Here is a 144,179-nt window from a genome sequence, read left to right as displayed (position 1 = left end):
ACATACCTGGACATAAAGGAAATGCAAATACATTAAGATTTTTCCATCAAGAACACAAATAACAACAAATGTTGGGAAGAATATGAGGAAAAAGGACCCCCCATACACTGCTGGTGAGAATGTAAATTAGTACAACCACCATGAGAAACATATGGAGGCTCCTCAAAGAACTAAATTTAGAACTGTCATTTGATCCAGCAATTCTACTCCTAGTGATTTATCTGAAGGAATATAAGTTGGGTAACAATAAAGGTACCTGTACACTGATTATTATTGAAGCATTATTTACAATACTGAGCTGTAGAAACAGCCAAGATGCTCCAGTACTTATGAATGGATTAAGAAAATGTGGTATTTACATGAAATGGAATTTTCATTCAACCACAAAAAACAATGAAATTTTGTGATTTGCAGTACCCCTACCTAGGATAGAATAAAAATAAAGTTAAAAAATAGGTCATATCCTAGGTCATAAAGCAAATCTGAACAAATACAAAAAACTGAAATAATCCTCTAGATTCTAACAAACCTAATGTAATAATATTAGAAATGAACAGTAAGAAAACCACAAAATCATTCAAACTCATGGAGACTGAACAACACACTTCTCAATGATCAATGGGTCAAACTGATGGAGACTGAACAACACACTTCTCAATGATCAATGGGTCATTGACGAAATTAATAAAGATATTAAAACATTCTTAGATTCAAATGAAAATAAGCACACAAGTTATTAGAACATGTGAAACATAGCAAAGGTACTCTTAAAAGAGAAGTTTATTTCTATGAGCAACCATATCAGAGAGATTTCATATAAAAAATATGGTGATGTACCTCAATCTTCTAGAAAAGAAGAACAAGCCAATGTCAAAAGTAGTACGTTGAAAGAAATTAGAAAAATTAGAGCAGAAATAAATTAGATAGACCAAAAGAACAATACAATGAGTCAAAAAGATACTTTTTTGAAAAAGTAAACAAGATGGACAAATCTTTAACCAAACTAACCACAAGTAAAAAGGAGAGGACCCAAAATAATAAAATCATAGAAGAATAAGAGGATCTGACAACAGACAACAATGAAGCTCATACAGGAATATTTTTTCAAACCTATGCTCCAGCAAACTAGAAAATCAAGAAGCAATAAATAAATTTCTCAATGCATATGATCTATCAAAATTGAACCAACTGTATGTAAGCAATATAAACTTATCTTTAATAAGTAATGAGCTTGAGACAGTTATAACAAAGTTCCCAAAAAGTAAAGCCTTTAAAGTAGAACGAAATCCAGTGCTATCAAACTATACCAGACAATACAAAGGGAAGGAGTATTAACAAACTCATTCGACAATGCTATTATTACCCGAATACCAAAACCAGGTAAAGAGGTGTCAAAAAAGAAAGTTATAGACCAATATCCTTGATGACATAGATGCAGAAATCCTCAATAAAATACTGAATCCAAGAACACATCGAAAAGATCATATACTTGAAGAAGTAGAATTCATTCCAGGGATTCAAGGATGGTAAAACATATACTAATCAATTAATATAATAAAACAAATAAACAGAATTAAGGAAAAAAGCCAAACATCATCTCAATAAATGCAAACATTGAACAAAATTCAGCATCCTTTCACAATAAAAGTCCTGAAGAAACTAAAAATAGAAAGAACACAAATCAACATTATAAAGGCTATATATGATAAATCTATAGCCAACATTTTACTAAAGGGGGAAAACTGGGACAAGACACTTTCCCCTCTCTCATTCAACACAGTACTGGAGAATTACTTGCCAGAGCAGCAAAACTGGAGAAAAAAATAAGGATTCAAATAGGAAAGGAAGAAGTCAAAACATCCCACTTGCAGATGATAGTATCTTCTACTTAAAAAACCCTAAAAATGTCAACCAAAAAATCACAGATCTGATAAACAAGTTCAACAAAGTAGCAGGGTACAAAATCAACATAAAAAATCAGTAGCATCTTTATACACCAACATTGAAAAAAATGTGAAAGAAATCAGGAAAAACAATGCCATTCACAATGGCATTAAATAATTAAAGTGCCTAGGAATGTATCTGTCAAAGGAAGTGAAAGACTTACATAATGAAAATTATAAATCATTGAAGAAAGAAATCAATGAGCACATTAGAAGATGATTGGACATTGGATACTCATGGATCAGCATGATCAATATCATGAAAAGGACTGTGCTAGCTACTGAAAGCAATTTATACTTTTGAAAAATCCCCATCAAAATTCCAATGACATTCTTCACAGAAATACACTAATAAATCCTAAAGATAATACAGAAGGAAAAAAGACCTTGAATATCCAAAGAAATCCTGAAGAAATACAGCAATGCTGGAGATATCTGATACATGACATCCAGTACACAACAGATCCATAGTACTACAAACATCATGGCACTGATACAAAAACAGACATGAAGATCAACAGAATAAAAGACTGAGGCATAAACCTATGCAGCTATAGCTATTTGATTCTTGGCAAAGAAGCTCAAAACATGTGTTGGACAAAAGACAGTCTCTTTAACAAATAGTGCTGGGGAAATTGGATATCACTACATAGAAGATTGAAATAAGATATCAGACTCTCACCTTGCACTGGTATCAATTCAAAGTGGATGAAGGATCTCAGTGTAAGAACTGAACACTCTACACGAAAGAACAGGGACAACACTGGAACACATAGGCATACACAATAATTTCCTGAATAGAATTCCAGTGGCTCAGCAATTAAAAGAAAGAATTAACAAATAGGACTTTATCAAACTAAAAAGCTTTTCACAGCAAAAGAAACAGTTAACAGACTGAAGAGACAACCAACTTCAGTTGGTTGCAGCTATGTATCTGACCAGAGAGTAATAGCCAGAATTAACAGAGAGCTTAAAAAACCAATTCGACAAAGATTCAACAACTCAATAAATAAAAGGGCAAATGAACTGAACAGACAATTCTCAAAAGAAGTGGTACAAATTGCCAATGAATGCATGAAGAAATGTTCACCATTCCAGGCTACAAAAGAAATCAAATCAAAACAACCTTTAATTTTTACCTGACTCTAGACAGAAAGGCTATTATCAAGAACACAAACAACAACAAATGCTGGTGAACATACATGGAAAAATCAACCTTATTCACTGTTGATAGGAATGTAAATTAATGTAACTACTATGGAAGGCAGTATGGAGTTTCCTCAAAAAACTGAAAATAGACATACTATATGATCTAGCAAAACCATACATAGGCATATATCTGAAAGGATGTAAATCAGGATAAAATAGTGATACTTGTGTTTATTGAGGAATATTTACAATAATTAAAATTTGGAAACATCCCAGATGACCTACACCTGATGAATAGATTAAGAAAATATGGTATATATACACACGAGAATATTACTCAGCCATAAAGAAGAATGAAATTATGTCAATGTGGGTAAATGGATGGAATTTAAGATCATCATATTAAGGGAAGCAAGCCAGATTCAGAAGAACAAAAGTCACATGTTTTCACCAATATGTGGAACATAGATCTAAATCATAAATACAAACATGACCTTATACACATATACTTTCTCTCCTCTCTCTCTCTCTCTCTCTCTCTCTGTCTCTCTCTGAGATATAATGATATTTCATTACCTCATTCAGAAAACCCTCATGCTTTCTCTCATATGTGGAATATAGACCAAATGCAAATGGAAATTTTATGAAAAACAAGTCATGCCAAGGGGAGGTCATGTGTGAGAGAAGGAGGGTAAAAGAATCAAGTTAAGAAGGTGAATATAGTTGATTTATTCCTTATACAAGAATGAATGTAGATTTTTTTAAACCTGTTGAAATCACCATAAGAAGTGGACTAAGGTAGAAAGGAGAAAAACAGAGGAGATGAACCAATTCAGTCTATAATGCATATAAACATGGAAGTGCCACAAGGAAACTCCCTGTGTATTTATCTTAAACAAACAAAAAGTCACTTTTTTTCTTTTACCAAATCAGAGAACAGAGCAGAACAAGTCCTACCTGGGGATGAGTGGGACGGGGGACTGGATATGGGGAAGTGGTGTGGGAGTGTGAATATAATGCAAATACTGCATACACGTATATGTAAATGGAGAAATGAGCCCAGTTGAAGCTGTTCCTGGAATGGGGGGAAAGGAGGATGGAGGAGAATGGTGGAAGGGTGAATTCAAGTATGATACATTTGATATGTTCTAAGGACTTTTGTCCTTAGAATTTTGTGAATTTTGTGAATGCCACAATATACCTCTACCCAGAACAACAACAAATTTTTTTAAAAACTTAAAAAAATAGAATAAGATAAAAAGAATAGGTATTATCAAAAGCACTAAAGATAACAAGTGTTGGGAAGGATATGGTGGAAAAGGGACCTTACCTCAATTATAGTAGATATATAAATTACTACATTATGGAAAATAATTTGGTGGTTCCTCAAACAACTAATATTAGATTTACCAGAACATCCTTCAATCCCATTACTAAAATATACAGTCAAAAAATGTAGTAAGGATTTCTACAAGCTATCTGTACTCTTATATTCATTGCCAACCTGTCCACAGTAAGGAAGAAATAGAAACATCCTAAATGTTCATCACTTGAGAAATGGATAAAGGAAGTTAACTACATGGTGGAATACTATTCAGACATTAAAAATACTGTGATTTGTGACAACATGGATGGAACGGGAGATCATTAAATTAAGAGAAGTAAGTTAGTCACAGAAATACAAGTACTGTATGATTTCACTTATATGTGGAATACGAAAAAATTAATCTAGAAGAATTTAACAGCAAAATGGTGGTTATCAAAGGCCAGGAGAGTTGGGAAGGTCACAGATGCTTGATCAAGTTTCTAAGTCACAGTTACATAGGAGTTATTTTCAGGTGTGCTATTGAACTGTAGAATAACTACACGTAATATACTGCTGATTTCACAAATCTGAAGGAAAAGATTTCAAAAATATTGTTAAACATTTAGGAGACAGACATTTTAACATTGTACAAAGCACATATGTGTCAAATTATTACAGGTACCCCATTAATACATATAATTTTTATGTTTCTGAATATCAGTTAAAAAAGAAATATAATAAAATTAACTAGGCAACATGACAAGTAAAACCGAAAACGGGTGACTTTAACAATGTTATATTGTAAGAACTCTTGTAAATGTCACAATGTATCCCTGATACAACAATAATATGATAATAAAAAAAAATACCTTTTTAGGTAAAGTACCTAAAGACATCATTAGCCAGTCTTTTAGATTATTATATCACATCCTTTGCAATGCACAAGGTTCTGTTGACTTGAATTTCATCTCTCTTTTTTGCATGACATACATGTTAATATGTTATAAGAATATTTGTTTGATTTCGTTCAAGATGTGGTAAGAACCTACAAATTGAGGACAGAATTCCTTGAAATTTTTATAACTTTTTACTCAATATTTTATATTTATTTAGCTCATCTAGCATACCACATTGTCTTCTAGGAAAAGCACTTCACTTTTAGTTTTTGTAGAATGAGCAAAAATGGATAAAAACTTTTGTCATATGTAATTTAACAGGGTAAATAATGATTTATTAATTACCATTTATATCAGTGAATACAGCTCACATTAAAGGTTTAGAAATTAATTAAGTCTTCTTTTTGGGGGTAGCAAAAGTATATAAATGTACAAGAGCCACATTTTTTTAAATAGATTTTAGACTCAAGACCTGTTACAGTCTCAAAATTTATTGAGGCTCCCAAAGTGCTATTTTTTAATCCGATTGTGTCTGCACATGATTGATATTAGACATTACAATTGAAAACATGTAACATTATTTATTTATTTTAAATAACTGTAACCCATCAACAGTTAAAGTAACTAATATCTATTACAAGAAATAGCTGTTTTTCAAAGCAAAAATATTTTACATGAGACATATCATTCTTTATTTCCTTTTCTTTCTAGGAAATCTCTGTAAGGATTTCTTTAATGAAAAAGAGAAGTTTTATTTTTTATTTTTATTTTTGCATTTACTTACATTTATTGCACCATATTCCTCCTCCTACCCCCTTACCAAAACACCTCGTCCCTCCCACTGTGCCAGCACACACACCCTTCCCCACTGCAGGACACATTCTACCCTCCTTTTCACCAATTTTGCAGAAAAAAGAGAAAAGATAAAATGAAAAAAAAAAGACATTTTATCTTGCTTGAGATAAAGGTAGCTACACAGGGAGTTTCCTTGTGATATTTCCTTATCACAAGAATATCTCCTCTAATTTTCTTCAGTGTACCTTAGTCCCTTTCATATGGTACTTTCAGTCAGATTAAGATTTCTGGTATTTTTTTGTATAGTGAGTATATCAAAACTTTTCAAGGTCTTAGTTTCCCTACACACCTGTGCGCAGTCTCCCCTTAGTGTGTGACCCATGCCCAATAATATTACTGCATGTATTTTAGGTCTTTAATACACATATGAGGGAGAAAATGTGATTTTTGACCTTCTGAGTCTGACTAATTTCACTTAAGATGATGCTCTCCAGTTCCATCCATTTACCTGTGAATGATAAAATTCATTTTTCTTTGTGGCTAAGTAAAATTTCATTGTATATAAACACCACGTTTTCTTAATTCATTCATTAGTAGGTGGTATCTAGGCTGTTTCCATAGGTTGGCTATTGTGAATGGTGCTGCAATAAACATGGGTGTACAGGTGCTTTTTGTTGACTCATATTCCCTTGGGTATATCCCTAAGAGTTGTATTGCTAGGTCATACGGCAGATATATTTTTGGGTTTTTGAGGAGCCTCCATACTGTTTTCCATAATGGTTGTACTAGCTTACATTCCCACCAGCAGTGTATGATGGTCCCGTTTTCCCACAGCCTTGCTGTTTGTTGTTGTTTGTGTTCTTGATGATACCTATTCTAATGAGAGTAAGGTGGAATTTTAATGTGGTGTTGACTTGCATTTCAGTTTTGGCCAGGGATGGATGGCAAACATTTTTTCATATGTTTTTTAGCCATTTGGATTTCTTCCTTTGAAAAGGTCCCATTTCTTAGTTGAGTCATTGATCTTAGGGGAGTTTAGTTTTTTGAGCTCCCTGTATATTCTGGTTATCAACCCCTTGTCAAATATGTAGCTGGCAAAGACTTTCTCCCATTCTGTGGAGACCATTTCTTTTTTTGTGCAGAAACTTTTTAATTTCATGTCCATCCTTTCTCTTAGTTGTTGAGCTACTTGAGTTCTACCAAGGAAGTCATTGCCTATTTCTATTGCCTCTAGTTTATTCCCTGATCTTCCCTGTACTAGTTTCAAGGTTTCAGGTCTAATGTTAAGGTCCTTAATCCGTTTTGAGTTGATACTTGTTCAGGGTGACAGGCATGTATCTAGGTTCAGTTTTCTTCAGGGAAATACCTAGTTTTCCCAATAACATTTGTTTTGGACTAACATGGGAATTGTAATTCTGTTAAAACATTTAAAGAAGAAACATAATATTAAAATGCATTATCTCCTATGATCAACATTAATGACAGTAAAAATAGTACTTAACTGAAAAAGGTCATTCCTAATCCTTTCAGTATATGACTAGTAAATGATCCTTTTGAAAGATGCTAATTTAAGTTCTGTCTTTAAAATGACATTTTCTCCATGTTACAGAGCTCAAAGAAGAAAATTTTTCTTAAAAAAATTTCCATACTCTTAAAGCAATTGATTCTGTTATTCAAAGTTTCTTTCATATTATTTTCTCCAATACAAGACATTACTTCATTAGTCTCATTGTTTAGTATTCTACACCAATATCTTATTATTAAACTTGTTTGTTTACTGTGGTGTAAGCTCCAGGTAAAAAATTTGTTTTTGAACAAATTCAATATATCTGTGCAAAATTAAACATCCTGAATACCTATTGTGTTCTTCTTGCAGAACTTATTTTTTCTCTGGGAAAACTTTTAAAGTGTTTTGTGTCTTAGACTTCCAGGGTTGAATCACAGTCTTCATCAAAAAAATAATAATTCATAGCTATACAAATATGTTAGTTAGAATCTGTGCCTGTTGTTTGTTCTGTGTTATATTATATGATATAATATACAATGGAAAACCAAAGTGTTTGGTTCATGAAGAGAAGAACCTTTAAACTAACCTGAAGGTGTCTAAACTATTGCCACAAAAAAAATCAATTAAACTATACTGCATCCTATACCAGAACAGCTATCTGCACTTCCGATTTCATAATTGTTGTCTTGGCAGAAGATACACCAGCCCAATACTTTATGCACAGAGTCACTCTTCAACTAAAATATAATCAGAATTCTGGAAGAACTATGAACAATAAGCTTTCTAAAATTAAAAAAAGTCTCCCTCAACTTTAGAGTAACTCAAGAGATATTCTTTACTATAGAGAAAGTGGATTAACTTCAATTGTACAGATGATGCAATAGAGTTCAGAAATGTTCTCAGTTAATACTATTGATTATCTCAAGGCCATTCCCAACATCTTTCAGGTCCTTAGACATTTTGTTTTTTACCTATCAGCTAACAGTTTGTGTGTTTTAAGAGAAATAATGTTCTTTCACTTTCATCTCTGCATCTTGCTGTGCAAACATTACAAATATTTCCTTTGCTCCCGCATGAGGCATGGAAAGCCATGTCCTGGAAGCTAACTGAGATAAAGCATTAATTTCTCCCTCTGGACTGAATATAAAATCTGTCCTGTGAAATGAGAGGACAAGACACAAAGCAGTAGGCACAAATGTACTAAGTGGCAATTAGCTCAATCATGCACTGTGTACTTTTGCTAATGTGTAGTAGCCATTGAGGAGATGCTGACCAGAACCCAAAGAAGAATGTACAACCAATGGAAGCTTGACTGCTATCTGTTTCAATGTTTTTTATCTTTATTTACATTCTTGTTAAAATTTAGTGGTAATCATTTTGTTGTTCTTGCTGAGCTTTTAAAAAGTTTTTTGTTGTGTTGTGTGGGGATACATTGTGGCTTTTACAAAAGTTTTTATAATATATCAAATATGTCACACTTGAATTTACCCCCTCCATCATTCTCCTCCCCCCCCCATTCTTAGAATAGTTTCAACAGGTATCATTTTTGCATTTACATCCATGTGTACACAGTGATAATTCTTAACATTTTCCTCAATTACATCCAACAGCAAATGACTTTAAGAAAACTGGAAATTGTAACCATGTCATTTGTATCTATTTTTTCTTAGATTTATGCATTTTTGTTCTTTTTTGAAGTTAAAATCTTTTGTCCATCTTAAAATAGTTTCATTCATCTATTTGTTACCTTAAAAAGTCTAAGACACTAAATCTTAAGGTATACAAGATAATAAAATGAGGTACGGGCCTTCAAACAAATTTAATCTAATCAAGTAACCCCATTAACAGTGTAAGGACCAAATGACTATAATTTGGGCAAAAGAATATCTTTCTGATGATTCTGTCAGACATGATCCTTAGCACATCAAGTCTACAAACTTACCTAATGAATTTGTATATAATGAAGAAAATAATGAGACTCCTGAAAGCATCGTTGTCAATGTATTCACAATCATAGAATTAGTTCCCTGAAGGTTCCCCCAATTTTGGACAAACAACCTGAAATATGACCTTTTAATAAATCATTCTACCTCCTCAACCCAACCTACATCACTTGAAAAAAATACTGGAAAATATTATTGAATAATCTCCATGATAGCTCCAGATACCTCTGATGAATGAATGCATCCAAGTCTCCATGGTTTGCCATCTCCACAGACAAAACTCAGTTAATAAAATGGCTAATTAAGTTTCTGTAATCCTGTAGTCATTGTGTTTGAGGTGACATTTGTTGGCATTTCTCTTGTGGCTCCTTCAGTGTGATAGGGAACATTCTCCCTTAGCCAACTTGGCTTTCGCTATTTTGCTAGAATGGCAGGTCCCACTGTTGGTGTAATGAAATCACTGCCTTCCCAAAGGCAGCACTGCCACTCAGTATTTAAATAGAAAAGGAAAATGATCATCTGATTCATCAAATAGGACCATGTTCAAAATCCATTTCCAAAATGAAATAATAGAATTGGATCGAGTTCAGGGTAGAAGAATGACTTAAGCATTATTACATATTGTAGTATATATCCCTTGACCAACAGAATATGGTAAGATTTAAAATCTTAACTTCTTATTCTTATTTTCATAAGAATTAAATTCCTAAAAAATAGGTAAGGTTGCTATTTCAGACATGTCTTTCAAACCTTGCAATATATTTTAACCCAAAGTTAATGATCAGGTCAAAGTAAGTCACAAGTAAATAATAAATTATTTATATAAATTAATATACAGACATAAATTATAAAAATATATGATAAAAATAAATTATATAAAATATTCAATTATAAATAAAAAATTATTTAAAATTTTGGAAAAAATTATTATACTGTAGAATTTGATAATTACTAAATATTATAATGCTTTTGTATTTTAATATTTGTTAATTTTAGTTAAGTATATTTCTGTGACTCTAATTTCTATTTCAAAACCATCTTTCTAGCAGAGTGATAGAAATTTGACACCAATCATTTTGAGAGTGATTCCTATAATTCCATGTAATTAGATCTAAAATCTTAAAGCTTTTTGATGTTATTTGAGGGTAGAGCATGAATATATTTTTCAAAGTCAAGCTTCCACTAAGATTCTTTTTTTTTCTTTTATTATTCATATGTGCATACAAGGCTTGGTTCATTTCTCCCCCCTGCCCCCACCCCCCTCCCTTACCACCCACTCCACCCCCTCCCTCTCCCCCCACCCCCTCAATACCCAGCAGAAACTATTTTGCCCTTATTTCTAATTTTGTTGTAGAGAGAGTATAAGCAATAATAGGAAGGAACAAGGGTTTTTGCTGGTTGAGATAAGGATAGCTATACAGGGAGTTGACTCACATTGATTTCCTGTGCGTGGGTGTTACCTTTTAGGTTAATTCTTTTTGATCTAACCTTTTCTCTAGTTCCTGGTCCCCTTCTCCTATTGGCCTTAGTTGCTACCATTCGATCCAGCAATACCACTCTTGGGGATATACCCAAAAGACTGTGACACAGGTTACTCCAGAGGCACCTGCACAACCATGTTTATTACGGCAGTATCCACTAAGATTCTTTGAACCCGTGTAGAAGCGTAACTATTCCTTTTCATTTTGCTAGTACTGAGGTTTGAACTCAGGGCCTCACACTTCTAGGCAGATACTCTGACTGCTTGAGTCACTCCACCAACAGGTAGCTGTTCCTTAAGGTTCAGTAAGGTACTGATAATAAGAAGGGTCTTTGATTCTAAAAATTATATCTAGCAAAATATGCCACAGACTGATTTTATAATTCCAAATGTATCCATTGATCTGTGTAACACTCATAAATTGGAGATGGAACTTCCTCTCATCTTGAATACTATCAACTTATATGGGGTTATCCCAGATCTGCAGTGCTCTACCCAGTCCCTCTTCTGTACTACATTCATCTTGTTTATGCACACACCACTTAGAATCTATTTTCACCAAGTCAATTCCCCCCAAAATGCCTATAATCTAATTGAAAGATAAAAATGGAGACTGAGAAACATTGATATTACATATGATGCATCTAAAATTGCTTGCATCTGATGAAAAACTATTGGTTATTCAAGGCTTAGACTTTTTAAAATAACTAAAAATCCAGGAACAAAGCTTTCATATTCATTTCATATTCATATGTGTTTCCTGGTGTATTAAGTGAAGGATGACAAAAGTTATGAAAAAATAAAGAAAAAAATATAAAAGGAAATAGAGGTGAAGTTCAATGAGAATTACATGAATTCCTAGAAATACATGAAAACATTAATTATTCTCTGGCATAGCATGTTTGTGTAATGATTTTGAGTTTTCATCTTAATAGGTTAACCTTCTAGAATTCCCTTCCTAATTTGATTCTGGATAATATTTGAGATATTATCTTATAAAGTTGGAAGAATGAATGAAACAGCAGCCATTATTGAGTCACACACTCATATTTTCTCCTTTTTCCAGTGAATCTCTAATCCACGTGTTCCTGCAAACATATTACAAAGATGTAACAAAATATGTATCAGTAGACATTAAATTCTAGATTATCCTCATTGACCATGACTCAGTTGCTTAAAAGAGGGTTTAGGCCTTCCCTGGAGAGGGAGTGCCTTCATCCTTCTGATCATCTTACCTGCTTAACTACCTTCCCTTCACTATAGGCCTTTTGGATACAAGGAGAGAGAGAGGGAGAGGGAAAGGGAGAGGGGGAGAGAGAGAGAAATTTTCATTCTCATCCAACCAATCGAAAAGCTCTTCACTTTTTTCAAGTCATGCCTTCAACAATAAACTAGTTTTAGTGTTTCTCTGAATGTCAGTACTCTAATTCTAGTAATTTGCATCTACAAATGATGTCAACCTACTTACACTTCTACAAAGAAAATCTGCCAATCTCTGAACTCCCTGTCTCTGAATCTCTGTATAAGATTAGTAGTCAGCATACTGTCCAGAATAGTTTTCTCTAACTATCGCAAACAATAAAATCAGCTTTGTCCTTTTATTTATGATATTGATGGTAGTCTAACCTTGCTTAAAATTCTAGTACACACGAAAGCACATTACTCAAATTCCAGACAGTTCTTTCCATCTGCATTAACTAGCCCAAGCTAGTTCCAGATTGTTTGGATTATGTCCTACCTAAAATCTATTATTTACCCATAAATATTTTGTGTTCTTTCTCAACATTCTTCCATTTTTAGTTTCATTTACTTAAGACTAAAGGGGAGGAGGAAGGAAGTAGCACAAACAATGTATACACATGTAAGTAAATGTAAAAACAATAAACTAAAAGGAAAACAAACCAAAAAATGCATGCATTATATACAACTAATATATGCTAATAAAATTTTTTTAAACACACTCAGTATACATTTAGTTATATTGAATTATCATGAAATATTTGGCCTTTGTTAGTTCCTTTTTTAGCCACCTTGTAAACATACTCTTGATAGGGTGACTTGGAAAGTTATAGAAGAATCAATGGATAAAATAAGCGCTGTAAAAGGGCTAAGTAAAATGCATAAAACAAAAAGTTGTCCAGTAAATTATCTCTTGTATAATACTTAATTAGCATAACTTTAGTGAAGAAAATTGCAGTTTAATAGACAAATTCATTGAGAATTTTCCTCTTTACACTGATAAAAAGACAATTACAAAGAAAAGAAATAAGCACTTCTTTTTAAAAGTTCAATAGCTATTATATTATTAAAAAAACATAAAAATTATTTCAATTTCACAATGGAATTTTCATCACAGACAAAGAGGGAAAAGTATCCATTTGCTTCAGAAAGGAATAAATAAAGTGTGGGAGATACTTAGGAAAATCATTTCAAAATTCTAGTAGGCCATTTCACAATAACTATTCAAATTGTAATCACACTTAAGAATAAAACTTGAAGAAAACGAAGTACTTCAATTAAGATGCATTAATATTCTGTTCCTGTTCAATAGTCAACAATCACTTTTATTTGGGTATTTAGCCCTTGATTCATTTTCAATGTTTTGAATTTGCTGAAATAAGCCTGAAAAACATAGAAGAAAGGATAATCTCAGTATCCACTATAGAGGAGGAAAAAAAGTCCAATTAAATGATTATTAAACATTTTAATTTTCTTCAGTCTCTAGAGTCTCTAATACACACAATGAAAAGTATGAATAATGAAGACAGCTTGCATTTCCTCATGCTTTCTGAGCCATTGACACCATTTTCCTGTTCAGATTACAGAACATTGAGGAAATAATATTTGCAAATAAATAGCATGTCCTTTATACTTGTTTTGCTGTGCAATTTAGGATAAGGAAATAAGGAACTTTATCTCAAAATTATTAATAGGTATCAACTAGATCTTATTTCAGATAAGTCCCTGTTACTTGCAAAGAATTTTCTGATTTCTCTTAGGATAGGTTTTAGAAACATGATTATCTCTTTTCTTAGTGACAGATTCATCCATCAAGCACTATCCCCCAACAATGGTATATAAACTGAATACCTTAAAAATAGATCTGAAATAAAAGTGCATCCAATACTTTCTTTGGGAACTGTGTTCTATTTAACTAACATATTTTGCCTTGATGTATTGGCTTATATGGAACTTTATAAAAGTAAATATTTGATCTTTTACTTTTTGATGTTTCTTTTTTTAGAATATATTAGTGTATAGTGCTGATGTTTCAGGTTTCATTGTAGCGTTTCCATACATGCATATAATGTGCTTTGATTACATTCATCTCTTCTATGACCCTTTCTTATCACCCTTCCCCCTCCTCCTTTTCTCCTTCTCCTTTCATCTCCCTGGTAGTTGTCCTTCCATTTTCATATCCTTCCTCCCACCCTAGATTCCATGACAGAAGACATTTAATACTTGCCTTTCTGAGTCTGGCTTATTTCACCTAACATGATGATCTTTAGTTCCATCCACTTTCCCATGAACAACCTAATTTCATTCCTTCTGATAGCTGAATAATACTGCTTTGTGCATGGATACTGCATTTTCTTCATACATACATCCAGGCTATTTCCATCACTTACTTTAAATATGAAGCAATTTCAGTTGCTGTCACTTTTATGATGTAAATATTCAATTTAGTCATTAAAATGCCTAACTTCCTTTACATTGATCCTTACATAGATTCATACCCACCAAAGAAAATAAACAGATGAAAACTAAGTTTACATAAATATGTTCCACATCACGTATCATCAGAGAGTTACAAATTAGAACAATGAGATTCATTACACAGCTACTAGAAAGGCTAAAATTCAAAACACAACATAAAAAGCTGATGAGAATGCGGAGCAACAGGAATTCTCATTCAATGCTGGTGGGAAAGAGAAATAGAAATAGACACATTAGAAGATACTTTGACAACTTCTTACAAAACCAAATGTAACCCTTGCTATACAATCTAGCAAAGGAGATGAAAATCTATGTCCACACCAAAACCTGCATAGCATCTTGACTCATAATTGCACAAATATGGAACCAACCAAGATATTCTTGAAAAAATGAATTTATAAATAAAATGTCACAAATTTAAACAATGGAATTTATTTACTGTTAAAATGAAAGGATATGTCAGCCATGAAAAGAGTGAGGAAATTTAAATACAAATCATTAAATGTAACAAGCCAATTTGAAAATGCTACAACCAGAATGATTCCAACTAAATGATATTTTGAAAAGGCAAAGTACTATGGAGACAATAAAAAGACCAGTGGTTGTCAAAATTAGGAGAGAGAGAAGGGAGGATCAAAGAAGGACAGATACCTGCTATTATGCAGCTATCAATCCCATAGACTTTACATTGCTATGAGTCAACCTTACTAATATAAACTATGAACTGTGACAGATAATGAACCTTTATGTAGATTCATCAAATGTAATGAAGATGCCACACTGAAATGAGATTTTAACAGTAGAGGACACGATACACATGTGGGGACAAAAGATACATTGAAACTGTAAATTCTGCTCAATTTCGTGTGGTCCTAAAACTGCTATTTAAAAACAAATCCTGGAAAGTGGTACTTATAACTAAAATGATAAAAATGTTAAACTTTCAGAAAAAATCACTTTAAGTATGCTGTATCAGAGGGATTGTTTGGCCCCTTGGTTTGCAGAAAAGTAGAGGGTTTGATTTTATTTGAGAAAGGTAATGGGTCACATTCTTTTTAAGCTGAAGAACCCTCAGTACTCTGAAATCTCATGAAAGGGTGTCAGTATTCTGTATTACTGTGTTCAGTGAGGAAGTGACCTTTTTGCTGACATGCTTTTAAGTGTTACTGTGAAAAAAAATAATATAATGTATTTTCAGTATAAGGAATAATGTATGTGAGAAGCCATATGAGATATCATGGTTAATTTTGATTGTCAATTTCATTAGATTGAAAGACACACTTCTGGTGTGTCTGTGAAAATGTTTCCAGAGACATTTGGAATGTGGAACTTCTGTGAACTGAAGTAGGGACACCCATGCTGAATATGGGAGGCATGATCCAATAGATTAGGGACCCAGCTGGAAGAAAATGTGGAAGAAGGAAGAAACCCATAGTGCATGCAAGATTATCCATGAAATCAGGTCTTGCAACCTGGACTCACACCAGTGACTTTCTAGGGAGATTCCAGGCCTTTGGCCTTTGATTGGGCTGCATCATTGGTCCTTCCTAATCTAAGGCATCTAGCTTCAAAGACTAAATTGGTCTCCTCAGTTCTCCAAGTTGCAGAGAGCTATTGTAGGAATAACCAACTTCCAATCTAATAAGTGAATCTAATAAATTCCCTTTTGTAGTTAGCATTACATATATTATACACATGTATATGATATGTGTATATGATTCTGCTCCACTACAGAACACTGATTCATACAGGAAAACAAGAAGGAAGGAGATAACAACCAAAATTAGTAGTATTAAAAAAAAAACAAGAGAAGATTTGAGAATGAATTAGAATGTTAAGATATTGTTGCATGTAGTACTATTTAATTATCTCAAGAGGGATTGAAATCAAAATCTTCAATAACCATCTTCACTAACCATTTATCAAATATAAACTAAAGGAAGCCCAGACTTCTTGTCTAATTATCAGGTTGCTGGAAGGTCAGATAGCCAGCTCATGCTATACATTCCTACTATGAAACTGTCTGCCAATCCCTGAAAGATTATGTTTCAGTGTCCATCTGGATAGCTTATGGTCAAGGTTACCCATGAACAATGAATGACTGAGTTCATACCAATTCATGTAGTCTTAACTAAGAATAGTAAAGCATTTAGTTCTGTTTATGTGGCAGTAGATACAAAGCAAAGAAAAAATACAAAGCATAGGTGAGTCACACAACATAACCCTCTTTGTATGGAGTACAGCCTGACTTCCTAAACTGGTGATGCAAACTTGAGTAAAAATACTTTGCCCCTCCTAAAGTAAGAACTGTACATAACTGGAGTTCCAGTTTTAAAACTTATATTAATTTCTCCATTTGCCTAATCATTCAAGAATGTTCCAGACATTTGTTATATAACATTGTTAATGCTCATTTTCATCATCTATAAGAAAGTGTTAATAATAATTACCTGCCTGCCACATAATTTTTCCTGGATTGGAAAATAATCCTCCCCTCTACAATTACTGAATTGAAAAATCTGACTATGTTCTGAAATTCAGAGCTTAGAAGAGGCTCTTTTAATTTTGTGTGAGTGAATATATGGTTAGATTTTCATTTTATTTGTACTGAAGACTACATATTCCACTATTACAAACACCACAGTTGGCAACTGAAGTCCCAATTCTAGACTATTGGGAAACATAAAAGGAAGTGAAATTAAGAATTTTGGCTTGCCTGCTACTAAGCTATGGAACACTCCCTGTACTAGAAATGAAACGATTCAATTCAATTCCAATGCAGAATGATTTGAGAATGAAACTGATAGGAGAGCAAATGGAAACAGCTGTGTTTTACTGCAACACAGACAGTCGGCACATTTTGCTGCTGATTTATAATGAAAACGGAAATTGTAAGTGACAGGCTGAGGGTAGTTTATAAAGCAAACATTTGGACGCCTTGGAGGTGCTATTGCTTTATGAAAAGCAACCATCTGACCCACCTTTTCCTTTCTTGAATTCTCTTACCAGCATGGAGATGCAACATTTTCACATCAAAAGGAAATATTCTGGGACTAGATTAAAGCAAAGTCTTGTTTATAATTCAGAGAGAATGTGGTGATTTTCTAAATTCTATTCCAGAAGCAGGAATTAATAAGAACATCCCTGTTTTAGAAGTCTTACTTATTTGTTTATTTTTCTTTTTTTGAGAACTGGACCCCATGCATAATAGGAGCTCTTCTGCTTATATGAAAAGAAGTCCAAAAGTAGGCTTAGAAAGTCTGGAACCATGCTTGAATAATCTGGAAAGTGATCCAGAAACTAACTTTCTACCTCCTGTTTCTATATTATCCTCATTTTCCCCATTTGTTGGTGCTCCTCCAAGCATTGTGACTGCACAGAGATAAAGATGACTGGGAAGAAAGGTTCGTACTTGGGTTGAGGCAGCATAAAAATAGGGCTCAACTTACTATCAGAACAAGGAAAAATACTTTTTGCATTGAGAGGTATTATCTACATCCCTAAGTAGCTTTGGCACATAAATATGTTTTGGCTCAGATAACACACCTTTATTTCAATCTGGTAACAAAGCATTTTTCCTTTGAGGTAGCCCTCTTATTCCTAAGTATGGAGGCAATTTGGCTCAGAGGTTGGTCAAATACACACAACTTCGCACAGTAATTGACAACCATTTTCTCTAATAGTGGAGCTTGCAGCTGAATGTGGATACTTTTTTCCAGATTTCTATTGCTTTGTATGATTTGTTTTATAGTAGCCTGCTTGTTCTTTTTATCATTAAGAAAGGTAGGGGACTTTTCTGAAATCAACACACACACAAGCTGTATAATAATTCTAATATCTATTTATACATGCACACATTGGTTTGGACACCTTGTAGCTCTCTAAGACATTTTTCTAATGAATCTAGTTTTTTTTCTTTTGGGCCAGCATAAATGATACATAAATATAAGCCTAGGTCATTGTCAGTATCTACCATGAACTTTTGTTTAGTACTTACAAGCATGTTGCAAAATAGCAAGTCCAGTTAGGAAGAAAAGATTATTTAAGCAAAGAAAAAAAAGTTCTGTGTCAGGTTAGATATTGTGAAATGTAGAGAACAAGTATCTCAAATTCCTAGTCAGGAAGAAGACATATGCAGAAATAATTGCAGTATAAGATGACAATAGGTCATATTAGCATTATGAACAAGCTCTGATGGAAGGCCAGATGCACTTAGTTCTTATGCCTAGGAGGGAGGGATCCTTTATAATGGAGAGGACACTGGAACTGAATCTTGGAGGGTAAATAGGATCTAGCTAATTATAAAGAAGGAGTAAATCTATTTCTGAAATAAAGGGCAGCATGAACAAGGACATGGACTTCTGAAAGATAAGGACAAAGTTATTTATGACCAGAATGAAAAGTTTGGGGAACTGGTGATGAGGAAGGGTCAGGGTAGGATATTTGAAAGTTGTGAAGATTAGACAGACAGCAAAGTCAGATGGTCAGGGAGTAATGCAATTTCAAAGCTATGCTAATGCATTTTAATATAACACCTTTATCTCAGACAAAAGGGAAGTACTTTATGCTTCATCAGGTATGAGATTGAATTAGATTACAAATGGATGGTCTAAAACTGTATACATTTTTCCAATAAATCAAAAATATGAATATGGCTCAGGTCCAAGTGGATAGAAAGTGTGGGAATAGTTTTCCTCAGGAAAGTATAAGTAAATTAAAATAATAACAATAAATCCAGCAATAATTATAGAAAATGTTGGGAATAATTGCTGAAAACAATAGGAAAGTATTTTGAAGTTTCTTTTTATTTGTTTTCTTATTGGTGATGACAAAAATGATTTATATTCAGAAGATATTAATTGGAGACATAATAATCCAACTTGTATATTTTAGTGCCATATCCAAAAGCAATGTGGAGTATAGCATGAAATGAATCTGATATTTAACATTAAAATGTCAGTGAGGTGATATTTCACCCCAGAGATGACTAGCTCCTGGGAGATTTCTTCTACCTAAAACTATTCACAAAAGACTTCTTTGTGTGTTGGAAAAGTTATGGACTTTGGAAATAAATATATATGATTTTAAGTCTCTCTTTTACTACTCAGTTGCTTAGTAACATGGCAAATTATATAAACTCTACAATACTATGCATTGCTGAACAGCAAATGTAAAAAATTAGTGACTTAAAAATATTTAGTATCTGTGTACTAAATGTTCTAAACTTTACAATGTCTCAGCTGAGATGTTCTGACTCAGATCACTCAGGAGAATGTAACACAAATGTAGTCATGATGAGAAGTCTCAGTCTTTGTTGGTCAGAGGTCCAAGTTCCTTGTTATGTAATCCTCATCACAGTTTTGTTTCAACGCCTTCATGATATGGCTATGGGCTTCAACAAAATAGAATCCACAATTTTTATTTAAGAATTCACCTTGCAAGTGACACACCATCTATTATAGCTTATTCTCTTTCTTAGAGGAGAATCACTAAGTCCACCTCAAATTCAAGGCAAGAGAAAATTTTCCACTTCTTGAAAGAAGAAATATTAAGAAACTAGTCATGTGTTTTAAAATAACCACAACTCTTTTATGTTTTATTATTCTTATTTAAAATTTTTAATACATATGTACATAAAAGGGATAATTTGATAATTTTTAAACACAAACCTCAACTACTCCTTCTCTTTATTTCCCTTGATGTCCTTCTCTTCTTATCCATTTTCCTTTTTATTGTCTTTGTTATTACCACCTTGACCACCATCATCATCATCATAAAACCCTTGCCATTTTCAGAATATACATCATGTGAATGAATGAATTTATGAATGAATGAATTTAGAAATGGAGGAGTTTCTCTGATTCTTGCTAAACCATAGCTCCTTTATTGAATCTTTCTATGTGCAAGGTACTGTTTCAAGTGCTATAAATAAATACTTATAACAAGACTAGGTAACATCACCCATTTTAAAAAAGATAATGTGATATAATGGTGCTATTTAAGGACTGCTCTCAAATATCTATCTGGGAAACATGAAAGTCAGAGCTTAAAATCAGGTAAGATGGTATTGATATTATGCTATCTGCTAAGTGAATTTTTCAGTTTGTGTGAATTTTGGGGAAATGTACAAGCCAAATAAAAGCAACATGACACCAAAAAATATATAAAATTCTGATAGTTCATACACTTATTTTTTGTCACGGTTCCTTTGATTTATAAGCATGAAAAAGTGATAGTGGTTAACCAATCAAAAATTTCTGTGAGAAACTGAGGTGAGTAAGCCTATGGTCAATCCTCATTGTCTTGGAGGTGCATGGTTCTGGAAAGGAGACATCATGCAATTTTAATGATACCATGTAGTTAGGAATATAATTCTAAAAGAGTGGTTACAAAAAGAGCTTATTTATTTTTATTAGTATACCCTGAATTAATTGTACAAAAGGGTTTTATACAGCATTTAAGATATGCAAAAAATATACTTTGATCAAATCACACCAATATATTACTCTTTCTTAATACTTTTCCCTTCTCCCTCTTTTTTAAGGCTTTGGTGGGTTTCATTATTATATTTTCACATGTATTTATACATGTGTATATCATTACATATACATATGTAATGTATGCATATAATGTACTCCCATAATATTCGCCCTGCACACATTATCTTATCTTTTCCCCCTCCTCCACCCGCTGGTTAGCCATCCACCAAACAGTCTCTGTTTTATAATCACATCATGTCATTGTTATTTTTTAATTGTCTAGATTCCAGAGGAATTTAAATCAACATGCAAGAGAAAAGGATTTATCTTAAAATTCTAGTTTTCAACCCCTATCATTTGAAATGATCAAACTTGCTATTTATATTACTATATCTTTTCAGGTTTGGTGTATAATCACTTCACAATATTACTTTGTCCAATGATGTAGCTTAGAATTTTTACTGTCAATATGTTTTTTGTCTGCAAATTATATATTTGTCTCTATATTTCTTAGGTAAATGATGAGGATTTAAAATGAAAGCATGAAGTTGGCATCAAAAGGAAAATGATTTCAAATAAATCCATTTTGTCACAACTCTGAGGAGATAATGTTTTATCTTTAAGTAACTAATATTTAGCAGGGTAAGTTTGCAGAGTTTCAGTAAGAAGACTCTTTCTAACTAGTTGTGTGAATTTGGAAGACATTTAACCTTGATTGTCCTCTGGCTCCCCTTAAGACAAATGGACCAGAGTTTTACAATACCCTTTTTTATTGTAAAAAGCTTTTCTGTGAATTCTGGGATTTACAGTCTGACTAATTAGCTATGTTAGTAGAATGGAAGAACTAATAAGTTAATAGGACACTATCAGCACTGTACCTCATTTAGCAGCTGGCTCCTTGCACCTCTATTATATGCATATAAAATGTAATATATAATGTTATGTAATTTTGCTGGACTTGTCAGTGAATTTCTTGTATGCAATTGGATTTAACTTTGTCTGAAGTTTCCTCTTTATTGGACCAAAGGTTTTCCATTCAAAATATTCACTGAGTACAGAACCAAGGTTTTTAAAACTGTTATATACAAAATAATGCACATATCATGAGTCTGAAATAGCAATGATAGAAAAAACACAATTGACTACAAGGTTCTTTTGTCTTTTCAAAATATGTGCCACTTTATAACAAGCCCAAACTTATATTTTGATAGATTTCATTTTTAGATTGTCCTATGTTTGCATATTCATTAAGGAATTAGCACTCCCATTATGTTCCTCTTTGATCTAGCTCTGTGATGCCATCCCCATAGTGAATGTCAGGTTGATGAGAGTGACTATGAGAAATCACTATCTATTCCTTTCTCATTTTAAATTTACAGATTCAACCAACTGCACTGTGTGACTTAGAAAAGAAAAAAAATATCCTATGATGGGTGAAACAGTGATTAACAAACGCCATGACAATTCTGAAAATGCTTTTACTGTCTGTTTTATATTAGCCTCTACCAAGAATACCTATGAAGCAGGTTTAATACATCATGGTGCAATCTTAAACCATCACACAACAGGAAAGAACACTGCCTTAATAGTGGATGAAGCAGTCTTCGATTACTTCAGTCTATTATACATTTTTCTACAATGCATGTCTCACAGTGCTTTTTCATTCATTGGATGTTAACAAAAAAGTATTTTGAATTCCCCTCCTCTTTGGGTGCACCTGAATATTTATCTCTACTCTCCTGACAAGTACTTCAAAATACTCACTCAAAAGAATTGAAGTTTCAGTGGAAAAAATGGGAAATTCAAGGAAAGTATAGTAGCTAAGTTGAGACAAAGCCTAAAAATGTCTGATTGTTTGCTTTATTTACAAATCCTATTGCTAAACATATTTAGATGTTATTTTTTCCATGAAAAATTAATGGAATTTATTAAGATCATTGTTCATGAGAAAACTGTGATATTGAAAAGATAGTGCTTATGTGGTATAAATATAAAAGTTGCAATGAACTTATATTATTATTGCTTGTACCTAAATGGCCTCATAGACTATGTCCTCATTTATTACTCATTTATTCATTGAACAGCTACCTTTTTATTTTAAGCCAGAATGTCACTATGTAGCCCACACTGGCCTGGAATTCAATATGTAGCCCAGTCAGCCCTTGAATTTATAATCTTCCTGCCTCAACCTGTTGGTTCTGGGTGCACAGTCATGTGCTACAACCCAGATAACAGCTAATTCTTAAGTGGCTACTATTTGCTAGGTATTATAGAATATTCTAAATATAGATAATGAGCAATAACAGAAATATTGTTTTGATTCTTCTTGGTTTGATTTTTTATTTAATGATCATAATAAATTAATATCTTATTGGACATTTAATCATATTAAATTAATTTCCATTTTTGTAGTGAGACTAGAGTTTGAACTCAGGACCTTGCACTTGCTAGTCAAAGGACTCTATCACTTTAGTCACTCTTCCAGAACTTTTGGCTTTAGTTTTCTTTTTTTTTCCTTTATTGTAGTGCTGGTGGAGGTGCATTATGATATTTTAAAAGGTTCTTACAATGTGCCAAATATATCATACTTGAATTTACCCCATACACTGCTTTCCTTTATCTTTCCCTCCCCTAATTCCTGGAATAGTGTCACCATTTTTGAATTTGCATCCACCTGTACACATTTTTGTTTTATCTTATACATGTTAAACATTTTCCCAGATTGGCTTCAGACCATGGATCCTTCTACCTCTTACCTGTGTCTCCCGTGTAGCTGAAATAACAGATGTGTGCCACCAAGCTTGGCCCTCTTATTGGAAATTTTTTTGAAAGTAAGAAATTATATATAATGATATATAAAATGGTAAGAAATAAGTAAAATTATCTTGTTTGCAAATGACAGGATTTTATATGTAATAAATATCATAGATACTCCTAGAATTGATAATTAATAATATCATGCTATTAGGACATAATGTTAAAATATAAGTCTATTGTTTTTGCATATAATATTAATGAACAATTGGAATTGAAATTAATAAAAATATTTGCTTTCCTTCCCACACCAACATGAAATGCTTACGTATGGATATATGTAAGAAAACATGTACAAGTTCTATGTCAGGAAATATACAAAACTCTAAATAATCAAAAGTAAGCAATGGAGAGGCATTGTATATTTATGGATTTGGAAACTCAATATTGTGAAGGTGTTAGTTCTTCTCACCTTGGTCTAAAAATTCAGTGCAGTCGTAATAAAAATACAAGGGTCGATGAAACAACAGGGCATTCACATGCTATAAGTAATCCAGACACTGGACTTTCAAAAAAATCATTCCAATTGGATCACAGATCTAAATGTAAAACCCAATATAAAACTTATAGAAGATAAAGTAGGAGAAAATCTGAATAAGTCCGATTTTGTGAATGAATTTTAAAGATAGCAACAAAAACACAGCCATAAATGGGAAAAATAAAGTTGGACTTCATTGTAATTAGGAGCTCCTGGTCTGTCAAAGTCACTGTTAAGAGAATGTAAAGCAACCCACAAAACTCTCTGAGAAACACATACACAATAAAAGGCTAGTGTTTAAAATATATAAACGACAGTGCTATTAAAATTCAACAATAAGAAAACCATCAACTTAATTAAAAAATTGGCCAAAGACCTTTACTTCAATGTAGATAAGCACATGAAAACACTTTAAATATCGTGTCATTAGGGATTTGCAAATAAAAGCAATAAAGTCTTACCCTTGTACATCTGTTCCAATGACAGAAATCCAAAACTCTGTCAACACTCTTCCATTGCTGGCAGGAATATTGAATGGCACAGGCACTTTGAAAGATAGTCTTAGCATTTTCTTACAATATGATCTAGTTAAAACATTAATTAGTATTTATTCAGTGATAACAATGCATCATAAAACCTTCAGAAAGAAAGGAAAATGTTTTGTGGACCATTTTCTGTGTGTGTATGTGGCAGTTTTAAGTTATTAGAGTTTAAGAATCAGTACTTTTTAATGGCAACAATTTGTCCAAAAATCTGCCAGAGTTTTGAGACCCATTAAAAGACAGTTGAATGAAAAAAATTTATTCAAATGAGGTGAAAACATGTGCATACAGAAACCTCCATATGAGTGTTGACAGCAGCTTTGTTCATAATTGTCCACAACTGAAAACAAACAAAATGTCTTTTTTAAAAAATTTTCATTTTATTCATATGTGCATACAATGTTTGGGTCATTTCTTCCCTCTTACCTCTGCCCCCTCACTTACCCCCCCTTACTCCCCCTTACCCCTCGCTATCCAGCAGAAACTATTCTGCCCTTATCTCTAATTTTGTTGAAGAGAGAGTATAAGAAATAATAGGAAGGACCAATGGTTTTTGCTAATTGAGATAAGGATAGCTACACAGGGAGTTAATATGCATTGATTTCCTGTACATGTGTGTTACCTTCTAAGTTAATTCTTCTCAAAATAACCTTTTCTCTACTTCCTGGTCCCCTTCTCCTATTGGCCTCAGTTGCTTTAAAGTATCTGCTTTAGTTTCTCTGTGTTGAGGGCAACAAATGCTATCTAGTTTTTGGGGTGTCTTACCTGTCCTTATACCTTCCTTGTGTGCTCTCATTTTATCATGTGATCAAAGTCCAATCCCCTTGTTGTGTTTGCCCTTGATCTAATGTCCACATATGAGGGAGAACATATGATTTTTGGTCTTTTGGGTCAGGCTAACCTCACTCAGAATGATGTTCTCCAATTCTATCCGTGTACCTGCTAATGATAACATTTCGTTCTTCCTCATGATTGCATAAAATTCCATTGTGTATAAACACCACATTTTCTTAATCCATTCATCAGTGGTGGGGCATCTTGGCTGTTTCCATAACTTGGCTATTGTGAATAGTGCTGCAATAAACATGGGTGTGCAGGTGCCTCTGGAGTAACCTGTGTCACAGTCTTTTGGGTATATCCCCAAGAGTGGTATTGCTGGATCATATGGTAGATCGATGTTTAGATTTTTAAGTAGCCTCCAAATTTTTTTCCAGAGTGATTGTACTAGTTTACATTCCCACTAGCAGTGTAAGAGGGTTCCTTTTTCCCCCACATCCTTGCCAACACCTGTTGTTAATGGTGTTGCTAAAGATGGCTATTCTAACAGGGGTGAGGTGGAATCTTAGTGTGGTTTTAATTTGCATTTCCTTTATTGCTAGAGATGGTGAGCATTTTTTCACTTGTTTTTTAGCCATTTGAATTTCTTCTTTTGAGAAAGTTCTGTTTAGTTCACTTGCCCATTTCTTTATTGGTTCATTAATTTTGGCAGAATTTAGTTTTTTGAGTTCCCTATATATTCTGGTTATCAGTCCTTTGTTTGATGTGTAGCTGGCAAATGTCTTTTAAGAGATAACTAAAAAAGAAAATTTTTCATTCATTTGTTCCTTAAAGAGCAAAGAATCACTGTTATTTTGAAAGAGATTGCAAATGTCTTAAATCTCACCAGTATGTTAAAAAATAGTTAATATGCAAGTAGTATCCTGCAAGATAAAGTCAAAGTTGAAATTTTATTGGTTGAAATTTTATTGGTTATAAAGAATACTACTCTCTTAAAAAACATAAAATTTACATGTTATGATATAAAAGTAATTTTTTTGTATAAATGTGGTATGTAACATGCTTTTTTTTTATATTTCACTCCCCCAAATAGATAATAAAACCTACTTTTTAGAGTTTCTTAATGATTCAAAATGAAACAAAGTCTACCAAATGCAGTTGATATGCTTTGCTTTATTTCATTGTTTCATGTATATTCAAACACAAACACACATTCACACCTAAATCCAAGCTTATATTTTGTTCGGTTTCAGAAAAAAAGAGAGCCTTTAACTGAAGTAGACATTCACTAAATAAGAATTTGTTGGTAGCTAGACTGTAAACACTATTTTTGAACAATCAGCTTTAGCAAGAGATTACATTCTGACACCCTGAAAATGTAAAACAACTCACACTCTTATCCTAGGTGCAAACATTATGATACTCTTCTATTCTCAGATGCGTTAGAGAATCAGAGCTGGCGAATGTTGAAAACAGTTGAAAGTAAGAGGCGTAGATATATAGAGGGAGTGGTCAAGCACTTTCATTTCCCAGGAACAGTATAAAAAGATTTTGCAATCTAGATAAGCATCTTTTCATAGATTGAATCCTCTCCAAAGGGCATGTGAACTGCAGATAGCCATCAATTCCTCATGCCAGTGTATTTTCTGAAATCCAATGCCTTCTGTGTCTAATACTCACTTTCATTTTCCAGTCTTAGTGGAAATAATGTTGATATTATTCTGCTGTCAGTGTAAATGTGTAAATGGAAACTTATGAGGAAATTTGTTCTGACACTACAAATAGTAAATAATTCCAGCCTGTTTATACTGATGAGGGAACTGATGTGTCTTTTTTGTTATTTCCTTCTCTCTGCTGTTATTACTGACATCTAATTTTGAAAGACTATGAAAAATGGTAGCAGTTGCCAGCATGCTTTACAAGAGAGCTTTCTTTCTTCTTTTAACTAGTGCATGACAACTGGGCTGGCAAATAGTTTTATTGTATTGCATTCTACCCCTTGTCTTCTGGGATGTTAAGTAGCAATTATCTCTTTATATATCCATCTGTTTATTTTATTTCACACACTCTTTTCTACTAGTCCCTTCTCACATCGTCCCTGAGTCCTACATTTTCAGGTAATAACACCGACAGTAATTCAGTTCAGGCTGAGTACTGCATAAATTTTGCAAGATTCAGTTCTTATTCACTACTTAAAATTGCTTCTTGCATACCAGCCAAGCAATAGACTTTGCCAAAGATCTACAACAATGTAGCAATAATCTAACCACATGGAGATTATATTCTAGAGGTAAAAGTAAAAACATAAGGAAGAATAAAACAAGCAAAAGAGAAAATGGGGCAATTTCCAAAGAGAGGTTACATCATGCAAACAATTCCTAAGACAGAAAAAAGCTGATTATTCTTTCCAAACTGGAAATAAGATCAAATAGGCTGTAGTCCATGAGTGAAGGTAGAAATTATGAAACATGCCATTGAGTAAGCAATGGGTCATCTCACAAAGACTATATAATCTTAACTTGAAACTTTAAGAATGAAATTTCATGCTTAATGTTAGGTACTGACAAAATATTGAAATAATTAATCAGGAAACAAGACTTACCCTTAAATTTTAAGTAAATTTATGCTTTCTACTAAGTTATAAATGGACCAGAATGGGTTTTGCATATGAAGGGTTCAAGTGGGTTATACTAGGACAGTGAAAATGTAGAATACAGGGTATACTGAAAATCTACTTAGGAAACTGAGTTGATTCTATTTGCTGATGGATTGCAGGTAGAACATACTTTAAATCAATATTTATGCTTCTGGTGTAAGTATTTGGTATATGCTGATGGCACTTCTTAATGCAGAAAAATTTAAGTTAGAGACAGAGGCACTCAAAGTTATTTTATATACAATATATGTTTGAGATATCTCAGAATCTTTCACTAAAAGAGCTGAATACAGTTGCATTTCTTTGTCTGTTACTCCATTGTAAAGATGGGTAGCATAAACTAAAGAGATTATTTATCTCAGTAATGGATCAGATGACCATCAAAGGTGGTAGAAAAAAAGATGAGCAGCACAGGATGACACTCTGACCAACTCAATTCTAAGTGGTTGAAAACATTTTCAATCCTGTGCCTTCCTGATCCATCCAGATACATACAAAACAGAATGTTTTGTGTTTGTGTTTATTTTGAGAATATTTTAATTTAGCTGTTCATCTCTTATTGGTTTTGAAATGCTATAGACAGCAACCTAATTTTCAACTCATCTTTCTTTAAAAATAACAAAAAAACCTTTTTATTTAATGAAATCTTGGAACTGTCCAAATTTGCTTATCCAAAATTTGCACGTTCACTGAATAATTGCACAATGTTTGGTTTCCTTTGATTAATGGAGTCAAAATTGAAATTTTAAAAGCTAGGACACAGAGGAAGAGAGGAGTTCTTTCGCCAGCAAAATATGCACAAATTTAATTTTGCTTTGCAATTTCTATTTGCTGCTGCCAAAGGCACACTTCTCAGGAATAACACAGTCTATAACTCCCTTTATAATACTCGTGCTTGAGGTAAGGATGTTCCAGCCAGAAAAGTAGCAGGAGCCAACCTTGTTATGAGATCAATGTGTTATAACAGATTTGGACTGAATATGTAGCTGTGTTTGGGGAAAAAATATCATCAGAGTGCTTCTTGAGATAAAAAAGAACTTTACAGTCCATCTAGTCTCAAATTTTATAAAAGAATAAACTGAAGTTTACAAAGGTTAAGTCAATTTTTCAAGGTCACACTGCTAATTAGTGGCAGATGTGGAACTTGAACTCAAGTTTCCAGGTTGGGGCTACTATTCCATACAATGTGGTTTGACCCCACATACATATGCATCTGACAGACTTACCATTGTATCAATGAGTTCCTACTGAGTGTGTTCGACTTCTGGCAAGATAGTTGCTTAATTGGAGTTGTAAGCCTTGCTCTAAAGCAAAATATATCTTAAAGTCTACAGGAGGTCTCTTCAGAGTTTAAGAATATAAGATCAACTTTGGGGAAAGGGCAAATTCAAAGGCATTTTTACTTTCTTCCATGGCAGTAGTTGTCATTCCCTCCAGGTTTTGAGCTACTGCATCTTTGACACTATAACTTTGAGATTAAGAATATCAAGTTGTAGAGAAGCACAAAAATCAATCATCTCTACTGCACACATAGCCATAGGATTTTTTAAATTACAGTTGCTACAAACAGCTTGGTGTAAAATCTTAGTGCACAAATTCAGACTTCCAAAATACACTGTTTTTTTTTTTCCTGTAACTGATTCCAGTTTTCTGTTAATAATCCCAGGTCTGCTAGAAAAAAAAATCCAGTCTTGGTGAATTGTACATAATTGCTCATTACCTGAGTTATATACTGACTATAGTAGCTTACATAGTAGTGCTGTGTAGGAAAGGAGTAGAACTGTGGGAGTGATGGTGTGGTAAGTTGGCAGAAGGGAAAACTAGTTTTGGCAGAGCCATTCATGATTTATCTTTCATTCACTATTTGGTCCTTTCAGACTTCTCATGAATTCTCCTGTTTCTCACCTGCCACCAATCACCTGTATGTCACTTAAATTTCAGTGATAAAGGTGGCAAAGCTGTGTCTTCCTCTGATGAATGTTATTTCCAGCAGCACCCATTTCTGTTATAGCATCATGAGGCTGAAGTTTTTTCAGGATCTTGGGATTGGTGGCCCGGATCTCAGCTACTCTCAATAAGCTACTGTGTGGCTTATTTTGATCGACAACCATAGGGCTTCCAAGAAAGTACAGCACAGTGAACATCCAGTAGCTTTTTGATTTTCTGATTTCTTCACCAGCTTGGATTTACCTGAGCTTTGAGGCTGAGCATAATTTGGCACATTATCTATTCTTCCATATCTGTTTTTTAAGCTTAGATTACATTAGAACATAAGGTTTTTCAAGCCCAAAGTCATTCCTTTGTTTTTCTTTAAAAAGTACCCATTTGAGAAGCAAGATAAAAAGCTACCTAAAAACAGAGTTCAGGGGATTTTAAAAATATTTCTCCATATGTATTAATTTTTAAATTTTCTGTAAGCATTCAGTTTAATATTTCCTTTTGTGGCCTTAGTACGGTACTTTAATAGAATATGATTATTTCCCCAGAAACATTATTGGTTGTCCATGCTATGCTATTGATTATTTTTTGATCAATTAAATATTGAAAATTTGCAAGAATAGTATAAAAGTTTCTCATAAACCCCATCCCTAGTTTCTCCTCTTTACTCTAGTACATCTGCCACAACTAGTGACATTAAACAATTAAATCCCATACTGTATTCAGTATTCCCTAGTGCCCCCTTTTTTTTTGTTGCAGGGTACTATATTAATAGTCATTGGATCTCCTTAGATTAATCTTGAGGATGATCGTTTCTGAGATGTCCCCAACAGATGTTAGAAAAATCATTCAGTTACTTTGTAGAATGCCTATCAGCTGAAATTTTTCTGTTGCCATATTCAGAACAAATCCTTTATCAGTTTAGGTTATCTGTGATGATATTAACTCTAATTCTCAAATAACAGTAGTGTTTATCAGTTTTCTTTGTTGCAAATTGCTTATTTTCCCCCATCTACACTGTACACTCAGAAGGGAGTCAGCATGGTCAGCATTTGTTACACACAGTTAAAGGACTTGGAAGTGATGCTTCATCTTAAGAAAATAAATTGGTGATTTTCTGCATGAAAAATTGTCTCATCCACCTCTTCCTCATTTATTTCTTAATTCAGTCATTTATTTTTATCACTATGGACTCATGTAAGTTTGCTTAATATGAATATTTTATTTTTTAATTCAATTTATTTAAAATGATATTTATCTGAATACCAGTGACTTCCTCCTGTAATACAGCTTCTTGGAGGCTGACATTAAGAGTATTGCTGTTGAAGGCCAGCAACAACAAGGAGTTTGTGAGAATAGTCTGGTGCAGTGGCATGCACTTGTCATTCCACACTAAGCAGGAGGCTGAGATGAGGAGGATCATAGTTCTAGGCCAGCACAGGCAAAATAAAAATTGTGAAACCCCCCTTCTCAATGAAAAAAAAAAAACAACTGGTCATGATATGCAACTGGCATTTCAGCAAAGAAAGGAAGCTTGAACTAGATAGATTGTGGTCCTGGTATCTTGATGTAGCAATGAGACCCTGTCTGCAAAATAAGCTGAAGGAAAAGGGGCAGAGATGTGACTCAAGCAGTAGAGTTCCCAACTTGCAAGTGCAAAGCCTTCAGTTCAAACCCCAGTAATGCCAAAAAATATTAATAAACACAAAATGTATATGTTCAAATATAAAAATATATATATCATACATTGTGCAACATTTAAATTAAATATTTAAATCCTTCAAATAATTTTCATTTCTTTGTAGTGAAAACTTTCAAAATCACTTTTTAGGATTTCAAAAGTGCAGTCCATTATTATTATGTACTTTACAATAATACTTTACTCTTTTTGTTAAATAGGTTCTGGATTAACAATTGGGATTTCTTTTAATTAACTCTCTTTTTTCCAAGTCCCCCTCAATTTATTTTTGAGTCACTTCTTTCTTTTCTTTCTTTTTTTGAACTAGCAAATGATCTTGTATGTTTTATTCTCCATCCCTACACTCAGTCTTTTTCTAAAATGTTTCCTTTACTGGAGAATGATAGAAATCAAGATCTAGGTGTTACTACTACCTTTGATCACAAAACTACTAAAGAATCAATTAAAACACTTTTTTTATTATCTTCTATTTCGATCTATAATACACATTAAAATTCCTTTCCTTTGCTTTGGATCCTGTAAGCTAATGTTGAAATGAATTTACCAATATATATCAAAATCTTAAAGTGAATGTGTCCAAGAGAAAGACATTTGCAAGAACCTCAACATCAGCCAAGGTACCTAGGTATCAAGATACAAAGAAAGAGACACTGAACAATGGATGGATAGCTTAGTTTATTGAAGCACACAATATTTTGCCATGGAATTATCTGATCCGTTTGTGAATGATTATGGTGATTAGACTTGTGGTTAGTAATCAGACTTGGTGGATTTCCTAGCATAACATTGCCAATAGCTGTAAAAGTAAGTCACCATATTTTGAACTTATAAATTGGTAAAACCAATGAATATGTGGATTTATTTATTGTTAGGAAAATGACTAACTTTTCATGTTTTTCTTTTTAAAGTCATTTGAAAATTTCATGCAATAAGGGAAATTCAAAATCACCAATAGATAAACATCCTAGTAATAATTTTTTACTGTGCTGGTGGGAGTGTGTTGTAGCAATTACAAAGGTTTTCACAAATATATCATATTGAATTCCCCCCTCCACTACTCTCCTTCATCTCCTTGCTCCAATTCCTGGAATTTTTAAAGGCAAGATTGAACAATGAAAGGAGAATCTAAAGGTGAAAATTTCAAGAGAAAAATAGTACTTACAAACTCTTATAGAATCTCTGCAGAAATACATATTAATTAGAAAGAGACATATGAAAAAATTTTATGTGACAAAAATCCAAAAGTCATCACTTCTGCCAAGTAGCCGTAGTTAATACCAGCAGTAGTAAGACATATTGAGATAGGTACTCCAGATATGAGCCAGTTGGATGGGCATATCACTTTTTTGTTATTCAATATACCCATAAAAAGAAAAGAGTATATTTTGCAGAAGTTAGTAGTAATATAATAACATATAAGGGTAATAAAAGACAATAAAGAACTGAAACTCCTTCAAAATTTATAGGCATATAGTCAACACATCAATTGTATGTCATGTAGAATTCTGAGATGAATCCTAGTACCAAAAAAGAATATTATTAGAAAAATCTAACAAAATGTGAATAAAAGTTATAGTTTAATTAATGGTATTACACAAATACTAATTTTATGATTTCACTTATTTTATCATAGTTATATAAACACATATTTTAGGGATGCTGGAAAAATAATATATGATTTTGAAATCAGTTATAAGATTCTATTAAATCTATAATTATTTCAAGATAAAAAGTTAAAATATCAAATCCTAAATATTTGTAAAGGACATAATGATAAGGACACTATTTCATTTTTGTTTCTATGGCAAAACATCATACTTTGAAAGAAATACAAATATTGTAAATACATCTCAATGAATGTAGCCATGCAACAACTACTTAGTTCAAAAATAGACCATTATTAGCATTAACAGCTGGCTTCATAATTTTACTTATTCTGATACAGTCATAGAGAATGGAAAGTTATTGGATACCCTATATCAAGTTACCACTATTATTAACAAGTAACAGTGCATTTGTCATAACTAATATGCAATATTGTGGACTTTTTATTAACTAAACTTCATATTTTATTTAGATCTAATTTTCCCCTATTTTTTTTTCTTTCCAGTAATCTCATATAAGATATCTCATTACATTTAGTAGTCATATCTGTCTAGACTCCTCCTCATTGAAACATTTTCTCATACTTTCTTATTTGAGTAGTTTTGAGAATTTAACAATCTTGTGGAAACTCCCTCAGCTTGAATTTGTCTGATATTTTATTTTGGGTAATATGTTTTTGAGAGGTTGATCACAAACATAAAGCATCATTTTCATTTAATTGATACATAATATGGATAATATTTATCCCTCTTAATGTTCACCTGAATCCCCTTACTGCTTAAAGGTACACTTTTCTATACTGGAAAGTTGTTTCTTTCCCCATCCTTTCCATATTGTACTCTGCAGAAAGAAAGCAGTACAAAGCTCACACACAAGGAGTGAAGGGTTATGTTCCACATACTTGAAAGAGGAATATCTGCGTGCACTGTTTGGAATTCTTCTGAACAAACTTGTCTGTTCCCCTTCATCTACTTATTCATTCATTTACTAATGTAAGCATAGACTCAGCATGCATTTAATACTTTAGATTATAGTTCAGTACAATGTCTGTGTTTTGTTACTCACATTCGCAATCAAGTGCTCTTTCGGTTGACTTTCCTGTCTCCTTGTCATACTCCAATCAATGTGAAGGTATTGCTTCTTTTTTTAGACTTTCTTATATTGTATTATTGAAATTTTCTCCATAGGCACTTTGTACATGTCTCCTTTTTGTCATAAAATCATTTTCCTAAAAGTTCCTGATAATTTTATTAGAGAATGGTAAAATAAACCAGGTTCCAGGAGTTGGATATGCTTCTTGTTGAAGTGATATCATTCATTCCAGGCTCTCTCAAGTCACAGCATAAGGAAATACATGTGCATATACAAACAACCTGCATGGAAACATATATCTATAAATATCTCTATCTATAATCATACATTAGTCAGCTTTTTGTTACTGTTATAAATACCTGAGGTAAATCAACTTATAAAAAGAAAAGGTTCAGTCTGGCTCACAGATTTGAAGCATTCCATTCATGATTGATTAGCCTTGTCACTTTCAGGCATTTGAAGAAAGGGTGCATTAGGATAGTAGCATGTGGCAAAATTGTTCACTTCATAGCTGTGATGTGAAAGAGAGAGGAAGAAGAAGGTGCTGACATACAATATCCCCTTTTAAGGACATGCCCCCAATGACTGGAAGACCGCCCACTAGGATCAACTTCTTAAAATTTTACAAACTCTCAGTAATGCCATCAGATGGAGACCAAGCCTTTAGCACACGTACTTTTGGAGGACACATCCAAACCACAGCAACATATGTGTGCCTACTAAGGGGACATGCATTCATGCTAATATTTCTATTCAGGTCTATCAATTTGACTTACATTGTTCTAACATTTTGTTAAGCTAATGTATGTTTAAGACAATGTCCTCTTGGGAATTTTCCCCATTGATACATAGTACCTTACTATTCTTTATACTTCTCCTTTTGAAGCCTACTTTGTCTGGAATTAATATAGCTATAACAATTTTCATTTGACTAATGTTACCATGTATACAGTTCTCCATCCTATTCATTTTAACCTTTCAGATTCTTCATATTTATTGTAGGCTTTTTACAGACAATATTTTGATTTGTATATGATAGTTTAAATTTTAGTATTTATCCATGGTTTTTACTGTATGTATTGAGACCATTGATATACAAAATTGTTATTGATATGTTTCTATTAGTGTCAACCATGTTTGCATTATTGCCAGTCACTTTTTTCTCTGTTTGCTATATCTATTTGACCATCTCATGTGATTCCATTTTACTTCTCTTTTTTCATCTTTAAATAATTTTTTTCTTGGCTTCTCTTATTTCCTTTTTATCTTTTCCTTTTTTTTTTAGTGACTGTCCATTAGTTTTCAAAATACTTTTTTACTTACTAAATTTATCAATTAACATTTTTATTTCCATGTAGTATAAGTAGCTTATAGCACCGGACCCACAACTCCTCCCTCCAATTTAACTTAGCCATGATGTAATCACTTCACACATTGTTGCAATTAGTAATTTAGGCAAACAAATATATTTTAGAGAAATTAAAAAATAAGAAAAAAAAAGGTTATTGTCTTTTTTGAAACCCTTTCTTTATGTAAACCAAGTTTATATATATGTATATAATTTTGTCTCTGGGTGAAGAAATGTTAAGTTCCTTATGGCAGATAATGAATTGCTTCTGTTCATTTGCTTAACTTTATTTCTCTCATTTCTTAAGTATAATTTCAATGAATATACAATTAGAAATTGGTGACTTTATCTTTACTTTGACTTTTACTATTTTTTGACTTTTACTATTTCTCTTCACTATTTTCTCACTTGAATATTTTCAGATAAAAAGTTTCTTGTAATTCTTAAGCTATTTTCCTCAATTCTCTTTCTTTTCAACTGTCTTATTATAATGTCTTCTGTGAGATTGTTTCCCTGCATTTTGAAAGTAATGTTGTTTTCTTTCTTTTTTTTTATTTTTTTGGACTTTTGCTAGGTATTTTCTCAGCTTCCTGGCTAAGAGTTTTGGCATTTCTTCTAAATTTCAGAAGGTTCTTGGTTATTAGTCTTTTTTTTTTTAATATATATTTATCTTATAGTTTGTGAAGTTTCCATTAACTTACCTCACAGTTTCTTTCCTTGGCTGTACTTAATTTGTTGATGGCAAGACATTCTTCATCTCTTCTACACTGTTTTCAGTTTCTAGTATGTCCTTTAGAGTTTCTCTATGTTTCTCTTCATGTGTCACTCATGTGTTTTTGCTACCATATTATTTTCCAATGAGAGCCTTTGATATATTAATTATATATTTTTTAGATTTACTTTCCTTTAATTTGAGTAATTGTGAAAGATCTCAGTGTGGTTCTGAAGTCATTGTCTATTCTTGCTTTTTCTTATATTTTGAGGTGTTGTGGAATTCTTTTCTTGAAAGCTAGTTATGTTTCATTACATAAAATTTAAGTAAGTAAGCCTTTAGTTTTAGGGTTTATATTAATCTGGACTAGAAGTTGGACTTCTTTTACTTTTTTTAAGACAGTAATAAAAATTAGAGTCTTATAATTCCTCCAGTGCTCAGCATTAACCTCCTTTCTTGATTTGGGATTTTACTAAGAAGATCTTCTATCTATAATCTGCTATTATTTACTGGAACATGTTTTTTGTGTCATTAATATGTAGGAGGATTGGATCATTTTATAATTGTAAAGTTGCTTATCATTATTTTAATGGGCTTCTTTTTCTGTTCTATGACCTTCTAGCTCCATCCTCACAAATTTAGTCAAAACAGGAAGTTTGGAAGAAGGTGAAGTGAGAAGAATGCCTCTCTAAGAGGCTCTGCAACAAAGACTCTAATGAAGTGCTTTCTCTTGGAAGCCGTGCCTTCCTTATAATGTAGCCCTCAGAGTGTTTTCCCCTTCATTATACCAGAACCACCATGGGATCTTTCTCTAATCTTTACTCTGAGAACTGAGTGGTGTTATGGAGATAAAGCTAAAAATAGTATGCTTCCTTCCATCAAGACTTCAGTCCCAGAAATTTCTTCACCAGTCTATAGTTAGCTTTGAGCTATTCATCATATTACTTTAGAAGTGCTCCCACAAACCCTTGACTCTAATGACTGCAACTCCACAGAGGATCTCAGCTCCATCCCACATCTCCAGATTTTGAGGTTTCAGTGTGGCAAACTTACTTCTTTGTAAGGTAAATGTCGAGTCCCACTCTCCCCTCCACCTACCCCCTCCCTGCCTATTTGGTAAAGCAGTGGCACTTGGTCCTGTCTGCATTCCTTCCATCCCTGCAGGCATTCACTCCAGGAAATGCATTTCTTCTTGCACAACAGCTGTAAGCTATTATGTAAATAGGGAGAATGGCTGACAAGTAGCATTAGAGTTGGGAAGTCCCTATAGCCTCCTGTTCATGGAAAATACACAAGGACTAGGTACATTCTTACTAAGTGCTTACCAGGAAAGCTAGAGAGGTAACCATCTAAATCAGGGTTGCAGAGCACTCCACCCAAAATCAGATCAGAATCACTAAGTAGAAAATACTTCCCAGATGGACAGGGATCAGAGAGTGGGGAGAACTGATCACCAGAGGCTGCAGTGCAGAGCATTTTCTCACAGTGGTGCAATTCCATAGGGTTTCTTCATCTGGGACTAGAAAGGTAAAAAGCCTAGTTCTAGCACTGGTGTGCAGACAGGTTACAAAGAGTCTCATCTGGTCTTCTCTCCCATATAACTAGCCATCTGGTCACTAGATAATACCACAAAAGAAAACAGGAAGTCAAATAATACATACCTGTTAGATTACCTTCAAGTTAACCAGAGGAAAAAAATATGTCAACATCTAACCAGAATTTGATCTGCATCACCAAACAAATGGCACAAATAAAAGACTGGAAAACTACCCTCTTATTTATTTAAAAAATTAATTTTAATCTTCGTTATTTTTCCAATTTTGACTAATCTTTCTTGTAATGATGTTGAGACTTTTTAAGCCAGAAAAATGGTCCAAATATTCACATGTAAATTTTTATTCTGTTCTTTTTCCAGAAAGGGTCTCTCAAGAAAACATCATTCAGAAATCCAAACAATATAAAGTCATGCAGAGCCCTAAAGGAGACACTAAATTCAGGAGTCAAAAAGGTCTTAAATGAGGAATCCATTGTGGTGGTAGCATCTGTATTAAAGTTTACAATTTATTTTTTATCTTTTCCTTGTTTCTATACTTCCCAAATATTACTTCTAAGTTCTTTGACCTCTTTAGTCTGTTTCTACTTGTTTTGGTGGTTTTTCTTTCTTTTTTCCCTCTGTTTTCTTTTTTAAATATTTGAGATGGGCTTTTCTACCAGGACACAGGTGAGGCTGACCTGATATTTGTTGTTTTCCTGCCTCAACCTCAAGTACAGAGACAATACATGTGAACCATAAAACCCACCATTTAATATTCAATCTTTTAACCATTTCTTCTTCCTCAATTTCTTATCACCTCACACTTTTGTTCTCTTTTAGTCCTCAAATAGATCAGATATCTCTCTAGTCCCTCATCTACAATCCTTTACCTTCATTATTTTTGTCAGGTTGTGAGATTGCTAAATGTTATTACTATTTTTTTTTATTTCTCACTATACCTTTAGCTGAATCTTTTCTATTTCTTTCCTCCTCATTACCTACTTTTAAATAATTTACCTCCATCTTTATTTTACCATACATCTTGCCCTATTCACAAGAATTAGCCTTCCTATTTTCCTTCTATTACTACCCTTATCAAGTAGTACATTCTTAGTTCATGAAGTATTATTTTTGCTCCTTTATTCCTCTAAAGACACTGCAGTTGGGTAGTGATTGTTCTTAACTAGTTGTTACTGTATTTTTGTGGTGGATGTCTGTCAACTATGATTGCTTCTGTAGTAACTCCAGTGATCTGAGCATGGTGGGGAATGATTGACTCCTGAATCACACATCCAACTCTGTGGTGAAAGTTACAGCACAGCCTGGCTACTAACAAGCTCTGCCTAAGCTTTGCAAGTAATTTAACTGAAAGAACCACAGGAATTTAAATTCTACAGCAAAGACTTGACCTGAAATGTGGAAATCAAGAGGTAGACACACAAATAATTTGAAAAAAGAAGGCAATAGGACCCTTCTGAGAGTTGCAATTATACAACAATGGAATAAAATGACAGTTAAGCAGATAAAAATCCCAAAGAATTTAAAATAATGGCCAATGAATGTTAAGATTTCAGGAAAAAAAAAACACTTGAATTTATTCTTAGAGAATACAAATAAAAAGCTCAATGAAATAAGAAAGACAACCCATGATATGATGAAGTAATCCAATAAAAACTTAGAAATCCTGAAAAAAATCATATTGATTCATGTGCTTGTGGCTCATCCAATAATTCCAGCTTCTTTGGAGACTGAGATAAGGAGGATTGCTGTTCCAGGCCAGCTTCAGCAAAGCATTTGTGAGACTGCCATATCAATAACAAACAAAAAAATGGTTGCGATGGTGCATACTTGTCATCACAATGAAGGCAGTAATCCTAAAGTAGGAGAATCATGATCCAGCCTGTACATAAACAAGGAACTATCTCCAAGATAGTCAGAGAAAAAGGGCTGGAGGCATGGCTCAAGTTGTAGAGCATCTGTTTAGCAACCATGGAGCACTGAGTTTAAGCCTCAGTACCACCAAAAAAAAATCCAATTGAATTTTTAGAAATGAAAAACACAAGTAAAAACTTGAGTTCAAACCCTTGCTAGTGGTCAGGATCAAACCAGATAGAAGAATATCAGGGCTTAATGATAACATAAATGAACTAGAGCATTCACATAAAGATCAAGTGAAAATAGTGAAGTATGAATGGAACATACAGGACCTCTGGAACTGAGTTTAAATGCCAAACCAATAAATCGTGTACCTAGAGAAGAAGTGGGTAAAGCTAAGGGCATAAAATATATATTTAATAAAATGAGAAATTTATAAAATTTTGAGAAAGAGACAGACATCCAAGTACAAAAGACTTAGAATAGTGAAAAATAAAATAAAAAAAAAAACAGACTGGAAAAGAATCTCTCCAGCACATCATTAAGTTAAAAAATTAAATTCACAGAATGAGGAAAGTATATTGAAAGCTGTGAGAGAAAATCACAAAGCCAGATTTACAGACAGACCCATCAGAATAATATTAGATTTCTCTACAGAAACTATAAAAGCAAGGAGGGCAGGGATCAATGTATTTCAAACATTGAAAGAAAATAACTGCCAACATAAATAATTTATCCAGTAATACTATCTTTCATAAATGAAGGAAATTTTTTTTAAATTCAATGATTAACAAAAACTAAATTGTTATATGACCACTCAGCCAACACTGCAGAAAATACTTAAAAGGAATCCTTCACACAGAAGAGGAACTTAAACACAACTATGAAAACATGGGAAAGAATAAACCACACTGGATGAGTTGATAAGCAAATTATGATGAAGAAACAATCAAACATCACAAAAATAACAAAATGACTGAATTACTTCATACCTTTGAATAATGACTCTCCATTCCCCAATCAAAAGACACAGACTAGTGGATTGAGTTTTAAAGAAAAAAGAGCTTAACATTTTTGCCTAAAAAACAATGTGTCCCACCAGCAAAGACAAACACAGGCTTAAAGCGAAAGGATGAAAAAAGATATCCCAGGAAAATAAACCATGAAAGCATTCAGGAATAGCTGTAGTTGTATTACACAAAATATATTTCAAAACAAAATCAGTTCAAAGAAAAAAGGTCATTTCATACTCATAAAGAGAATAATCCATCTAAAGATTATAGCAATTGTAAACATATATGTGGCAAATATTGGTTCACCCAATTTCATTGAAATAACTTCTTGTATTTTATGAGACCACAATGAAATAAAACTAGAAATCAACAGCAAAAGGTGCTATAGAAAATATTCAAATACATAGACTGGACAATACAGCATTGAATGATTAGTAGGTCATAAAGGAAACAAGTGGTGGGTCAAAATATTGCTAGATTCAAATGAAAATGAAAATTCCCCTTATCAGGACCTTTGGAACATAACAAAGCCAGTGCTCAGAATAAAATTTACTGCTATGAGCAAGCACCTACATTGCAAAAGTCAGAGCAATCTGAACAAGTAGCCTAATGATGAACCTTAAAGTCTTAAAAAGTCAAGAATAGCTCAAACCCTGAAATGCTGAAAGGAAAACTTGGTTATTTGAAAAAATAAAAATGATTGACAAATCCTCCTTAGTCAAACTAACCAGAAGGAAAAGGGAAAAGACATATAAGTAAAATTAGAGGCGAAAGTAATTCTGCAAAGACAGTGATACCTTAATACCAAAACCAGATACAGACACAACAAAAAGGGGAAAATTATAGTTCAAATTCCCTAATGAACATGAATATGAAAATTCTTCACAGAGTAAACAAAGTACACATAAACCAAATTTGACAATGCACTAAGAAGATCATATACCATGATCAACTTGGTTTCTTTCCCAGAATACAAGAATGCCTCAATATATGCAAATCAATAAATGCAATATACCACATAAATATAGTCAAGGACAAAAGTCTAGGATCATCACAATAGATATGGAAGAAGCCTATAAAAATTCAAAATCCCTTCAGGATTAGAGCTCTGAAGAAACTTGGAATAGAAGAAGGTAAATCAATTTAATAAAGACTAGATATCAAACTTGTAGCTAATATCATACCAAATGGAGAGAAACTTCAACAATTTTCTCCTAATTGAGGAACAAGAAAAGGGTGTCTACTGTCTCAACTCTTATTCAATACAGTGCTGGAATTCCTGGCCAAAGCAATAAAGCAAGAAAAAGAAATAAAAGGGAAACAAATATGAAGGAATGAAAATCATCTTTATTTGCAGATGAGCTTATCCTATATACAAAAGACCCTAACGACTCCACCAAAGAACTATTTTTTTTAGATTTCAGATGCACTTTTGGCAACAAAGAAGGATACAAATCAACATACAAAAATCACTAGCTTTTGTATATACCAACAATGAATAGACATAGAAAGAAATCAGGAAAATAATCTCATTCACAACAGCCACAAAAAATTACTCAGGGATAATCTAAGGAGGTGAAAAACCTCCATGTTGGATATAAAACAGTGAAGCAAGAAAATGAAGAAGACAGTAAAAGATAAAATTGTTCATGAACAATTAATTGCTAATTAATTGCTAATTAATTATGAAAATGGCTACTCTACTGAAATCAATCCCAATATCATTCTTCACAGATTTAGAAAAATCAGTCCCAAAATTCATATGGAAGAATAAAGGACCCTATACAGTGAAAGCAACTCTGAGAAAAAGAAAAATGCTGCTTCTTTATCACAGTAAGTTCTGATTTTAAATCATACTACAGAGTCATAGTAACAGAAACAGCATAGTAATCCATGAGTCATTTTTTAAAAGAACCATACTTTAAGGAAATAAAACTAATTCAGAATAGCTGATAAAGAACAGTATGAAAAATTTAATGGATGCTTAAGTAGCTATATATACAAAGTTATATATGTATATACACATATATATTTAATATAACTAGATATGATTATATTTCAACAGTTTTACAAGATTGTTTATTGTATTTCTAGTTAATTGTATCTTTCAGGTTTTAATTTGACTAAATTCATTAATGTTTTCTGAGTTACCATACATCTGTTCTCAGTGTTTAAGGTATCAAAATCTCTTTATAGCACCAAGCATTAAAAAGTAAGGAAATAAACCAACTTACTACAGAAATACTTTATTACTATATACATGTTTTTCTTTCTTTCTTTCTTTCTTTCTTTCTTTCTTTCTTTCTTTCTTTCTTTCTTTCTTTCTTTCTTTCTTTCTTTCTTTCTTTTGTCTTTCTCTCTCTCTTTCCCTGTTGTTATTCTGGGGGTACATTGTGACATTTACCAAAGCTCTTATAATGTACATAGTTGCATTTACCCTATTTATCATTCTCCTTTATCTCCCCTTCACCACTCCTGGAACAGTTTCAACACTTCTCATTTTTCTATTCCCATACATAAGAACACATAATATTTATGCTGTGTTTATCCTCTAATACCCTTTGTTCACAGTCTTACCCCTTCCACAGGTACTAACCACCAAACAGGACCTATTTTACCTTCCTGTACTTCATTTCGAAAAAAGACATCTTTGCTTATTTAAGATAGCTATAAAGGGTGTTTCATTGTGTCTTTTCAGTGTATATATATGTATTATAAACTGAATTGGTTCATTCTCTCTATTTTTCTCTTTTCTACCTTAGTCCCCTTCTTTTAGTGATTTCAGTAGGCATAAAAATTCTATATTTATTATTTTATAGGCAGTACATCAATCATTTTCACATTCTTAAATTCCTCCTTTTACTCACCATCTCTCATTAGTAACCTCTCTTTAGTGTGACCTGTTTTTCATAATATGGCTTTTATTTATATTAGATCTACATATTAGACAAACCACATAGCCTTTAGCTTTCTTAACCTGGCTTACTTCACTTAGGTGATGTCCTCTAGTTCCATCCATTTACCTGCCAATGAAAAAATTTTCTTCTTCTTTATGGCTGAATAAAATTCCATTGTATATAAATACCACATTTTAATCCATTCATAAGTTGAATGGAATGTTAGTTTTTTTAATAGCTTAGTTATTATGAATAACTAATATTCATATACATGCACATTTTGTAACTGAAAAAACTTTGTTTAATTATAAAAAATCTACTCAGCAAGCATATGGAAAAATTTCAGTTCAAATATAAAGTTGTACAATTAAAACCCATTGTGTATTGCTATTTCCCATTTGCACATTGATACACTTCACTCTGTAGAATACATTCTTAGTTATACCCCTCATGAAATTATCAGAAATCAAAACACTGACTCTGAAAAACAGATTCAATCGTGACCCTCAATTTACTTCTAACCACTAAAATTTTATACTTTCTACTACATTCTTCTCTTTTTCCAGCTTTTCACTTCCTCTCTCTTGTTCCTTGCTATTCCATATTCCCTCATTTTTTTCTTTCTTTTCTTCTCTTCAATCCAATTAGAATACAATCCTTAGAGTTAGGAACAGTTCACTATCAATGTACTTTCAGTATATGACTTCATTAAGGTTATCAAACCAGAATGAAACTGGTATTTCTCTACTTAGAACTATAAGAAAAGTAAGAATTTTGGTTCTATCCTGATCCTATTGTTGATTTGACAGTATATTATATTCTCATGCTTTCCATTGTAATTACAAAATACCTGAGACAAATACTTTTAAGGGAAAATGATTTATTTTGGCTTATGATTTCAGAAGTTTTGATCCCATAGTTGCTTGGTCTTAAAACTTTGGGCCAGAGATAAGAATTAACATCATGGTTGAAAGCACATGGTGGAGCAAAGTGTCCTTGTGGTGGACAGGAAGCAGAAAGAGATAAGGGAGAGAGAGTAGGGAGAGAGAGAGAACAGGAGGAGGTGGTCTAACTAAATATAACGTTCAAGTTCATTCCCCTTGGTGACCTACATCCTCCGAGTCTCATCTCTGATATGAACTCATCAATGTTAATCCATTGATGAGTTTAGAAACCTCACAATCCTATTACCTCCCAATAGTGTCACTAGGAGAAGAAACAGTCAACATATGAGTCTTTAGGAACATTTTACATCCAATTCATAAAAAGAGTAGAGTACTGAAGACAGAAAAATAAGAATTGAACCTCATAGATCGATCAGCTGAGTGTGTATCTGACTTTTCATACATGTCTAGCTTCCTGAATAAGATTGGATACTATTTAACAACCTGAAACCAATGTCAATACATCTTCCTACTGAGATTTCTGCTAGTATAATAATTACTCTGAAAATCTGACATCAAGAATCCAATTTCCTTCCCACTAACATTTCATTCCTTTTCATGTGCATGTCTAATTTTTTAATCTGAAAAAGATTTGATGATTTTTATCAAAAGTGGAGTGCCAATATGTAAGTAAAAATTGACTTTGACTACTTATACTAGAAAAGTCCAAAATAAAATCATACTTTGTTATGTCTTACTCATAGTTAAAAGTAGTCAAGGCGTGGTATAACAGCTCACCAATATCAATGGATAAATTTCTTTTTTATTCATTGCTAACCTAGTAGCCATCTTATAGTTAAACACGACTTTTTCCTAAAAGACAGCATAAGAAAGATTTTGAAACTTTTCCAGGAATGAGGGGAGGCAGGATAAAAGAAAGTGATGGAGGGGGTGAATTCAAGTATGTTATATGTGATATATTGTAAGAAATTTTGCAAATGCATCAATGTACCCCTAGCACAAGAATAAAAAGAATAATTAATAAAAATAAAAATAAAAGAGAAAGACATTAGGAAATGTGTTCTTCCTTTTATGGAATCTTGGTAGAAACCATGCTAACATACACACACACATGCACACACGTGTACCATCTGTTTGTAGCTCATCTGCCAGAACACTTAATCACAAAACCAAACACAACTTTGAGAAAGTGTCAGAAAGTGATCTTGTTACCAGACGTTACAATAGTCTATCTAGTCAAATAATAGCTATAATTGCAAAGTTTACTGTTATTCATGTGTCTATAATCATATCTATGTGTGCATACTATACATGGATAAACTACAATGAAAGGTAAATCAGAATGAGCATATCTCACAAATTGCTGAATTTGTTGAGAATGTAGCAAGCACCACATGATCTGTTGAAGGACTATTTCCTCAAGTCAAAATATTGTTCTAAACAGAGTAAAAGCAAGTAAATTATTAAGCATTTCAACTTTGCTAAATATAAATGAAATTTTTGCAACAAATTAAAATTTTAACACAAGTAAAAACTGGAGCATATACATTTATGAGAAAATTACTAATCATTCAGTTTTAGAGGATACAACTTTTAAAAATAAAAAGAATATGTAAATTCTCATTAAAGCTATTTTAAACTAGCATGTGCAGATATGATTGAAATATAAAATATGTATATATTTAGTATGCAAACCTCAATCAGGTTTGGGAAAAGAATAAAATATAATCCATGACATCAAGATGATGTGCATTTATCTCACTAGCCAAAATTTCTTCACACTTTTATTAATTATTATTGTGATCATCATCTCCATCACTTGTTTATTTTCTATCTTTTTTTTCATTGTGAATCTTGACGTCTTTTTTTATATTTCTTTTTTTCTTTATTCATTTATTCATATGTGCATACATTGTTTGGGCTAATTTTTATATTTTGATTTTTCTACCATGTGATTTATTCATGGAGTGTTTAGGCTTGCTGTACAAAAAATATGTCATTTGTTAATAAAGACAATTTTTCTCCTTTTCTGATTTGAATACCTATAAATCTTGTTGCCTAACTGCTTATGCAAGTATTTTCCATACCATGTTGTATCATATAGCAGGAGGGAGATCTTTTCCTTACTCCTCATCTTAGAGGGAACATTTTTAGCTTTTCACTATTGAATATAAGGTTACATGTAGGCTTGTCATGTGTACTTTATAATCATGAGATACTTTTTCTACACTGAATTTGTTGAGCATTTTTGACCATGAAATGGTATTGAGATTTTGTTAGTGCTTTTTCTTCATCCTTCAAGTTGATTGTATGTTTTTTAAACCTCACAAAGTATTTAACATTTATTTATTTGTGTATGCTGAAGCATTTTAAGCCCTAGAGATACATCAGACCTGATCATGGTATAGAAACATTTAGCATATGTGAAATTGGCTTGTTAGTATTATGTTGAGAACTTTCATATCTATATCCTTAACTTTCTTTTGTTGTGGGGCCTTCAACCTATTTGGATATTTTTGGTTTTTATGGATCTGATGTTCATTTCCAGGGCCCTCCAGAATTGTTTAGACATTTTGTTGTCATTATTTCATCAAACAATATTATAACTCAATTTTTTTCTGTGCTCCTAGAACTTCCATAATGTGTATATTGTTTGCTTGGTGATGGCCTGTGTAGTATCTTTATTCTTTTTCATTATTTTTTTTCTGTTACTTAACAGACCAAATAATCCAATCATCTGTCTTTGAGTTCACTTATTCTTTCTTCACAGTGATGAAGCTTGATATTTAACCTCTCCATTAAGTACTCCACTTTAGACTTATATTTCTCTATTTCAGAATCCCTGATTGGTTTTTATTTATAGTTTCTTTCCCTTTGTTGAATTTAAAATTTTGCTTATTTATTGTTTTCCTATTTTTGCTTAGCTGTATGTGTTGTGTTAACTTCTTTTTTTTTTTTTTTTTTTTTTTTTATTTTTTTTTTTTCATTTTTCTTTTATTATTCATATGTGCATACAAGGCTTGGTTCATTTCTCCCCCCTGCCCCCACCCCCTCCCTTACCACCCACTCCACCCCCTCCTGCTCCCCCCCTCAATACCCAGCAGAAACTATTTTGCCCTTATCTCTAATTTTGTTGTAGAGAGAGTATAAGCAATAATAGGAAGGAACAAGGGGTTTTGCTGGTTGAGATAAGGATAGCTATACAGGGCATTGACTCACATTGATTTCCTGTGTGTGGGTGTTACCTTCTAGGTTAATTCTTTTTGATCTAACCTTTTCTCTAGTTCCTGGTCCCCTTTTCCTATTGGCCTCAGTTGCTTTAAGGTATCTGCTTTAGTTTCTCTGCGTTAAGGGCAACAAATGCTAGCTAGTTTTTTAGGTGTCTTACCTATCCTCACCCCTCCCTTGTGTGCTCTCGCTTTTATCATGTGCTCATAGTCCAATCCCCTTGTTGTGTTTGCCCTTGATCTAATGTCCACATATGAGGGAGAACATACGATTTTTGGTCTTTTGAGCCAGGCTAACCTCACTCAGAATGATGTTCTCCAATTCCATCCATTTACCAGCGAATGATAACATTTCGTTCTTCTTCATGGCTGCATAAAATTCCATTGTGTATAGATACCACATTTTCTTAATCCATTCGTCAGTGCTGGGACATCTTGGCTGTTTCCATAACTTGGCTATTGTGAATAGTGCCGCAATAAACATGGATATGCAGGTGCCTCTGGAGTAACAGTCTTTTGGGTATATCCCCAAGAGTGGTATTGCTGGATCAAATGGTAGATCGATGTCCATCTTTTTAAGTAGCCTCCAAATTTTTTTCCAGAGTGGTTGTACTAGTCTACATTCCCACCAACAGTGTAAAAGGGTTCCTTTTTCCCCACATCCTTGCCAACACCTGTTGTTGGTGGTGTTGCTGATGATGGCTATTCTAACAGGGGTGAGGTGGAATCTTAGTGTGGTTTTAATTTGCATTTCCTTTATTGCTAGAGATGGTGAGCATTTTTTCATGTGTTTTCTGGCCATTTGAATTTCTTCTTTTGAGAAAGTTCTGTTTAGTTCACTTGCCCATTTCTTTATTGGTTCATTAGTTTTGGGAGAATTTAGTTTTTTAAGTTCCCTGTATATTCTGGTTATCAGTCCTTTGTCTGATGTATAATTGGCAAATATTTTCTCCCACTCTGTGGGTGTTCTCTTCAGTTTAGAGACCATTTCTTTTGATGAACAGAAGCTTTTTAGTTTTATGAGGTCCCATTTATCTATGCTATCTCTTAGTTGCTGTGCTGCTGGGGTTTCATTGAGAAAGTTTTTACCTATACCTACTAACTCCAGAGTATTTCCTACTCTTTCTTGTATCAACTTAAGAGTTTGGGGTCTGATATTAAGATCCTTGATCCATTTTGAGTTAATCTTGGTATAGGGTGATATACATGGATCTAGTTTCAGTTTTTTGCAGACTGCTAACCAGTTTTCCCAGCAGTTTTTGTTGAAGAGGCTGCTATTTCTCCATCGTATATTTTTAGCTCCTTTGTCAAAGATAAGTTGCTCATAGTTGTGTGGCTTCATATCTGGATCCTCTATTCTGTTCCACTGGTCTTCATGTCTGTTTTTGTGCCAGTACCATGCTGTTTTTATTGTTATTGCTTTGTAATATAGTTTGAAGTCAGGTATTGTGATACCTCCTGCATTGTTCTTTTGACTGAGTATTGCCTTGGCTATTCGTGGCCTCTTGTGTTTCCATATAAATTTCGCAGTAGATTTTTCAATCTCTTTAATGAATGTCATTGGAATTTTGATGGGAATTGCATTAAACATGTAGATTACTTTGGGGAGTATCGACATTTTTACTATGTTGATTCTACCAATCCATGAGCATGGGAGACCTCTCTACTTTCTATAGTCTTCCTCAATCTCTTTCTTCAGAAGTGTATAGTTTTCCTTGTAGAGGTCTTTCACATCTTTTGTTAGGTTTACACCTAGGTATTTGATTTTTTTTGAGGCTATTGTAAATGGAATTGTTTTCATACATTCTTTTTCCGTTTGCTCATTGTTAGTGTATAGAAATGCTAATGATTTTTCTATGTTGATTTTATATCCTGCTACTTTGCTATAGCTATTGATGATGTCTAGAAGCTTCTGAGTAGAGTTTTTTGGGTCTTTAAGGTATAGGATCATGTCGTCTGCAAATAGGGATATTTTGACAGTTTCTTTACCTATTTGTATTCCTTTTATTCCTTCTTCTTGCCTAATTGCTCTGGCTAGGAATTCCAGTACTATGTTGAATAGGAGTGGAGATAGTGGGCATCCTTGTCTGGTTCCTGATTTTAGAGGGAACGGTTTTAATTTTTCTCCGTTAAGTATAATGCTGGCTGTAGGTTTGTCATATATAGCTTTTATAATGTTGAGGAACTTTCCTTCTATTCCTAGTTTTCTTAGAGCTTTTATCATGAAATGATGTTGGATCTTATCAAAGGCTTTTTCTGCATCTATTGAGATGACCAAGTGGTTTTTGTCTTTGCTTCTGTTAATGTGGTTTATTACGTTTATTGATTTTCGTATGTTGAACCACCCCTGCATCCCTGGGATGAAGCCTACCTGGTCATGGTGGATAATCTTTTTGATGTGTTGCTGAATTCGGTTTGCCATTATTTTGTTGAGGATTTTTGCATCAATGTTCATTAAGGAGATTGGCCTATAGTTCTCCTTTTTGGAGGTGTCTTTGCCTGGTTTTGGGATAAGTGTAATAGTGGCTTCATAAAATGTGTTTGGCAGTTTTCCTTCCCTTTCTATTTCATGGAACAGTTTAAGGAGGGTTGGTATCAGTTCTTCTTGAAAGGTCTGATAGAATTCAGCAGAGAATCCATCAGGTCCTGGACTTTTCTTTTTGGGGAGACTCTTGATTGCTGCTTCAATTTCATTTTGTGTTATAGGTCTATTCAGGTGATTAATTTCCTCTTGGTTCAGTTTTGGATGATCATATGTATCTAGAAATCTGTCCATTTCTTTTAGATTTTCAAATTTATTTGAATATAGGTTCTCAAAGTAGTCTCTGATGATTTCCTGGATTTCCATGGTGTTTGTTGTTATCTCCCCTTTTGCATTCCTGATTCTACTAATTTGGGTTTTTTCTCTCCTCATTTTAGTCAGGTTTGCCAGGGGTCTATCGATCTTGTTTATTTTTTCAAAGAACCAACTTTTTGTTTCATTAATTCTTTGTATGGTTTTTTTGGTTTCTATTTCGTTGATTTCAGCTCTTATTTTTATTATTTCTCTCCTTCTATTTGTTTTGGGATTTGCTTGTTCTTGTTTTTCTAGGAGTTTGAGATGTATCATTAGGTCATTGATTTGGGATCTTTCAATCTTTTTAATATATGCACTCATGGCTATAAACTTTCCTCTCAAGACTGCCTTAGCTGTGTCCCATAGGTTCCGGTAGGTTGTGTTTTCATTTTCATTGACTTCTAGGAACTTTTTAATTTCCTCTTTTATTGCATCGATGATCCATTCTTCATTAAGTAATGAGTTATTTAGTTTCCAGCTGTTTGCATGTTTTTTGTCTTTACTTTTGTTGTTGAGTTCTACTTTTACTGCATTGTGGTCAGATAGTATGCACGGTATTATTTCTATTTTCTTATATTTGCTGAGGCTTGCTTTGTGCCCTAGGATATGATCTATTTTGGAGAAGGTTCCATGGGCTGCTGAGAAGAATGTATATTGTGTAGAGGTTGGATGAAATGTTCTATAGACATCTACTAGGTCCACTTGATCTATTGCATATTTTAGATCTTGGATTTCTTTATTGAGTTTTTGTTTGGATGACCTATCTATTGATGATAATGGAGTGTTAAAGTCTCCCACAACCACTGTGTTGGCGTTTATATATGCTTTTAGGTCTTTTAGGGTATGTTTGATGAAATTGGGTGCGTTGACATTGGGTGCGTACAGATTGATGATTATTATTTCCTTTTGGTCTATTTCCCCTTTTATTAGTATGGAATGTCCTTCTTTATCTCGTTTGATCAATGTAGGTTTGAAGTCTACTTTGTCAGAGATAAGTATTGCTACTCCTGCTTGTTTTCGGGGGCCATTAGCTTGGTAAATCTTCTTCCAGCCTTTCATCCTAAGCATATGCTTATTTCTGTTGGTGAGATGAGTCTCCTGTAAGCAACAAATTGTTGGATCTTCTTTTTTAATCCATTTTGTCAAACGGTGTCTTTTGATGGGTGAATTAAGTCCATTGACATTAAGTGTTAGTACTGATAGGTATGTGGTGATTCCTGCCATTTAGTTATCTTAGTTGTTTGAAGGTTTGATTGTGTGTACCTAACTTGATGTTACTCTCTACTGTCTTGCTTTTTCTTATCCTGTGGTTTGGTGCTGCCTGCCTTTTCATGGTTAAGTTGGGTGTCACTTTCTGTGTGCAGGATCCCTTGCAGAATCTTTTGTAATGGTGGCTTTGTGGTCACATATTGTTTTAGTTTCTGCTTATCATGGAAGACTTTTATTGCTCCATCTATTTTGAATGATAGCTTTGCTGGGTAGAGTATCCTGGGGTTGAAGTTATTTTCATTCAGTGCCCGGAAGATCTCACCCCACGCTCTTCTTGCTTTTAACGTTTCTGTTGAGAAGTCTGCTGTGATTTTGATGGGTTTACCTTTGTATGTTACTTGTTTTTTCTCTCTTGCAGCCTTCAATATTCTTTCCTTAGTTTCTGAACTTGTTGTTTTAATGATGATATGTCGTGGAGTAGTTCTATTTTGATCTGGTCTGTTTGGTGTCCTGGAGGCCTCTTGCATTTGTATGGGAATATCTTTCTCTAGATTTGGGAAATTTTCCATTATTATTTTGTTGAATATATTACGCATTCCCTTCGCTTGCACCTCTTCTCCTTCTTCGATGCCCATGATTCTCAAGTTTGGTCTTTTGATGGAGTCGGTGAGTTCTTGCATTTTCTTTTCACAGGTCTTGAGTTGTTTAATTAATAGTTCTTCGGTTTTTCCTTTAATTACCATTTCATCTTCAAGTTCTGAGATTCTGTCTTCTGTTTGTTCTATTCTGCTGGATTGGCTTTCCGTTTTGTTTTGCAGTTCTGTTTCGTTCTTTTTTCTGAGGTTTTGCATATCCTGGCTGTTTTCTTCTTTATTGTTGTCTATTTTTGTCCTGAGTTCATTTATCCATTTATTCATTGTGTTCTCTCTTTCACTTTGGTGTTTATACAGTGCTTCTATGGTTTCCTTTATTTCTTCTTTTGCTTTTTCAAATTCTCTATTTTTATTGTCTTGGAATTTCTTGAGTGTCTCCTGTACATTTTGGTTGACCCTATCCAGTATCATCTCTATAAAATTCTCATTGAGTACTTGTAGTATGTCTTCTTTTAAATTATTCTTGTAGGCTTCATTGGGTCCTTTGGCATAGTTTATCTTCATTTTGTTGGAGTCTGGCTCTGAGTTTCTGTTCTCTTCATTCCCCTCTGGTTCCTGTACTAATTTTTTGCTGTGGGGAAACTGGTTTCCTTGTTTTTTCTGTCTTCCTGTCATTGTCCTTGGTGTTGTTACTGTCCCTGTACTGTGTGTAATTAAGTATTTTCTAGCTTGTAATAATAACAATGGTAATATTGAGAACGGAAGAGTGAGCTGAGATGGAAAGCAAGAAGTTAAAGAAAAGGGGAAAACAAATATACAGACAAGAGGGAGAAAGCAGAACAAGGTATCAGACAAGAGAGTTTCAAAGGTATAAACAGGGAGTGTTAGTGTACTAATCGACAGTAAGCTGAACAGACAATAGAGAGACAGAGAGAGGATTGAAAATCAAAGATAAAAAAAATAAAAAATAAGTATATGAAAGTAATATCTATTTATAAAAATGAATTAAAATAAAATGGAAAATAGGAAATTAAAAAAAAAAAAAAAAAAACCAAAAAACTTCCAAGTTTATATGCAATGCAATTTCAGTCTTAATAATTTGGGTGTCCGTCTTAATCTCCAGTCCTGGAGTTGGTGCCTCAGATGTTGTTCTGTAGTTGTCTCATCAAAGGGGATGCATAAAGTAGAACAAAACTACACTCACACACACACAGAAGAAAAAATAAAAAAAAAGCCCCACCAAGTGTCCCCAGTTCAAATGCAATAGTTTCAGTAAGTTTTTCGGCTTGCAGGTGTAATTCGGTTGTTCTCTCATCAAAGGTAGGGAGAAAAAGAAAAAAAAGCGTCTGGAGACAGTTCTGAGAGTGGTATCTGCAACTGTGGCTTGCCTGCCTGCTGCTCTCAGCCTGTAGCTGGCGGCGTTATTTATGCAGATCTCTGGGGTGAGCTAGCGCTCACCTGGTCCCACAGGCTTTGTTTGCTCAGAGTTCTCCTGTGCGGGGGAGGGGGGCCTCTGCTACAGGCTTTTCCCTTTCCAAGCACTGGGAAAGGCGACACTGCCCCGTTGTCAGGCCTGCGTGTTTATTTACAGTTCACGTGGGAAGTGGGTCTTCCCTCCTCTCACAAGCGTCCCTGCTCCTGGTTGCTGGTGCGCCCCGCTCCCGCCAGAGCCTCTCCGGCCCGCCCGGCTCGTTTATTTACAGTCCCCGGAAGGGTTCCCTTCCCCCAATCTTCAGCGCTCAGGGCGCCCCACCCTCTTTCCAGCGTCTTAACTGTTCTTATTGCTTAGTACTCAGTTTCTCTTTTTTTCCCGGGTGGAGGTCAGTCTGTCCAGGGGGCTATGCTGCTCTGGCCCAGGCTTGTCTGTGGGAGTACCGCGGTACCACGAAGCTCACCTGGTCCGCGTCTTCCCAAGCCGTACGGGCGCCGGCCACTGGCGGCCCGGGGGCCTCCTCGGTTCTCCGTTTAACGTGAAGTGGAGATTCTCTGCGCCGGCTGGAGATGTGGAGGAGTCAAAGTTATGCCTTTTCTCGGTGATTATGCCTGCAAAGTGTGTCTCCAGCGTCTCTCCAAGATTTCACTATAGGAGGCTCGCTTTCTGCTTCCTACCTCTAGCCGCCATCTTGGAATCTCGTGTTAACTTCTTTATGATGATTATTTTCAATTCTTTTTCAAGCAATTCATAAATCACTATGGGAATGTCAGCTACTGGAATGTGATTTTGTTCCTTTGGCTAATTAATATAAGGTGGACAGGTTCTGATAATCTCTTTGGATGTGAATATTCTCTTCTTCTGTCCCTCTGTCTTGTGGCAAACATATTGTAAGATTGTGTGCTTTCTCTTCTTATCACAAAGTCAGGTCTGGTGTTGACATCATTCTGCTTATTTTCCCCAGAGCAGTACCCTGAAATTTCAAGATTATTTGATGTTTACCAAATCAACAAAGCCAAGTAGGTTGCTCAGATTCTGACCTGCTCTTGTGATTGTGTGTTATATGTGGAGGTTTATGGATGCTACATATGGAAATCAGTGCAACACCTTCTATGAGGGAGGCACATGGAATACAAGTTTCTTGGTAGTACACAGACAAGTCATCATTGTGGATTTATGGTTGGACTTCTTTGTGGAATCCCAGATATGGGGTACAGGCTCTCCACCCACACCAGTTACTATAGACTCCCACTGTCTTGGTGAAGGGGATGATGTAGGTGAAGTGAAATTGCTTTTCTGATCCTCTTCAATAATTCCACACCCAGATTTTTGACTGTACTAGGATATTAGAACTTCTTAATCAGACTCCAGGTTTTCCATAAAAGTATGATTTTTTGTGGGTGACAAAATTTGTGTTTCTATGTGGGAATAAGATCTAAAATCTTCTGCCATAAAACTGGAATCATGCTAATTACTTTTAATCATGAGATTAATTATAAGAATGATATTTTAACTATTAGAAACATATGTATTTTACATATATTTTTTCATTTAATATATGAATATGTTTAATTTCAATATGCATGACTTGAAAGATAAGTTTTAAATAGAACTATTCTAGGGAATCAACATAATACAAATATTTATTGTTTGATAAATAGATTTTTAAATTATATCTACTTTTTTTCAGAATAAACCTTCACTCTCGGAAATGCTCACATTGAGTAATAAATTGTATTAGTACCCAAGATGTTGCTCAGTAGTAGAGTTTTCACATGTCATACTTAGTTTGACATCTTTTTCTTTAATTAAATAAAGCACCACTGGGCTAATCATCTCAACAGAATTTTAAGAAAGTCTACATAGCAGCTCTATGTTGATTGAAAATTTACCTGAGAGAATAAGCTTATCATGAATTAAACAAAATGTAAGCTCCTATATTCTGCTAGTATACATTATTTAAGTTTCAAAATGTATTCATTCATTTTAAAAATAAATGAAATATTTCCCAAACTATGCTAATTAGTGTATTTTTTTTTAAAAAGGAAAAATGGGGGGTGGGATTCCAAGATGGTGGCTAGAGGGAGGAAGCAGAAAGTGTGCCTTTTTTAGTGAAATCTTGGCGAAACACTGGAGACACACCTTGCAGACAAGGCCACTAGAAGAGGCAAAACTTTGACCCCTCCACACCTCCAGCCTGCACAGAGAATCTCCACTCCACATTAAATGGAGAAACCAAGAGGGCCCCCAGGCTGCCAGTTGCCAGTGACCAGATGGCTTGGGAAGATGCGGACAAGGTGAGCTAAGTGGTACACGGTACTTCCACAGACAACCCTGGGCAAGATCAGCATACCCCCCCTGGACAGACCGACCCCCACCCAGGAAAAAAAGAGAAACTGAGTAATAAACAATAAGAACAATAAAGACACGTGGCAAAGAGGGTGGGGCACCCTGAGCTGTGAAGAGGGGCGGAGGGGAATCCTTCCTGGAACTGTAAATAAACAAACTGGGCCTTCATCGAAAACTGAACCAAGAGGAAATTAATCACCTGAATAGACCTATAACACAAAATGAAATTGAAGCAGCAATCAAGAGTCTCCCCAAAAAGAAAAATCCAGGACCTGATGGATTCTCTGCTGAATTCTATCAGACCTTTCAAGAAGAACTGATACCAACCCTCCTTAAACTGTTCCACGAAATAGAAAGGGAAGGAAAACTGCCAAACACATTTTATGAAGCCAGTATTACACTTATCCCAAAACCAGGCAAAGACACCTCCAAAAAGGAGAACTATAGGCCAATCTCCTTAATGAACATTGATGCAAAAATCCTCAACAAAATCATGGCAAGCCAAATTCAGTAACAAAAAGCAATAACGATAAAAACAGTATGGTACTGACACAAAAACAGACATGAAGACCAATAGATATGAAGCCACACAACTATAATCAACTTGTCTTTTACAAAGGCACTAAAAATATATGATGGAGAAAAAGCAGCCTCTTCAACAAAAACTGCTGGGAAAACTGGCTAGCAGTCTGCAAAAATCTGAAACTAGATTAATGTATATCACCCTATACTAAGATTAACTCAAAATGGATCAAGGATCTTAATATCAGACCCCAAATGCTAAAGTTGATACAGGAAAAAGTAGGAAATACTCTGGAGTTAGTAGGTATAGGTAAGAACTTTCTCAATGAAACCCCAGCAGCACAGCAACTAAGAGATAGCATAGATAAATAGGACTTCATAAAACTAAAAAGCTTCTGTTCATCAAAAGAAATGGTCTCTAAACTGAAGACCCACAGAGTGGGAGAAAATATTTGCCAGCTACACATCAGACAAAGGACTGGTAACCCGAATATATAGGGAACTTAAAAAACTAAATTCTCCTAAAACTAATGAACCAATAAAGAAATGGGCAAGTGAACTAAAGAGAACTTTTTCAAAAGAAGAAATTCAAATGGCCAAAAAACACATGAAAAAATGTTCTCCATCTCTAGCAATAAAGGAAATGCAAATTAAAACCACACTAAGTTTCCACCTCACCCCTGTTAGAATAGCCATTATTAGCAACACCACCACCAACAGCTGTTGGCAAGGATGCCAGGAAAAAGGAACCTTCTTTTGTTGGTGGGAATGTAAACTAGTACAACCACTCTGGAAAAAAGTTTGGAGGCTACTTAAAAAGCTAAACATTGATCTACCATTTGATCCAGCAACACCATTCTTGGGGATATACCCAAAAGACTGTGACACAGGTTACTCTAGTGGCACTTGCATACCCATGTTTATTGCAGCACTATTCACAATAGCCAAGTTATGGAAACAGCCAAGATGCCCACTACTGACAAATGGATCAAGAAAATGCTGTATCTATACACAATGGAATTTTATGCAGCCATGAAGAAGAACGAAGTTTTATCATTCGCTGTTAAATGGATGGAATTGGAGAACATCATTCTGAGTGAGGTTAGCCTGGCCCAAAAGACCAAAACTCATATGTTCTCCCTCATATGTGGACAGTAGATCAAGGGCAAACACAGCAAGAGGATTGGACTTTGAGATCATGATAAAAGCGAGAGCACACAAGGGAGGTGTGAGGATAGGTAAGACACCTAAAAAGTTAGCTAGCATTTGTTGCCCTCGACGCAGAGAAACTGAAGCAAATACCTTAAAAGCAATGAGACCAATAGGAGAAGGGAACCAAGAACTAGAGAAAGGATTAGATCAAAAAGAATTAACCTAGAAGGTAACACACATGCACAGGAAAGTAATGTGAGTCAACTCCCTGTATAGCTATCCTTAGCTCAACTAGCAAAAACCCTTGTTCCTTCCTACTATTGCTTATACTCTCTCTTCAACAAAATTAGAGGTAAGAGCAAAATAGTTTCTGTCAAGTATCGAGAGGGTGAGGGGAGGGGGAGGGGGCTGAGTGGGTGTAAGGGAGTGGGTGGGGGCAGGGGGGAGAAATGACCCAAGCATTGTATGCACATATGAATAATAAAACAATTAAAAAAAATAAAAATAAAAAAATATATAAATAAATAAATAAATAAAAAGGAAAAATGTCCCCACTACAGTGGAGCAAATAGAGAAACCTTAAAGCAACAGAGGTTATCATGAGAAGGGGATCAGTAACCAATGTAAAGATCAGTTGGAGATGAATTAACATGGGTCATAACACATGTGTACATGAAAGCAATGCTAGGAATATTTCTGTATAGCTATCCTCAACTCAAGTAGCAAAAATGCTTTGCCTTCCTTATTAAGCTTGTGTCTTTTCTTCAACAAAATTAGTGATAAACTCAGAACAGGACCTGCCTGAAATTGGGGGGAAGTGTGGGGAACAGGGGTGAGAAATGACCCAAACAATGTATGCACATATGAATAAATGAATAATTTAAAAAAAAGAAAAAATATCAGGCATGCACACATATAGTTTTCCAAAGTAACAAATCTGTGTATTGCTAATTTGTTTATAGTGGAACTACCTAATGAGAATATAGATGAAGAAAGGGTAAGATGGAAGATAAATCCAATACAAATACAAGCATTATCATATATACATTTAAATATATATGCATATATAAGTTGGGCACTGGTGGCTCACTCCTGTAATCCTAGCTATTCAGGAGGCAGAGATCAGGAGGATCACAGTTCAAAGCCATCCCAAGCAAATAATTCGGGGAACCCTATCTTGAAAAGCTCTTCACAAAAATATGGCTGGTGGGATGGCTCAAGGTGAAGGCCTTATGTTCAAACCCCAGTACTGTAAATTATATATAACACACACACACACACACACACACACACACACACAACATGTTTCCATAAGTGGGACAATTAGAGGAGATGAAGCAAGAGGAAAAAAAAATGATAGTGAATAATATTGAAATACATCACATATGTGTAGGAACAAGATATAGTGAAACATACTAAAAACTGTTAAACCTAACAGGGTTGGGGAAAAAGGTGAGGAGGGGTAGTAGAGGCGGTTAGACTGATTTAAGCACAATATATTTACAGGTAAAATACTAAGGCAAAATCCCTACTGAACAAAGAACAGACAAACAATAAAGGAAGGAATGTAAAAAAGGTCATGTCAAGGGGAGGGTACTAGTAGGAGAGGTAGGGCAAATGAAGAGGATAAAGGAGAGTGAATATGGTTGATGTACTTTCTACACAAGAATATGGAACACTGAAACCTGAAGTCAGGGAATATATAAGACCTGTTTAAGAAGGGGTATGGGATAGAAGGGGTAACAATGGAAAGGATGAATCAAATTGGGGTACAATACATGCCTATGTGGAAATGTCACATGAACTTCCCCTATATGTCTATCATGTATATGATAATAAAAATTTTTAAAATAAAATGGGCAAGGTGGATCACAGAGAAAATCAATCGTTCTAGAATCAAAACAGTATCAAAAACAAACAGTTAATTTGTGTTTGCATGGTGGATATTATGATGAAGTAAGAAATAATTCACGATTACTTGGCTTTTTTCTTGTTGCTTTTATTACATATACACATATTACTTATATCCATGTAGTTTTTGTTGCTCACTAATATGGAACATTGCCCTTTTCATACTCTAGAAAAAATATCATTAATTAAAATAAAAACTGTGAAGGTACAAGAAGCCTCATTTTTGAAGCTTGCTCATTTCTCTGTAGATCCAAACTTTATTCAAAGATACTGCTGCCTCACACATTCTTCTTGATATCATTTCAATTCCATCCATAGTCATGCCATTATCATGAATTTATTAAAATAATAATTATTTAGGTTATGTCTAATTATGCTAAGACACTGTAAATTTTCTTTTTAAAATTAAATTTTCTTTCAATTAAGGGGAACAAATTGCAACTATCCTTTCACTTCATACCACTATTTATTAATATTGGACCAACAAAGGTAACCGTGCAAAATTAAACCTGAAAAGAACACTGAATAAGATTCATGAAACTAATGAAAAGTGTCAGCATTGATGATAACCAGATAAATTTGCAGCATGTTCTTTATCTTTCCACCTTGTCATTTTTCATAGAAAATATTAAGAAAAACACTAACTTTTCCGCATTTTCTTAAAGATTTAATTAAACTTATGGGTTCGATTATTTAATTTATGCATGTTAAATACTCTAAAACTAAGTATTGTTAATGCCACAATAATTTAAACAATATAGACATGAATACACTTATTGAATACAAGGAGTTCCATAGACACATAAGTGTTTCCCAATATTACTTAACTAATAATTTAACAGCTCTATTTTTGAGAAACTATGTGCTTAGAAACAGTCCTAGAACTGTTCTCTTTAATTTGTCACTGTGTGTTAAGTTTCAAGGCAAGCTGTGCCCTGGATTCATAAAACTCTATGTATGGTTGTAGCTTTGTCTGAAATTTCAAGATTAATGGTGATTTCATCTATTATATTTATTGAAGCATAATTGATAAATAAAAATCATATATACATATAATTTATATATGGGCAAATGAAGCTTTTGTACAAATAATAATTCACCAAAAACAGTATGAAATTTAAAATATAGCTGCTGTTCCTCCCTTCCTGGCCCCTCAGTCCTCATGAGGAAGAGTCACATTTCAATTCACGTGAAGATGTTGTTGGGGGTGAGGCGTGTAGAGAAGACCAGTGGCTTCAGAATCTGACTCATCTGCATCAACTCTGCTGTGCCAACTGCAAGGAAAAAAAACACAGCAGCATATTTTTGTTGGTAAAGTCAGCAGATGTGACTTGAAGATAAATAGGGAGCAGATGTGATGAGTTAGATAGTTTGCTTTTACATAGACAAATGTGGCCATAGCCGTCATAATTGGGAAATGCTTCAGCTGCAGAATTCACTGTCTCTTAAGTGCCAAGCTTATGTTTCTTACTGTAGTAAATGTTCTAAAAGAAACAGAGAAAGGTCCCAAATGTTCTCTAAATGTTAAAATTAGTAAAAAATGATTTAAAAGGTAGGTGTTTATTTTTTCATAGGTTATAATGAAATGCCCTGTTTTATGTTTTGGTTGTTATAAAAAAAGAAACTAAAAGGAAGAGTAAGAAAATGTAAAGAATAAAAACATTTGAAAGAATGGAATGGATAAACATTAGGAATGAAAGAATTGGATGGGCAGAGTTGTTAAAAAAAGGTGCGTTGAAAAAAAAACATCATTAGACTTGGTGGGCCTTTTTGGAAGGTGATATTTACTTCCTTGGGAAAATCCAATGTACTCAGCTATTGGGCTTCTGACCTTTCCTGCTAAACACTGCAGGAAGCTGCAGATCAACTATGCCTCTGCTGCTTTGATTTCTAGTTGCATCCTTTCAAGGCGGAGAAAAGTTATCTACCATTTCATTTGGTGGAATCTCTCAACTAAAACCTGAGTCAAAGGAAAAAATGCTATCTGTTCTGAAAGCCAAGTGTGCTATTAACTCTTACCCTAATCCTTTATTTTGTCTGAAGGATATACCAAGCAGGTAATACAGCCAATAACATAGCACTGAATTTTTTCTCACCTATTCCTGTTTTCGAAAACAGATACGTTATGTATACCTGAACAGAAAACACTGAGTTTTTGTTTTGGTTTGTATGTGCATGTGTGTGTGTGTGTTTGTGTGTGTGTGTGTGTGTGTGTGTGTGTGTGTATTATTCTGGATGTGGTAAGAGAGATTCCTGTTAGATTAATTAAATTATCCTGATATTCTATGTTACTTTAATATACCCCATAATAAAGTAATCCCTTCAGACCACTTACCTAACAATAGCTAAAATGTACGCTATCACATTAAGTGTAAGTATACAGCATCCAGAACACTGTCCAGAGACCAGACAGGAGTTGACAATAGTATTTTATTATGCAAATTGCACCACATGCAGGAAGAATGTGATAGAACAATTTCCTGATATATGACTGTTCCCTTTTTGTGAGTGGAAGAAACGTGCAATGAATGGACTCCATTAGTCCATGAAAAGGACAAAAACACCTTAGTGTATATTTAATTCTTATTCAACCTGTCATTAGTTTTGTGGGCCTTCATTTCTCCATACATAAAATAAAGATTATAGTATCTCCTTGTAGGTAATTGAAGAAAAGGAAATAATGTGCTTTGTTTCAAGTATCTAGCACTTATCAGAACTCAGAACACAGTAGTGTACACGTGTCTAACACTGTGGTTCAGATTTTATTACGTGAATGGAGCAAGACACTTAACCTTATAAGATCTGTTGGACAATAAATACATTTTATGATGGTTGAAGATTTGAAAAGAAAATAATTGAGAAATAGAATGGTACCTGACATGCCATAAAGGATAAAAATATATTTTATGGATATTGATAAATCATATTTCTTTATTTCAATCTCTATTTTTAGGTTATTTCTTACAATATTGATACTGGACAAAATAATTTGCAAATGACCACTGTAGTTCTTTTATTTGAGGTTCTTTTTCCAAATGTTGTGCTGATTGGGGGTACATTGTAGCATTTACAAAGGTTCTTACAATTTAACAAATATATCATACTTGAATTCAACCCCTCCACTCCTCTCCTTCACCCCCACCACCACCCTGTCAGCTGATTCCTGGCAACTATAGTTCTTATTTTTTTTTTCATTTTTCTTTTATTATTCATATGTGCATACAAGGCTTGGTTCATTTCTCCCCCTGCCCCCACCCCCTCCCTTACCACCCATTCCGCCCCCTCCCGCTCCCTCCCTCAATACCCAGCAGAAACTATTTTGCCCTTATCTCTAATTTTGTTGTAGAGAGAGTATAAGCAATAATAGGAAGGAACAAGGGGTTTTGCTGGTTGAGATAAGGATAGCTATACAGGGCATTGACTCACATTGATTTCCTGTGCGTGGGTGTTACCTTCTAGGTTAATTCTTTTTGATCTAACCTTTTCTCTAGTTCCTGGTCCCCTTTTCCTATTGGCCTCAGTTGCTTTAAGGTATCTGCTTTAGATTCTCTGCTTTAAGGGCAACAAATGATAGCTAGTTTTTAGGTGTCTTACCTATCCTCACCCCTCCCTTGTGTGCTCTCGCTTTTATCATGTGCTCATAGTCCAATCCCCTTGTTGTGTTTGCCCTTGATCTAATGTCCACATATGAGGGAGAACATACGATTTTTTGGTCTTTTGGGCCAGGCTAACCTCACTCAGAATGATGTTCTCCAATTCCATCCATTTACCAGCGAATGATAACATTTCATTGTTCTTCATGGCTGCATAAAATTCCATTGTGTATAGATACCACATTTTCTTAATCCATTCGTCAGTGCTGGGGCATCTTGGCTGTTTCCATAACTTGGCTATTGTGAATAGTGCCGCAATAAACATGGATGTGCAGGTGCCTCTGGAGTAACAGTCTTTTGGGTATATCCCCAAGAGTGGTATTGCTGGATCAAATGGTAGATCAATGTCCAGCTTTTTAAGTAGCCTCCAAATTTTTTTCCAGAGTGGTTGTACTAGTCTACATTCCCACCAACAGTGTAAGAGGGTTCCTTTTTCCCCACATCCTCACCAACACCTGTTGTTGGTGGTGTTGCTGATGATGGCTATTCTAACAGGGGTGAGGTGGAATCTTAGTGTGGTTTTAATTTACATTTCCTTTATTGCTAGAGATGGTGAGCATATTTTCATGTGTTTTCTGGCCATTTGAATTTCTTCTTTTGAGAAAGTTCTGTTTAGTTCACGTGCCCATTTCTTTATTGGTTCATTAGTTTTGGGAGAATTTAGTTTTTTAAGTTCCCTGTATATTCTGGTTATCAGTCCTTTGTCTGATGTATAGTTGGAAAATATTTTCTCCCACTCTGTGGGTGTTCTCTTCAGTTTAGAGACCATTTCTTTAGATGAACAGAAGCTTTTTAGTTTTATGAGGTCCCATTTATCTATGCTATCTCTTAGTTGCTGTGCTGCTGGGGTTTCATTGAGAAAGTTCTTACCTATACCTACTAACTCCAGAGTATTTCCTACTCTTTCTTGTATCAACTTAAGAGTTTGGGGTCTGATATTAAGATCCTTGATCCATTTTGAGTTAATATTCATATAGGGTGATATATATGGGTCTAGTTTCAGTTTTTTGCAGACTGCTAACCAGTTTTCCCAGCAGTTTTTGTTGAAGAGGCTGTCTTTCCTCCATTGTATATTTTTAGCTCCTTTGTCAAAGACAAGTTGGTTATACTTGTGTGGCTTCATATCTGGGTGCTCTATTCTGTTCCACTGGTCTTCATGTCTGTTTTTGTGCCAGTACCATGCTGTTTTTATTGTTATTGCTTTGTACTATAGTTTGAAGTCAGGTATTGTGATACCTCCTGCATTGTTCTTTTGACTGAGTATTGCCTTGGCTATTCGGGGCCTCTTGTGTTTCCATATAAATTTAACAGATTTTTCAATCTCTCTAATGAATGTCATTGAAATTTTGATGGGAATTGCATTAAACATGTAGATTACTTTTGGGAGTATTGACATTTTTACTATGTTGATTCTACCAATCCATGAGCATGGGAGATCTCTCCACTTTTTATAGTCTTCTTCAATCTCTTTCTTCAGAAGTGTATAGTTTTCCTTGTAGAGGTCTTTCACATCTTTTGTTAGGTTTACACCTAGGTATTTGATTTTTTTTGAGGCTATTGTAAATGGAATTGTTTTCATACATTCTTTTTCAGTTTGCTCATTGTTAGTGTATAGAAATGCTAATGATTTTTCTATGTTGATTTTATATCCTGCTACCTTGCTGTTGCTATTGATGATGTCTAGAAGCTTCTGAGTAGAGTTTTTTGGGTCTTTAAGGTATAGGATCATGTCGTCTGCAAATAGGGATATTTTGACAGTTTCTTTACCTATTTGTATTCCTTTTATTCCTTCTTCTTGCCTAATTGCTCTGGCTAGGAATTCCAGTACTATGTTGAATAGGAGTGGAGATAGTGGGCATCCTTGTCTGGTTCCTGATTTTAGAGGGAATGGTTTCAGTTTTTCTCCATTAAGTATAATGCTGGCTGTAGGTTTGTCATATATAGCTTTTATAATGTTGAGGAACTTTCCTTCTATTCCTAGTTTTCTTAGAGCTTTTATCATGAAATGATGTTGGATCTTATCAAAGGCTTTTTCTGCATCTATTGAGATGATCAAGTGGTTTTTGTCTTTGCTTCTGTTAATGTGGCTTATTATGTTTATTGATTTTCATATGTTGAACTACCCCTGCATCCCTAGGATGAAGCCTACTTGGTCATGGTGAATAATCTTTTTGATGTGTTACTGAATTTGGTTTGCCATTATTTTGTTGAGGATTTTTGCATCAATGTTCATTAAGGAGATTGGCCTACAGTTCTCCTTTTTGGAGGTGTCTTTGCCTGGTTTTGGGATAAGTGTAATACTGGCTTCATAAAATGTGTTTGGCAGTTTTCCTTCCCTTTCTATTTCATGGAACAGTTTAAGGAGGGTTGGTATCAGTTCTTCTTGAAAGGTCTGATAGAATTCAGCAGAGAATCCATCAGGTCCTGGACTTTTCTTTTTGGGGAGACTCTTGATTGCTGCTTCAATTTCATTTTGTGTTATAGGTCTATTCAGGTGATTAATTTCCTCTTGGTTCAATTTTGGATGATCATATGTATCTAGAAATCTGTCCATTTCTTTTAGATTTTCAAATTTCTTTGAATATAGGTTCTCAAAGTAGTCTCTGATGATTTCCTGGACTTCCATGGTGTTTGTTGTTATCTCCCCTTTTGCATTCCTAATTCTACTAATTTGGGTTTTTTCTCTCCTCATTTTAGTCAGGTTTGCCAGGGGTCTATCGATCTTGTTTATTTTTTCAAAGAACCAACTTTTTGTTTCATTAATTCTTTGTATGGTTTTTTTGGTTTCTATTTCGTTGATTTCAGCTCTTATTTTTATTATTTCTCTCCTTCTATTTGTTTTGGGATTTGCTTGTTCTTGTTTTTCTAGGATTTTGAGATGTATCATTAGGTCATTGATTTGGGATCTTTCAATCTTTTTAATATATGCACTCATGGCTATAAACTTTCCTCTCAAGACTGCCTTAGCTGTGTCCCATAGGTTCCGGTAGGTTGTGTTTTCATTTTCATTGACTTCCAGGAACTTTTTAAGTTCCACTCTTCATTAAGTAATGAGTTATTTAGTTTCCAGCTGTTTGCATGTTTTTTGTCTTTACTTTTGTTGTTGAGTTCTACTTTTACTGCATTGTGGTCAGATAGTATGCATGGTATTATTTCTATTTTCTTATATTGGCTGAGGCTTGCTTTGTGCCCTAGGATATGATCTATTTTGGAGAAGGTTCCATGGGCTGCTGAGAAGAATGTATATTGTGTAGAGGTTGGATGAAATGTTCTGTAGACATCTACTAGGTCCACTTGATCTATTGCATATTTTAGATCTTGGATTTCTTTATTGAGTTTTTGTTTGCATGACCTATCTATTGATGATAATGGAGTGTTAAAGTCTCCCACAACCACTGTGTTGGCATTTATATATGCTTTTAGGTCTTTTAGGGTATGTTTGATGAAATTGGGTGCGTTGACATTGGGTGCATACAGAATGATGATTATTATTTCCTTTTGGTCTATTTCCCCTTTTATTAGTATGGAATGTCCTTTATCTCGTTTGATCAATGTAGGTTTGAAGTCTACTTTGTCAGAGATAAGTATTGCTACTCCTGCTTGTTTTCAGGGGCCATTGGCTTGGTGAATCTTCTTCCAGCCTTTCATCCTAAGCATATGCTTATTTCTGTCGGTGAGATGAGTCTCCTGTAAGCAACAAATTGTTGGATCTTCTTTTTTAATCCATTTTGTCAAAGGGTGTCTTTTGATGGGTGAATTAAGTCCATTAACATTAAGCGTTAGTACTGATAGGTATGTGGTGAGCCTGCCATTTAGTTGTCCTAGTTGTTTGAAGGTTTGATTGTGTGTACCTAACTTGATGTTACTCTCTACTGTCTTGCTTTTTGTTATCCTGTGGTTTGGTGCTGCCTTCCTTTTCATGGTTAAGTTGGGTGTCACTTTCTGTGTGCAGGATCCCTTGAAGAATCTTTTGTAATGGTGGCTTTGTGTTCACATATTGTTTTAGTTTCTGCTTATCATGGAAGACTTTTGTTGCTCCATCTATTTTGAATGATAGCTTTGCTGGGTAGAGTATCCTGGGGTTGAATTTATTTTCATTCAGTGCCCGGAAGATCTCACCCCATGCTCTTCTTGCTTTTAATGTTTCTGTTGAGAAGTCTGCTTTGATTTTAATTGGATACTTTTGTATGTTACTTGTTTTTTCTCTCTTATAGCCTTCAATATTCTTTCCTTAGTTTCTGAACTTGTTTTAATGATGATATGTTGTGGAGTAGTTCTATTTTGATCTGGTCTGTTTGGTGTCCTGGAGGCCTCTTGCATCTGTATGGGAATATCTTTCTCTAGATTTGGGAAATTTTCCGTTATTATTTTGTTGAATATATTACACATTCCCTTCGCTTGCACCTCTTCTCCTTCTTCGATGCCCATCATTCTCAAGTTTGGTCTTTTGGTGGAGTCAGTGAGTTTTTGCATTTTCTTTTCACAGGTCTTGAGTTGTTTAATTAATGGTTCTTCGGTTTTTTCCTTTATTTACCATTTCATCTTCAAGTTCTGAGATTCTGTCTTCTGTTTGTTCTATTCTGCTGGATTGGCCTTCTGTTTTGTTTTGCAGTTCTGTTTCGGTCTTTTTTCTGAGGTTTTCCATATCCTGGCAGTTTTCTTCTTTAATGTTGTCTATTTTTGTCCTGAGTTCATTTATCCATTTATTCATTGTGTTCTCTCTTTCACTTTGGTGTTTATACAGTGCTTCTGTGGTTTCCTTTATTTCTTCTTTTGCTTTTTCAAATTCTCTATTTTTATTGTCTTGGAATTTCTTGAGTGTCTCCTGTACATTTTGATTGACCCTATCCAGTATCATCTCTATAAAATTCTCATTGAGTACCTGTAGTATGTCTTCTTTTAAATTATTCTTGTGGGCTTCTTTGGGTCCTTTGGCATAGTTTATCTTCATTTTGTTGGAGTCTGGATCTGATTTTCTGTTCTCTTCATTCCCCTCTGGTTCCTGTACTAATTTTTTTTTGGGGGGAAACTGGTTTCCCTGTTTTTTCTGTCTTCCCATCATTGTCCTTGGTGTTGTTACTGTCCCTGTACTGTGTGCAATTAAGTATTTTCTAGCTTGTAATAATAACAATGGTAATATTTAGAATGGAAGAGTGAGCTGAGATGGAAAGCAAGAAGTTAAAGAAAAGGAGAAAAAAATATACAGACAAGAGATGAGAAAGCAGAACAAAGTATCAGACAAGAGAGTTTCAAAGGTATAAACAGGGAGTGTTAGTGTACTAATCGACAGTAAGCTGAACAGACATTAGAGAGACAGAGAGAGGATTGAAAATCAAAGATAAAAAAATAAAAAATAAGTAAATGAAAGTAATATCTATATATAAAAATGAATTAAAATAAAATGGAAAATAGAAAATTAAAAAAAAAAAACTTCCAAGTTTATATGCAATGCAGTTTCAGTCTTAATAATTTGGGTGTCCGTCTCAATCTCCAGTCGTGGAGTTGGTGCCTCAGATGTTGTTCTGTAGTTGTCTCATCAAAGGGGATGCATAAAGTAGAACAAAACTACACACACACACACACACACACACACACACACACACACACACACACAAAAAGCCCCACCAAGTGTCCCTAGTTCAAATGCAATACAGTTTCAGTAAGTTTTTCAACTTGCAGGTGTAATTCAGTTGTTCTCTCATCAAAGGTAGGGAGGAAAAGAAAAAAGGCGTCTGGAGACAGTTCTGAGAGTGGTATCTGCAACTGTGGCTTGCCTGCCTGCTGCTCTCAGCCTGTAGCTGCCGCAGTTATTTATGCAGATCTCTGGGGTGAGCTAGCACTCACCTGGTCCCACAGGCTTTGTTTGCTCAGAGTTCTCCTGTGCGGGAGCCTCTGCTACAGGCTTTCCCCTTTCCAAGCACTGGGAAAGGTGACACTGCCCCCGCGTTGTCAGGCCTGCGTGTTTATTTACAGTTCATGTGGGAGGTGGGTCTTCCCCCCCCTCCTCTGAAGTTTTCCTCCCACTGCCACTTTCATAAGCTTTCCTGCTCCTGCTTACTGGGCGGTGTTGCTGCTCCTGCTGGCCGCCATGTTTATTTACAGTTCACATGGTAAGTGGGTCTTCCCTCCTCTCCTGTGGAGTTTTCCTCCCTCCTCCACTCTCACAAGCTTTCCCGCTCCTGGTTGCTGGGCGTGCGCCCCGCTCCTGCCAGAGCCTCTCCGGCCCACCCGGCTTGTTTATTTACAGTCCCGGGCAGGATTCCATTCCCCCAATCATCAGCGCTCAGGGCACCCCACCCTCTTTCCAGCGTGTCTTAACTGTTCTTATTGCTTATTACTCAGTTTCTGTTTTTTTTTCCTTGGTGGAGGTCAGTCTGTCCAGGGGGCTATGCTGCTCTGGCCCAGGCTTGTCTGTGGGGGTACTGCAGTACCACGAAGCTCACCTGGTCCGTGTCTTCCCAAGCCGTATGTGCGCCGGCCACTGGCGGCCCCGGGGGCCCTCCTCGTTTCTCCGTTTAACGTGAAGTGGAGATTCTATGCACCGGCTGGAGATGTGGAGGGGTCAAAGTTATGCCTTTTCTCGGTGATTATGCCTGCAAAGTGTGTCTCCAGCGTCTCTCCAAGATTTCACTATAGTAAGGTCGCTTTCTGCTTCCTACCTCTAGCTGCCATCTTGGAATTGTTCTATAGTTCTTTTTAAGAACTGTTCAATATAACCTCAAATCTTAAAAAGTTTCCTTAGGTTTCTGCAAAATTTGTTACAATAAATAATCATAATACATTGCTATATTGTTTCATAACCTCTTTTTTGCAGTACAGAGGTTTTGAACTCAGGTCCTTGCACTTGCTAGGCAGATGATCTGCCACTTGAGGCATGCTCTCAGCCTTTCATAAACTCTTTCCATGCTCAACTTATCTTAAAAAGTAAGTCACTCAAATGCTCTTCTTCTATGCTTCTACCCTTCAGACACGTTTGTTATGGGAGAGATTACATTGTGATGTTATGTAGTCTTCTTAATTACTCAGTACATTTATATTCCACTGAATTATAAAGTTATCTTTAAGCTCATTCCTTTTTTATTTGTTTGTTTGCTTGAGGCAACATACAGTCCATATACCGGGCCACTATATAGCCCAGGCTGGTTGGAACTCACTATGTAGCCCAGTCTGGCCTCAAACTCATGATCCCCCTCCTTCACGTCCATGAATGTTGTCATACAGGTGGGCGCCACACATCTGGATTAAACTCATTATTATATTTTATGAGGAAGTGGCACATGAAAAGCTAAAGTTAGGAAACTATGCAGTATCTACTTCTGGAGTCCATCCAATGACCTGAATTACATTAAATGAATGAGAACTCCTTGTACTTCACATATATAATTAATTTTCGAAGTACATAAATAAATATTCACATGACAATACATTCAATACAAGAAAAATACTATAATTATAAGCTTCCTGGTTATATAAAATACTAGAACTTTGAAAATGAGAGCTAAATAGATGCCAGAAGTTGAGGCCCAAGTCACTAGTGATAAGTTAGAGAATTCCTTAGAATCTTACTTGTTTATCAGAAATTAAGGGTGATAATAATAACTTCTCTAACTTCCTTCCAGTACTTTTTCACTGAATACATCAGCCTTTTCAACTTTATTCCCCTTCTAGCCATCTCTTCATCTTCATTGACTTCACTACCTTATAGAGACATTTCACCCTGATTTCTAACAGCTGTCTTTCTCATCAGTACATGTCTTTTTGTCAATATGAATCAGGCACTTTATATTTGATCTTGGACCTTATCACTACCTGATTTTTAACCTACATAATCACTAATTAAGTAATCAAACTTTCAAATTATTTTTCTTCCACCCTTTTTTCATGTTTAACTATATATGAAGAACTCACACTCTGGTCGAAATCTCTTCCTTGATTCCTCCCAGTATACATCATCTGCCTTTGTTACCTTAAAATATCAGATAAATTCTCATAGCTTAAAATTGTTATGATTTCACCAATTCTATATATCATCTTGATGTTTTCTCTTTGTCATGCTTATCTAGAAAATAACAAGTTAAGATTCAACTATTCTGTATTTATATATTTCAAAACAGGGTCTACTGGAAAAGCCATAGATTAGGGTATACTAGTGCTACTATAAATTCAAAACTGTGAGCCCCAAATATACTCTCAGACTACCTACAATTGCTATTGAATTCTGTAGAAAAGTTTAATCATGAAATGAAAAAAAATGTTCACTGGAAATTACATTCTTATGGGTGTGTGTGATTGATTGAAAGACACATGCATACATTTGTGTATATGTGTATTGAAATCACATAATCACAGTAAACTAGAATCACACTGCACAATACATTTTAGAAGATACTAAATTTAAAAACATATATATATATATATCTCAATTTAACTAATGGTGGAAAGGAATCATGATTTTGAATGTGATCTGGGATACTATGGAATTTTCCTGAAGACATGGCCATCATGGAATTTAAAATGTCAGATTGACCTTTAGATACTACCAGTGTCTGAGAAATTAACATACAGTCACTCATACCCCAGCTTCCCAAACCATCCATTTTTCTGTTAGTTATATCTGTGTGTTCTGTTTAAGTGTGCTTTTTATACAAATAATTCCCCATTTGTTTAATTTTAATTCTTCTTTTATATTGATAAAATTTTCAACAGCTGTCCTTTATCTCAATGACTTTATAGCTAAGAATTTTCATTGATTTTGTTTTTCCAGAGATGTTTTGCTTAATTTTTGTTTTGTTTTCAAAAGTCACTGTAGGAGTTCTATAATGCCTGTATTTGTATATTTTCAACAATTTCATTCAATAATTTTCATATGTTATTTATATCCACACATTGTAACTTGTAATAAACTTCCCCCCAAAATAAGAAATTGTTTGGCTCACTGCTGCATTGCTCATTCTCATGGTGATAGTTGCACATATTAGGAAATTACGTATATTTATTCAATGGAAGGATGGGTAAATGAATGTAATATAAACAAAGTCAGGGGCTTAGAAACATGTCATACCATTTTCCAAAATATTCATGTTGCTAATATCACATAGGATAAGGAATTAGCTATTCTATACAGATATTAAAAAACAAATCCTCCCTATTTTTGTTTAAAGTATGAATGTTTGGTTAAGACAAAAGATGATATTTTAACTACCTACTTTATTAGAAATGAGTGCAAACTCACTATAAAATGTGTTAGAAACAGCAAAAATATAAGAAAGTAAGAAGCAGAGACACGAAGGAGATCTTAGACACACTAGATGACTGAACTAGTCCCACATTTAAAAAACGTTATGGAGGCACCTAGTAAAGGTAATGTCATTCACATTTCAGATGGTTTTTTTCTGTGCATTTACAAGAAACCATACTGACAGCTTGCTATATAAAGGAAACACTTAGAGATAAGTCTACATATACTTCTCATAAAACCATGGAGAGTAAATCCTGGCACTCCTGCGTTGTAACATTTTTACATTTTGTGGCATGATTTTATGAGTTAAGTGGATATTTATAGAGATTGTCTTTTTCACAAACATGTCAAGTAGGATAGTGACCCACATTTCATGAGTGAAGTGAGTGAAGTTACTGAGGCTAAAATAACTATGTCCCTAACCAAGAAAATATAACAAATAAATTTATAAGTAAGTAGATTTATACTCAAGTCTTCTCACTTCATGTAAGACCTTACACTCCTATGAAATTTGTCTCTGGTTTCCAAGTAATTCACATTACTATCATGCATTTATGATCACTTATGATATAAAAGTGAAGCCCACCTCTGAGTGAGCCCACAAAATAACAAGGGCACTAAAGTCTTCCTAGAACAAAACACAAAGAAACAAACATTAGAAATACAGTGTAACTTAATTATAGACATCTTGATAGAATGAGGAAATCTCTGTGTGCTTTTAAATGATTATTTTATTGTGACTTGGCTACACAAAACACATTTATTAATATTACTATTAATTATTTGGCAACAATGCACAAATGGATATTTTTGAAAGTTTATTTTGATCTTCATTAAATGTCTGTAACAATGTCAACACCAAGAGAGCCACTTACAGAACCTCTAAAGTTATCTATTGACAGATACTCTGGTTATAGGCACATGTAGTAAAAACAATGTTCTAAATCCCAGTTGTTAATACAAAGGCACTTCCATGAACACCTTAGCAAATTATTTCTGTGTGTACATGTATGGAAGCATATCTGAAGGTAAGTCACTTCTTATTTGGACATACTTCATTTGAAATTGAGCAAAGCAACAAAGTTAATGACACACAAAATACAACTTCCCAGGTGTCATTATTTAGAGGGCTTATTTAATACCTTTCAAAACGAAAAATAACACTTGTTGGTCTAATTAAGAAAAGTATCATCTATGATAGTCAAGAAACTTTGAGATAGTTAATATATTAAGATCTATTTGAGTGGTCATGTTTTATTCATTGTCTTCAAGGCATAGTCACGTAATTAATCTTCTGCTAATAAGTAAAGGAAAAAAATAACTGCTGGCCTGAGTGCCCCACCATGGTATATTTAGGTTGAAACTACAAGATGTGAGAATCTCATGGTTGTTTTCAAGTAGCACAATTTTGTTAGGAGAATCAGTAAAGTCTGCAATTGAAGATTTCATTTCACTGGAGTCAGCAGCAGGTGGAATGATTCCAATAGAGTAAGGAAAGAGACATCCATGTCAACAACTTCATCAAGGTTCATTTTTCATTCCTTCCACGGTCGTGCTGCTGAAATATGGTCTGGCAGCTTTGCTGTATCATGGGGAAAAGAAACAGCAAAATGATTCAAAGCAAACAGTTTCACAGACTTACTGATATAAAGAACAGAAATGTTTGTCTTTGGGTTTTTTTTTTACTATTCTTAATAGCAATCACTAGTTTACTTTTGTTGATAAAACTGTCCATTAAATATATTAATGGATATGTTCCCTATTATTATTTACTGAGAAAACATGGATGTGGAATCTATTTTTTTAAATTATTCTGTCCTTAGTTTCCTTAGATATATCAAGTAAAAGTCCATTTGCTAGATTCTCTTCCACTTTTAATATTCTAAGTCTGTATAGAAAGTTTTATTTTACTTAATATCAAATCCTAATATTGGATACATCAGAATTTGGTAAGATATTCTTTAATTCTACACTTAATTTTATAGTATTATACTCTCAGATTAAGTAATGTCAAGACTTTCTTTAGATTATTACTTATAGTAATATACACATAGCAAAAGTTTGACCACTCAGTCATGGTCAAGTACATAGTTCAGTGATGTGTATCCACAGTATTTACTCACATTGCTAAACAATTCATCTCTACATTTTCAACTCACAAAATGGAAAATTATACCCATTACAAAACAAATCCTCATTTCATTCTACACCTCCCAGCCTGTGGAAACCACCATTCTACCTTTCGCTTTTATGAATTTGGCTACTTTTCATATCTCATGAAGGTGAAAAAGACACAATATCTGTGGCTGCTTATTTTGCTTGGTATCTGTCTTCACCAAAAACAAACAAAATGCCCTGAACTTAATGTCATACAGCAACAATAGTGGCTTATTATTATTTAGCCTTGAAACTCATGTATCATTACTTTTAAAGTATTCCATTCATCAGAATCTAGAAATTAAGATCAGGAGGAAAGGAATAAGACTCATAAGCAAAAGGAAAGAAACTAACTCAATTCTTAAAGGGAACAATGCAGATTTGAAACCACGCTTTAAAGCCACCATAAGCAGTGTCACAAATCACTACAAGTATTCATTTTATTGCTTTCATACCTAATTTTATTTCTCCTAATTGTGTTGTACACAGTTGAGGCATACAGTTTATAAACATTTGTATGATTCTCTGATAAAAATTCATTAGAACAGCTTTCCTGCAGGAAGAAATCCTGGTTCAAAAGGTCTCTTGTATTGGGTCAAAAGTGGAATTTGGGGTGGGGAGGATGCATCTGAAGCAGTGTGGGTACCCAGATGTGCCCCATTAGGTGTTTCTCCGATCATGCCCCTAATCATGCCAAGGAGAAGGACCCTGACCTGCCTGGCTTCCTTAGCTTGCACCTCAGCTTTGCCAAGAGCCACCCTAGGCCCAGCTGGCTACATGTATGTGAGCCAGCTCCAGAACTCTACTGTAACTACCTACTGAATAAAACCCAGGCTGGAACTTCCGGTCTCAAAAAAAAATTCATTAGAAAAGGTAAAAGTTAAAAAAATCATATGGAATGCTGATAAATGACAAACTTCCAAATAAAATGATAGCAGGGATTTTCCCAAATGAGCATCTTTAATTTAGGGCAAGAAGGCCCTTCAACAGCTAACCCATACTGGATAACCATGGATTATTGTGGCAGAAGAGTAGGATCATGGTACATTACTATTGTACAGAGTATATGAAAACTATGTGAGAGAGAGTTGTGCTGCATTCCATGATGCACAGGCACTGATACCTCAAATAAATGTCCTGAGAACAAATAGTTTTGATTATATTTTAGTCAAATTGTACATCTAAAATTCATGGCTTTAGAGAGGGCTTTCAGATATCTAAATGTTTAGCATAAGTCTATACTTATTATACACATTTTCAGAAAAATAAAATCTGTTAATGAAAATTCCCCAAACGCACAACCTATAATGCAGATATATTACACTGTTTATGATATAAAATTCCCAAGAAAGTTATGGACCTTCCTAATGGTGACTTTGCAGCTATCTGTCTGAATAGATTCACTGTTCTACTTCAAATATGTTTCCTAAAGCACTTGTAAATAAGCTTAAAAGCATATATTCTTTGTAATAAGATAATTCTTTTCATTATTGAACTCATAATTTAACAAAGAATTACTAACATTATTCATATTATATAAGTAAAAGTAAGTCCACATATTCTATTATTGATTGTTCTTGTAGATTAAACAATCACTTCCATTTATATGTTTATATGTATGTGCTTATGTGAGTGTATTCTCACCATATGACTGAGAAGAACCAAGTGATAGTGAATCACTTTGAGACCTTATCTAGAATCTTTTGGTTTAGGGAGTCAGAATAGTATAAAAGCAGTGCTGTATACAAAATAATACTGAATGTGCCTATCACATCATATCACTTATTAAATGGTATGAATGTCCTACTTACATCTTATGTAGCAACAACCTCAAGAAATGATAAGAACACTGTCAAAAATAATCTCTTGCAAGTATTTTGTGTTTGTATGTGCTGTATCACTGGGGTTTAATTTAGGGTTTTGCTCTTACTAGACAAGCACGCTAACCCTGTTTGATTTAGCTTATTTTTCAGGAAGGGTCTCAATTCTTTTGCCAGGGTCAGTGTCAGTCTATAATCCTCTGATCTTTGTCTTTCACTAGTTGGAATTACAGGCATGAACCACCATACCAATTCTGTTAAGTATTTAACAGTTAAGAATATTAAAATGGTATTTCTAAGTGGTCTTCCAATCCAGAGTGTCCATGATTAAAAGCATAGTCAAAATTAAAGGAAAAAATTAAAATATCAATAATCTATCACAGAATATGAAAATTTAACATGAAAAATTAAAAGGCACTAGTACAAAAAATATCTTGTGAGAAGATTTGGTATTTTTGAAGAACACATTAAAAATGTCAAAAATTATTACTCATGTAGACATTCTCAGGAAAATACTGGAGGATGCTCATCACTAAAAAAAAAGAACAAAAATGGTAATGGAAATGAATAGTATGTCCAAGAACCAAGGCATGCAATATAGTAAAGGAGTAAAATATTTTATAAAATAGAGGTCATTGAGAGTCTCAATACTGTGGTTCCAAGAAAGATTGAGAATTTGGCCAAAAGATTCCAGGGAATACTCTTTCCCAGGTGTGAGGGATTAATTTATTGCATGTTATTCTGACAGATATGATTACTCTGAAAACCAGTTGAGATGCTTTTAACAGAGCTCTTACAGATTTACACAGAACTCATTTGATACATTTAATTTAAGAAAATGTCCCTTCTTTCTTTTTCCTCTCTCCCTCTCATTTTCATTTATTTATTGTGCTGTTTGGTTTATACTATAAATGATAAATAAATAGTTTTTTAATTCAAGACTAATCCAAACATACATGTACCTGCTTGGTTAATAGAAAAAAATCTACATTAGTAGTTGTACAATATTCCTAAAACATACTGATACATTACTTTCTGTGGTTAGTCCTAATTTACCTTGTTCTGATTAATGACTATATGTAGCTATATTAACAAAGTAAGTCATATTTTCTCAAGGAAACTTTTTCTTTGATCCATATGAGTTTTTAAATATGTCAGCACAAATGATCTTAGACACAATGCTTTTGTTTTCTGCATTTAGTTAATTGCATTTCATAATTAAGAATGCAATTTAAAGAATGCTTAATATGGAATAAATCATAATTTTTTCTAGTTTTATTGCCATTAGACTCTATGGTTTCAGTATATTTCCCATTATTTAATACAATACAGCATATATGGATGTAATTCTTATAATATGTCTGCAATTTCTGTTATTTGAATATGAATTCACCCTTGTACATTCTGTTCAAACCCATTCCCCCTTTCATGATGCTTTCTGCACTAACCCTTTGCCCAATTTTCTTTGTTTCTCTGTGTTCATCTTCATGTATGCTGTTTTGATTCACTTACATAGGATAGCATCATTTTATATTATCTTTCACTTCATTATGGTCATTAGGGTTTACATTTACATGATCTCAAATCCAAGTCATACCATTTTGAAGCAAGCACTTGTCATTGTGTGTCCAATTATAATTGTTTACTTTTATTTCCTGTTACCTCAAATTTGATTATCCTTGTGACTCATTTCCCATCTATTTATATTGTTTTCAATTTGATTTTCTATGGCTCTGGTTCTGCTAATATTACTTTACACTATAGGTTTTTTCCTGATTTCATGTATTTGATTTTCATTTACGTTTGTTAAGTTCTCATTTATATCTATAATAGAGTATGTGTGTTTGCCAGTGTCTACTATTTCTTCTGGAGAAAATTGCTTAACTCATTTTATGCCTCTGGTACATATTTATCAATGTTTTGATTCAAAACAATAATTTTAAGAGTTTACTCTTAACCTTGCTAATGTTTTCTGAATGATTTAAGTGAATTAACTCAAATTTCCATAGGATTATTTTACTCAAAAATTCTGCTTTTTAAAGGATTTATATAAATTCTTTTTCTATTCATACCTGTGAGTTGATTTTACTTTATTTGTGTTCTATTTGAATTAGTACATTTGACTAAATATCGCAGCATAATTTTTGGTGAAGATATTATTCTATTTTAAATTTAATTCTGATTTTCCATTTCACATTATTAAAGAGAGGGATAATGATGATCTTAGATTCCATTTCAAACTTCCCAATTTAAACCAGATCAGTAAAATGATAGTCTGTCACTTAATTATTCATAGAATGAAATTTTAATCACATCTGACTTTCATTGCAGTTACTTGATGTTATCTGTTTGCCTCAGAAATCATGACAAAGTTTTAGATTTCTATGATTATTAAAATAGTGAGCATGAGTTCTCAAATACTGTTGTCAAAAAATTAATTGGAAACTCAAGACACAAAGAATCATATCATTCAAGTTTTTGTGAGCGTCTTGAAATTCCCTGGAGAATGTTCCAGGAGTTTCAGCACTAGTAAGAATATTATTTTATCCTATGCCCACGAAATATTATGCTATATTCATAAACGAAGTAGTTGACATTTCATACACAAACCCACTCATTCATCTTTATGAGAATTTTATTCACAACTTATATGTCCTTTAGAATACCCAGGATTGCAGCCTCTTATGTCATTAAGACTTGGGATGCATCTAATAAGACTGGGAATTCATATGTCATATGGTTTAATTTTAAGCTATTCAGATTTAAATTTACACACATAGTAGTGGCCTTTACAGTAAACAGAAATGCACTGGAGTAATACATACTATTTTCATAGCACTTAAAATTTTAAATTTCACTTCTCATTGCATATTATTGTCACAACTATCTAAGGTGATCAAATTACATTGAACCAAATGTTATACCCATATGAATCTTCAATAAAAGAACAAAAAAAACTAATAAAAATCTTGCTTTTCATTTAAATCAATAACTGAGAATATTTATTTAACTACCACTGATTTACTACAAGGTAGAACATTTTTCTCTGAGAGAATAATCCTAGATTGAGACAAGAGCAACAGCAAACTGTATTCCTGAAGGGAGTGACAAATTAACTCGATGTTTTATTGCTAGACTGAATTGATAGTGGGCTAAGAAAAATGACAGGAGAATCAGAGGAAGGGGCATTTCAGAAGACAAGTATAATACCTCAACTTATCTTCCTTGCAACATTATCTTAGTCAATATGAGCATGTATAATAAGCTTCAGCTGAATAATGAAAATGTACCTGACTTTTCAACTTGGTTTTCATCATCGCATAAGGTGTATTGATCTGTAAACATCTATTTCTAAGTAGAAATGTTTTTAAAAGTAAATAAGAATAAAATTGGTAGTAGTAAATGGAAGATAACACATTTTTATGTTTCACAATCAATATGAAACTAATTTTACTTCAAAGTCTTTATCTCAATATGATCCTTATAAATTCAAAATAAATGCCAATTATAGAGCAGGTATTTGGCATGCAATGCACTGCAGAAAATTTTGTGATAGTCTCAAATAGGAAAAAAATATTAAACAATTTCACTTAATAATAAGACAAAGTAAGAGATAGTTTTACTGGTTCCATGTGGCCATTAAAAATAACTGAGAAAAATGTAGGAATTCTAAAGGGTAGGAACAGGCTTCCAGCTTTTGTCACCACATGAAGAGTACTTAGATATCATCACTCCCATGAATATAAGAAAAACATGGAAACCTGAAAACCTGGGACTCTTCCTGGAACCACCAGAAAGCTAAGTTTGTAGGGCAAACTATCATGGTGCAGTCTGGATCAATTCAAGGTGTCAGAATTAAGGCCAGCCTAACTGGACAGAATTTGAAGGAGCATATAGATACACATACAGTACTTAAGCAAATTGCTAAAGGCTGAATGTAGACTAGCTTTTCTATTAGAAGAGTTTCACACTTCCATGGGCTTTACTTCCGGGAACATTACCTGCTTTTCCAGACAAAGGTCAGAGAATGATAGATTACTTTGTGGCCCTGGAAGGTAGAAAAAAAGATTAATTTCTTTGTGAAATAGGCTCAAAGCATTCTCCACAACAAAGGTCTGTTCTTCAGGGAAAAAGTCTTCATCAGAGCCTTATCTCAGCTGGGGAAAGGGCACTGCCCTTACTTACTGCATGCCACTGTAGTCTATCTGTCTCATGAAAATAGGGGGAAAAATCTAAATCATTGAAGAAACAGCCTGAGTTATAGGCCATCAATATGCCCCAGAGAAAGATGCAAAAAAAATTATAGAATGCTCTTCCCTTCCATACTTAACATCCCACAAATTTAGATTTGTACATTAATAGTGAATTATACTTTAAAGAGCTGCAAGAAACATAACCTGTCTTTGAAGAAGTATGTAGGACAACTCAAAGTCAAGAGCAGAAAAAAGAGCAAGGGCATAAAGGAATGTGGAATCTATGGTCACAAGAAACATTTGGATACAACGTAACTATCATTTAAGTTTATATAAATCTTCCCAATAAAAGCCTATTGATCTTAATTCCTATTACTGATATAAAATGTTAACTTTCCAAGAAAAGTGAAGTCATGCCACATGGCAAGACACAATATTGTCTTAAAAGTAAAATAAGACTTAGAACCAAGCTCAGATAGAGCTCTTAGAATTATCCAACAGAGAATTTAAAATAACTATAATTAATATGTTAAGGGCACCATGGAAATGGTAGCCAACATGCAATAACAGATGGTCAATGTAAGCAGAGATGTGAAAACACAAAAGGTTAGTGGAGCCCAATATACCTGTGTGCATACATTTTATCTCTACATTAATTGTGAAAATTTGCATAATGGTGTCTGGCAAATGAACTGAGTTGTGCTGATAATGGAATTGCTGACATTCTAATAGTGTAGTACAGCTTACAGGGCATTGGTGCTTATCTTATTTCTTTAGGTGTCAACCACCTAAAGAAGTACAAAACCAGGACTGTTAATCATCAGTGAAAAGAATAGTATTTAGAAACTCTCTGAGGCTGCTTAAAGCTAAATTATGTTGTAGTAACAAATGTAATCCAAATCTTATTGGTTTTCAGGAGTACAGGTCAATTTTTTTTAGATTACAGATTCTTCAAGTGTGTTGGTTTTGACTCTATCCTAAGGCACTAGCTGAAAGAACATCTAGCATATTTTAGCCTGGCGGAGAAACAAGGGCATTGACAAAGAATGTGATAATTCTTAAAGGCCTTCTGAGAAATAACATGTCCCATGTTCTCTCATTTTAAATTGGAAACTCAAATCACATGAGTCTTCTGTCACAGTGGGTATTTTTAATTCGTTCAACAGGTCATATCTGAGTCAGGAAGACCTAAGATCCAGGGGCTGTAATTACAAAGCCAGTAATTAAATCTACCTCAGATATTAGGATTTATCCAAAGCGGTGTGCTGGCACTAATTGACTACAGATACTCTACTTCTGTCTCTAGTGTTGTTAAGATTTGTCATTTAGAAAACCATACATAAAAGAACATTACAAAACAAAATCAAATATTCATAATTTTAACATCATTAATCTTATACACAAACCTCCTTTCGTTAGTGTATTAACTTAAAAGGAGTATAAGTTCCTTTTTATTCTGAACCAAAGAGAAGTTTAACATTCTTGTACACTAAGGAGTTCTAGGTAGGCAGTCAAAAGAAAAGTCTGAAGCACTTTGATGCCATCAAACATAGGGATTTTCATGTTTTATCTTTTCTTTTCTTGAGGTGCTTGGGATGACCCCACTAAACACATGCTCTGCAATTGACTATATGCCCAGTCTACAAGTTGTTTTAAGAATGATTGTGTCTTTATGCTTTCCTCCTCATAGTCTGAAATCAGTGCCTGATTATTATCATAATCACATCACAGTGGAAGAAAGGAAATACTTAGGAGGCAAATGTTTTGCACCAGATGATAATTTAATGATCTCATCTACATTTAAATCAGCTTCTCATAATAAAAGCAGAATTATTTTATCTAGAAATTAGGAAATTTACTTCATTAAAATTATTGATTTTAGGGCACTGTGAGTTGCTACATGTCTGTAATCCCAGCTACTTAGAAGACAAAAGGTAGGATAATCACAGTCCCAGACCAACCTGTGCAAAAATGCAAGACCTTATTTGAAAACTACTATAAGTTAAAAGGATTAGGGATGTAGCTCAAGTGGTAGAGTACACCTGATTGGAGAGTCTCAAGTATGAGGTCCTGAATTCAAGCTTGAGTACCACACACAAAAAAAAAGTAAATCAAAAGAAAAGTAAATTAAAAAAATTATTGAATGTTTTGAAGTGAAGATCAGAATAATAAAAGAGCCTAAAGTCAAATGCCACAAAATAAGATGACAGATTTGAAATAGAAATGCAAGAACTGATTATGCTGGATTGAGAAGCAAACTAGCAAAAGAAAGGGTATAATTAAAATAAAATTGAAAGGAGAGTATGTGAAATCTAATTTGACATTGTTTATTAGTAAATTCTGAAAGTTCAATTATATAAAAAAGGAAAATAGAAGGCAAAAACAATAATAGGTAAATTATAATTAAACAATATCAGACAAAATATAGCAGCTATAGATATAATACGAGTGACTTCAACATCACCCATTTATACAGATATATATATATAATAATTTTAGATTTCTATATACATGATAAGTAATCCAAGCATATTCACAAATAATAGTGGAATTATGGGGAGAAGTAGAGTGATATGCTGAATATGGGAGAATTTGCATAAATTTTTATTAATAATTTATCAAATAATGAGAAGTCTGAAAGTAACATTATAAACAAAAACAATATATGAAGCAGAAAGTAGCAAAAGAACATGCAAAATTGAAGTTTTCAGTAAATGTGGCTTGGATAATTGCCATCCCATATGGGGAAGAAAATGTAAATTTCAGTGAGCTTCCAGACCAAAATGTTAGTGGAGAATGTTAGAACCTAGAAAACTAACCGAGCACTGTCTTCATGTTGATGTTTAGAGAAGGAATTCTTCAATTATCTACTTTAAGAAAATAGCAAAAAGAAAGACTGATAAATTTAACCATATTAAAACTGAAATTCAGTTTAAGTTTTGGAAAAGATAAGCCATAAAATGAAAGAGGATATTTGAAAAATGCATGACTGACAACTAAAATTTCCATAATTTCTCTAGGTAAATAAGAAAATATAACTTAAAAAAATAGAACAAAAAGCTTATAAGCATTTTATAGAAAAGGAAATCTAGCCAGGTGTGGTGGTACACCTAGGTCTGTGATCCCAGCACTCAGGAAGCTGAGGCAGGAGGATTGTGAGGCTTAGGCCAGGCTGAGCTGCATTGCAGGACTATGTCTCAAAAAACAAGCAAGCAAACAAAAAGGTAATTTAAGGTTTAGCCTATATAGTCTATAAAGATATTAACAGATGTGTGAATGTATTAATAACTAAGTATATACAAATCAAAGTTAAAGTAAGATACTACTAAGCAGTCAATAATAATAAATTTTAAAAAAACATAAACTAAGTGCCAGTGAGATTATAAATAAACTAAACATTCATCTATAGTTAGTTAGTGTTTAACTTGGTATACCACTTAGCAAAACACTAAAGCAATATTTACTAAAGTTAAACGTACGTATATCTTAGCACTCAGCAATTTCTTTGCTACATGTGCACCTTCAGGGGTATGGGCACATTTGTGCCACTAGACGCACAAAGTATCTGCAAGGTTTGGATATGGAAAGTGTGTCTAAAAGGTCCACTTTGGTTTCAGACTTGAGGCCTTATGAGAAGTAGTTAGCACATTGGGAGTGTGCCTCTGAAGGCCATTGTGGAACCTGGTCCCATCCTCTCCCTCTACTGCCTGGTTGAGTTGTAAGTATTCCCTCTGACATACTTTCCTGTCATGATGTGCTGTCTTCACCAGAGGCCCCAACTACAAGGCTGAATGAGCTTAGACTTGAGCCAGTAGAATCATGAGGCAAGTAAATTTCTTCACTTCATCAGCAAGCTGTGTTAGGAAATTGATTATAGTATCACAAGTTGAATGATATGATTTTCATAGCACTTCAAATGTCAATCAGTAATAGAGTTTGAGATGTGGTCAGAATGTGGAATTACATGCAACAACATCAATGAACCCTACAAATACAATATTAATGAAATAAGCAGACAGGTCTTGGTAAGTATAAAACTCGAAACTAGGGCATACTAGATAATGTAATTCTAGTAACAATATTGTCACTTAAGTGAGAATAGTGTTTACCTTATTTGGAAGCTGGAGAGGTAATTTGAAAGGGACAAACAACAGAATAATTACTATCTGAATGGTCACTATATAATAGCCTCTTGAGATGTTCCCATAAATTTTATATTCTTTTATATATTTGTGATATATTTTACCATAAGCATGAAGTTAAAAGCAGTACTCCTTAATCTAAATTATAACAAAGAATCACGTCTTTTCTATACACAATACAAGAGACATTGAAAGAACATGGACCTAGAATTAAATAAAAAAGATTTCAAACAATTTTCCTAAAGCTACTTAGATGTGACTTCAGCATGTTAGATTTCTCATCTATAAAAGAGGCATAGAATCATTACCAGGATTAAAATAGTTCACTGAAAATGCTTATATTTTGTTATCTTCCCAAACATGTGATTTTTGCCCAATATTTGTTGATGGTACCACTAAGTCCTTTCCAGCTACATAAGACAGAATTTGAGCACTCAGACTTTTCATTATTCTCTCATTCTTCATTTTGTCTTGATGCATTCTGTTTGCTATACATTCAATAAAGATGTTCCTTCTTTAATTAATGCTATTCCTTATAATCTGATTTCTGCAATTTCTAACTTGAAACTGTTTCTGTGGTTTAAATTTTGTTGCTCTTGGCTCAGAGTTCATATTTCAATTCATTGTCTTTAAGCCACAAACCAACAGACTGTTCTTAAGATTGCATTATCTGTTCTTCAACTCTTCTAATATACTGCTCATTATCTAAAATAAAATTTTGTATTACATTTTATTTTATAAAAATATTCATGAATTCTTCTATTTATTCTTCCATTCAGTCATTTCATTCATACATCAATCCATCCATAAAAATTCAACTATACACACTGTGTTTGTATTTTATGTATATGTATATATATATGTGTGTGTATGTGTATGTATATATATATATATATATATATCTGTATGCACAGTATATATACATATATATACCATACTGGGATTTGAACTCAAGGCTTTCTGATTGCTAAGTATGTGCTGGACTGCTTGAGCTATACCTCCAGCCCCAGTTCATTTTGCTCTGCTTGTTTTTGAAACAAGACCTGTTTTGAAATAAGGTCTTACATTTTTCCCAGGCTGGCCTGGGCTGTGATTCTCTTGTTTATGCTGGAATGACAGGCATGCACAACATCCAGCCATTGACTGAAATGGGGTCTTGTGAACTTTTTTCCCTGGCTGGTCTTGGATCATAATCTTCCCATTCTCTGCCTCCCCTGTGTATAGCTTTGTATTATATTTTATCAATGGAACTATTAATTTTGTCACAGATTAATGTTACAGACTTTCATTAGTCTGTAACATTATTCCTGATATCTTACCAAATGTTCATTATCAAATGTATCACATTTTACTCCAGAATATTGAAATATGAATATCTATTACTTTGTTGTCACATGTCCCTGTACTGTATATCTGTAGCGTTTTCATGCTGGTAAACACCATTTCTAAAATGATTTCTGTCTGATCTTACATCCCAAAAGAAACCCTCTATAATCACTTAGGATTAGACATACTGCCTTGCATATCTCTTCAGAAGTCTCTATCTATAAATCCATTGTATTATATTCAGCTATTTATTTGACTACAAACATTTGGCAAGAAAAACTGGCAAATATTTATGGATGTTGCCACAAACTAAGTAAATATATATATATTAAATAATTATATTTAATATATTTATATTTATATAAATATATAAATAATATATATAATTATATATAATATAATATTAAGATAATATATAATTATATATAATATAATATATATTTAATATTATATATTAAACATATTAAATAGTTATATATATATGGTGAGCCACAGTCCCTGTTATTTTTCTTTCTCTCTTCAAGACAAGTTTATAGCAAGAACTTCAAGGGAAATAACTGCAATGTCAGTGAAGGTTTGGCTTATACTTTATAAAACTTTTCTATTTTCTGTTTCCCTGTGATTACTTGAAAATGTAACCAATCAAAGAGCAAAATTTTGAAAAAAATATTTTCTGTATTGGCATGACTCTCATTCAAGGAAAATCATGTCAGTATACACTATGCAGCAGATTTTCCAGTAATTCATAGTGTGCTGTTTTTAAAGTTTTATTTAGAAAATCTAGGTAGATTCCTATTGATATCCTGCCCATGTTGAGTGCTGTATTACTTCAATATATTTGGACAAAAAAGAAATTTGGTTTTCCATCATATGCTTCTGAAGATTAAAACATTGTTCACTTAGATGCCTGGTGTTGGGATGCTGAAAAAAATAAAAACAAGTAGTACAACTACTCTGCATTCATTCTCCACCTGAAGCATATTTATTTCCCCTATGAATGAAGGTAGGCTTCATTTCCTCTTTTCACCCTAACGAATATGAATTTTTTCACATCCAGATTTTCTACTGATTATAATTTGATGGCAAAAATGTCAGAAAAATTAAACCAAATCAAACTGGAATTCCTTAGTATAAATTCATATACATAAGTCCATTGCCCCCCATATTCCTACATCTGCTAGGTTGCTAATTCAAGGCTTCCAGAATAGAGTATGATGTTACTGAAACCATGGTTTATGGGAATAGAGAACATCACTTATTTTTTTTGTGTCTTTTGAAAGTCTTTGCAGAAGCATTTGTCACTGTCAACTACATGAATATGCATGCTTTTCTTGTGGATGAGCTACAATGCAGATATTCACCATAGTTATAAATCAGCCATGCCTTGGAGTATCATGTCTTGCTGCCACATAGAAGGTTATCAGAAATAAAATGTGTTCACCCTACAATTATTTACTTTGAGTGGAAATCTGTTCCCTCAGGTAGCATTTATAAAGGAAACTACAGTTCTGTTAATGCTTGCTGTCAGCATGTCTGCACTCTGTTGTTCCATCTGTTTCTCTTAATTCAATTTGTCTTTAATGTCCTAATTTTCTAATAATCACTGTGTCATCTAAAATTTAGGAAATTGAGTCATGAGTTCTATATTTTTTATTTTTTTAAATTTTAAGTGATGTATATAAACATAAAATCATAGAAGTTAACTGAATAACATGTAATGCTTCAGTGTTTACATAAAATAATGTTTAAATCAAGTTAAACATATCTGTCTCCTCAAATATTAATCATTTATTTATCATGAAAACTTTCAGTCTTTGATTCTAGCTTTTAGAAATGTATGGTACATTATTTTTGTGTAGGCATTCAACAGTGCAAACTAGAATTTTCTCTTATCTAACTTTAACTTACCACATGGTTAATAATTTATAATCTTTCTTTGGGGTGTTTATTTTGAAGAAAGGCAAAAGTCTAACTAATCTGCACGGTTTTGCCACAATTTTCTCAGTTGATGAAATCCCAAAAAGGAACATATGATCTTTCCTGGTCACATGATGAGATTTCATGAATTCTGCTGTATTTATTATCAAAAATCTGTATGTAAAATAATTTAATAGCAGCATTAAATTCAAAACAAGGAATAATAATTGTGGCTAATTACATCATTTGAAAAAAATGATTTTACTTGCCAAATTCAGGATTTTTAGGGGAATGGAAGTTAAGAACATAGCATCTAAATTCTTTACATTTCTTTGTCTACTTAAGTTACCCTATTACATTCTTTTAATTGCATGTTTCAAAAGCTCACTAGTGTGACAACTGGAATAAATATGCATCTTTCTCATCATATATAAACATATGGAGTTTTCCTACAAAATTGCTTTATATCCCTGCAGTTAGAAAGTATTTTGAGAAGGTGAATATAATGGAAATATTATGTACTCATGTATGTAAATGGAACAATAGGGCCTGTTGAAACTATTCTAAGAAGGGATAAAGGAGGATAACAGATGGCATAAATCTAACTAAGATATATTGTAAGCACTTTTGTAAATGTCACAATATACCCCCAATGCCAAAATATTTGAATAAAAGTAAAATATAATAAAAAAGAAATAATTTTAAGTAACTTCTTTACACTTGCCACAGTTTGGTGTATATGTGTCTCTGTGTGTTTATATTTAATAGGAACCTTACTTAATTGTGGGCAAATTTACAAATTATTTATATATTGATTTATTTTCCAGGTCAATTTAGTTTACAAAACATTTTCTTTCCTTATGTAACTATAGGGATTGCATTCACAGCTAGAAAATGTCTATTGAAAAGTTTATTTTTTATACTTTCATATTAGTCATTATACTTAATAAAATGCTAATAGATATTATTCAATCTTTTACAAATAAAATAATTTGCCAAAACAAATCTTTTAAGTAATGCCAATATTACTTATTCATGTCACAGAAGATTAGATGTTGAATTTATAAAGACTGAAAAGTTCTACTAACTCATATGGAAACAATAAGTGCAATTTCTTCCTCCTCCTTCAACAGCCAGTACGTTTGCTGAATATTTATGACCTTGAAATATCACTTTCTATTTTTATTAAGGCAGGTAATTAAGTCAACTTCAAATGGGACTTAGCAGTATAAGAGAAAGTGTTAGATTCACAAGAAAAACCCTTCGCTGCACATTAAGCACTGTTTTTTAACCAAGAAGCCAAAACATGTTTTTTCTTCCTTTTTAAAATGTATTTTTAATAAATTTTAAGCAATCAATTATCAGGTAGAGCAGAACATGTGGAGGTAAGTTATCTGCCTCTGAACTAATGAGATACTTGTTCTGGATCAGATGAAGTGCAAAGGCTTGATAGCTGTAAAAACAACATACAGATGAAGGATTGACAGAGATAATTTCCTAATTAGCAAGGATATTCTGCCTGAGTGATATTTTTAGTTAGAACTGAATCTTTTCCTCCAACTTCAACCCCCTCAGCACCAACCTGTATCCCAAATGTAGTGAGTTTCTTTCTTTGGTTACTCCCCTCTCATATGTTACTCTTTATCTTTCTTTTCAATGAAGATCACTAAATCGTCAGCAATATTTGTATTTTGAAAGATCAATGAAATTATCATTACAGGTAATATTTATTCAGAGAGCAAATGCTCTTCTGTTTCAAAATGTCACAACTACCAACTGAGCTAGTGTCCATGTGTTTTCTTTCCCTTCCCCCCTCATCTTTTCCTTCCTTCCTCCTTTCCTTCCTTCCTTCCTCCTTTCTTTCCTTCCTTCCTCCTTTCCTTCCTTCCTTTTCTTATTCTGTATTTCTCATTTTCCCTTTCTCTCCCCTCCCTCCCTTTCATTTCTATTCCAAAGAGAAAAAAAAGGGGATACATTTTCAATAAAAATTTGGCTTAAAATAAATCAAATTTATGTTTAATGATGGAAAATCAATTTATGGTCAAATGAAACAGGAAAAATAATATTATTCATTATGATAGCCATATAGAAAATAAGCTTCAATGTAAACTAATATAATCCACCAAGAAACAACTATTGATTTCCCAAAACTCAGATTATAGATTGATAAACAATGGCATGATTAATATTTTAACCTCAGTGAGTCAAAATAAAACATGTTGCTGAACAAGTCCAATTTGCCTGCTAAGATGTATTTCCTTGAATCACGTGTATGTTAATGTTGGTAACATTTTAATTAGTTTTTGCTGTGCTTTAGACAATAAAGATAATGCTTACCATTCATAAGAGCTAAAACCAATATTCGTCATAGGGATCATTCATTTGAGTGTGAGAGATTTTTGTATACTGAAGGGTCAAACTTTATGAATAATTCACATTCTCCTTTATTAAGTATTTCTGATTCCATATGTTTTTAACTTTCTTGTATACATTTTTGCACATGATACAGAATGTAAAATACATATCCACTGGCAAAGGAAATCTGACTGTTGCAGGCTATAAAGCATTAGAGATATAGTTCCACTTTTGAATTTTGCAAATAAGGACCCTCCCTAAAGTTGGAGATAAAATGATTTTCTCCAAGGTCAAATAAAAAGTTAAGACTCAGTGCAGATGACTGTGCTCAAATTCTCTTTCCCTCAAGACATAGGTGTGTTTACAATGTTAATACACATTTGTCTAACAAACAATAGAAGTATGCCCAAAAAACTCATGTTATTTTACCTATATTAAAATTATATGTTGAGTTTCATGACACCTTGATTTTTTTTCAGCAACATTATGATTTTTAAGATATATCCATGTTGATAGATAGAGCTCTAGTTGATTCATTTTAATTACTATGGTGTTTTCCAAGTGTCTGATATGTTTTCTTAAGAAACCATGTATCAAAAATTACAAATGTATATATGATATCTTTATCCATCTATCAATCATCTGCCTTCAATCTGCATATAACATCATCTGAAAGTAAGTTGAATCAAATGTAATAGGGATTGGAGTGTGTTTTGCCTTCTTTGTGTCTGTATGTCTTTGATAATTCTTCAAGAGAATGTTGTTACCCAAACAATGTATGCACATATGAATAAATGAACAAATAAAAAATAAAAAAGCAGACGCTGTTATATAATTATCATCATTCTCATTACCATCATTATCACTTATCATGTGCATGGTGCTAGTTGTCAAACTGAGGATGTTGTGCAGTTTAGGCAAGTATTCTACCACTGAACTATATTCACAAACCCAAGGGTAGATTGCAGATAATTGAAAATTGTGCTGTCTTTTTTTTAGTTTTCTCTCATAAGATTGGCAATTATAGAAAGATTTGTAATCCCTAAGGAGGAAAACATACTAATATATACATAAATAAATAAAATCACTCTGAAAAATCAAGATAGAAACAAGGATGTGGGAAGACGGGAACTCCAGTATTCAGTCATATTTCACAGTCATTTTCACATCAGCTGTAGTCTGAATGCAAGATAATCTTGATGACACATAGAAAGCTATAAAAATGCATTACAATAGTGTAGATATCATTTATATTACATCATATGAAAAGATTGTGATGACAAAATACACAAATTGAGTGATAAAATACCCACAATGAAAGAAAACAAAGAGACATCTATTAGAAAAATGCAACATAATTCATATATAGAAGTAAGATTGAATAAAAACACTGGTGGTCACCAGAGCCAGTGGCTCAGATCTGTAATCTTAGCTACTCAGGAGGCAGAGATCAGGAGGATCGTGGTTTGAAGCCAATCTCTGGTAAATATCACAAAAAATAAAATCCATCACAAAAAAGGGCTGGTGGAGTGGCTCAGGGTGTAAACCCTGAGTTCAAAACCCAGTACCACAAAAACAAACAAATAAACAAAAAAACACTGTCGGTGGTGGAGTGAAAAACTACTCATATTTCAAAATTCTAAGGATAGATAATTGACTTCATATTTTTATGCTAATTTTCAATGGCAGAATTTATTCATTGTTTCTGCCTTAAAATCCTATCAGCTTAATTTTGAATTAGTATGTATTCTCTAAAGCTAGCAATTTGTGTTTTGCTTTCTCTTCCTTTTGTTACTTCATTATTGTTTTATGAAAAATTCTTTGACTTAATCACACAGGCATTTCATGCATTTTAGAGTACACAAGATCTACAAACTTGAGATATTTGTCCTGTTTTTTTAAATTTTATACAAGCTAATTTTATACAAACTAATTGCAATAGCATCTTTCTACTGACATACACATATTATTGTGTCACTTTGCTCTATGGATATAAATTGCATTTTTTAGTTGAACTGGGGTTTGAACTCAGAGCTTTGCTCTTGCAAAGCAGGTGCTCTACCATGTGAGCCACAGCTACATTCCAATTTTATCTGGTTATTTTGGAGATGGGTTCACATGATTTATTTGTCTAGCCTAGACTCGAACTGTGATCCTCTTGATCTCAGACTCCCAGGTAGCTAGTGTTATAGCTATTCCCTAGAACCTGGCCACAAATAGCATTTTTAGGCTTTGTTCTTTGTTTTGGGGGGTTTTGTGGAAATTAATTTGTTTTATAAGCACATATTAATTGTATAAATGGTTTTATTGTGACATTTCCATAAATATGCACTCTGATCAAATTCACTCTCATTACTCTTTCTCACCACCATTTTAAAACAATTTTAATTGCTTCATCATTCTATTTTCATACACATACACATATAAATATACATATTACATATATATGATACTTAATTATGTTTACCATCATTTAGGCTCTCACTCTCACTTAATCATCCCCTCTCCCACTGGTTCATACCCCCAAACAGCCCAATTTTACACTGTGTCTTTCATTTTTTTAAGGTCTAGATTCCTCATAGGAGAGAGAATATGTGATACTTGCTTTTCTCTGTCTGGCTTATTTCACCTATGTTGATGGTCTCCAATTCACCCGTTTTTCTTGCAACTTCATTCTCCTTTAAGACCGAATATATGTAGCACTTTTTATTTATCCATTCATCAGTTAATGGGTACAAAAGCTGATTCCATATTTTGGCTGTTGTAAATAGTGCTGCTGTATACATGGGTGTGCAGGTATATTGACTGCATATTGACTTACATCCCTTCACACACATGCCTGGGAATGGTAGAGCTGGATCATATGGCAGTTCTATTTTTAGTTTCTTGAGGAAACTTCACACTGATTTCCATAGTGGGTACACTAATTTACATTCCTAATAGCAAAGTGTAAGGATCCCTTTCCATTCTTGCATCTCTCTCAGCATTTTTTCTTTGCTTACTTTAAGAAAAAAATTTTTGGTTGCATTGGGGTTGTATTCAGGGCTTGGCACTTGCATGACAAGCATTCTACTTCTTGAATCATGACCTCAGCCCATTTTTTTATTTAGTTATTTTTTTATATAGGCTATCATACTATTGTCCAGGGCTGACATTGTAAAATAATCTTCTTACCTCCACCTCTTGCAAAACTGGGATTACAGGTGTGTTCCACCATGTCTGGCCTCTTTGTTTTTTTGATGATTGTCATTCTGTAGGGTGGTAAGATAAAAATCTCAATGTTGTTTTAATTTCCATTTTCTTTATGGCCATGAATGTTGAATATTTCTTTATACATTTATTAGCCATTTTACTTCTTTTCATAACAGTCTATTGATAAATGGGCAAATGAATTGAACAGTTTTTGCTTGGCTTGAGTTTACCTTTGTCCAGTTTGAGTTTTGCTATGTCCTATGGATTACTTGGTTTTCTGTTATGTTGGATCTGATACCAATCTTTAGGATATTTTTCACTGTACCAGGACTGTCCATGCTTTTTTTCTACTGTAATTTCTTCTTTGCCTTCTCAGTGTGGTAAATTCCCTACACAGAGAATGCAATGGGGAGGAAAGAAGAAAGGAGCTTCCCAATTCCCTTCAGCTTGACCCTGCACTGTCTCCTCAGCCAAGGCAGCACCAATAGGTCTGCCCTAAGTTTAATTTTTTTTTTCTGAACATATTAGAATCATTCTCATTCTGTTCCTTCTTTGAAACCGACAGCAGTCAGACAATGCTCCATCCTTGGAAGTGATACTCCCAGCTCCATGTAGCCTCTCCTCCAAGCTCTGGAGTTTACCTGCACTAGATCAATGACTTCTCTTCAGACATCTACAGTGTCCTTCCTCCAAACTTCTAGACTATCATAACTTTAACATTTGTCATCTTTTTACTTCATCCATCAAATCCATAGGTGCTGCTCCTATGTACTAAGTTGGTGTTTTCTTTTTGTCACTTTCCTGTTTAAAAAGTGAAACTCTGCAAACCATTTCTACATTTATCATTTTCCCTGGTGAACTTGAGTGACACTAGACCATTACCTGTGGGTATACATTCTTTGTTAACCTTTGTTAACCTTTAGAACTAATTTGACAGCTCATAGGTGGGCAGATGGATGGACTTCATCAATAATTAAGAGCTGGACAGGAAATCAGTCATTTCCTTGGGAAACCCCAAAGGTCTGATAAAAGTACACTTTCCCTTGTATAGTAGGAATTTTTAAGATGACCCTTCTCTTTCCTTGCCTGACAGGTAACCACCCAGCTATTAAAGGTGCAAGCTGAAAAGAAGGAACAGTGTATGAGGATTCCTTTTTCCCCTATAAACACGCTAACATTGGTTGTTGCTTATTTTCCTGATAATGGCAAATCTGAGTGGACTGAGAGAGAATATCAGTATAATTTCGATTTGTATTTTCCTTATGGTTATTGATGTTGATTCTTCATGTATTTTGTGATGACTTATCTATCTTATGAGAACTATCTCTTTTGTTCTTTTGCCATTTATTAATTGGATTATTTTTTCTTTTGGTCTTTAATTTTTTGAGCCCTTTGTATTCTTGATATTAATCCTTATCCATTGAATAGCTAGCAAAGCTTTTCTCCCATTCTGTATATTGTGTCTACCATAGTAATTGTTTCCTTTGGTTTTCAGATGCCTTTCATTTGTTATAATCCAATCAGTTACTTCCTGTTCTTACTGATGGGCATTTGGCATTCTGTTCAGAAAATAATTGTCTATGCCTATATCTCTCAGAGTTTTTCCTATATTTTCCTCTAGTAGTTTCAAATTTTCAGATCTTACATGAAGATCTTTGATCAATTTGAGTTGCTTTTTGTACAAGGAGAAAGGTAAGAGTCTAGTTTTGGTCTTGTGCATGTAGATGACTGGTTATCCAACACCATTTGTTGAAGAAGAGGCTATTTTCTTGCTAATTTAAATTTTTCCATTGTTAGTCAAAACTAAGATGACTTGAGTTGTGTGTGTTTATTTCTGGGTCTTCTTTGCTATTCCACTGGTCGTCATGTCTATTCTTGTGCCAGTACCATGCTGTTTTTGTTACCATGGCTCTGTAGTGTAATTTGAAGGCCAATATCATGATACCTCCAGAATTACTCTTTTTTTTTTGCTCAAGAATTTTTTTTATATTTGAGGCTTTTGTGCTTCCATGTGAATTTTAGGAATGATTTTTCTATACCTCTCAAGAATAATATTGAGTTTTTATAGGAATTTCATTGAATATATAGATTGTTTTCCATAGTATATCAATTTTCACAACATTAATTCTGCCAAGCCATGAACATGGAGCTTTTTCCATGCTCTACTGTCTTCTTCAATTTCATTTTTTTTTTAGGTGGTAGTGGGGGTTTACTTGTCCTTCGTTTATAAGACATAGCGTTACTAGCCTAATTAATCTGGGTTTATACTTATTTTCTTTCTGGGCTTGGAATATATTACGCCATGCATTTTAGCTTTTAGAGTTTCTGTTGAAAGTTCAGTTCTTATTCTTCTTCTTCTTATTATTATTTTTTAGCATGGGAAAAATTTAGTGCAAAGGTTTAGCCATTGGAACATACAAATAAATAAATAAGCTCAGAAGGGCTGAGGGAGAACGTAGACCAGTCTCAGTACTCTACTTCTAAAATACTGACAATAAAATACATAAAGAGGATGACACAGAACATTCAACATGAACAATTTAAAACAGAAATAAAAACAAAGACAATGTCTGTATATCAAGACTACAAATAGCTTTTAAACAATTATTATTCAAATTAAGAAATTATATATTCTGTTTAGATAATGGTCATTGTCTTGAACATTTCATTCAATTCTCCAACATTTAAAAGTATAATGCTACCACTCCTAAGTATATACCTGATGGAATGTGAATCATCTTACAGCAAAGGCACCTGCACATCCATGTTCATGACAGCACTATTCACAATAGCTAAGCTATGAAAACAACTAGGATGTGCTATTACTGATGAATGAGTTTTTTTAATGTGTATTTATATACAATGGAATTTTATTTAGCCACAAAGAAGAATGAAACTTTGTCATTTGAATGGAACTGGAGAACATCATCTGATTATCCTAAGTGAAGTTAGTCAGTCTCAAAAGGCCAAAAGCTGCATGTTTTCCCTCATATGCAGATTACAAAGCTAAAACAAATGCAGCAATATTATGCAACATGACTCACACTAAGGAGAGGTCATTAACAGGACGGAAAAGGCAAGGGAAGGAAATTAAAAACATTGATGTGGTAGATGTGCTCACTGTATAGAAATGAATATAGAAATCTTAAACTGACCAGGGCCACCATGAGAAGGGGACTAGGGAGAAATACAGAGGACTAGAAGAGATGAACCAATTGGGGTTGTAATACTTATATGCATGAAAACAACATAAGGATACTCCTTGTGCAGCTATCTTTATCTCAAACTATCAAAAGCTTCAGGTTTCTCTTTTTGTCTTTTATGTTTTTTCTTCTACAAAATTTAAGAACAAGAAGGCAGATATGTTCTTCCCAGTGGAGGGTGGTGAGTAGGCACCACTGGGAGGGAGGAGGTGGTGAGGAAAGGGATAGGAGGATGAATGTGGTACAAATAATGTGTATACATGTATGTAAATGAAAAAATGATACCTGTTGTAACTGTGCCAGGAATCAGGGGAGGAGGGATGAAGGAAAGCATGGAAGGGATGAAATGAAGTATGATATATTTGATACATTTTAAGAACCTTTATAAATGCCACAATATACCCCTACCCAGCACAATAATAAAATAAAGTAATAAAACTATATTGCTAATCCTGGTCAACTAACTTTGGTAGCCCAGAGACTATAGCAACACAGATAGTGAACAGGAAAGGGGTGAGGACATTGGAGTCTTACTCCCCAGCATTGCACAAATCAGCACAAGCCTGGTACATGTCACCCCTGGCTCCCAGATGGTTCCTGTTGGCAGAAGCTGAGGTCATGAGACAACAACTCAGGCCTTGATAAAGTGCCAACGTGAGAATCACCCAATATTCTTCCTCACAACTTAGGTAGGGAAGCCCATCTTCCTGTCAAAGCAGCAGCAAGAAGCAGAGGGCGCCAAAGCCTGTCAAGTCCCACAAGATGTCAAGGAGAGGGGGCAGTACAGCCTGGGTCAGGAATGCACGTGGGATATCTTGTTTCATTATATGAGCAAGGATTTCACCTGTACTCTTTATTTGGGTTTTATATATATATATATGTATATATGTATATTTTAATTTAATGTTTTAGCTATAACATTTCTAGGGATGTTTCTTTTCTGATCTTGTCTGTTTTGATAGTCTCCTGTACCTGGTTGTACCAGTCTTTTTCAAAATTCGGGACATTTTCTGCTATCATTTTAATAGATATGCTTTGTAGGTCTGTAGCTTTTGCTTTATAGGTCTGTAGCTTTTGCCTTATCTCTTCTTCAATGCCCCTGATTCAAGGTTTGATTTTTCTATGGTGTCCCAAAGGTCCTTCCTGTTCCATTCTCATGTTCTGAGCTGGTGGAGAGACTCAAGTGGTAGAGCGCCTGCCTAGCAAGCTCAAGACCCTGAGTTCAAACCCCAGTTCACCAAAAAAAAAAGATCCCATTTTTATTGTTCTTGATTTTTTTGTTTTCTTGATTATTCTGATTCCTCTACTTTATCTTTGATCCCTGATACTGTATTTTAATCTTGTTTCATTATATGAGCAAGGATTTCTCCTGTGCTTTTTATTTGGGTTCTGAATTTTTCTTTTCTAAGATATTAATTTGATTTTTTTGGGGGGATTTCTTTATCTTTATTGAATTTATCCAAACTATTCTCATTGTCTTCCTTATTTCATTTAGCTGTTTATTTGTATCTTCTCTTAATTCATTCAGGGGACTGTATACATCATCTTTAATTTGTTAATCATTCTTACCATTTTTTTTAAGGTCACTCTTTGAATTTCATCTGCTTCACTGTAATTTTAGTCCTTCACTGTGGAATTGTTGATTTTCAGAAGAAACATATTGACTTGTTTTTTCAAGTTACTTATGTTTCTATGTTGGGATTTATATATCTGAATTCAAGACATTTGTTTGACGTTTTAATCACCTATAGTAGCCATTCAGTTGAAATAGGACAGTATAGTGACTGGTTGAGGTGCTACTACTTGCCACTTAACTGGGAAGTATGATTCCATAACCACATTCACCCACATGCTCAGGGAATTAGGCCTATCTCCAGCACTGCTCAGAACAAGGTAAACTACCTGGAGTCTCTTAGAGAAGGGTTGAGTATTCACTTCTTGGTTTTTCTCAGTACAGAAATTTCCCTTCTTTTTGTACTGGGAGCCATTTTGGGCTACCAGGAGCTTTATAAGCTCTGAGCTGTGCAGGTTCCCACTTGTGCCACACATACCCCGGCTTGGGTCCTCAGGAGAAACAAGCATACAAGCTTCTGAATGAGCCTTGAATGCATCAGACAATAAGGGTATCAAATATCATTGATTTCTGCCCTGGCTGTAGAGAAATGAGAGACTAAGCTGCTCTGCATGATGGTAAAAATGCTTATAGGTCCAGTTCAGCAGTTCACCTCCAGGTGAGAGGTGGAGACTTGAAAGTTTCGTGACTCTGATGGTCTAGATTCTGATCATTCAGTGCTAGTGCTCAGTAAACACATTGCAGAAAGCTGTTCCAAGGAGAGGGTCTCAGTGTTTTCAGATGATGCCCAACAATTTGCCTCCCTGTGGGGGAAGAGACTGCAGGTAACATGTGATTTGGACTGTCTGGGCACTGGGTTCTGAGTCATCTAGCAGGCAGCTGAGAGGAAAGACCTACAAGCCAATACTTGTAAGTTCTAATCCAATCACTGACTTGGTGCTTTGTTTCTTCCTAAGCCTTGGGCAATGAGAAATGCTCTTTGCCAGGGAAGGTGGGCATCTAGGCACCATGGCCCCTTCACTACTGAAGAATTACCCCACTAACTGAATATCTCTACATGATCTTGTCAGACCTTCTCACTTTATAGAACCTCTTATGTTTATCATCCACCCAGATTCTGTGATAAGTTAACTCAAGACTCCCTGAGCCATTAGTGTTCCTTGTATTCAGGACCCCAGAGTGTTTCAGTCTCAAACAACAAGACCTCTCTGAAGATGGCACCTTTCTATTACCCTCCAGATAAGGGGAGAAGTAATAGAATGTCATTCTTCACTATGGCTAGCCTTTTACAACAGAGCAATCACTGTTTCACAAATATCCACACTGATTTTTTTTTTTTTTTTTTTAGTGGTACTGGGGCTTGAATTCAGGACCTACACTTTAGACCACTCCACCAACCCTTTTTTGTAAGGGATTTTTTTTTTATATAGGGCCCCACAAACTATTTGCCCAGGTTGACTTCAAACCATGATCCTTCTAATATCTGCCTCCTGAGTAGCTAGGATTACAGGCATGAGTCTCTGGTGTGCAGCTTCCACACTGATTTTAAGGCTTGCATGAGGCATGGGCTTATTTTGAAGCTAGAATTGCCAGTCTGTTACCTGAGCAATTTGCTTTACTTTGGAATGGAGTCTTCACCTTCCACTCTACCTCCTGGGAAATTGGGGATGGGCTAAGAACTATTTGCTGCTTTTCTTTGTTGCCTGATTCTTCATGCCTTTCTGCTGTCCTGCTACCTCTTTTCTGATTCCCAATGTTCTTCCCCTCTTTCTCTCCTCATAGTAGTCACTCCTGTGTTACCTGACTCTTTTTCATAAAATAAAACAGTGGACACTTCTAATCTTCCATCTTGTGTTACCTTCTCTAATATATTTGTAATTTCAAAACCATACACAAACATCTGCAACATACTTCTTACTGAAAGTATTAAACCAGGGTTGTTGATCATACAATTAGAGTTTAAATACTACCTTGCTCAGTGATTCCAACCTGATATTTGGCTTCACCTAGTTGATATGAAATATTGATTTAGTAAGAATAATAAAATACAAATAAAAAACTAATTGTCATGGCAGAGGTATCTGCTTGCTAATAATTAATTTGGTGTATTATATGAATTACTACTAAACCTATTTGGGATAATTATAAATTTTCTCATTTGCTTGGAAAATTGGGGCTTTACAAAACTTTAAGTGATGCTTCTTATTTATACCACATGCAAGTAAAAGAACCAAGGCTGGAATTTAAGCAGATTTACTTGAGGACTATAATCTCATATAATCTCAGCACAGCAGCAGATGAGGAACTGGTTCTCAAGTATCAGCAGTCTCAAAAGTGCAGCCTCTGTCTTCCTCCTCCTTGCAATGTCATGCAGGAAGCATAATACCTGCTTATAATCTGAACTTTCATAAGAATTTGTTCTTTTTCAGAGATAAGAGTGGGGAATTACAAGCTTTTCAGGAGTTGTCTTTAATGATAACATTTGTTTTAAGAAATATTCATCATTTAATTTTAGATAATAAAAATTTTTTAACATTACTTAAAAGCATTAATTTGCAGAAGTAAATTTAAGAGAAAAATTTGCTGCAAATTATAGCTTCTCATCAGGAATAGTTAAAAGTTACCATAGGTTCAATATATTTTAGAACAATCATTAAGAGCACTATATTATAAGACTAGAGTATGACATAAAACAGTGGTTTCTGTCTTCAGCAAAGTCAGAACTTTATAGATATTAATGTTCACATTAAAAATCAAGGTAATCTCAAATAAATAAACTTATAATGAATTACAAGTTCTAAGAAAAACAAGAACAAGCCAATCCTAAAATTATTAGATAGAAATAAATGATTAAGTTTAGAGCTGGCACAAATGAAATGGGACCTAAAAGATCAGTAAACAGAGGTTGATCTTTAAAATGATAAAAAGGTTGAGAAATTGTTAGGAATGCTTACCAAAAGATGGAGAAGCCAGGAACAAATTTCAGGTGAAATGAATGACACATAATGACAAGATTATTATGGAATATTTTGAGAAATGTATTTCAATATATTGGAAAATCTAGAAGAAATGAACAAATTCTAGACAAGTATGACCTACAAAGATTGAACCAAGAAGATAAAAAAACTTAAACAGACTAATAATGAGGAATAAGATTGAATCAGTACTTAAAAAATCTCCTAATTTAAGAAAAGCCCACAGCTAGATGGATTGACTGCTAATTAAAATTCTACTATACTGTTAAAGAAAAACACAAAATGCAAAAAGAAAAAACAAGACTAAAATAATTCTACAGAGTCAGTATTTCTCTGATGCCAAAACTGGAGAAGGACAAAGCAATGAAAATAAAGATACTTATATGCCAATTTGCTTGATGAACATAGTTGTTAATTTCCTCAATAAAGCACTTGCAAATTGAATTCAACAATATATTAAACTATCTCACACTGTGATCAAGATGTATTCATTGAAGGATAAAAAATGTTTTAGCATATGCAAGTTTAAAAAAATGCAACACATAAGAAGGTAGGACAAATATCACACAATAATCTCAAAAGATACAGAAAAACTTTTGAATAAAATTCATTATCATTCTAATATAGGATCCCTGAAGAAACTAGGAATATATAGGTCTTGCCTTAACACAATAAGAAATTTATTATATATACAGATAGCCAATATCATAATAAATGACATAAAAATCTTGAGAGCATTTCTTCTAAAATCAGGAATGAGCTAAAGGTTTTTACTATCACACTCTTACTCAATACAGTGCTTATGCAGGGCAATAGTGGAAGAAAAGAAATAAAAGTGGTACAAATCAATAAATCAAAAAGAAGGAAGTCAAAATATCTCTATTTTCATAAATTTTGATACTATAATTAAAATATCTAAGTCCTCAGAAGAAGACAGTCATATGGGTAACTCATTTTATTTTTTTTTTTTCATTTTTCTTTTATTATTCATATGTGCATGCAAGGCTTGGGTCATTTCTCCCCCCTGCCCCCACCCCCTCCCTTACCACCCACTCCTCCCCCTCCCTCTCCCCCCTCCTCAATACCCAGCAGAAACTATTTTGCCCTTATTTCTAATTTTGTTGTTGAGAGAGTATAAGCTATAATAGAAAGGAACAAGGGTTTTTGCTGGTTGAGATAAGGATAGCTGTACAGGGCATTGACTCACATTGATTTCCTGTGGGTAACTCATTTTAGAAAAGATGAATTCTAAATAGTATTTCTATGCACCTACAGCTTCACTAAGAAAGAAGCCAGTAAACAATCCCATTCACAATACACTCCCCTATACAATACCTAGGAATAAACGTAATGAATGAGGTACATGATTGGCATAATGAAAATAATAAAATAATGGAGAAACAAAGTTAAGAAGACATTAGAAGGTGGGTAGACTTCTCATGATCTTGGATTGGCAGAATTTCTACCCTGAAAATAACCAAAAGCTATCTGCAGATTCAAAATAATTCCTGTTAAAATGCTAATGACAATCATCACAGAACTAGAAAAAATAACCCTAAAATCCCTATATAAGCAAAAAGACCTTGAATAACCACAGCAATCATGAACTATAAAGAAAGTCTGAAGGTATCACAATACTTGACCTCAAATTTTGCTATATGTCCATGATAACAAAAAGAGCATGGTAATAGAACATAAGACATAAAAGTTTGAAGATACTAGATAAAAACATAACATAAATATCTCAAAATATATAGGCAATGACTTTCTGAATAGGAATCTGATATCATAGGAAATAATGAAAAACTTGACAAATTGGATTGCATCATACAAAAAAACTGTTATACATCTAAGGATACAATTATGAAAATGAAGAGACAGCCTATAGAATAAGTATAAAATTGTCAGGTATTTTCCAACAAACAATTAATACCCAGACTATTTAAAGAACTCAGAAAATTAGACAACAAAAATAAACCAGTCAAAAAATGGGCAAATGAACTGAACAGAAAGTATTTAAATAAGGAAATAAAAATAGGCAATGAATGTATGAAAAATGTTGTACATATTTAGCTGTCTGGGAAATCCAAATCAGAACTACATTGACTTTCCTTGTTACCCCAGTTTGGAAGGCCTAAAATCAAGAAAACAGCAGCAGCAAAAACAGCAGCAACAACAAAATAAATCAAATGTTAAGAACACAGGAAAAAAGGAAGCCTTGTACGTGTTGGAGAGAAAGTAAATTATTTTGTTATCGAAGTCATTTTGGAGGTTCTTCAAAATATTAAAAATTACAGCCACAATGTGATCCAGCTATACCATTCCTGTGTATATATCCCAAGGAACCAAAGGAAGTGTGCAATAGAGATACCTTCATAATCCTGTTTATTATTGAAATAGGCACACTAGCTAAGTCATGGAATCAGTAGATGCTCATCAACAGATTAATGGATAAAAATATGTGATATATATATACATATATGTACACATATACATGGAGTGTTATTTCACCATTAAGAAGAAAGTAATCGTGGATTTTGCAGGAAAATGGATTGAAATGAAGATTATCAGGTTAACTAAACAAACCAGAGTCTGAAAGAAAGGAAAGGTCTCTTGCATGTAATTTAAAAAAATAAATATGAGGCAATTGGGGATTAGGAAGGGAACTAGCAGGTTGAGGGAGTGAGATAACTTTGTGTAATAGCGTGTGTGTGAAAGTATGTACAAAGTACCTTAAATACTGGTAGGAAAAAATCATGATGAGAGCCACTACTTTGTACAATTAATATATAATTTTAAAAGTTCTTAAAATCACAGAAGCATTTAATATTCACTTTTGTATTGATTTTAAAATTATATAAACTTTAAGTATTTGAAGTGTACACACTTGATTTGCTATTGTTGCAGTTTTATGTAGGATTACTATGAAGTAGTCTAAAGCAGGAATTTAAATAAGAAATAAATAAGAAAGTCATGTCAACTAAATTACAATTATGACTTGATTATATATTTTATTTTATTTTTTACATTTATTTATTTATTTTTATTCATATGTGCATACAATGTTTGGGTCATTTCTCCCCACTGCCCCCACCCCCTCCCTTACCACCTCCTGCCCCCTCCCTCTCCTCCCCACCCCCTCACTACCTGGCAGAAACTATTTTGCCCTTATCTCTAATATTGTTGAAGAGAGAGTATAAGCAATAATAGGAAGGAACAAGGGTTTCTGCTAGTTGAGATAAGGATAGCTATACAGGGAGTTGACTCACATTGATTTCCTGTGCATGTGTGTTACCTTCTAGGTTAATTCTTCTTGATCTAACCTTTTCTCTAGTTCCTGGTCCCCTTCTCCTATTGGCCTCAGTTGCTTTAAAGTATCTGCTTTAGTTTCTCTGCATTGAGGGCAATAAATGCTATCTAGTTTTTTAGGTGTCTTACCTATCCTCATACCTCCCAAGTGTGCTCTCACTTTATCATGTGATCGAAGTCCAATCCCCTTGATGTGTTTGCCCTTCATCTAATGTCTGCATAGGAGGGAGAACATACGATTTTTGGTCTTTTGGGCCAGGCTAACCTCACTCAGAATGATGTTCTGCAATTCCATCCATTTACCAGCGAATGATAACATTTCATTCTTCTTCATGGCTGCATAAAATTCCATTGTGTATAAACATACAACCACTCTGGAAAAAAATTTGGAGGATACTTAAAAAGCTAAACATTGATCTATCATATGATCCAGCATTACCACTCTTGGGGATATACCCAAAAGACTGTGACACAGGTTACTCCAGAGGCAACTGCACACCCATGTTTATTGCAGCACTATTCACAATAGCCAAGTTATGGAAACAGCCAAGATGCCCCATTACTGACAAATGGATCAACAAAATGTGGTATTGATTATATATTTTAACAAATACTGCTGAGTTTGCTGAACAGGAAAATTACTTGTTTGTAAATATGGGAGTCATTGTTAAAAGTAACTTGCAGCAGACAAATAGGAAATGAATGTTATTTTAGTTTTACTTGATATCTCATAAGAGTTCCCACATACCATACACACACACACACACACACACACACACACACACACACACACTCACACACACACGCAGAGTACATATCTGTAATACTGCTTTTCTTCCACTACACGAGACTCCCATAACTTTGTCATTTATGCAAACATTGTTCAAGCACTTAGTTCTAGGCTTCTATTTACCTCCTTCTTTTCCTGAGTTCAATTGCAATTCTTTCACAATACAAATGATGATTATAAACATCTGAGCATTTATATATTTTGGAATCTTTATAAAGTCATTATATTTTATTGTGCTTATAATATATGCATTAAATCACACATTTCTATAGTAGGTTTCCCAAATATTTATTAGAAATTATGTTTTCTTTAATTTACAAATAATCCTTGAAATGACTTTAAAATTTCATAAATATGAAAAAAAAATGAGATAGATTTTCTGTGAGAGTAGATATTTTTTTTTGATGATGATATCCTAGTATTTTTTTAATTCATTTATTCACATGTGCATACATTGGATCATTTTCCCCCCAGCCCCCACCCCATTTCTCTCCCCCCAACCCCTCTCACTTTCAGGCAGAACCTTTTCTACTTTTATCTCTAATTTTGTTGAAGAGAAGACAGAAGCATTAATAAGAAAGACAAAGCGTTTTTGCTAGTTGAGTTAATGATAGCTATACAGAGAGATTCCTAGATTTGCTTCCATGCACAAATGTGTTACAATGCAAGGTGATTCATCTCTAACTGAACTTTTCACTGGTTCCTGATCCCCCTCTCATATTGACCTGTCACTTTAAGGTTTCGGTATTAGTTCTTCTGTAGTGGGGACATCAAACACTTTCATGTTTTGGGTTTTCTATCTATCACCATACCTCCCATATGTGCTCTCCCCTTGTCATGTGACAAGTCCAACCACATTACTGCCTTTGCCCTAGATCTAAACTCCGCATATGAGGGAGAACATATGATTTTTGGTCTTGTGAGCCTGGCTAACTTCACACAGAATGATGTTTTCCAGTTCCATTCACTTACTTGTGAATGGTAAGATTTCATTCTTCTTCATGGATGGGTAAAATTCAATTGTGTATAGATACCACATTTCTTGATTCATTCTTCAGTATTGAGGCATCTTGGCTGTTTCCGTAACTTGGCTATTGTGACTAGAGCTGCAATAAACATGGGTGTACAAGTGCTTCTGGAGTAACCTGTGTCGCATTCCTATGGGTATATCCCAGGACTGGGATTGCTGGATCATATGGCAGATCTATGTCTAGATTTTTAAAAAGCCTCCAAATTTTTTCCAGAATTGTTACACTAGCTTGCATTCCCACCAGCAGTGTATGAGAGTTCCTTTTTCCCCACATCCTTGCCAACATCTGTTGTTGGTGGTGTTTTTGATGATGGCTATTCTAACACGGATGAGGTGGAATCCTAATGTGGTTTTGATTTGCATTCCAAATCACCAGCTAGAGCTGGTGAGCATTTTTTCATGTATTTTTTTGGCCATTTGAATTTCTTCTTTTGAGAAAGTTCTGCTTAGTTCAGTTGCCCATTTCTTTATTGGTTCATTGAGTTTTGGAGAATTTATTTTTTTGAGTTTCCTGTATATTCTGGTTATCAGTCCTTTTGTCTGATCTATAGCTGGCAAATATTTTCTCCCACTCTGTGCGGAGTCTCTTCAGTTTAGAGACCATTTCTTTTGTTGTGCAAAAACTTTTTAATTTTATGAAGTCCCATTTGTCCATCCTTTCTCTTAGTTGCTGAGCTGCTGGGGTTCTATTGAGGTTGTCCTTGGTTATGCCTATTACTTTCAGAGTGTTTCCTGCTCCTTCCTGTACTGACTTCAGAGTTTCAGGTCTCATATTAAGGTCCTTGATCCATTTTGAGTTGATACTAGTACAGAGCAATAAACATGGATCCAGTTTCTGTTTCTTGCAGACAGATAATCACTTTTCCCAGCAACATTTTTGAAGAGGCTATCTTTTCTCCATGATATATTTTTAGAGCCTATGTCAAAAATAAGATGGATATAGTTGTGTGGATTCATATCCGGGACCTCTATTCTGTTCTTTTGGTCTTCAAGTCTGTTTTTGTGCCAGTACCATGCTGTTTTTATTGCTATTGCTTCATAATATAATTTGAAGTTGGGTATTGTGATACCTCCAGCATTGCTTTTTTTGCTGAGTATTGGCTTGGCTATTTCTTTGTGGTCTCTTGTGTTTCCAAATGAACTTTAGGGTAGATTTTTCAATCTTTGTGATGAATGTCATTGGGATTTTGATGGAAATTGCATTAAACATGTAGATTGCTTTTGGTAGTATAGCCATTTTTACAATGTTGATTCTACCAATCCATGAACACGGGAGATCTCTTTACCTTCTGTAGTCTTCCTCTATCTCTTTCTTCAGGGGTTTGTAGTTCTCCTTGTAGAGGTCATTCAGATTCTTTGTTAAGTTTACTCCTAGGTATTTGATTTTTTTGAGGCTATTGTAAATGGAATTATTTCCATATATTCCTTCTCAGTTTGTTCGTTATTGGTGTATAGAAAAGTTAATGATTTTTGTAAGTTGATTTTGTATCCTGTCACCTTGCTGTAGTTGTTTATGGTGTCTAGGAGTTTTTGGGGTCTTTAAGATATAGGATCATATCATCTGCAAATAAGGACATTTTGACAGTTTCTTTACCTATTTGTATTCCTTTTATTTCTCCTTCTTGCATAATTGCTCTGGCTAGGAATTCCAGTATTATGTTGAATAGGAATGGGGATAGTGGACACTCTTGTCTTATTCTTGATTTTAAGGGAAATTGTTTCAGTTCTTCATCATTAAGCATGATGTTGACTGTTGGTCTGTCATATATAGCGTTTACAATGTTGAGGTACATTCCTTCTATTTCTACTTTTCTTAGAGCCTTTATCATAAGTGGTGTTGGATCTTGTTGAAGATTTTTTTCTGCATCTATTGAGATGATCAAGTGGTTTTTGTCTTTGCTTCTATTGATGTGCTGTATTACACTTATAGATTTGCATATGTTGAACCACACCTTCATCCCTGGGATGAAGCCAAATTGGTCATGCTGAATAATCTTTCTGATGTGTTGTTGGATTCGGTTTGTCATTATTTCATTGACGATTTTTCCATTGATGTTCATTAAGGAGATTGGCCTATCATTCTTTTTTGGAAGTGTCTTTGTTTGATTTTGGGATGACTATAATACTGTCTTCATTGAGTGAGTTAGGCAGTGTTCCTTCCCTTTCTATTTCATGGAACAGTTTTAAGGAGGGTTGGTATTAGTTCTTCTTTAAAGGTCTGATAGAATTCAGCAAAGAATCTATCAGGTCCTGGACTTTTATTTTTGGGAGACTCTATTGCTGCTTTAATTTCACTTTGTGTTATAGATCTGTTCAGGAGATTAATATTCTTTTAGTTCAGTTTTGTATGATCATAAGTATCTAGAAATCTGTCTATTTCTTCAAGATTTTCACATTTATTAGAATATAAGTTCTCAAATTAGTCTCTGATGATTTCCTGGATTTCTATGGTGTTTGTTGTTATCTCCCCTTTTGCATTTCCTGTGGTGTTTGTTGTTATCTCCCTTTTTGCATTTCTGATTTTACTGTTTTGGGTTTTCTACCTTCTCATTTTAGTCAGGTTTGCTGGAGGTCTGTCAATCTTATTTATTTTTTCCAAGAACCAGCTTTTTGTTTCATTGATTCTTTTATGGGTTTTTTTTGTTTGTTTCTATTTCATTGATTTCAGCCCTTGTTTTTATTAATTCTCTCCTTCTGCTTGTTTTGGGATTTCCTTGTTTTTGGTATTCTAGGAGTTTGAGATGTAGCCGTAGGTCATTGATTTGAGATTTTTCTGACCTTTTAATATTTGCACTCATGGCTATAAACTTTCCTTTTAGGACTGCCTTTGCTGTGTCCCATAGGAACTTGTACGTCATGTTTTCATTTTCATTAACTTCCAGGAACCTTTTAATTTCCTCTTTTATTTCATCAATGACCTATTGATCATTGAGAAATGTGTTGTTCAGCTTGCAATTGTTTGCATGTTTTTTACTGTTGTTTTTGTTGTTGATTTCTAGTTTTAATGCATTGTGATCAGATAGAATTCATGGATTATTTCTATTTTCTTGCATTTTCTGAGCCTTGCTTTGTGACTTAAGATTCTTGGAGAAGGTTCCATGAGCTCTCCAGAAGAATGTATTTTGTACAGAAGTTGGGTGAAATATTCTGTAGACATCAGCTAGGTCCATTTCATCTATGGTGTGACTTAGTTCTAGAATTTCTTTATTGAGTTTTTGTTTGGATGACCTATCTTTTGGTGATAGAGGGACATTAAAGTCTCTCATACCACTGTGTTGGAGTCTGTATATGTTTTTAGGTCCTTCAGAGTATGTTTGATGAAATTGGGTGTATTGATGCTGGGTGTTTATAGATTGGTAATTGTTATTTCCTTTTGGTGTATTTCCCCTTTTATTAGTATGGAGTGTCCTTCTTTATCTCATTTCATCAGTGTAAGTTTGAAGTCTACTTTGTCAGAGATAAGTATTGCTACTCCTGCCTGTTTTCTTGGGCCATTGACTTGGTAAATCTTCCAGCATTTCACCCTAAGCCAGTGCTTGTTTATGTCAATGAGGTGGGTCTCCTGTAGGCAACAGATTTTTGGATCTTCCTTTTTAATCCAGTTTGCCAGTCAGTGTCTTTTGATGGAGGAATTAAGTCCTTTAACACTCAGTGTTGGTATTGATAGGTATGTGGTTAGTTTTCTTTGTTGTTTAAGAGTTTGATTGTGTGTAGCTGAATCAATGTTACTCTCTACTTTCTTGCCTTTTCTTCTCCTATGGTTTGGTGCTGTCTGTCCTTTCATGCTTTTATTTGCTGTTATTTTCTGTGTGCAGAATTTCTTGAAGAATCTTTTGTAGTGGTGACTTGGTGGTCATATATTGTTTTAGTTTCTGCTTATCATGGAAGACTTTGATTGCTCCATCTATTTTGAATGATAGTTTTGATGGTAGAATATCCTAGGGTCAAAGTTATTTTCATTCAGTGCCCAGAAGTCCTCACTCCATGCTCTTCTTTCTTTTAAGTTTACCATCGAGAAATGTGTTTTTGTTTTGATGGGTTTACCTTTGTAGGTTATTTTTTTTTTCTCTCTTACAGCCTTCAATATCCTTTCTCTATTCTCTTTACTTGTTGTTTTCATGATAGTATGTCATAGGGTAGTTCTATTTTGATCAAGTCTGTTTGGTGTCCTGGAGGCTTCCTATACCTGAATAGGCATTGTTTTCTTTAGATTTGGGAAGTTTTCTGTTATTATCTTGTTGAATATATTATGCATTTTTTTGCTTGCACCTCTTCTCCTTCTTCAATGCCCATGATTCACAGATTTGGTCTTTTGATGGAGTTGGTGAGTTCTTGCATATTCCTTTCACAGGTCTTGAGTTGTCTGACTAATAGTTCTTCAGATTTTCCTTTAATTTCCATTTCATCTTCAAGTTCTGAGATTCTGTCTTCTGCTTGTTCTAGTCTGCTGGAGTGGCCTTCCATTGTGTTTTGTATTTCTGTCTCATTCTTTTTTCTTGGGTTTTCCATATCATGGATCACTTCCTCTTTAATATTGTCAATTTTCATCATTTTTCATCCATTTTCATTCATTTATCTCTCTATTTATGGTGTTCTTCATTTCACTTTGTTTTTTATTTAAGGCTCTTATGGGTTCATTTATTTGTTTTTGTGTTTTCTCATATTCTTCATTTTTGTTATGTTGGAATTTCTTGAGTGCCTCCTGTACATTTTAGTTGACCATGTCTAGTAACATCTCTATGAAATTCTCACTGATTACTTGAAAGATTTCTTCTTTCAGTTTGTTCCTGTGGGCTTTGTTGTGTTCCTTGGCGTAGTTTATTTTTGTTTGTTGGAATCTGTATCTGGGTATCCATTTTCTTCATTTCTCTCTGAACCCTGTATTAATTTATTTTGGTGGGGGAGAGTGCTTTTCATCCCTTTTTTGTCTTCCCATCATTCCACTTGGTGGTATTTCTGTCCCTGGTCTATGTGTACTTTAGTATTAGCTAACTTACCATAGTAAAACTAAGAAAACCAAGAAAGAAAAGGAAAAAAAAAAGAAAAAAAAAGTAGAATCAGAGAAATCAACAAGGAAAGATGGTGGACAAACAGTGAACAGGTCACACAAACACTCAAAAAAAAAGAAAAAGAAAAAAAATTCCACGTTTAAAAACAGTAGAATTTCAGTCTTAGTTGTTCTGGTGTTATTCCTTCAGCATCCAGTTGTGTTTGTCTGTGTCTCCTAAGCAGGTTTGGAGCCAGCATCTTGCAGTGCATGAGCCCTCCTGTTTTCTCAGTGTAACGGGCTGGGGATTCAGGGTTTTAGAGTTTTGTTTCTTCTTGTTGTTTTTTTTCCTGCCAAGTGTGGCTCCAGCAGGAATGTATTCTGTTTGGTCTGCTGAAGGTCTCCCAAGCACGTTTGGAGTCAGTGGCTGGTGGTGGCATGGGGGTGGTGGCCCACTTATTCTCTTAGTGTATTGTGGGATGGAGAAGACTTCCACAGTCTAGGGGTTCAGGATGCCAAAATTTCAACTCTCTCTAGTACTTTATCTCTGCCAATCATGGCTCCAGCATCTTTGCCAGGTCCCTGATTCATGGAGCTCATACTGTCTGTGAATGTGTCCCAGTCACCATTTTGGATTCCTCTTAGTTCTGTTGTTTATTCAGTTTTGTTTTGTTTTTTTGTTTTGTAGCGGGGGGGATCAGTCTGTCCAGGGGGTTTTGCTGGTTTATCCCAAGGATGGCTGAGGGATACTGTGTGATGTTTGTGTCTCACCTGTTTGGTCTGCCAGGGTCTTCCAAGCACATTTGGAGCTGGCAGCTGGTGGGTTGGCGGGCTGGGGGCAGCAGTCAGTGAGCAGGCTGTGCTGGCATGGGGATGACGGCCCTCCTGTTCTTTCAGTGTATCATGGCATGGAGAAGCCTTCCATGGGCTAGAGCTTCAGGGTGCCTAAGTTTCAGCTCTCCTTGATGCTTTACTTCTGCCAAGCATGTCTCCAGGCTCTCAGTAAGGTCCCTGATTCATGGAGCTCATGCAGTCTGCATCTGTGTCACAGTCATCATTTTGGATCCTCTCCAAGAGTAGATAATATTTTAAAGCTCCTACTTAATTTTTAGAAAGTTCTCCAGTCAAATTGGTTCTTGTTAACATTTCCCTTTAAAATTGAGAAGTAGGTGCTATGCACTGGTGGATCACACCTGTAATCCTAGATGTTCAGGAAGCAGAGATAAGGAGATTAAATAGTTTGTGAGAGCCTATCTCAAAAATTCACAATGCAGAAAAAGGGCTGCCTAGAGGCCCTGAGTTAAAGCCTAGTTTCAGTTTTAACTCAGAGATTGAAACAGAGACAGAGAGACAAAGAGAAAGAGAGAGAGAGAAAAGGAGTCTCAAAAACAGAGCAGTTCAAGTGAAAACATGCATCTATATATACATATATATATTTATAGATGCATATTGAAAGTGTTACTGAAGATAATCTGCATAAATCTGAAATAAAACATATCATTCCCCCAGTTGTTCTATTCCCAAACCTAAGAATAATCCTCATTGCATTTCTTTTTTTCACTGAAAACACCTATTCATCAATAACTTTTTTCATAACGAACTCTAAATTCTATCTTGCATTCCCATTGCCATCTGTTAGTTTTGAACTCATCCTCATCCCTCAAATTAATTATTTCATTGTCTTTGAAATAATAAACTCTAACCATCTTTTACAAATTCAAATTTATATCACTGATCTAAAATTAATTATAACAACAAAATTAGATCATGTTATACCTCTGACACCATTTGAAGAGTTCACATTGTTTACCAGAAAGATGGGTCCCTGGCCTCAATGACAATTAACAAAAAGCAAGAGCCAACTTTTTTGAGGAAAAGGAAATAATGTTTTTTATTCATCAAATGATGAGAAAGATGGGAAGTTAACCTCTCAAATCCTTGTTATCTCACTTCTGAGAGAAAATATCTGCTTTACAAAGGTGATTTCAAGGGCTCACTTTCTAATATGTTACAAAACTCATATTCCAGAATGTGTCCTTGGTGTATTCAGGTGTCTGGTGCCACATTTCTGAAGCTGTAAGTCTTTGCTGCCAGGCTTAGTTCTCTGATGGTCCAAGAGAGATAAGGAGTAGACGACTGCCTGGTTTAATTGAGTGTGAAAAGGAGTTAACCTGGGGCTTTCCAGCATGTACATAAAGATGAAAAAATGTCAGTTTGATTAACACATAGAGTAAACTGACCTGCAAGCAAGCTGGCTATAGCAAGTTTTTCCCTTTTGCATTTTCAGTTACATTTTTGCCATTGTCGATTTACTTTTCCTATTTCTGTGGAAAAGAAGCATTTCAATTTTCAAATTTTTTCCTGCTTTAGTTAAGTTGTTGGTCTAAGTAAGGAGTCAGTGCTCCACAGCAAAAGCAACATTTAAGCCCCTGATACAATTTTACTTAGGAAAACTCAGGAATTTTATCAGTATCTTGCTAGTCTCTAACTCTCTAGCCATACAACCCTATCTTATTTGGATTATTAACATAATCTGGTTTCACTGGTTTATCCTTAGTTGCTGAATATGTCAACTTATTTCCATAACAGAGTTTATGCTGTTGGTATTGTCTCTTTTTAGAGTGTGTCAGTCACTTTTCATCACTGCAACAAAATACCCAAGATAAGTAATTTAAAGGAGAAAAGATATACTTTGGTTCACAGTTTCACAGTTTCAGTGTATGATTAGGTTCCTTCATTTCTAAGGTGACTGAATGACAAGGTGGAGGAAAGCTGCTCATTTTATGGTAGCCAGGAAGCACAAAGACACAGAGAGTGACCCAAGATAAGCTATGCCCTTTGAGGCCATGTATCTGGTGACCTACTTTCTCCAACCAGTCCTCACCAACTAGTGATATCTAATGAAAAATCAATCAATGAGTCAATCCTTGATCAGGTCAGTCATCATGATTCAATCAACAGCTCTATCACATAATATGTATGTATTTAATATGTATACAATATCTATGTAACCAATGCATATTATATATCAAGTCATTTAAATTCAAAACTGGATAAGAACTATCTTAACCTTACAAAGTTATTTTTCCAACAAAGAAAGTTTGCATTACAAAATAAATGTTCTGTAAATAGACCAGTATAGACACTGGTGGAGAAAACATGGGGAAAGGGTTGGGATACCAGGAAACTTCATAAAGGCAAGCTTGTTTATGTTGGGACTTGAAAGATGAGTAAGACACAAGATCTACTGAATGAATTTACTCTCTAGCAGAGAAAAAAAAAATCCACACTTTTGACTTGTGTTCCATTTCTTGTATCATGGAAGAAAAAAATGAATGGTCAGACTGACAAGTTCTACCAGTTTCATAGACTACAAGACATGTTAGCAAATGAGGATTACTAATCATCTAAAAAGAGATAAAATATAGGGTATTATATAAGAATAACCATGAATTAATTATTAGTAGTAACTTTGGCACATATTATGTATTTTGTCATATCAAAAAAATTGAGGGGCATATGATAAGATTATGTTCTGTTTGAACATAAATGTACAAACAGAAATACAGAAAATAACTATGTGTCATGCTATAATTCACACATACTCAGAAGATTATTTCAAATAGAAAAACTAAATTTAAAGATCAATGATTTTACTATTAAAAAAGATAATAACTACTTAAAACTGTTATAATTAGTCTCCTACCTAATGCCATCAATAGCAAAACAAGATTCTTCACGGACATCAAAAAAAAAAAAAGGAAAATCTAAGCAATTAATTTGACTTCCTTCTCATTAAATTCTCATAATTACATTTTCAGAATTAAATGCATTTTTTGAGGGTTATGCCATTTTACTTTAGACAGTAAAAGTGACTTTGTTCAGTCTTTAGAAAAGTTTGACTTTTCATATTGAACATTAACAAACTAAAATAAAATCTTACCTAGAGTGAATAAGATTCAGAAATTTGGTCATTTGTGGGACAGGATGGCAGAGTCCCCAGCTGTAGGTGGACTCAAGGAGGAAGCAGATTCTAAAGAGAAGATGAAGGAGAAATTACAGATAGCAGCACCAACATAACTGGTGGACCCAGGGACTCAAGAGGTGGGCAAAAGTTCCTTACCAAAACACGAACCCCAGAGGAGAGCACATCTTAACAGTGTTGAAGAAATAGGAGAGGAAGAAAAGCAATAGAATTGACAACGGGACCTCAAAAGATATTAGTGTTACTGCATCCAATGGCTACATATCAGTGATGCTTCTAAACATCCTACAATTCACTGACAGTGACATCATGACAAAGTTATCCAACTCCAAATATTTAGGGTTATGAAACCTTGCCATTGATGATGAAGAGTGAATAGCATAGCTATCATTTTCACTGGAGTTTTACATCATCCCCCTGGAATAAATGGCTTAATGTTAAAAATAACTTGAAAAGGAAAAAGAAAAGTTAGCTCATGAGAGCAGAGCATAATGGTACTGCTTATAAACCTACAGATCAAGTGAATTGTTAAGATTATCATGAAAATCCTCAAATTCAAATTCTATTGTAGAAGTGAATTTAAGTCAAAGCTTTACCTCTATACCTTTATTAACCTATCAAAATACTGAGTTTCTATTCAGAGGGAATAGCAGATGATTTCACTAGATAAAATGTTTTGCCATACTATGACATTATCAAAAAAGTGAGAACAAAGCACAGTGGTAATATGGCAATAAAATATAGAGGAAAAGCATAAATAAGCATAATAAAAAGAGGATTGCACTCATCTGCATAGATCAAAAATCATCTGCCTGATGCTGATGTTTGCATTATACCAGCTGGAATTGTTAGACAAATTGCTACGTGTTTCACAGATTAAAGTAATGCTCCTGACTGAATGTATGCCATTTAATGCCAGGGCATATGAAGTACAAATTCTTAAAACTGTGAAAATCAGACAGATGGCTTGGTAAATTAATCCCTAAGCAGCCCACCGTAAGGTTAGACATGACAATGATGGAAGAGTGTGATTGTTGATAGGGACAATCATAAGAAATGTGAAGGTAACAAAGGAGGAATAGGGAAGTCAGTATACAATTTCCATTATAAAATCATTTGACGTATCGCCACTCTACATGCCCTTTTAAAAAAGTGACAGAAAGAGAAGAATTAGTTTTCTATTTATAAACAGGTGAGAACTGAGCTTTGTGCAAACAGGTCATATTAGTGTTTAAGCACCTATCCAGAGTTAAAAACAGGGGGTTATTAAAAATATAAAATAGCAATTACAATTTCATTATGATTATTTGGATAACTGCACATAGCAGTTTGTATAAATTTAAATTGTCACTTGCAATTCATGCCATGTTATTTTTCAAAACAGCAGTAATTTTATTATTGTGTGATTAAAAATATTTACTTAAAATTTCATTACATTGCTGTATTTGCCTTAGATCTGAAGATGGTATATGAGGGCAAATACAGCAATGTTGCAGGACTTGGGTTACATGACAAGGGGAGAACATATACGGGAGGTACGGGGTTAGACAAAAAACCCAAAACATGAAAGCATTTGATATCTCCACTCTAGAGGAATTAATACAGAAACCTTAAAGAGACAGTGGTCAACACAAGAAGGGGATCAGGAACCAGTGTATAGATCAGTTACAGATGGATCAACCAGGGTTATAACACATTTGTACATGAAAGCAATGCTAGGAATCTCTTTGTATAGCTGTCCTTATCTCAACTAGCAAAAATGCTATGTCTTTCTTATTACTGCTTATTTCTACTCTTCAACGGAACTGGATAAAAGCTCACAACAGGTTCTGTCTGGAAGGGCAGGAGGGAGAAATGACCCATGCAATGCATGCACATGTCAATAAATGAATAATAAAAAAAAATTCATTACAGCATCAAGCACACATGAATCCTCAAAGACAAAGTTAAATGTTAATAACTCTTTCTAGAGGTTCTTTCTAGGTACATAAAAGTAGCTATGCTATTTTTTTCCTATAGCCTGATACTATCTGATGATATGTGGTAAAGATGAGATTTGCAAATGTATTTGTAATTATATATGTTAAAATAAAGTCTCGTGAGATGAATTCTATTTTATTGGTAGTAAGAAGTTAGTCAATCATACAGAAATACCTATACAAGTAACCACCATTGGGAAATAGAAGAGATTTTGATAAGTGCAATCTGAGGCTGGGTATGGTGGCTCATGACTGTAACCCCAATATTAAAAAGGTGGAGATTGGGAAGATTGTAGTCCAAAGCTGACCCTGTGAAAAAAAGCAAGACTCTATCAAAAAAAAAAAAAAAAAAAAAAACCTAAAGCAAAGAAGGGGGCTAGGCATGGCTTTTCGTTCTGCCCATGCCTAGCAAGCACAAGACCCTGAAAAGAAATCCCAGTATTGTACCCCCCATCAAATGCAATAAAAAATAGTAATTACAGATAACAATGTGAGAGTGAGCAGACTGTAGCAATATGTTCTGAGTCAGTAGTATTGAGCATTCATATGAGGCTAAGGGTGGTAAGGACGTGATCATTGTGCAATTTTCTCCAGCTATGCCAAACAGCCACTTAGAAACTAGGGTAAATAAGCATGAATCTCTGTGAGTCTGGAGATTCTTCCACTAGAGAGGTGGAAAAAACAATGAAAAATTTAGTTAATAATAGTATCCAATCAGAGTTTGATGTTATAAATATTGAAATCTAGGAAAGAAAATGGAGAATAGAACTACAAGAAAAGTAGAAGAATCAGTACAGAAGAGTCTCAAGTGGTAGAACCAGTTGAGTGGCAAAATTAAACAAGTGAATGAGAAATGTGAAAAGCACTATCCATATGAAAGAATACTAGTGATCTAGCTTTAAAAACAATTTGTTTCACACTATGAGAACATGTAGAGTGGAGTTATGATGCTTTGTATTAGAATGAAAAAATAAACTACACAGACATAAATAGATCATGGAGATTACAGATGGGAGTAATTATATGGTGTTCAAATCACCTTGTAGAGAGTAGAATAGAATGTTGTGCACCATAATCTTCAGTTAACCATAATATTGTTAAAATGCCATACTATCAAATGTGATCTCCAGATTCCATGCAATCAATATCAAAATTCTAATGATTATCTATGTAGAAATGCAAAAAATAAATCCTACAATTTATATGGAAACAAAAGACCCTGAATGGCCAATAACACAGTCCTGAGCAATTCTTGAGTTATCACAAAATCTAACTTCAAACAATTCTACATAGCCATAGTAACAATAGCAGCATGGCACTGGAAAAAAAAGACATGTAGATAAATTAAGTAGAACAGAAGAAAGAGACATAAATCCACAAGATAACAGCCAAGTCATTATATGCAAAGCTACTGGAGGGGGATGAATACATTGGAGGGGGATGAATATGAGCAAAATATATTATATGCATGTATGAAAATGTCATAATGAAACTCATTATTTTGTAAAATTAATATATGCTAATTAATGACAGCTTATTTAACAAGTGATGCTGGACAAAATAAAAATTGGATATCTATGAGTTCAAGACAAAAACTAGATCCTTAATTTTCATCTTACAAAATATCGACTCAAAATGGGTCAATGATATCAATGAAAGATTTGAAACTATTAGAGAAAAAAGTGGATGAAACTTGAAGATATAAGCATAGGTAATGACTTTCTGAATGGGATTCAAATAGCTCAGGAAATAATAGGAAAAATTGGCAAATGGGCATTGCTTAGTGATTCATGTCTGTAATTCCAGCACTTGGTTGGTAGAGGCAGGAAAATCAAGAATTTGAAGGCAACCTGGGCTACAAAGAGAGAACTTACCACACAAAACCAAGGAATGGGGATGTAGTTCAGTGAAAGGGTCCTTGCCTAGCAAGAGAAAGGTCCTGGTCCCATTCTTAGCATTCCCCCCACACACAAAAGAATTAACAAAGAGAATTACATCAGATTAGAAAGCTTCTGTCCAGCAAGGGAAACAACAGAGTGAAGACACAGCCTGAAGAATGGAGCTAAGTTTTGCCAATAATTCATATGAAGGGAGTTAACATCCAGGATATACAAAGCACTGAAAAAAAAACATAAAATGGCAAGTAACTAATCAATAGGTGGAAAAAGGAATTGAACAGACATGAAATTATGAAGCACAAATGAATTATAAATACATGAAAAAATATATCTTCAACATTTTAACCATCTGGGAAATACAAAACCTCCATGATAAACAAAATTTAAAGTCATTCATGACCATTAAACCAGCACTGCAGAAAATGTTTAAAGGAGTCCTACACACAGAGGAAGAAAATAAATACAACCATGAGAATATGGGAAAAATAAATACCACAAGATGGAAAATATCAAACATATCAAAAATAACAAAATGACAGAAATCACCTTTCAACAGTAATTCTGAACAGTAATGGTCTTGATTCCTCAATCAATAGACACTGACTACAGATTGTAATAGAAAAACAAGACCCTCACTGACAAACACAAATACAAACATACCTCACTGGCAAAGACAAACACAAGCTTAAAGTGAAAGGGTTAAATAAGATATTCCAAGCAAATGAGACTAAAAACCAAATAGGAGTAGTTATATTTATATCTGACAAAGCAGAATTCAAACCAAAATTGTCAAAAGAGATTCAAATATGTAAACACCAAAACAGCAAATAATCCAGTCATTAAAGGGGCAAGTGAACTGAACAGACACTTTTTAAATGATGAAATGCAAGTGGCAAATAAATTCATGAAAATTGCTAAACATCCTTACCCATTAGGTAAATGCAAATGAAAACAACATTAAGATTCTACCTCACCCCAGTCAGAATGGCACACATCAAGAAAAGAAAAAAAAATGTGCCGGTGAATATGAACAGAAAAACAAACTCCTATCCACTGCTGGTGGGAGGGTAAATTAGTCCAGCACTATGGAAATCAGTATAGAGGGGATTAAGAAAAGTAACAGAAGGAGTGAATATGACAAAGTACTTTTAATAGAATGTATGGAAATATCACAATGAAACCTCTGTGCAATTAATATACACTAATCAAAAAACAAATAACAACAAATGCTGGCAAGAATGTGGGGAAAAGGAACTCTTTTCCACTGTTGATGGGAATGGAAGCTACTTCAGTCAACATGAAAATCAGTATGGAATTTAGCCAAAAACTTAAAAATAGCATTCCCATATGATCCAGCCTACCACTTCTGGATATGCACCCCAAAGAATCAAAGTCATCTGTATACTCATACTTATCATGGCAAGATTCATAGTGCCAAATTATGGAATGAGCTGAGGTGTCTATCAATGGATGAATGGAAAAAGGAAATATGGTATATCTATACAATGGAGTTTTACTAAGCCAATAAAAACAATTAAATTGTGTTGTTTATGGAAAAGGATGGAGATCCATCCTTAAATGATGATAAAAATCATCATTTTAATTAAGCTAAGCCAATCCCACCAAGACAAGTATTGTTGTTTTCTCTCATTTGTTGAAGTAAGAGGGAAAAAAAGTAAAATATGAAAAGAAAACAAGGTAATAAAAGTAAAAGGAAGGCTATTAGGAAAGTGGAAGGAGAGGAGAAATGAAGGAGAGAAGAAGGGAGAACAAGAAAGAGTAACAGAAGAGGTGACTGTGATCAAAGTACACTATATGCACATATGGAAATGTCATTAAACCCCTTATTATGTGCAATTCAATACAGTGACATTAATTAATTTTATTAGTTAGTAATAATTAATCTGAAATTTAAAACTCAGTGAGATTCCATCTCTCCCCATTCAAAATGGAATTATCAAGAAAAGGAGACATGTGCTGGTGAGGATGCAGGAAAATGGAACCCTTATTCACTTTGTGGAAATACAAATCAGTGTATCCACTACAGACATAAGTATGGGTTTCATCAAAAAATTAAAAACAGAACCACCATATCATTCAATTTTACAACTCCTGTGTATGCACCCAAAACATCAAGGTCAACTTACAGTACAACTACCTATAAACTCATTTTTATCACAGCATTATTCATAATATCCAACTAAGCCAATCCCACCAAGACAAGTATTGGTGTTTTCTCTCATTCGTTGAAATAGGAGGGAAAAATGTAAAATATGAAAAGAAAACAAGGTAATGAAGGTCAACTTACAATACAACTACCTATATACTCATTTTTATCACAGCATTATTCATAATATCATGTTATAGAATCCACCAAGATTTCATCTGCTTATGAATGGACACAGAAAACATGTTATATATGCAAATGGAATTTTATTCATTCACAAAGAAGTAGACAATTATGTTGTTTGGAGGATAATGAGTAGAACTGGAAATTATCGTGTTAAATAAAATAAACCAGTCTCACAACGACAAGTACAATAATTTTTTCTCATGTGGAATTCAGAAAACAAAGACATGCAAGTAATAAGGGGACTATCAGGGATATGATTGATAATATGGAGCAAATTGGGAGAGAGATGTCAGAGAGTAAGATGGGAAAGTACATTTTGTGTATGAAAATATTGCAATGAAATCCAGTACTTTTTACAAGTAATATATACTAAAAGAGGAAAAAAACAGAAGTCAATAACAAAATGGTAGTGGTAGAAAAGTTAGTAAAATTCTCTAAAAATAGATGGTTAATTCATATAATGGAAATGTTATTGAGCAATAAGGAGGAGACAAAACTTACCTCAAAACTTTAGGGTACATAGGGTGTGGTAATATTTGCAGCTATTCCTGTAGAGAATCATTGACAGATAATATCTAGCGGAAAGACAGGAGTGAATAAAATCCAAGATGCTGAGAGAGAAGGTTAAACGAGAATTACTTATAGCAAAACAAAAGCATAGATGGGAGGTTTGGCTTAGGTGACAAGCAGACAATAAGAAACAGGTAAAATCTGGAAATAAGAAAATTAAAGGATATGTTATATTAGCTATTTTTTGTGTCAAAACACTTATGAGACTTGCTATTCCTAATTTCTTTGTACTGCATTCGATCTCCCTTCAATTGATTGTACCTATTTTCCTAATGTGAGCTTTTTCACATTGTACCAAGAGACTTATTTAAAAACTGAAGAAAATGACTTAATAATTCAGTATTTTCTATAGACCCTTGTAAATTAAGTAGGGTTCTTTTGATGACATTACAAAATAACACTGACTAATTAAATGATAAATTATTTGGAAAAATCTGATTTCTACATGGAAGAGATGTGTAAAATTAAGAGTATAAAAGGAAAAGAATTAGGATAACTTCAACAACCTCAGTCACGGTGTGTACATTTTCTGTACAACATGACTAGGATTATACTCTTATGAGTCTCAGACCATCTTTGGAAAAATGAAAGAATTTTGCTATAAAGGAAATTATTACTTCTGTGTGTAATTGCTGTTCCTATTGTTAGTTTTATTGAGCATCTATTTCTATTGATTGCTTGCTGTATTTTTAAGCCTTTTTCTAGATGGCAAAAATAGAGCATTGGACTAAAAATATAGCATATTTTACTTTGTGGAAAATAAAAATAAAATCATTAACTAAAATATTTGACAGGGAGCACTGTGAGCAATGAAGTAAATCAAAGAAGGAAAAGACAAAAAGTCATTCAGTAGGTGGATCTGTTTTTTACAGATATTCAGAGAAGTTTTCATACAGAGTGACATTTGAGTAAGAATTTAAAGAAAATAAGAGTGTATCCAGTTTGAAAACATTAGAGAAGAGCTTCGGCAGCAGTGTCACAAGGCAGCAGCACACCTGATGTGTTCTGGCTATGCACAGAGACCAGATGGCTGTAGAGGGCTTAGCCATGGGAAGATGACTTGAGAGAGGTAATGGAAGATCTAATATTGGCAGGGACCTTGTAAACTCCTATGAGAAAATTAATTTTTGCCCTGAGTAACATGGGAGACCTTTATAGGATTAGGGGCAAAGGAATAGCCCTTTTTGATAAGTGTTTGCACAGAGTGACTCTGGCTATAATTCTCTGTGTAGCAAAACCTGTAAATATCTTTTTGCACCTGGCTAGCATTCAGATAATAGAAATTATTTCAGGAAGTAAAAAAGGAGGGAAAATTTGGAGAGGTGTTAAATTCAATCAAATTTATGGTTAAATAATTTTAAATTAGTACTTTGTTATCAAATATATATTTATTATTTACAAAGTTCTGAAACATTTGTCACTTTGCAAAACTCTAAAATGTTGAATAGTATATATTGTAGATACAAAAATAATGAAATATCTTGAGATTATTTTAAAAAGCAGAACTAATATACTAGAGATGCCTATAGCATAACCTCTAATATTAGAAATTCTTATTTGGCAGTAAAAGTTCCAATACTATGGAACATAATGCAAGTGCCTACCCAACAACTCATCTACCAGTTCCGCTATTCCTACAAAGCCTTCCTCTCATGATTAAGGCAAAAAACACCAAAGCTTTACTTTTTCAGGTTTGCACACAACTAGGTTTACTGTATGATGTGAACATCATACAGTGTTGACCAAAAAATAGAATATATTTATTATAAAATATTTTAAATTCAGACCTAATGCAAAGTTATCTTCAAGGCTCCTTTGTTATGCAGTAGCTTAAAGGTTAATGAATTTAGCTTGGATTCAGTAGCATCACTTACATGCTCATCCAATATTGAGACTGCCTTCCTCCAGATCCTTTGATGTATAAGAAAATACCTTATTTTTAAAGCACCATCATTAAATAATTTCACTTGAATCTCCAAAGCATCCCAAATCAATAAACCTCATGTATGTGAGGTTGTGACTTTTGCTTCAATGACTTCTTTTTCTCATGAATAATGAGAATGTATAATTACTATCTGTGTAGCACAGAATGATCTATTAAGTCAAATATAAGTTCCCACTATGTTTTTCTTTACATACCGGAGATTGAGAGAGAACGTGATTGCAATGGTGACTCTGTTGGAGGGGTCTAGAAGACAGGTGAGAAAAGAAAAGGGAATAATAGAAAATGAATAATATTGAAATATGTTGCATCTGCATGTGAAGGTAGCATAATGAAATGCACTTAAAGCTGTTGAACAATAAGGGAGCAGAGTGATAGAGAAAGAATAAGTAATAGAAGGGTTGAACCTGATTATATATAATATGTATATGTGTGAAATAACAAGGCAAAACCCCATTGAATAATCAACATACTCTTTAATAAATGAAGGACAGAAAGGTAAAATAAGTCCTGTCTTGGGGCAGGTACCAGTGGGATGGGGTAGGATAAAAAAATATGAAGTTCTTTCCCTATAGCTAAAAAGTGCTACTGTTGTTAATTACTTCAATTAACTTGTGTGATGTACAATGACCACAATCGTTTCTTGTCAGCAGGGATCTCACTTGTTAACCATGTTCAGCATGTTTTACAAAATAGACATGAAATTAAAAATAATTTTGTCATCAGTGAAGTTGAAGAAAAGAAGTAAAAGGAAGAGAGATAGGAATGAGAGGAGATATAGGTAAATAACAGAGGAAGACAAAGATTAGGAACACAAAAACAGGAAGAGGTAGAGGAAGAAGAGTTGAGTAGAAACAAAGCATTATTGGCTAATTACATTTGAAAAGAAGGTTATACTTATGTAATATGTGAAGGAAGATCAAAGATATAGGTTCCTGGAATTTCTTTTTAGACTATAAGTGTAAATTAAAATAAGGATTAAAAACTGGCAAGAAGCATGTGGAAATTATTGTTTTTCCAATTACAAAAGACATGCTTAGTTGTCATCAGATTCAGAGAAATTCTTATTCAACCAAGGAAACCAAAATTAATTTTCTAAGTGCTGAATGCATGCAGTCTATTTTCAACACACCTATGGAATAATTTTGATTAATCATACTCATTAATACGCTAAAGTTACCTTTCTTACATATTAAATATTGTAATACCTAATAAGTATATTATTTAAATTTTTATAGTTGGAAAAACAGATTTAACTTTGCATTTCAGGTATTTAAGGAGCTATTTTAACAAAAATATAGTGTTTAGAACAAATTGGATTTCTACCTCCCAAGGAATGAAGTCTGAAATACAACAAAAATCTAACATTTTGGGCTATTTCCATGTGGTAGGTGCACACTGCATAGTGCTTGAAAAATAATAAGAACATTATAACAGATTTTTATGCCAAATCAGGTCACCCTGAAATTTGTTATTTAAAACAACAATTATTTGTTGTTGCTCATTGGTCTGTTTGTTGACTGGGGTTTGTTTTCTGGCTAGGTTAGCTTGATTTGGGCTAAATCTTTTAAACTAGCTTTATACAATGTGTGGAAATTGGTTCAATGCCAGCTAAGTGAACGGATAATTTGGGTTGTTAATGAGGAGTTCTCAAAAGCAGCAAAACAGCAGTACCACTGGGCACACAGTTTTTATCCCTCTGTTTGAATCAGCTTGTTTACGGCCTATGGTCAACTCAGATTGAAGATTCAAGGTGGTGCCTCTAAAAAAAAATCCTGTAAAACACACATATTGTCCTTAATTAAGTCTAACACATTTTTAAGAGTATACCTTAGCAAACACTGATATTGGTTTAAATAAAAATAGGGATTTCATAATAAAAGGAAAATAATTGGCCAAAATAAAACATCAGGATTTGAAATATTGACTCACTATAAAGAGGCACCACCATGAAATTTGTTTCTGACCAATATTATTCAGAATGTACCTCCTTATCAATTTTTTTCTTTTTTTATTGTTGTGCTGGGTAGGGGCACCTTGTGGCATTTACAAAGTTCTTACAATATATCAAAAATATCATACTCAAATTCATTCCTTCCACTATTTTCCTTCTTACCTCTTCCCCCCATTCCTGGGATGGTTTCAACAGATACCATTTTTCCATATGTGTACATAGTATTTGTACCATATTCACCCTCCTTGACCATTTCCCCACCTCCTTCTGCCTTCCACTGGTACCAATCTGCCCAGCCAAGACCTATTTTCCTTCCTGTTCTCTGATTTTGCATAAGAAAAGAAAAAAAGCCCTGACATTTTAGTTGTTTAAGATAGCTACACAGGAAGTCTCCTTGTGGCACTCCCATGTTTATATGTACTATAGCCCAATTTGATTCATCTCCTCTATTTCTTTTCTATCTTAGTCCCTTTCTTAAGCTGGTTTGAACTGGCTGAAAACTTCTACATTTAATCTTGTATAGAGAGTACTGAACAGAGGTTTTTCAAATGAAGAAGTACAAATGACTACATAACACATGAAAAGATGCTCATTATCCTTGGCCTTACAGGAAATGCAAATCAAAATCACATTAAGATTCCACCCCACTCCTGTTAGAATGGCTACTATCAAGAACACAAACAACAACAAATGTTGGTGATAATATGGGGGAAAAGAACCCTGATACACTGTTGGTGGGAATGTAAGTTAATATGACAATTATGGAAAACATTATGGAGGCTCCTCAAAATTGCTGGCCATATGATCCAGCAATTCAACTTTTAGGGGTATACCCAAAAGAAGGTAAATCAGGTTACAACAAAGACACCAGCACACCCATGTTTATTGCAGCATTGTTCACAATAGTTAAGCTATGGAAACAGCCAAGATCCTCACTGCTGATGAATGGAACTAGAAAATGTGGTATTTATGGAATTTTATTCAGCCAAAGAAGAATGAAATTTTGTCATTTGCAGGTAAATGTATGGAACTGGAGAACATAATTTTTAAGTAATATTAGCTGATGCAAAAAGCCAGACACATTTTTTCTTATGTATGGTACATAGACCTAATACAAACACAGCCATACTATGAAAAATAGTTCATGCTAAGGGAGGTCCCATATGAGAGGAGAATGGTAAAAGAAAAAGCTTATCAAATATTGATAGTGAAAATATCAGAAATTGGCAATCTCCAAATTCCATTTCCAGGGAATAAAGTGAAAGATGTGTTGCATTAAAAAGCTGTTTATGAAATATGTTGCTGGGTTAACTTCATTTCGTGAAGACATAGTATGTTAAATTGATGTAGAAAATATTCCATCATGATAAGTTTGACCTTATACAACTTTTCAATGACTCACATGGATTTTAATTGATCCTATTCCATAAATGATGAAAATTTTCTTTGCATAAATTCAGTTTTTTAAAGTGAAAACAGTCTCTACTGACATTTCTTTCTTGCAAGACCATGTAATATACATGAAGTACTTATATCATCTATACAGGACTCTCAATGTTAGAGTCTTTTGTAGTAGGTGAACATGAGTAATACAACTTTGTAACAAAACACTACTAAAAATCTCAGTAACAGGAAATTTCAACTTGTGACTGGGGTAGTTTACAGATTTAATGTATGAAAATTAAAATTTCTTAACGAAAGGCAATGGTGATTTAATTAGGCTGGAACAAAAAAAATTAGACATATCTGTGGTCAACATCTAAGAGAAAAAGGAATAGTAGACAACAAGGTCTGACACATGGTGAATTCTTCCTCAAGGCTTTGTCCAAAATCTTTCGATATCCAGGAAAGGAGATAAAATGGTGTTAACATCATGAAAATGGGAAGTGGATCCTGTAGGCTTGGATACTTGGGAAATGTAGATGGAGAAGATCACAGTTAGAGACTGGCTTGGGCAGAAAGTCTCCAAGGACGTATTTCAACCAACAGCTGGATGCAGTGGTGCATATCTGTCACCTACCTATGTGGGAAGCACAAATAGGAGGAAAAGCACTGTTCAGTCCGGTCTGAGTAAAATGAAAGACTATATCTCATAAATAACTAAGGAAAAAAGTCTGGGGGTATGACTTAAGTTGTAGAGTACCTGCCTAGCAGTGCTTCAATTCCCAGTATTTCCAACAAAGGAAGTATATATTTTTTTCAGTGTCATTTTCTAAAAAGAAAACGTTAATGTTCATGACATGCCACAAGAAGGGATCATGATACACGAACCAGATTCTTGGTTGGAATTCCTGAAGACCTAAGCTTTAAGAACCATAGGAAAAAAAGAAGAAAGAATTACATCTCTACCAAGTCTTCTACCTATCATCAACCATGTTCTGACCCATTTTGATTTAAAGACACAGTCACCTTTCCACCTGTAGCAAAACATAAACACAGAGTGAGCTCCTATTGGAGGTGGAAACACTGTCTAGAACTTCTAAACAATTTATTCTGAAAGTATAAGGCATACCACAAAACAGAAGGGATCATCAACACTAACAGAAAAAATAGAAAATACAGATACAAGAAGGAAAAATAATTGAAGGAAATAAGACCAGAAAATTTTTCCAGTATTTATATTCCTAGTTTGCCAATGAAAATAACATGCACAGGATTTGAAAGGCAATTGAGAAGAAGGGATCCCTGACCATTTGGAAATGTTATGGAGGTCAGTTTTTAGTGTCTGCTATAGACACAGTAGCATCAAAAGACAGACATAGTAGTTTTGGATATGAGGCAACATCCATTAAGATGACAATTTTTATGGACATGACACACTGAATGTTGTTGAGATGCAAAAATTTACTTAGCACTGTGTAGAAAAAAATGATTAACATGTTTTGGTAAATGCAAATGTTGAGAAGATTTATTGTGGTTTCTGTGCTAACCTGCCTCCTCATGTACCACAAAAGGTCCCAGAAGATAATCTATTCACAGAAGTGTCTAGAAATGTATTGATGAGATTAATAACATCAATAAAACTTTCTTTTGTACCTGCAATCTCTAACACAATAGTAATGAAAGGAAATGTTGCTAGGAAATAAATTGTTGCTTGCAAGAAAATGGCTGAAAGTAGAAATCATCATGTTAAGTTAAATAAACCAGACTTAGACAAATATCACATGGTTTACTCATAGGTAGAATCTGGATCTTAAAAAAAACAAAGGACATTATAGTAGAAGAGTAACTGGAGGGAACCAGTGGGAAGGGGACCAGGAAGAGAGGGTGATGGGATATGAATATGATTGACATGCACATTTGAAAGCGTTATGATGACACCCATTAAAATTGTAAAACAAGAGGGGGAGGGGCATAAGAAAGTGTAATAGGTGAACATGACCAAAGTGCATTATGCATGTAGAGAAATATCACAAAGAAAACCCTTACATTATACCCTTATTATATGTTAATAAAAATAGATTCCTGACATAAGTAAGGATGATGAGATCTTAGAATGGCAGAGACCAAACACTGGCTTCTTACATTGGAGAAAAGTATGAGCAGAGTTACCACAATGTGCCTGTGAGCGTAGAAGTTATCAGAAGTGTTTGACCAACCAGAACTTTGTTAATGAGTAATAAGTTATCTCTAAATTTAAATAAACAATTTACAGAAGTCTTCCTTGATTTATATAGGCAAAAAAGTTTTAAATCTCCAGGTCTGAAGAAACTGAATCACTACAACTGAGGGCTGTGTTATTTTACCATATTTCCATATTTTACCAGTTCAACAACCCAAGAGTCTATGAATTTAAGAGGCTATGTTCTCTTCAGGAAGAACCCTACATCGTATCACAGCTTATGATTATTTTCCAAGTTCCAGAAAACTGAAAGAATAACCATATATAGTATCTGGCTGAATCCTTACATTGCTTACTTACCTATAAAATGACCAAATAGAAGTCATTTAAATTGTCTCTACTTAATAACGTGGAATATTGATAGCAATAGATTATGGGAGGGATTTAAGAGCCTAGAGGTTGCAGAAGTAGTAATCTTTATTACATCTCTCTTTTACACTGTCAATTGTTGTCTGCAGAAGACAGATGAATCTTGAAGTAGTGGATTATCATAATGATAGATAATTACAGTTGCTGTTACAGACATGCTTCCTCTATCAAACTGATGTTGTATCTACACATTGATCTTGCACTTATTTCCTTTATGTTGGTAAAGACCACCAGATTCAGTCCTTTTATTAGTCCTTGATAATACTCCTTTTTTTGCCTTGCCATAAGGCTTTATGCACTCACTAATTGAATCTATAAGGATATTAATTATAGACTGTCTATTAATTCCAGAGGAAAATACATTGTTCTTGTAAACTAGTGATACAACAATAACTAGATGCTGATGAGAAAGGTGTCAAAATTTGGAAAGTTAAAGCCTTATAGTAATTCTTATAGTAAAATAATCTACAACTTCAATGAAATGTCAAGACTCTAGCAATCTAGACAATAGTAAGATAATCTTTCCACATTAAAAAAAAATGCTACACCCAGCATCATTACCACTACAAAAAGAAACATGAATTAGTGGGTTCATTGGGAATTTGAAGACAACCTATACTTATTTCATTGTTACATGTTCCTTAAAACTATTCAGTGGGTATTGTGAAAGGGGTCAAGAGCGAAAGAATGCTTATCAAGAGATCAAGGCTGCTTTGAAAGTCACTCTGTCAATTAAACTATATGACTTAGTAATTCTCATATACTTAAAAGTATCTCTGGCAAATAAAGTTGTTGGAAAGTAGTATTTGACGGATGCTGTAGAGCCTAGCAAAATATTTGAATCATGACACTTTAATACTGTTACATAAATTACTTTTAATCTAGTATGCAACCTCGGAGGTATACCAACAATAAAATATTTATAGCTACAACTATTTGATATTGTGTAACAATACATAGCATACGTATTTTGTGACACCATTAATGCAGTATGTGGAAATAGGTTAAGCTAAAATGTAGAATTTTGTGTATAGTCAGAGTTAGGTCGTTATTAGCATTAGAGATTGTAATAGATATAAGAAGTTTTATGTATCTCACTGGGATCAAAAAACACACAAGAGTTGATACATAAAAGATAAAGAAAAAAGAATCAAAGCATATCTCTCTAAAATATTGTATTACAAATGAAGAGAAGCAGGAGAAAATGAAACAAAGTAATTATAAAACATTTCTAAAAGCAATTAACAAATGACAGTAGTCATTCCCCATCTATCAATATTAACTTCAAATATAAATGGAATACATTATCCAATCTAGAGAAAAAAGTGGCTTAATGTGTTAAATAAACATGATCTACTTACATGCTGCCAACACAACTCACTTTAGTTCTAAGAACTCGCAGAGTCTGAAAATGAAAGGATATTTTAGGGAAAATGGCAAAAAAAAAAAAGATAGCAAGATTGGCTTTTATAAGAAAAAGAAAGACTAAGTCAAAAACTATCACAGAAGATAGAGGATGTCATTGTATAATGATAAAATGGTAAATTTATCAGTTGTAGCTACTGTAGATATATATGTAAACAATACATAAGTAAATATGTACAAATATAAAGCAAATACTAATTGAACTGAAAGAAGAAATAGGCATCAATACAGTCATAACATGGAATTAAATCCCTTATTTTCTTGAATAGATATATCATTTAGATTGAAAATCAACTAAAAGAAGGAAAGAGAAAAAAAACCCACCCAGCTGAAACAATACTAAAGACCTAACAGACATTTAGATCATTCCATTCAGCAGCATTAAACTGTATGTTCTTTTCAAACACACAGGAAATATTGTCCAGGACAGATTACAATCAGAACACAAAACAAGTTTTAACAAATTCAAGAGTGTATCACACTCTTGAAACATCAAACATCTTTTCCAAGTATTGTAGTATGAAATTAGAAATCAATGGGAGTAGGAAATTTGAAGACTAACTGTCCCGTCCTGCAGGACACATCAGCGTGGGTAGCGAACCTAGAAGGGGAAGAATGAAGGGACAAGAGACACGAAGGAGACAGCAAGACAAGGGTTCTGATCAAGCTGCAAAATTTTATTGTTCACACAGGGGTATTTATGTGCTGAGGGAGTGAGGGGTACGACGAGGTGCAGGCTGGTTGGCTGGTTCTGCTATAGGACTTCTGATAGGGTGCACGTTTGCGCCGGCAGCAAGGTAAACTCCCGGAAGAGAAGCAGGGACGGCGCCATCTTGTGCTGGAAGTGGAGAAGTTGGGACAAACAACCGTGGGCAAGGTCAAGACAGAATGGCTCACAAAGGGAGCCTTGTCTCCGACATTTCCCCCTTATTCTTATACAAACATGACCAGAATATGTCGGCTTATTGAGAGGGGATGACAGAGGCCCAGTTCCTCAGGGTGGAGATCATTTTGCTTTGTAAGCAAGCGTCCTTGCTAAGTTCTCAAGAGAATCTCCTCGGCATGTTTTTTGAGGAGGCGGATTTTTTAGGAGCATGCCAACCGCCATGCACCAGGGCATGTCATACAGAGGTCTTGGGTCTGGGGATCCTAGGATCCACCCTCCTGCAGTCTTACCTGCACCCTCGTTTAGAAAAGCCTTTATGATCACTCTCCCTGGGTGCTGCCTCCCCCAAAGCAGAGGGGCCCAGTGGAGGAGGGCCCAATGGGCGATGAGTGGTCAAGAATGTTATATAAGAAGAGGGGGTGGCAGAGAGAAAATTTGGAAACCCAGATGGAGCATTTAGCGAGTTCTTATTGAAAGGAGGGTCTCAGGAGCACGGTCTTCCATATCCAGACGATGATAATGGACCTGTATAGGCTTAGAGGCTAAGGTGTTAATTTGTTCTTTAATGAATTGTATCAGCCTGTTTATAATGCAGGGCCCTATGATCACAATTAAAAGTAGACCTAGCAAGGGGCCTAATAGTGGAAGAAGGTAGGGTAGAATTCCATTAAGTCCAGTCCAGAGGGGGTTTTCAAATAGCTCCCTTCGTCTCTTTTCTAAATCTTCTTGAAGCTGTTTAATTTTGGTGCGTACTATGCCTGATTTATTGGCATAAAAGCAGCATCTTTCCCCTAAGGCCAAGCAGATACCTCCCTGGTTGGCTGTTAGCAGGTCTAAGCCTCGCCTGTTCTGAAGGACTACTTCTGCCAGGGAGTCTATTTGGTCCTGTAAATCCTTAATGGTTCCAGATAGAGTTTGTACATCATTTATAAGTTGTTGAGATAGGCGACGGTAAGAGTATATAGCCGTGCCTAAGCCGGCTGTACCTGTGCCTATAGCTGCTGTTATTCCAAGGCTGGCAAGGAGCGGCAAGGCTTGTATTGCCCGTTTATGTCTTTTAATTAAGGTGTCTAAGCTAGGAATGGGCAAAGGTTCATCTCCTGAAATAACAGTAATGTCTGGGAGTAATAAGGCAACAACACAGCCACCAGTCCAATTTGCTGGAAGCCTGGGGAAGGCTGAGTTTCCTCCACACAAAAAAACTGTACCGTTGGGGGGACAAAGAACTGGGGTGGGTGAGGAATAATTTAGAACTGATGAGCAATTTCCAAAAGAACTAACCCCAACGTCAATATCATAAGAATTATTTTGCATCCTGCCTTGAAGGCATACTGTAGGTGCATCCATAGGCTGTACTTTAAAGGGAAGTCCAGATTGACAGGTATCCTGATTATTTATGGTGGAGTTGACAGGTATTGCCATGGGCATTACTGCTCCTGTGGTCATGCAAAGCCAGCAATCCTTAGCAAGGGTGGGGTTGGAAGTGTTAAGCAAGGAGAAGGTACTTCCCAAAATATCTAATGTATTGGGATCTAAATCTGGAATCTGAGATTTAGGCAACATTAAGGGGTGATATGTGAGTTCGGGGATTTGGGGTTTTAAAAGCTCGATCACTTGAAGATGTTTGACAGCATCCGTGGGTCCTCCACCGTCAGAGACCCCTGTAGGGGCCTTAAGGGGCCAGCAGGAGGGTTTGCCAGCGCTGCCCTCACATCCAGCCAATTTGCCGGAGAGGTGAACGGTATATTGGGTTTGGCCGAGAAAGCCGGGTATCTGCACGACAGAGTCGGTGCTACCTCCCCCTATGACCCCTTGTTCAGAGCCAGCAATAAGAATGGCCTCAAAAAACTGTTGTCCGTTTTTGCCGCGGCAGAGAGAGGCTTGGGCATAGCAAGAGCTATGCACTGCCGAAGTGTGGTGACAGGTAGCTGAACAATTTTTAATTTCTTTTGAAGCGGTGGAGACTTTTGGTTTATTAACACATACCCAAGAAGGCTGCCAAAATCCCCCAATGTATGAGTTTTGCTCTATACGCTGATAAGCCACCTTAGTTATGCAATCCACGGTCAGGGCATAGCTGGTGGGGGCTATGGACAAGTGTCCTCCCCTGCATTCACAGGGGGCACCAAAAAGCTCTTGAGCGGCTAAGCCAGGGTCCCGAAATCCTCCATCAGCAAACCTGTTTAGCAGGAGTGTCGCAAGTAGAATCTTCATCCAGCGTGTGAACAGCATCTGTAAGAGAAGATAATGCGTCCTCAGGGAGAGGGTCTTTCTCCCTGGGTTTTGTTAAGTCATTAACCTGTTTTATTAGGCGTTCTGGTAACCATCTAGGGGCAGCCTGTTCTTGATCCAAAACACAAGCTGAGCCTCGGCACCAAATGAGGACAGGATCTGGGCCTTTCCATTTATACGTAAGAGGATCGCGCCACATGACGGGTGGGCGGACAGTGTTAGACGAGGGGTGCCAGTGTCTGTCCGCGGCCGAGTGGCCGTCACTGTCTAGGGTGAGAAAGTTGAGGGTAAATAATGTATGGTTTAGGCAATCTCTGGGAGTGGTAAAGGTAAGGGTAGAGGCTTTAAGACGGGTCAGCCAAGTTTTCAGAGTGAGGTGGGCACGTTCTACGATGCCCTGACCCTGGGGATTATAAGGAATCCCAGTAGTATGGGAAATTTGTAGAGTAGAACAGAACTGTTTAAACTTAGAACTGGTATATGCAGGGCCATTATCTGTCTTAATGTGTGTAGGTTTACCCATAACGGTGAAGGCTGAAACAAGATGAGAAAGGGTATCTTTGGTAGCTTCCCCAGAGTGTGGAGATGCAAAAATAAAGCCACTGAAGGTATCTATAGTAACATGTATATATTTGGTTTTTCCGAATTCGGGAAAATGAGTAACATCCATTTGCCACACCTGGTTGGGTAGTAATCCTCGGGGATTGACTGCCAAATGTTGAATGGGAAGGGAGATAGTGCAGGCAGGGCATGCCTTAACTATCTCTCGTGCCTGTTGTCTGGTAATTTTACAAAACAATCGAAGGCTTTGGGAATTTAGATGGTGAAGAGTGTGTAACTCGGTGGCTCTTTGGATGGAGCTGGCAAAGATTGGAAAGATAGAGCACGTAGCTGCATCAGCTTGGGCGTTTCCCTGTGTAAGGGGACCGGGAAGGTCAGAGTGTGCTCTGATATGGCCTAAGAAAAATGGGTGGCGTCTGGTCTGGATTAGCTGTTGAAGCTGATGAAACAGAAAGGCCGCATTGGAAGAGGCCTTAATGGCGGGTGAAATCTCCAGCAGGGGCACAGAATGAGCAATGTAGGCACTGTCTGTATAAATATTAACAGGTTTATCGAGAAAGGTTATAAAAACTTGTGCTATGGCAAACAGTTCCACAAGCTGTGCTGACTGATAGGCAGTCTCGAAGGTAGTAGGTTGATTACCGACAACAAAGACCGCACAGCCATTACTGGAGCCATCTGTGAAAACAGTGAGGGCTTGAGGAATGGGAGCCTTTTGAGTAATTTTGGGAAAAATAAAGGGATGTAATTGGGCAAAATGTAAAAGGGGGTCACTTGGGAGGTGATTATCAATTGTTCCTAAAAACCCTGATAGAGCAATGCTCCATTTGTCTTCTGTCTGTAATAAAAATTGGGTTTGGTCTTTAGTGTACGGGATTAAGATTTTATCAGGGTCCTTGCCAAAGTGTTGTCGAGAGAGTAAACGACCTTTGACAATAACAGAAGCTACCTGAGCAGGATAAACAGTAATAACCTTGGAGGATGTGGTGGGTAAATGGACCCAGAACAAGGGGCAACCTTTATTTTTAAAATGTGGATCCCTTTGCCAAAAAATTCCTGTAGGTGTGTGGGGAGTATGTAGAATGACCAGGATCAGGGGGAGGTTATAAGAAATTTGTGTAACAAACTGTTGGGTAATGGCTTTTGTGACTTGGTTTAATGCCTGTTGAGCCTCGGGGGTGAGTTTTCGAGGGGAGGTGGGGTGGGAGTCACCTTTTAAAATATCATTAAGGGGTAAGAGTACACAAGTGGGTAATTTTAAATACGGTCTTAGCCATTGAATGTCTCCCATTAATTTTTGAAAATCATTAAGGGTGTGAAGATGATCTACACGTAATTGTATCTTGGGAGTTTGGATTTGGTTGCCTTGGAGTTGAAGGCCCAAATAGGTATAAGGGTCTTGTGTTTGAACCTTATCAGGTGCTATTTGTAATCCCAAGGTAGTGAGGGCTTTATAGAGATCCAGGTAGCAACCATTAAGATTATGAGTATCAGGTGCGGCAATCAACAAATCATCCATGTAATGTAAGATGTAAATTTGTGGCCATCGTTTTCTCACAGGGTCAACTGCCTGTGCGACATATTTTTGACAAAGACTAGGGCTGTTGGCCATACCTTGGGGAAGTACCTTCCATTGAAATCTCTGCATAGGACCCTGAAAATTGATGCGAGGGAGACTAAAGGCAAAATAGGGTCTATCCTCAGGATGTAAAGGGATGGTGAAAAAGCAATCTTTTAAGTCAATAACCATTTTATAATAGTCTTTGGGGATGGCTACTGGTGTAGGAATACCTGGCTGTAGTGCTCCCATGGGGCGCATGACTCTATTGATGGTGCACAAATCTTGTAAAAGGCGCCATTTGCCTGATTTTTTTTTGATAACAAAAATAGGAGTATTCCATGGTGAGGTTGAGGGCTCTACATGGTCGGCTGCTAGCTGTTCCTGTACTAACATGGAAGCAGCCTTTAATTTTTCTTGGGTAAGGGGCCACTGATCCACCCACACAGGAATTTGAGTTTCCCAAATAATTTTATCTGCATGGGGTACAGGAGGGTCAGGGGCCGACACTAAAAATCCAAATACCCAAGCCCCTGTGTATTGGTTTTTTGTGTGGCTAGTATGGGTTTAGTTATTCCTTGTCTCTGTTTACCAAGGCCCGTGCCTGGGACAAAGTCCATACGGAGCATTTGATGGGTAACTATGGAGTTAGGGCTGGCCAAAATAACTTCCATCTGGCTTAGGATATCTCGGCCCCATAAGTTAACTGGGAGACCAGGGATAACAAAGGGAGTGACAGTTCCTTTGTTGCCTTCCCTATCAGACCAGTGAAGAACCTTAGAACTGACTAGGGGGTTTTTTGATTGTCCTATTCCTTTGAGGTCAGTTAAGGATGGGGTGAGGGGCCAGCCCGGGGGCCAATATTGTTGGGATATAATGGTGGCGTCGGCCCCAGTATCTAAAACTCCTTGAAACTCTTTTCCTTCAATAACTAGGGTAAGGGAGGGCCTTTCCTGAGAGATGGGTTGTACCCAGTAGATATCAGAGGACCCCAAGGAGGCAGTCCCCCGTGGTAGGCTCTGGGCAGTGGAGGTGCCTCCTGAGTGTAGGGGGAGGAGAAGTAATTGTGCGAGCCTTGTTCCTGCTGGAATGGCTGCAACCCCATTAATAGCTGTGGCTAATATTTGTATCTCTCCAGTAAAATCATTATCAACAATGCCAGGGAAGACTTGTACACCCTGTAAGGTGGTGGAGGCTCTTCCAAGAATAAGAGCACACATGTGAGATGGAGGGGGACCCACAACTCCAGTGGGTATTATCTGGGGTCCCTGCATTGAATCTAATATTGTATCGGTGGTGGCACAGAGGTCCAATCCTGCACTGCCTGGGGTGGCTCTTTGGAGGGAAGAGATAGTGGAGAAGGGTTTTGAGGAAGGTTGGGGGCTTGGGAAGGGACAAACCTTATTGCCCCTGGGTTTGTCCTGGGGGATATCGGGGCCAGGGGCTGGCCCCGTGAGGAGTTTTCTGACAAGCGGGGAAAAATAGGTTGTCCAAGAGCATTAGTCTTAGACCTGCATTCATTAGCCCAGTGACGGCCCTTGCCACAACGAGGGCAGAGAGTGGTGGGTGGTTTAGCCTCGGTTTGAGCCCCGATCTGGGGGGTTATTGCCTTTGGGCATTTACGTGCAAAATGGCCAGGCTGATTACAATTAAAGCAAGTCTGTGAGCCAGGGTTATGGAGAGCCTTGGTAAAGGCAGCACCTATGGCTAGGCCCATGGCATGGGCCGTACCTACCCCAGCACAAAGTCTAATAAAGTCAGAAAGTTCTCCTTTAGTCTTATGTGGTCGAAGAACATCCTGACAAGCTGGGTTGGCGTTTTCAAAGGCAAGATGTTTAACAAAGGCACTTTCGCTTTCGCTTGGACCAAGTAAGCGCTCTGCAGCTAAATTGAGCCGGGCAACAAAGTCACTATAAGGCTCATCGGGCCCTTGTCGAATTTTTGCCAAGGAGGTGGTAGCCGAGCCCTTTTGAGGGAGGTGTCTCCAAGCATGTAAGCCAGCTGTTTGAATTTGCGCCTAAAGCCCCACAGGGAGACATGCTTGTCTAGAGTTGGTGTCATATGGCGCGTTACCCACTAATTTGGCATAGGTCCAGGATTTAGAAGAGGTTTTAGTCAGATTTTTTTGAGCAGTTTCCCGACAGTGCTCTTTAAAATCTGCATTCCATAGCAGGAAATCTCCAGCACTGAGAGTAGCTCGGGCTAGAAATTTCCAATCATTTGGAGTAAGCCATTGTGTGCTTTGATTTTCTAATAAAGCCAACGTATAAGGCGCAGTGGGACAATATTGAGCACAAGCCTTTTTAAGTTTTTCGAGAAAGCGTAGACTTAATTTTTTAGAGGCATTTTGGGTTTCATCCTGCCTAGAGGTGGGCTCCTCATCCTCTGAACCTTGTTTTTGTCCTGTTTCCTCTTGTTCCTCTCCTGCATTGTAGTGTTCCTCTTCATCTGAGTCTGAGTCCCTATCATCATTTTCCCTATTCTCCGTATGGGAAAGCTCTGTCTCTGTTTGGCTGCGAGTGACCAGAAAGGCGAGAACAGCCCGATGGTGTGGCTTAGCTTTTATTTTAGACTGTTTTGGGCTGGGACGTATAGATTTTGTGTCTAGAGCTAATGAGCGAAGCTCCAGGTCAAGAGACCTTAATTCTTTTAAAAGTTTAATTTGCTCTCGTCTGTGTTGGAGGGACTCGTGTAAGGGGGCTAAGTTAGGTAAGGGAAGCGGAGAGAAAATGTCTGGAGGGGCAGTAGGCCCTTGCAGGGCCGGAGCACAAAAGGCAGGAGGAGTGTATAAAGGGGGGTCCGTCAAGGACGGGTCTTGCTCTGAACGGTAACGGGCAGCTGTTTCCTCAAGGGTAGCCTGTTCTTCAGGAGTTAAGGCATCGTCAGGGTTTAGGACTGGGTAGAGGTGGGTAATTTCTTTATCCTTTGGGTCCTGGGGTGGGGCAGGGTTATCAGATTTTGAGTTAGATTGTGAAGAATCTATATCAATAGAAACGGAAGGACACCTGGAAGGAGGGTGGGAAGCCGTCTGCATAGCATTTTGCCCGATTTTAACAAGTCTTAAGGTACCATTATCAAAGGGAGCACTTTTGAGTATTTCATTAATCAAGTTCCAATAAGAAAAGGCGGTCACAGGGACTTTTTCGGGGCCAAAAGATTCATAATAGTCTTTTAAACAGTCTCCGACCCGGAGCCATCTCTTACCATCAATGGTTCCTTCGAGAGGAAACCAAGGACATAAATCTCCTATGTAACAAAAAAATGACCTCAAATCTTTTTTCCTAACACGTGCCCCTCGTGTCTTGAGGGCCTCCTTGAGGCCTGAAAGAAACAAATCATGTGACGACACTGCTTGTCCCATGGTGGGTCACTCACCATTCGCCGTCCTCACTCTCCTCCTGGATCTGTCTCTCGGTTGCGTTAGCCGAGGCGATCGCGAACTCTGCTTGGCGCCAAGCCTTCCCGGAGGACGGTGTTCTCCCCGCAATCACAGGAATAGCTACAGCCATGTTGGGCGCCAGATGTCCCGTCCTGCAGGACACATCAGCGTGGGTAGCGAACCTAGAAGGGGAAGAATGAAGGGACAAGAGACACGAAGGAGACAGCAAGACAAGGGTTCTGATCAAGCTGCAAAATTTTATTGTTCACACAGGGGTATTTATGTGTTGAGGGAGTGAGGGGTACGACGAGGTGCAGGCTGGTTGGCTGGTTCTGCTATAGGACTTCTGATAGGGTGCACGTTCGCGCCGGCGGCAAGGTAAACTCCCGGAAGAGAAGCAGGGACGGCGCCATCTTGTGCTGGAGGTGGAGAAGTTGGGACAAACAACCGTGGGCAAGGTCAAGACAGAATGGCTCACAAAGGGAGCCTTGTCTCCGACAACTAACAACACATTCCAGAATAATCTATGTACCTATGAAGAACCAAAGCTGAAATTTAAAAAATTCTTGAGACACATGAAAATTGAAACCTAGCATACCAACTTTATGGGACACAAAAGAAACATTTCATATCATGGCTTTATAATAACTGCTTATATTCAAGAAAAGAATGCTCTCAACTAAATGACCCAGTATCATACTTTAAATGTCTAGAAAAAGAAGTCCATATTAAGCCCTTGGTCAACTGAAATAAGAAAGTAATGAAGGCTGACAGAAATAAGTAAAATAGAGGGTGAAAAGACAAAAGATCAATAAAACTAAGGTTTTCGTTTGAAAAAGATAAATAAAATTAGCAAAACTTTAGCTAAAATATGCTAAAAATCCCTCAAATAACATCAGAAATGACAGATGAGGTATTACCACTGACAGTGAAAATAGGAAAGTGTAAGAACTATGAACAATTATCCACTAAAATTACATAATATAGAATAGCTAAATTGCTAGAAATATATACCCTACCAAGATCAGATCATGAAGAAAGCAAGAATCTAAACAGACTAATAATGATAAAGAAAAGCATATCCATATTCAAAAATGTCCCTGCAAAGAAAAGCCCTGAACCTGGTGGCTTCATTAATGAATTCTGATGAATATTTAAAGAAATAGTGATCCAATACCTTATCTAAATCTCACAAAAAGTTAATGAGGAAGAAAGTTTCCAAATTCCTTATTTCATTAGCTCAGCATTACTCAATTCCAAAGCCTGATAAGGGCATTTCTAGGAGAAAAATTATAGGCCAAAATATGTTAAAAAAAACATACATAGAAAAATCCTAAACAAAATACTAGCAAACTGACTTCAACAACATATGAACAGACCCAAATGCCATGACCAGGTGATATTTACCCCTGAGCTATAAGGATTTGGATGGCTCAAGACACAAATATAGAGATATGATAAACTACATTGAATGATTGAAAGAAAAAAGTCACAGGGTTGCAGCAATAGACACTGAAAAAGTATTTGACAAAATACTTCAATACAAATTCCAAGCAAATTACTAAAACAAACAATGCACATAAATATAATAAAGCCCATGTAGCACAATCCTTCAACTGCCATTCCAGTAAAGGAGGAAAAGCTGAAAATACCACTGTATGACCACAAATCCCTGAAACTGAGTGGGAGGGGGAAGGTGGGGGGAGGGGGGCAGGGTAGAGAAATGACCCAAACAATGTATGCACATGTGAATAAATGAACAAAATAAATAAATAAATAAAAATAAAACCTTGCTTCCAAAAAAAAAAAAAAGAAAAATGGATAAGACAAAAAAAGAAAAGAAAAGTATTTCCACTCTCATCACTTCTATTCAATAGAGTACTGGGAATTCTAGCCATACCATCAGACAAGAAAAGATATTCACTCATAAAGGAATACATTAACTATCTCTGTTTGCAGATCATATTATTTTATGTGTAAAACTCTAAACACTCCATCCAAAAACTATCAAAACTAATCAATGAATACAGCAAATTTGAAGGTTACAAAAATCAACATAAATAAAAGTAACATTTCTATTTACTAACATCAAACTATCCAAAAAAGAAAACAATCCCATTTACAATAACATCCAAAAGGAGTAATTAGAAATAAAGTTAATCAGAGGCTAAACACCTAAAAGTTATAAAGCATTGATGAAAAAAATTGAAGAAGACATGAGTAAGTAGAAACATGTCCCTGTTCATGGGCAAGAAGAATTAATATTTTAGATGTCCATCCTACCCAAAGCAATTCACATATTCAGTGCAACAATTGTCAAAATTAAAAGGACATTTTTTTCAAAGAAACAACAACAACAACAAAAAAACATTAAGTTTGCATGCAGCAGTCAAAGACCTAAAACAGGCAAATGAATCTTGAACAAAAGTACGAAACTGTAAATATCACATTACCCAGTCTTATAATATACAACAAAGTTTTGGTAGTTGAAAAAAAATGGTACTGGCATTATAAACAAATATACAGCCCAAAGGAACAAAATGGAGATCCAGAAATAAATCTATGCATATGTAGTCAATTGATCTTTGACAAAGCTGCTAGAAAATACAGCCTGAAGTGGACAATCTATTCAATTAATATTGTTGAAGAAAATATATTACCATATGCAAAAAAATAAAACTAAATCGCTATAACAGAACATAAACAAAAATAAACACAAATTTAATTTAAAACACATCTTAGGCTAGTACTGTAAAATTACTAACAGAAAACCCTAGGGAAATAGATTCTTGACATAACAGTACTCATCTGATGCTTAGCACAAAGTGGATGCTCTTACTTTGTTTTTTTTTTTTTTCACTTGTGGAGATTGAATCTGACCACTATTACATGCTAGTCAAATGATATACCACTGAACTATAACCCCAGCCCATCTTTGTTTATTCATGCACAGACATTGATGGGATAATGTTATATGAGAAGCAGCACTGCACATTCGGGATTCAACCAGAATTGGATAGTGTTCTTTTTCATTGTTGTGTTGGGTACATCCGCATTTATAAAACTTCTTACAATGTATCAAGTATATCCTACTTGAATTCACCTCCTCCATCATTCTCCTTTATCCCACCTACTTCTCATTTCTAGAATAGTTTCAACAGGTCTACTTTTCCATGTTCATAAATGTATATGCAGTATTTGCCCATATTCACCCTCCCAAACCGTTTCTCCACAATCTTCCTCCTCCCACTGATACCAACTCCCCAGAAAGGACC

Source organism: Castor canadensis, chromosome 1, assembly GCF_047511655.1.
Source record: "Castor canadensis chromosome 1, mCasCan1.hap1v2, whole genome shotgun sequence".
NCBI lineage: Eukaryota > Metazoa > Chordata > Mammalia > Rodentia > Castoridae > Castor > Castor canadensis.
Note: the sequence above shows the minus strand (reverse complement) of the source record.